We start from the raw sequence: 121,896 nt of genomic DNA, 5'->3' as shown, positions 1-121,896 counted from the left end.
CTCATGCAACAGTTTATCTTTTGTCTCAATGCCTGTTAAAATTGATACAACAATTATATCGTGTCTTAGACTCTTAATACATGCTAAAACTGATATTTTTTTGTGTTCTTTTATGTCTAGAGGAAAGCTTGTGTTAAAGAATACAAACCAAATGTCAGTGTTATTCACATTTCTCCCTCGATTAACAGAGCCAAAAAAACAGAAAATAACAGTTATCTCTTGTCTCACTGCATATTAGAACTGATAGTTTTGTGTTCTTTTGCATGTAAAGAAATTTTTAAAATTACACCAAATATGTCAACGTTAAATCATGTTTCTCTCTTAATTTAAAGCGTCAAAAATTAAGAAACAACATTTATCTCGTGTCACAACACATGTCGACGAAGGAGTCCTACCTAAATATGTCTTTTCTCCCTGTAAACCTACATAATATTTCCAAATTAAAAGGATAATTCAAAAAATAAGCAATCCTAACCCTTAATGTGGTTTAGGGGTACTTGAATTCTTTGACTACTACGATAAATATCACCAGAAAAGTTAAACATCACCAAATTAAAATATAATAAACAAATAAATAGGAATAAATATATATATATTTTTGTAAATCTAACCCTTAATGTGGTTTAGGGGGACTTGAATTCTTTGACTACTACGATAAATATCACCAGAAAAGTTAAAGTGTTAAAAATCACCAAATTAAAATAAAATAAACAAATAAATAGGAATAAATATATATATTTTTTTGTAAATATGCAACTGAATTAAAGTATAAAATACCTCGTCTCTCTCTCTCTCTCTCTCTCTCTCTCTCTCTCTCTCGTCCCACCTCCCAAAAACTCCAGAGGGAGAGGATCACTCTCCTTTCCATTTCACGGGAAGCAAAATATCAAGGAAACATTAAATACTGCAAAGCAGAAACCGACCTCGATACCGTGGCCAGGCTCCTTCTGAGTTATTGTTGCTGAGCTCACTTCGACTCATTGCCGCATAACAAGTGAGTCCGTTACTGCTCCCATCACCACAAGCACACACATTGGTTTTGGTTTTGGTTTTGATCCACACCGGCATTGGAATTTTTACTCAACAAAAATTGGGTTCTGCTTGTTTTGCCATTGCAATTTCTGGGTAATCCTTTGTTTTTTGTTTTATGATTCGTGCGCTCGTTTTTAGATCCACGGGGGGGTGTCAGAACTCAGAACAGATTCTTGAGCCTGTTTTGTTACGTAGGTGATCCTTAATTTAAGCTGTTGTGATGGTGGATGTTGTTTGGGTCAAGATTTTGAGCGCAAAAGAAATGATCTTTGTATTTAAAGTTTGAGTTTTTGCTTATGACAGTTCTGCTTGGTGTACTTCTTAGTAGTTATATAGATGCCTTGTTCATTGGAGTCTACAGTTCCTATGGTTACATCCTACTACAACAAGGAGTATTGTGGTTGTAGCAAGTTGAACGAAATCTTAGACAAAAGTTTTAGGCGTATTGTTGTCAAATTCTTGATTCTTCTAAGACTCAGTATAGTAATTCTCAATCTGGAGTCTGGAAATAGCTATATGATACAGACGTTTGTCAGTGCCTTGTTGGTTCATTAATTAGAGGCATTCCATACCCTGAGATCCTTGGAAAGTCGAACCATCTTTGGTTAATGGCGTAGGTTTGGAAAATTGTCTCTTGGTGCAAGTCATATCTGCTAATGCCAAAATATTGCAGTTCCTTAACTTTTGTATGACGTTCAAATTTCTTAATTTACATCCAAAATGCCAACACAATCGGCATCCAGGTGTGCGTCCACACATACGCGTTACACCTCTTCGAGTAACTAGATGAAGATGCATGCTATGCATGTTACTTCTCTTGGGGTAACTAGAAGAAGATGCATTCTAGTTATGAAGAAGGTTGTGGTGGTGACCTGCAATTTTAATTGTTACGTTTTGCCTCTTAAGCTTGCACAATGCACTCTTGCATTCTTTAGTTGTCTCATTTTATGTTTTTGCTGTTTTGTCATTTTTATATCTCTTTACCTTCTTTTTTCCTTTTGCCAACCAGAGGAACTGAGGAAGCCAGCATAACGGTAATGACTCAAGATATGTCTGGTTCTGATTCACATCAAAGACGGCAAGGCCTTTTAAAAGATCAAGTTCGATTGGTTAAGCGAAGGGATTCTTCTTCTTACGAGATTGCGCCGATTCAAAGTTCTTTGTCATTTGAGAAGGGTTTCTTTATAGTAATCCGTGCGTGCCAGTTGTTGGCCCAAAAGAATGACGGAATAATATTAGTAGGAGTTGCGGGTCCTTCTGGGGCTGGAAAGACTATATTTACAGAAAAGATACTCAACTTTATGCCCAGCGTTGCTGTCATATCAATGGACAACTACAATGATGCCAGTCGAATTGTCGATGGAAACTTTGATGGTAAATCATTAGCTCACTTAGTTTCTCTTGTTATGAAGCTTTAGTATATGTTTTCAGGGAGCTCAATAACAGACGCGTACTTATATTAGTTTTCCTAATTGGATAGGCTCCGGTGTAATATTTATGCAGTCTAACTGAAAATTATGTAAGGTCCTTATTCATTATGTGATACATGTTTATATGGTGATGGACGTATGATACCGACTTAGTAGAAATGCTTACCTAGCCTTGATGAGGACGGCATGAAAATTTTATTGACATCCATCCATATATTAAATTTGAGAACTATTCATAAATCTGCTCAAGTTTGTGTTCCTTGCATGACTGAGGGCTAGTTTTTTCAAGCAGGGGAACAATATGGTGCGCAATGTTTTTGGTTATATAATTATTATATTTTCTTCTTTTCACTTATATTTTTATATAAAACAGATCCACGCTTGACAGACTACGACACATTGCTCCAGAATGTCAATGATTTAAAAGCAGGGAAGCAGGTTGAGGTTCCAGTTTATGACTTCAAGTCTAGTTCCCGGACAGGATACAGGTTCAATAGATTAGCATATCCTTGGATTTCTTTGACAAAGCTTTTGAATTGTAGAACCCTAGGGAAGATATGGCACCTAAAACTTCAGGAGAACCCTTATATGTGGATTTGTAACTTTGTGTTTTTTTTGTTGCAAGTATTTGTATGGTGATTTTTGGAGTGTTTTACTTGTTGGTTATGGATTTAGTGGATTGTGATACTTTTGTGCTTATTGTACATGGGAATCTGAAGGACAAGCATCATTAAGAAGATATCAGTTTTTTCATTTTGAGAATTGTAGCCTATAGAGCCTTTCTATGCTTCCTATTGAAAACTTGAATTTTTGTTTTGGCCCTTTGTTTCATAAGTCAGATAATTTTTTGATGTTTTTTTGATGTAACGTTTGGTATTTTTGTTAATTAATAATTTCTAGTTTTTATGGTCTGCAACTTCGCCTTTCTTGCTTCCTGGGTGCTTGGACAGTAGCTTGGTAAAATTATTCATCAAAGAGATTGTAGTTTGTACAAATTTCAATATTTTTTTTGGTGTAGCTTAAATCTTATATTGTAGAATTTACTGGTGACAGGACAGTTGACGTCCCAAGTTCCCGTATTGTGATCATTGAGGGCATCTATGCTTTGAGTGAAAAGTTGCGACCCTTTCTGGATTTACGAGTATCAGTCACAGGTGGTGTTCACTTTGACCTTGTCAAAAGGGTTTTACGGGATATACAGAGAGCAGGCCAAGAACCAGAAGAAATAATCCATCAAATATCTGAAACTGTACTTTTTTAACCCTCTGTATCATTTCATTAAGCACTTGATAAGTTGATGCTTTTCCAGAAGTCTGAACTTCTTTTTTGTCTACAGGTATATCCAATGTACAAGGCGTTTATTGAGCCAGACCTTCAAACAGCACATATAAAAATTATCAACAAATTTAACCCATTTACTGGATTTCAGAGCCCCACTTACATTTTGAAGGTTAATATCCTATCATTTTTCGATTATTGTGTTGCATTGGTATTAATTTCTAACCTTAAGTCTTTTCATTTTCATTTAAATTGACAATTAAGTGTTACCATTTCTTGTAGTCAGCAAAGAACTTGTCTGCGGATCAAATTAAGGCTGTTTTTTCTGAAGATCACACAGAAGCCAAGGAGGAGACCTATGATATATACCTTCTACCACCTGGTGAAGATCCCGAATCTTGCCAATCATATCTGAGGATGCGGGATAAAGATGGGAAATATAGTCTAATGTTTGAGGTTTGCCTTTCAAAACTTGTTTCTGTATTTTGTTTTAGATGTGAAAGATTGTATAGGACTTACTGACGATTAAAATTGGATTAGCTAAATTGTCAAAAGAGTCCCAAGCACTTGTGAATTGTGGCCTTAGTAAATGTCTTTGCATAGGCTTACATAATCAGACAATATTTCAGGAATGGGTGACAGATAACCCATTTGTTATATCACCGAGAATAACTTTTGAGGTCAGTGTGCGTCTTCTTGGTGGACTAATGGCCTTGGGCTACACCATTGCAACTATCCTTAAAAGAAGCAGCCATGTATTCTCCAATGATGGAGTATGTGTAAAAATTGATTGGCTAGAGCAACTAAATCGTCGATATATTCAGGTACTGCTATTTTCTGTTTACTGAAGTTAACCTATTAATGCTTTAGATGCTTCATGTCTTGTGTATGTGCTTCGATATGGACACTTGCAAATCTTATTCTCTTTTCTTGATTGCCTGAAGGAATGAATGGTTAAGGGTTGATTAGGTGGCAACCTTATTGTTCTTCTTTTTGTACATTTCCGACCATGTCCATTGAATGGAAACCTTATTGTTCTTCTTTTTTACTTTTTAAACCCTCATTTGTAGTTATTTTGTAACTCATATTTATCTAATTTTTCTGCTTATTGACAAAAAGGTGCAAGGAAAAGATCGGGTAGTTGTAAGATGTGTTGCTGAGCAGCTTGGCTTGGAAGGTTCATACATTCCTCGTACGTACATTGAACAGATTCAACTGGAAAAGCTTGTAAATGAGGTCATGGTATGATAACTACATCTTATCCTCTATGCACCGAGTATCCGGCTATGATAAAGCTCCAAAGTGTATGATGCCTTATCTTTCGTCTGTTTCCCTGATCTGATCATCTCGCAGGCTTTGCCAGATGATTTGAAGACGAGGCTTAGCCTCGATGAGGATCTTGTTTCAAGCCCCAAAGAAGCACTTTCCAGAGCCACTGCAGATAGAGTTGCCATGAGAAATAAGAATCTCAAGAGGTTTGATCTTTGTAATTCACGTCTAGTTTAGTTCTGTGTAAATTGGAATTTAGATGTGTGCAATGCATTTTAGTGAGGGTATAGAAAACCGAATCTGGCTGGTTCCTGCGTTTGAGATCTACCATACGAGACTTGAGTCTGTATTTTGTCATAGTCAGCTAGCAGTGTTTTCAAGTGGCATAGTAACTGTTCAGAAGACATCATTAAGCACAAGATCTCCTTTTTTATTTATTTTCAATTCGAAGGTCACTGGTTGCCTTAAACTGAATTTAGCCTGAATTTATTTTGGACAGTGGTATGTCACAATCCTATACAACCCAACGGGACAAAAGTACATCTAAGCTTACCGGATATTCTTCCAGCAGTCAAAGGTTTGATGAGAGAAACACAGAGTCATCAACAACGCTAGCAAGCCAGGTAGAGTAACGCTTCTTATCTGCTTTAGGCATTTGGATCCCCAGCAAGTTAATATAATCACTCATCACTGTTGCTTTTTCTTTCTCCTTGCTATTGCAGGGGGTAGTGACTCAGCTATCAGAGCAAATGTCTTTGCTGAATGATAGAATGGATGAGTTTACAAATCGAATCGAAGAGCTGAATTCCAAGCTGACCGTGAAGAACTCTCCTAGCCAAAAAAACATGGCTCTTCAAGCTGAAAACTGCAATGGCTCTGCTCCCACGTCTTACTTCATTTCTGGCCTAGGCAACGGTTCGTTAACTGGGGCGATAATGCCTAATTCCTCCTCTTCCTCACAGCTGACTAAGGAGTCTTCAGTAATGGAAGAGGTACTTTCGTACTCATATGCCTCCTACGGAAATTCTGGCAGTTAATGAAAGTGAGGATTAACAAACAATGACACGCGTTTAAGTAGTAGCTAAGCATATGATCATAATTTTGCCTTCTTGACTAATCATTTTTCCTCCTCATTCTATCAGATGTCAAGCATTGCGAGGGGACAGCGTCAAATCATGCATCAGTTGGACAATCTCAGCAATCTTCTCCGGGACAGCAATGGGGAAAGACCTCGCCCGGTAAAAACTAACAGCAGGAAGAACATCGTAGCTCAACCCGAACCCTTGACGGTTCCTCTTGCAATAACGCTGGCAGTTGGAGTTGTAGGAGTGATCATATACAAGGGTATCCTAACTAGAAACTGATGTTATTTCAAAATTTTATGAGACTCATCTACCTTCACTTTAATTTGCCCCTCTTTGGGTACAACTAAGTTTGTTGCAGTTCTACCCTTCTGGTCGGGAGAGACACTTTTAACATATAGAGATGCTGGTGGAAGCAAAAGCATAAGCTTTCTGGTTCTTATATCTGAGAGTTTGTAGAGAAGGGTGCCCTTGCAATTTTGAAATTTTGCGGGGCTATTTTGAAATTTGCTAGTTCTAACGTTTCCAAAGCAGATATGAAAATAGGGAAATTTCACTGTAATCTAATATTGCATTATTTACAATTACTTGCCAACTCGAAGTGGTCTTTACTTATAAATAAATCATTTTTAGCTCTCAAATTCGATTACAATTTGGACCTGTGAAGTCTTTTGTTTTACGGAATTGTTATTGGCATTTCAAATAAAATATTGTGTGTCATTTTGTTTTTGGGAACTTTAACGAAAAGCTCACAGTACTGTTCATTTTAACGAAAAACCATAGTTTTATACTAAAAAGTTAATCTTATTACTATTCACTTTACCTTTTATTTTGTTTTTATTGTTAAAATTCAAAGTTTTTTCATTAGTTTACCTTTTGTTTTTAGTATTTATATAAAATAGGTCCACTTAACATTTTGTAAAGTTTTAGACTTTTTTTAGGTTTTTATAGCAAATGATTCATGATGCATATGAAAATCTTCATTTAGTTTCTCGCATTAAAACTCGAAATATGTTATCCCTCACGTTGTACTCAAATGTTGTTCATATCATCTCTTTCGTCAAAAAAATTATTTGTTTTAAAAATGACTGATCATCATTTTTCTTCATGAAATTTTTTATTAGCAATTCAAAAATCTTATTGTACACTGTATTTTTATTTCTAATTATAGAAAGTTTAGAGTGTCAAATGAGATTTTTAGAATGCTAATAACAATTTTTTTTATATATTTTACATTGTTATTTACTTTTTGCCACAAACATGATTAAATGTGAATATGCAAAAAGTTATAATAAAAAAAAGTATTTATCAATTTTCTTTTGAGGATTCGAACTCTTTACTTTTAAGGAAGACTAATGAAAAATGTTTGAAAACTTTGAATTTTAATGATAATGACAAAATAAAGGATAAAATGTATAATACCATGATTGATTTTTTAATATAAAAATGTGATTTTTTGTTAAAATAAACAGTACAGAAGTTTTTCGTTAAAGTTCGTTTATTTTTACCAGATGCTGACTTCTAAAACCCAAAATAATTTATTAAAAAAAAAACTTGAACAGCAACGGCCAAGTAGGCACGCTGAGAGAAAAGGAAGTCGGAAATGTGAAAGGAGGCGAGCTCGAAAGTCTAAACCGACTGATCCCCACATCCACAGAGATACATTCCAAACCGTAACGCCGAACCTCAACTCTCCTTCATATCCTCCTCCACAGCCCACAGGTATCTGACACTTCTCCTTTTCTTTATATTCATGTATTTTCTTGTGTGAATTGCTTTCATTATTTTTCTGTTCCAAATATCCGATCCGTGATTCAATTGGATTTGTTTGGATTTTTGAGAATTTTGATTGATGGGTTTTCTTTGGTTTGATGAAAATCGACAAGGGAAAAAAAAGCCACAAAAAGTAATGTTCTTTGTCGATTTGCTTTATGAATAATGATTAAATTCACTCTAATGGTGAATTTCTGTAAATTTGAAAGTTGGAATTTTCTTGACTTTTTCCTTTGTTCTTCATAAGCAAATCGAATACACGCCGGGAATTCGTGGGTTTTCCTCAAATTTTTATCTTCTTGTGGGGTTTTGGAGTTTGATGAGTGTAATTGTGTTGTGGAATTTCAGTTTCTGTAAGGCCCTTCAGCTGCTGATTGCTTTTGTTACATTGCTTTGTAGTCGATTGAGTTCGAGTACAGAACAAATGGGCGATTTTTCGGGTTGTGATTTGATAAGCAATTTGCCTCAGGCCATTATAGAGAGCATTCTCACGCGTCTGCCAATAAGAGATGCTGTAAGAACTAGCTGTTTATCAACGAAATGGAGATACAAATGGACTACCATCACTCATCTTTCATTCGACGAAAAATGTGTCACTCTATCAAATGACCGAGCTCTTGTTGAACAAAGCCTCATACGTTTCATTACTCAGGCACTCTTTCTTCACCAAGGACCCATTCACAAGTTCCAGCTTAGGACTTCATACTTGCAGAGCTGCCCGGATATAGATCAATGGATACTTTTCCTTTCGAGGAATGATGTCAAAGAACTGGTTCTTGAGTTGGGGGAAGGTGAGTGGTTTAGGGTGCCTTCGTGCCTTTTTTATTGTAAAAAATTGACCCGTTTGGAGCTATTTCGCTGCGAGTTGGATCCGCCTCCTGCTTTTAAAGGATTTTTGTGTTTGAAGGGCCTCAATCTTCATCAGGTTTTGGTTACTCCTGATGCAATTGAAAGTCTTATTTCCAGTTGCCCGCTACTTGAGAGTCTGGCTTTGTCATACTCTGATAGCTTAGCTCTAAACATCTGCGCTCCAAATCTCAGGTACTTGTGTCTTGAAGGCGAATTTAAGGATATCTGTCTTGAAAATACGCCGCTTTTGGTTGCCATATCTGTTGCCATGTATATGACTGACGACATTGCTGAGCACTTTGAACAAAGTTCAAATTGCAACTTTGTCAAGTTTCTTGGTGGCATTCCACTTCTTGAGAGGCTTGTTGGGCATATCTACTTTACAAAGGTAACATTATCAAATGCTTCCGTTTTGTTAATTCTTCCTTTCTTTTAATCTCGAGTAGCAGTAGCACATATATGTTTCTGACATTGATACGTTCTTTTGTTTATTTTCCGTGTTTCAAGTATTTGAGTATAGGTAATGACCTAGGAATTCTTCCGATTACTTACAACCGTTTAAAGATTATCGAATTATATCAAGTAAGTTTCGAAGATATGAAAGAGATACTAGTTGTTCTTCGCTTGATTACGAGCGCTCCCAACTTAAAGGAACTTCAAATCTCGGTAAGTTATTGTGAACATATTGAAGGGTTACCCTCTTTCTTCTTATGTTGGACGTTCTTAGTTTTACATTTCTGTTAATTGTGATTACTGCCACCATAGGGATCTTCAAATACTTTAGCAGCAATAGAAGCGTCCGACTTGGATTTCTGGGAGAAACAATGCCCTTCCGACTGCACATTCCGAAGGCTCAAAGTTGTGAACATGACAGATATGTCCGGAGTGCCACACGAGATGGAATTCATGAAATTTCTGTTGAAGAAATCACCCGTGCTTGAGATGATGAGCGTTACGCCTAGCGCGTATGTTTTGGAAGGACAGTTGAATATGTTGATTGAGTTGGCGAGGTTTAAACGGGCATCTCCGGAAGCAGAAGTTATCTTCATCCAAGATTAGGTTGGAGTCTGATTGTTTGTCTGAGAGAGCTGGCCTTTGCCTTTCAATTGGGTTTTGTTGTTCCCGTAAGAGATGACAGTTTGTTAGCAATTGTCTACAAAGTCCCGTTCAATCATATAATATAAACAAAAAGAATAATGAAATAGTTTGCATTTAGTATGCGTTGAAAACTCGATCTCGATTTGAAGAGATTTTTAGTGTGCCAGAAAGTAGTTGGCTTATGTTTAGCTACGCTCTCTGTAGTTATTACTCCCTACGGTGTGTCTATTCTCACACCTGTAATCATCCTCCGTGGGGATGTCCCATTCCGTCTACTAGGTTGAGAGAGACGTTAATTTCGCTGACGTGGTAAAGGTCTCTTTGGTCTTTTCAACGATGAATATAGAAACACAATAAGAGATCCAAGAAAACAGAACGCGTAACAGCATTCTTACAATCTCAAGAAATCAAGAAAAACAATCAAAATTCAATCCCAAGGACATTAATCCTAATGGGAGGTTCTCTTTAAATCCTTTTCACTCGAGACGAGTCGAAAACAAGGTATATAACACTCGGTCAATTTACATGTCAGTTTTTCATATCAGATTTATGTACATGTCGAAATTAATGAGAGATTCTCTCCTGCGATCAAGACAATCTTGGTGACATCACCCGTCCAATTGATGCTTGTCATAGTGTCTTTGGTTACACGGGAGTTTCTCTCCAACTTAACACAACTCTTTGGAGGTTCAACATGACAAAACATTATGATGCTATATACAAACAAACCTCAACTCTGACTCATATTCTTCATTCTTTACTATCAACTTGACAGTTTCTCTAGATACTTAGAGAGTAGTATTATCTTGGTCCAGACAGCTCCATTGCTTGTGCAAGCAATGAAGAGTCATCGGTAAGATCAGAGTACCGTTCGGAGGAGGAAAACTCATTGGCTCTGCACCTATTCGATTCAGCTCTCTGAGAAGCCTCCCATTTCTCCGCGAGCCCATCTCCTTCGAGCATTCGAACCACCTCAGACATCTTCGGTCTCTGGTTTGGAAGATTTTGAGTGCACAAGAGAGCTACTTGAATCATTTCTTCGAGTTCAATTGCATCATAGTCATTTTTCAGTTCCTTGTCAACTAGCACATCAAACTTCTTTTCCTGCTGGATTTTCTTCACCTGAAGTAAAAATTCTTGAGTTAGGTAACAAATGCAAGAATTTGATTTGGTTAAAATAATGCAATGAAAACATCTCTGCTTTGCTCACCCAATCAAGTATGGCTCCTTTCTGGTTTGCTGCTTTCCCAAACTCAAGAGCTCTTTGGCCAGATATTAGTTCAAGTATAAGGATACCAAACCCGAACACATCAGTCTTCTCAGAGGACTGGCCTGTTGAGAGGTACTCCGGGGCAATGTGCCCTACAGTGCCCCTCACAGCTGTTGTAATGTGTGAATCATGGTGATCCAACAGCTTTGCCAACCCAAAATCACCCACAACAGCCTCATAGTAATCATCTAGCAGAATATTCGCAGCCTTCACATCGCGGTGAATGATCTTGGGGTCACACTGCTCATGCAAGTACAATAGACCCCTTCCAGCTCCCAATGCAATCCTTTTCCTTGTATTCCAATCCAGGGCCGGCTTGGCTGCGATGTTGGAAGTAAATTGTGAATGTTAACTCTAATTTAAACTCAATCACGTTAGACTGCATAATTGCAGAATGGAGGGAAGGCTTGTTACCTTTGAGACGCGAAGCAACACTTCCGTTAGACATGTAAGGATAAACCAAAAGCCTTTCTTTGGCAGTCATGCAAAAACCATAAAGTCGGAGGAGGTTCCTGTGCACGGCTAGGCTGATCATCTCAAGTTCGGTCTGAAATTGGATTTCGCCACCTATGGCATTCGCATCTTTGAGCCTTTTGACCGCTATCACAGTACCATCTCGGAGACATCCTTTGTAGACATTTCCAAAACCTCCCTTGCCAACCAAGTTTTTGCTGCTGAAGTTGTGTGTTGCTGATTGGAGTTCTCTGAAGTGAAACGATCTCAGGTTTCCAAGGCATACTTCTTCGTGATGTTGTTCTGAAATTTATAATTAGTGTCAATAAAGACAGCTTGTTTCACTTTATTTGATTAAATCAGTTGCTTTTATATACTAACCGGTAACATCTAAGAATATTTGCTTGTTGTGCTTCTGCCTCCACCAAAGAAGGAAACCAAATCCGAGAATTAGAAGGCAGATACAGCCTAGGCTCGAGGCAAACGCTAAGGCGATTTTGTGACTCCTAGGTCTCCCGGCGGGCTGAGAATCTTGACACATCAAGAAAAGCACATTAGGGTTTTTGCAACAAAGTTTTTGAATCATGAAGATCATAATTTGCAAGAGAACAACCTGAGCAAAGCAGATTTTGAAATTCAAAAACCTTAAAGCAGACAATGATGGCACATAAATTATATTTTGAGAAATTAAAAACAGATGCATCATTGAGCACAACTTAAAAGTACAAAACTTCAAACTTTGAATGGTAAAAGAAACCATGAACAAGCAGAAACTATGATTACTTGTTGAATTATTCAAGGCCAAAGATTGCGGCGTTCGTGTTGTTCCGAAGCAGTCTTGCTCCTTTCCAGTGGCACATATCAAAGGGTTTCCCACAACACTGTCAATTCAAAAACTAACCACGTAAGTTTAAGTTGTTCATCTTCTGTTCCGAAATTGAAAAATGGGAGAAATAAATTAAAAAAACTTGGAGGAAAAAAAACAAAACTGAAATAACTCACTTGAATGTTCTAGCAGGAAACCTTGGGACCGGACCACTCAAATTATTATACGACATGTCCCTAAACAGTTACAGAAAATCCACAGAAACCTTATTCAGATCATGTTTGAACAGGATTAACAGAAAGTATAACAAATTTCATAAGTGTAAAGTTGGGAGAGAATTACAGAAACGCCAGCTGAGTCATGTTAGCAAATGAGGAAGGAATTGCCCCCGAGAGAGTGTTATTGTTTAGCCGCCTGCGTGCAACACAAATTCCAAACCCTGTGACTAATGTTTTCGGTTCTTAAGGCACCGTTTGATAACCATTTCGCGACAAGAATTTCAGTTTTGGAAAAATAATGATTTGTGAAGTCGACTCACATGTATTGTAGGCTTTTCAGGTGTGATAGAGTGCTGGGAATTTCTCCATTCAACAAGTTGCTGGAGAGATCAAGTGTTTGAAGCTTTTGCAGCCTCCCGAGCTCGGCCGGGATTGTTCCTGTTATATGATTATCTTGAAATGTACTGCAAAACACCTGAGTTAATTAGTAAATTAGACATGATTACCATTTTGTAATTACTTCAATAAAAACTGGTCACTCAATACTCACACAAGCTGGAGATTTGTCAAGTTTCCAATGCTCGGGGACAAAGTGCCTGATAAATTCTGGCTTGGAGTTCCCCTGCACAAAAACAATTTCTACAGCTTAGAACATTATTATTTTTAAATAAATACAAGAAAATTATTGCATGGTGTATTGTTCAAATTTCTAATTAGTATTTTTGGTGTTTTTGAGCAAATACTACTTACAGTCCAATGACTAAACCATCAAGAGAACAAGTAACCATATTCCAGATGCAGGGATCAACAGAAGTCTCGTCCCAATTTCGAAGAACGCCGCGAGGGTCCTCGAGAGCTCCCTTAATAGCCACTAATGCTTGCACTGCAAAAATTCAAGCAAAAAATTGTTTGCAAATGGTAAGAGACTACTCCGTGTCCTGGTTTTTCAATATCGCTAAAGTAGATTACGGTTACGTCCAAAAAAATATGTACAACTCAGTTACCTTCATAGTTAACACCCTTTGGAGAAAGCAAACCAGTCGCACAACTCCACAAGCAGAAAAAGGCCACAAAACACAAAGCTTTACCTCCCTTCCAAATTTCCATTGATTTGAATCACCAAAAATAAACAAAACCCAACACGAAGAAGCAAAAATGGAGCTGGAGAACAAGCAGTTTGAAAACTTGCAGAAGACCAAAAATCTCCAACTTGGGTTTTTAGCTTTTTATCCAAAAACCTTGAAAGTTTCAAGCTTTTGTTTTGTTTGCAAGGCGTATGATGATTTTGCCTCGGAGGAAAATCCAGGGAATTGCACTCACTCACTTACAGACTCAGAGCCTACTAACAGACCCAAGACCAAGAGCCAAGAAAGAAGCACGGTTTTGTTTGGCTGGAAAAAAGCACTTAAAGGAGAAGAAGCATGCCTGGCATGCTGCCACTGCCTCAGTAAAGAAAAAAAGTAAAGGAGGGAGAGAGAGAGAGAGAGAGAGAGAGAGCGAGAGGGAGCGAGGGGGAGGAGAGAGAGAGAATATAAAATGTAAAGCAAACTCAGTCACTAGATAATTGGAAAAGATGATTGCAAATCCAAAGAAAATTCCTTCGGTCATGTATTGGGTTAAAGAAAAGCTACATGCATACTTTTATATATTTATTAGTTATTCCCTTCGATTATAATATGCAAAGCAAGTGAATTATTACCTGTTAAGCACTGTAAACGTTATAATTAAGACTAATACTCACCATGGTCAGCTTTGAGAGAGAGAGAGAGAGAGAGAGAGCGAGAGCGAGAGCGAGAGAGAGATGATATTCTGAGCTTCCATAGCGGCTTCCTGGGAATCAAACATTCCATTAAGTTGGCCATTTATTGATTCTCATATTCCATCTCATATTTTTCTAATGAATTATAATAAAAAAAGAAAGTTGAGCGTGTAGTGAAGGGATCCCGAACCTCTACGTCATTTTCTCAGTTTCAGAAAGCGCTCCAAGGTTTTTCTAGAATTAGCTTACATTTTTGCAAAATATTAATTTCAAAAATATTTTTTTTTAAAGTGCTTTCAGTCATATAAAAGCATTTTCTAAACAAGCTTTATATGTTTAGTTTTAAGTTTTTAACTTTACTGAAATAAAACCAAACTGTCTATCATGAAAAAGACTATCATCAAATCAAGTTTTCGGTTTTTAATTTTTATCAACAAACTATCAGACTTGTAAGCCATTATGGACGAAACCAATAAAAGTTCAATAAAAACAGATTTAATAGGCGTTTATGAAGCCAAACTTCATCATGAAAATGTGAATATGTTAATCAAATAATGATTAAATGATTTATAATACTAAGATCAGTTGCGTAAACACGAATGCTGGCGAAACCTACGTCAATAATTAGAAACGTAGAATTATTCTAACAAGAAAATCTCACACGTCACAAAGTTTGACTGTGCAAAGATCACAGATGAAAGTAGAATTAGTCTCCACTTACCACACCAGCCTCTGTCTCCTAATAAACAATCAAAAGCACCAACTTTCAAAAGCAAACGCTGCTTTTTCTTTTTCTTCTTTTTTTTTTTCTTTCGACTAAAAATAAAACTTTATGCAATATGCGTGGGTCCCACATGTCAGTGGTGAAGAATCAACGGTCCTGGTCTTGTAGGCAAACAGAGGTTTACCTGTGCCTGCACTGCACCGGAATGGTAACGCGGGACCCGCTGCTACAGAAAAAACTAATAATCCAAAGCAAGTGTAGCAGGGCCTAATTATAGGGAGCCTCTAATCTCTTTTTCCTTTTTTTCTTTCTACTTAAACGATTATAATTAAATTACGTCAATATTTTATATTAATTTTTTATAGAAATAAAAAATAATGTGTGAGAGGAGAAAATGAAAGAAGATGAGAATAAAAGGAAAGAGAATCCTACTTCTAATTATGGCCTATGTATGTGGACCCCGCCCCCCAAACAGTGCACGTTGACCTGATGTTCAAATGTTGCTTTGGACGAATTAGCCTGTTGCTTTCATGATTATCAATCTGGAGATTCTACATAGTAATGTTGATCCAACGGTTGGAATAGCACGAGCATATATAATACTAACTAAAATTTTGTTATTGTAGCTAACCCATGTTAATCGTCATTGGGTGACTCAAGGTTGGAATAAATTTCATGGTCTATATTCTACACAACTATATCTTGAGTTTGATTCTTATTGTTTGTGAATCATATGATGGTGGCTAGATAGAGGTTGAAAAGCATATGCGAATCTCCCTACCATCAGAAAAATAGGCTACCATAACGAAGTTACCAGCCGGTTTTTTTTTTTTTTAATAAAAGCGATAGATATATTGATGAGAGAAAGAGGATTACATCAAAGGGAGTGATTAGAGCTCCGATAAAACAATTTTCAAATAAAATATCTAAGATAATGTCCGGTGGTTCTTCAAACCAAAGAGCGGGCGTAGTAGACAAGAGACTGTAACAGGCAAGTTTGTGAGCCACCTCATTTGCTTGGCGTCTGATATGGGTAAAACGAACTCTAGTGATCTCCAAGAAAATCGCTCTGGAATCCTCAACAATGAGACCAATCAAAGAGAGGTCCGGTGAGGAAGCACATAGAGCTAGTTCTTAAATTTAACTACGTTATACAAAATAGTACACTACTTGCCACTTCAAACAAGAAAGCTTGAATCTGATACACTACCGCTCGAAAGGCCTAGCATCATCATTGTCTACACTTTGTTCCAACCAGTACACTCTAAAGATTTGAATTCAAGTCGATTTGTATATGGTTTGAAGCCTAATCCGAACACCCATGCATAATCGTGCGTCATGACTCTTCCTCTTACCATTCAAGTTTACCTTATTATTTGTCTACTTAAAGAGAAAGTACAAGGCCTAAATGCATAGATTATATATATCACACATAATTATAACTCTACAATTGAGGTTTTAGATTATTCTTTTGTAACCAAAAGGTCACAAATTTGAGTTGCTGAAACATTTTTTTTACAAAGTAAAAGTAAGACTACATATGATAGACAGTCTTTCCAATCCTTGCAAAATATAAAGACTTGTTAACTTAGAGCCGTCATTTTTTCATTTGAGGTTTTGCGTTTGGTATGTGATACATGGCTCTTGAATTTTTCTAATGAAAAATGAAAGAAGGAGAAGAAATATATTGCATGGCAATGATGAATGATAAATGGAAGTGTTTCTATCAAGTAGGGATCCTAATACGACCTCTCGTCCGTGGCCCCTTCGTGTTCACTGACAGGCGCGCACTTACCTCCGTCGTGGTTGGAACATGCAGATGCAGACCAGTACATGATGAACAGCATCAGGCCATTGATTAAGATCACACAACTACAACCAAACAAATACCATTTCCACTTGCTTGCACCTTAGACAGAGATATGGTATCTCTGTTCTTGTTAGTTAGGTCATCTCATGTCTCTTTCTTTGGCTTTATACCCAGTTCATGCCAGTCGTTTATGAAATTGTCGAACTCGCTTACATCAAGGGCCGAAAGTTACACATGGACACACAACTATAGTTCTAACATAACTTTAACTTTTAATCACTTCGCTTTCAATTTATCCGCCTATGATCCAGTCACTTTCATCAATGGCTGACAACCGCACATGAATTACTATCCCTACCACAGTTATAACATTTTAATTACCTTTCCAAACCCTTTCCCACCACTTCCCTGATCAACAGAATCCATGTCCAACTAACAAATGAAGGAAAGCTTCCCAGCAAGGTCATGGTCCTCTTTGGAGCCAAAAAGGGAGTCAAACAAACGAGTTTAAAGAGACAGTTGACCACAATTCCTAATCAAGACATGCAGCACTACTAAAAGAGGCGCTCTCTCTCTCTCCCTCTCTCTCTCTCTTTCTCTCTCTCCCCAAATGAGTAGGAAATTATTGTTCTTTTTACCACTTGACTAAGTTGGCTTGGTTTGTTCCAAGTGCATGGCCACTGTTTTTTGAACAATTTCCACCAAAAGCCACATGCATTTGATCGTGTTTTTGGTTCTATATCTCAAAAGAGTAGGATAATTATGAACTGGTACAGGAGACTCCCTAACCCCACATTGTATCCTATACCCCACTCCCTCTCTTCCATCTCTCTACAAAACCCTACTTTACAAAGAGGACTTGCTTATTTCTGAATGTATTCCCCACCCACTAGGATATTGTACCTAATTCAAAGAACCATGTGTCTGATATCACTGTCCATCTTGTTCCACCACCATGTATATGATTCTCTCACGAGGGGCCAATCTTCCTTGTCATCTATGTATAGGTATCCTTCATATATTACCAAAAGTCATTTCCGAAGGCGAGGAAATTCCAACTCAAGTGCAAAAAGGTAACACACTTGTTAGCAGGTCTAACCAAACATCTTAATATATGGTGAATATTTATGTGAAGTGATCAAGAGCATTTACCCTTATATTGAATGTATTTTGTTCAAATCTTCTACTTAATTAATATCGCTTGGTATAGGGAAAATTTGAAATGAAAATGTTATTTAAAGGATTTTAAGGGCTTCAAAATGGATGCCAGAAGGATTTTTTTTACAAATTTCTCAAATCCCACTTCTGGTGATGGCTAACATGGAATAAATTCCTTTACAAATGGTGCCATCTAAAGCTTAGGATGCCATACACGCCATAAACCATCTTTTCTTTCCTTTAGGAGTGCACAGAAGACTTTTTGCTAATAACCCCATATAAATAAAAAAATCTATCTATATTCCTATACCACCCAAAAAAGGGTGGAAGAAATTGAAAGTAGCTATCTTTTTTTTTTTTTTTAAAGGAATATGCCATAGAAGGGGCGGTCGAAAACAAAAAGATTCTCTGTTTTGCGAGGGTCAAAAATTAACGTTTATTGTACCCATTCGTATCCTTACTTTGCAAAGAGACTATTTCTACAACTCGAACCCGTAACTTTGTTATCACAAAAAAGAAACATTTCCGTTGCACCAAGGCTCATCCTAAAAGGAATATGCTATATAGTCCACTTTTTTTCTCTTTTTAATTAATTTCACCCAAAGTTTGTTTGATGCTAAGCTAATCAATAAGATTTTTTCCAACCCACAACACCTTTGAGTCAATCTCCACTCGCGCATGAGCGATTGCAGCTAACAAAACCTAACATCGTACTTAACGCAGTCGAAACAATTAACAATATTACAAACATAGTACGATTCGTTTCAATCAGTAACTAGCCGGAGAAACGAATGCAAGTATGTTTGTGATTTAAACAAGAGGATGGAAACTAGGCCTCACAAAATAAAGATGACAAAGTAAGGGCTCTCTCTTTGGTAGCCATCCAACTTGTCGGGTTCACAAAGTTGATGATATCAAAAGAAAGCTAATGCTATGCGCAAGATCCACTTCTTGTCAATAATTTGGTTTTGATGTAACAAGTTTTGGGACTAATTATCCATAAAAGGAGGGGACATCTACAACCATTTAAATATAAAGTAAAAGTTAGACAACACTACCTACTAAAAACAAACCAAACAAAGATTTGCTGGAAAGAAAACGTTAAAAATAATCAAAAGTTAAATCACCTTTTTGCAAAGGGATTAACCTTACTTAGCTGGCTTCCATAACTCACAAACAAAACAACAAAGTCTTGTAAATGTGTTTTATGTTTAATTAAAAAAATATATAAAAAGATTAGGATTTTTGGGATTTTATTTCAAACTAGCTGGTTCCAGAATTACTCATTTAAACAAGTACCCAACTAGTTGGTTCTAGAATAACTAAACATATCTTACGTTGAGAAGTTTTTTAGTGCGACAGTCACACATAATTATGTGATTTTACTAATTTATATGTGATAATATTAGTGATCAATATCAATGAAATACTTGACGCAAAATTGATGTTTTAGGATTCGTCCAATTGACGTCACTTAGTGGAATAATACTTTGTTGTTTTACAATTGACATACTGTAAATTTAAATATTAGTATTATCAAATAAATTCAAATGTTAAAATATAAAGAAATTAGTAAACAACACCAGATGGTGATGTAGTAATAGTAACTAAAAAAGCCTTGGCCTTAAAGATCCTTGATAGAGCCAACTCCAACGGGAAGCTTTCACAGAAAGAAAGAATGGTTCAAATGTCCCTAGCTAGTAGATAGGGCCACACATTTCAATGTGTATAGCTTGCGCTTGGGCCTCTGCTCCCTCTACGATAGGGCAATGGGTTTTTCTCACATGAACAGAAAAATAAAATGATTCAAAACCAACGCCATATGACAGTCCGTCCAACACCTCATATAGTGGCAGATTCAGAATTCAAATTTTTCGAAGTCTCACTTTCAATGTTATAAGTTCAAGTTTTTATATAGAAAAAGAGCCGAAGTGCGCAAACAAAATTAAATTTTAATTGATTCACTAAGGCATTTCGTTGAATATTTAGTGAGCTGGTCTCACCAGCCAAACCATGTTGTGCACGTGTCAACAGATATCGATATAGACCGAATTAATCTGATGAGTGAAGAGAATTTGATTAGTGTTGTAGACAAAACCTATCGAGATATGTCTAACAGTTATTACATCAAACACTTGATGGACACAAAATGAACACGAACTTCGGGTGGTCCTGATATACATCCGCCCCTGATCTCACATATTCACAGTTCATACAAATTGAACCAATAAAATTGCCAACGTGGAAGCTACCACGGCGTCCCGGATCAAAATAAAAACTCCATAAAACCGCCAAAACCCTAGACTCCGATTTCAACATTCATGCAGGGTTCAATGTCCGGGAAGATAAAAAGGCAACAGAAAAAAAATAACGTCTGTAAATAAATGGTAAACAAATTGAACCAATCACAACCTCATTTTCGCATACGATGCAGTCGGCAGTCGGCAGTCGGGATGGATTCCACGTACATAATAAGTCGCTCAACAAAGCAATGGAGAAACAACAAAACATAGCTTTCATATAACCAAGCATTGAAGATCAACATCAGATCCGGTCACAGGACCTCTTACGAATACAATAACTAAATCCAACTTAGGGTTTGATGTGCTGTATCATGCGAAAACAACACTCAACATGAACGGAAAGATTAATCAAAGACAACACTTTCAGACTACCATTACCATTATCAGGCCGTCGCTGACAGGTAATTTATTCATAAATCCAAAAAATGACCAATGTAACTAAACTACTAGTCAATTGTGCTTAATAATCTTCTTCCTCTTCTTCCTCTTCTTCCTCTCTCCAGCAGCCCTTGAGAGTTGATCGAGGAGAACCGCACCGCTCAGTCTTCAGGAACCTCTGGTAGACAATGGCTCCACCCAGTCCAAGCTCTTCGTGGCTGCTCTCTTCGCGACAGTATCCCTTCAGATCGACGAGAGAATGTTGCTGGAGTGACTTGCTAACAACATTGGCATGCACAGCTATGGAGAATTCTTTTGGTTGGAAACAAACCAATACCCTCTCAACCAACTGGTTCAAGTTTACATCTTTCAGATCATATCCAGCGGTTTCAAAACTTGCATAACTGAAGCCATCTTCTGGTGTGACGTGAATGGTCGAAATTGCAGCTCCTTCGATGGAATTCATGGAATAACCACAGGGGTCAAACTCGAAATCACAAATATCGGAATCTGGAAGGATTTTTCGGATACCAGATTCGTTTGTCATTGTTGTGGCTGAGCTCGATTCAGATTTGTAGAATACAGAAGCCTTTCCCCTGTCCAAACCAGTCATGCACATTTCAAGAGTGTACACAGGTTCAACGAAGCTTGCTGATTCGGCAGTCGCAGAATACACATGCCACTTCTGAGGTCCGTCTGACCTGCCCATCACATACGCCCTGCTTCCTGACCCAAGCTTCCCGAAGTAGCTGTCGAGGACCGAAACTTCTTCTGAGAAGCTACGATGAGGGTACGTCTGTGCTCCCGGAAAAATGAAACTCCCACGAGTGTACTTCACAGATCTCACAGCAAGGGAAATGGTTTCAGCCAACTGCAGGACAGTCGGGATCACACGGAGCAACTTGGTTGTGCCACAAGTTTTGATGATCATCTTGTATGGATGAATAAAGAGGCTTGACTCAGAAAGAACATATGAGTCAACATCGTCATTCGACAATGACGAGACGATGGTGCACTCAGCTTGGTCAAGAAATTCATCTATCTGAGCTTTGGACAGAGACCGAAGACCCCTTCCTTCAGGGTCGAGAAAGATACTCGGCTCGAAAAATGCTATTTCTAGCCTCTTTTCATAACCTTCAAATCCAATAGCAGATCCCTCCATGGCCATATTGACTAACAGGAATGATTACAGTTGCAAGAAGATCAGAGGATCAAAGCAGATTGCAGTTGCAAAGAGATGACAGTCGCAAAAGAGAGAAAGAGAGGAAGATGTCGATTGAAGAAAACGGAAATAAACACCTAGGAAAGCAATAAAACAGAAACCACGTCTCGTGGTTAAAAATCCAACTGAGGAATATCAGGATGGTTTGCGAGCGCACTGCACAAAGATAGAAACAGAAAGTTAGCATTTTTCATGTACAATTTAACCAGCTAGGAATCCATAACCCAACTCTACAGCACAACAGCATACATAAAAATACTAGTAAACGGGACACTTACGTTGGAGTAAGCAGCCGATCTGAACTTCTTGATTCCACCGTTGGGTCGGATGTCTTCGATGCTGTAGCCGAGAGGTGCTTCATAGAATAATGATGATTTACTACTACTACTACTAGACTTTTTACCACCTTTGGACTCCATCAGGTCATTCAGTTCTTCCTGTTCATACCAAACCAATCAAGATATCAGTAATCAGATACAAAAGCAACAAAATTTCTCAACACTAAAGCATGTAGCGCATGAAACCGATCAAATCTATATGTTATAGCTCGGAATTCGAATTATTCTTGCAATAATTACATACCACATTTGCCAAAAGTTATATAATTTACACTTTTAACAATTAAAACAACAAATTAGACCAAAAAATAAAATGAAAATTGTCAAAAATTACTGCTTTCTTACAAAACCATCGCAATATCATAAACAAATTTAATCGAACAATCAGATTTGAGTGCATCACCACATGAAAATGTAATACGTATATATATATATATATATATATATATATATATATATATACAATCATTGAGCAAATTAATTCACCCCCATTCCATAAAAATATCTCAATCTAGCTCCAATAATCCAGACCCAGATTGATGATTAACACAATTTACATCAAAATACAGGCTTTATTTAACAAATAAGTATAGACGTATACAGATTATCAAAGCTTCGTCCTTTTCCATTCAAACCACATATTCAAATCACCAAAGCATAATTTAATGTAAAAAGCAACAAATTCAATTCAGGGAAAAGAACAACGATTTCACTCACAAATATGCGAAATTGTTAGGCACTCTCTCCAGAGGAGCGGACGATGGCTATCAAGCTTCAAGGAAACCCTAGGATTTGGGAATCGATACTGAAATTGACCGAACCAGCGGGCGGCGAGAAAATTGAGATCTCAAAGCGATTTGGAACTGGATCAATACTTAAACCCTAGGGATGTTGATTGCTGCTTACTGCTCAATTGGCTGTTTTGTTTTTCTGAAAACCAGAGAGCTATGGGGCTTATTTATAGGTGACGTGAGACTGCTTTGACTATTTTGCCCCTGTCTGATAGTGGAAAGACGGTATTAGCCCTACGCCGTACAGCCTGCTAGGCTGGCGAGGAGGTTTGTTGGATGCCGCTGGGCCTTTGAACGAGAAAACCTATTCGCGGTCATGCGTTACTTGCTTTGTCTGTTATTTCATTTTCCCGAAAATTGGAAAATTCGTAACGACAATAATCGAAAATTGTTTGGAAATGTTTTCTGTTTTGGTAAATCGAAAATTGGAGAGTTGGAAACGTATGCAATCAATATATCCATCGTTATGGAAATAGAGTAGGATTTTCTTCCTTTCAAAACTCTTTTTTTTTTAATATTTAAACGGTTACGATTAAATCACCTCAACATTTTGTATTGACTTCTTTAAAAAGAGACAGACAAAAAAGAAGAGTGAAAGAGGAAAGGAAGTAAGGAGAATGGAATTGAAAGGGAGAGAATCCTACTTCTTTGAAAAATGGACAGTTCATTTTCCTTTTTCTGGTTACCCACTCATTTTTATTCATTGTGTATTATGTGATCAATTTTCATCAAGTACAGTTTATATTTAATTTTAAATTAAAAATTTTATAATAATTTTTTATTACACAATATACGATAAACGAATATGATTTAAGAATTTCTATAATCCTCGTAAAGAAAATCCGGGAAGAATCCTCGCTCAGAATAGCCGTATATGGACAAAGGACAGAGAGAATCAGATTCGCGTGGGAAGACGAAAAGGAAAGTTGCCGCATTTTGATTTGTGGGGGCACTTTTGTCACGATAAGGTTGGTCTGTGATGGGTGGGGACCTGATTTAACAGAGCCTCAAACCTTCTGACACGTGTTCGACTTCTGTGGCCTCTATCTTTTGCTCTTTTTACCCTTTTTATTTTCCTTTTCTCCGATTGCTCCTTTCATTTCTGACCACACGCTCCACTAGTACTGGTCCTGCATCGCAATTTGAATGCTTTCTTCCATTATTTTCCTCCAATAATTACTATTTCTTTATTTATTTTTTAAATGGGACAACTAATGGTAAAATACAATTATCTATTTCTTTTGAACCAGAGAAGTTATAGAAAATTTCACTTTCCCATCGTTACAGTTAAGTAAACTTATCAACTCGAAACATCGAATTTGAGATATCCTACATTCTTTTGTTTATTGAGAAATGCAGATTGCACCATTACTATTTCTTTATTAATTTTTTGTCAATAATATTAATAGCCACCGGATGAAGGGGTTTTATTTCGCTGCAATTTCAACAACTTTTGTCAAACTAATTTTTGACTAAATGAAAATGATGTCGCACCTAAAAAAGTTCCTTACTAAAATTACTATATTAACACTCTTAGGCACGTAAATATTTTCAAATTATTGCGTTTTGGGAATAAAATTTTCCTCCTTATCTAGTAAAAAAGTAGGAAAGTGATCATTTATGAATCCCTTCCACAAAATCCACCTAATGAATGAATTTGGACCCTTGAAATTTGATCAAACGGCTAAAAATAGAGAACTTCTTTCAAAATTATAATAACTTTAGCCATTTATTCAAACTTCAAGGATCCAGATTCATTGATTTTGTGGACTTGATGGAAGAGATCCGAAGAGGATTCATTTTCAAAAAATGTAATGAAGAAGAAACTAATAGAAAAATAAAAAACAAATTAACGAAGAGTTATTGCACGTGATAGTACTACTTGCACCTAAACAATTTCATTTTGTTTTTTGTTTTTTTATTAAAGAGTGTGATTAGTTTTTAAAATTTTAAAAGGAGTATGAAAAACTGATGGTGGAACAATTTCTCTTAATAAGTGCATATTTTATCTAAATATTACATAAAGTTTTTTTAAAAAGTATGAAAAAATGATGGTGAGACAATTTCTCTTAATAAGTGCATATTTTATCTTAATATTACATAATTATTGTTTTGTTATTCTTATGTAAATATTGTGTATCAAAAGTGAGGCTTTGAAAAAAAAGGTAAAATTTAGTTGTGTGAAATGACATTTCTGACTCATATTTCTTATTCATGTTCTGTTTTAATTAGAGGGTTAAACTGGTAATTTCATAAGATTTTGGTTGACAATGAGTGTTTTATTAATTAGTAGTGATAATTAATAGTATAGATTATCAACTCACTCGTGTTAGATGTGGTTTGTGGACTCACTCGTGTTAGATGTGGATTCATAATTCCAAAGTTGCCCCTTCCTAATTAAGATTTTACAAAATAAAACCACCAACGTAGTGGGTAGTTTTTCTTCTTTTATTTCTTTAATTTGTTTAAATAAAAAACATATTAAAAAAAAAGAAGAAGAATAAAAATTACAAGTAGACAATAAAATGTACAAAATTGCCACACACGTGAGCTTGGGGCAATAGACTAGTACATACAAAATGAAAAGGCAAAGAAAGTGATGAAGCTTCATAATACTCAAATTGCTCTAAGAATTTTAAAAAATTAAAAAGAAAAAGACTCACAAAATAAAAAAAAAAACAATCTAGTTGGACTGTAGGTGGTTAATAAGTGCATTATTTGAAAAAAAAAATTATATATATATATATAAGTAAATAAATAAAAAAAGTCAACTGTCATCCTTGAACATGTATGACAAGAGGTTAGTATAATATTATTTTATAATATAATTAAGTATTGTTATCCTTCATCTAAATCATGATAAAAATGTTCTTTAACATCACAATTCACACAAGATACATCAAGATGCCATGTCAAAATTTCAACACTAACTTTTGCCTGGATTCGGTTTGTCCAACAAAAATATAAAAAAAAATCCCTTGCTTGGATTCGGGAGCATATAGCATATTATATATGTAAAAGAACATCCGTGGCCATTGAGGCCGTTAAACAAACATTATCTGTGGCCATTGGGGGGCGTTAATCCAACATTAACTGTGGCCAATGGGGTTGCGATTAGTCATATCTTCTATTACCACGAGATATTCCTTGCTCCTCGGTGAAGAAATTTAATTAAATTCCGGCTTACCTTCTACCGTTATAAGCATCTTTTCGTTTGGATCTGCAAAGAAATGTGGGATGGATTCTAAGCACTTATTAATTTCTTAATATGCATATCAAGTTTTAAATTTCATGGACGGCTTATAATTATTTGACTCAAATATTCTGTGTAACTCGTGTTATAATATGAATAAATTGTTTGTAGAACTTATGTGCTTATTACTTCTTCGTTTCCCACAAGATTTCTTTAATAGAAAAATTGAGATTTTCTTTTATACACCAGCTGGCTATCGGAATCAAATCGACTACCATCGCATACAAATGCGATGCAAAGTAAGCAAACAAGAAGATCTGATTGAGTTGTCATCTTCTCTTAAACAAAGGTGTTTGTGCACTCCCATGAAAACACAATTCTCTGAAGAACCCCGTGGAAACATGCTTTAATGGAATTTTAACTTTAGTTGGTCGTGACTAATAAATATGGATACATGTAAAAAAAAAAAAAAAGTGGTACAGCCAATTCAAGTGTTTTTGTATGAGTAGACTGCTTATGTCAAATAGCATTTTTTCAGTACCGTACAACAATTTCACGCCTCAATGAAGCCATTTCCAGTGCTTAAATACGTATGAAGATATGATATGCTAATTAGTTGTCCCCTAATCAAAGATATTATCAAACTAAAATAATTAAGTATAGAGATGTAACGTTAATGAGCTGTTAAGCACTTGTAAAGCTCCATTAACAAAATGGAAAATGAGGTCAGCGAATGTGCAAGATATTTTGGATAATCATCACCCAATTATCAGCGGGACGGCTTTTTGACTCAGCAAGCAAATTGGGAGGATTATCAATAGCAAAACCTTTTCTCCTTCTTTTTGTTTTTCGAAAAAAAAAAATATATTTAAACTTTTATTTATTTAATATGGGCCTGTACTGTATTGGGCCTCTTTTTGTTGGTGTCGTGGCCCAGCTGTTGTGTTATATTAGTTGGGATTAACCGTTTTTGCATTTGCTATCATTTTGTATCTACTCAGCACTCGGGGTGCACCCCTTGGGCCATCTCCAATTGAAAGGGTTAAAATATAACCCCGTTTGAAATTATAGCCCTATAAAATATATTTTTATATAAATAGTGTCAGGTCATACTCATATATCATCTTCAATTGGAGGGGCTAAACATGACCCATCAATATTTATTATTTTTAAGTTTATTCTTTAAATTTGTTAGTTAATTTAATTAAACCACCGTTTGATGTTTTCAAATCTATTTTTTGAGTTTAAATCAATTATTTCAACTAAGGAGCTAATCCCCGCCAAAAAAAAAGGGTTAAGAGGGAGGGGGGGTTGCTACATTTGGCACCATGAGACCCTTTGGCCAAATAATAGTCTGGTTGGCTCCAAAGAATTATAGCACAACCATTGGTTGAAGATGAGCTCTTGAACAAATCAGATCATTTTTTAGCTTTGAACATTTAGCCCTCTTCATTAGAGATGACCTAACAATAGGAAAAAGCAGTTGCATGGCCATGAGGTAGTATGTCGAGAGATTCTACCCTGCAATTAGTTGTATATTCATATACGGATCCATGATTTGAAACTCCGGTGAGTTGAACTTTGAAGCCAGTTCTTCCTTCCAAAGTTTCGGCAGAGCTTTGTTCGTTTTGTTGAATTATGGCCAAACAAACAACTTTCGGCTATTAAAAAAAGGAAAAGAAAAAACTTTTGGTTATAAAATTATAAAGACATCATGATGAGGAGGCATCATGATGATGTTTTTCTTCTTTTGTGGTTTTTTATTAGCCGAAAGTGATGGCTTGTTTTGAATAATAATTCATTGTTTTGTTTCGGTAGAGGAGAAGAAAAGGAGAGCTCAATTTTCAGATTAGAGCAGAAGAGAGAAGAGAGAAGAGAGCTGCAGAGAAAAGGAGTGCAAGCTGCAGAGCATCAGAAAATAGAAAGGGTGCAGCAACCCTTTGTTGAAAAGAAGAAGAATGTGCTCTTCTTTTTTGTTAGCAATCATCCATCATAGTTATTGTTGTAATAGCTTTGAGCTACATGTATAGAGAAGAAATTATTCATTATATTTCTTTCTCTATTTGTTTCTGTGGTGTGTGAGAGTTATTGGGTGTATTGGGTTATTTGGGTTGTGAGATTGCCAACACTTTGTAAACTCCCATTTGGTTGATAGTGGATTATTGGGTGAGCTCCTACTGCTCCGATGACGTACTCCAGTTACACTGACTGTTGAGGAACCTCGTTAAAATCTTGGTGTCTTTAATATTTTGTTCTTGCATTTTTATTTGATAAATTTCCTGTGGGTTAGTTTGAGTTGGTTCTAAAAGGTTTGGTGCTATCCTAGCACAACAATTGGTATCAGAGCACTGGTTGCTCTTGGGTACTGTCTAGTTGCCAAAGATGTCAGACGGGCAAGATGAGAATCCTTTTGGAAGCAGCTCTGGGTTTGCAAGAACTACGGTGCAAAATGCAAAGTTCGAAGTGGAAAAGTTTGATGGCACAAACAACTTCGGGATGTGGCAATGTGAGGTCAAAGATGTGTTGGCTCAACAAGATTTACTTGCCGCTTTGGGAGAGAAGCCAGAAGTTATGTCGAAGCCGGAATGGGAGAAATTAAATTTGTGGGCTTGCTCTTCAATTCGGTTGTGCCTTGCAAAAACTCAGAAGTATTTTGTGATGCGGGAGACATTAGCAAGTGTGTTGTGGCAAAAATTGGAAGACAAGTATATGACAAAGAGTGCAGAGAACCGGCTACACTTGAAGAAAAAGCTCTACCGCTTCCAATACAAAGAAGGTACAAAAATGATTAGACACCTTGATGCTTTTAATAAGTTGATTGCCGACTTGTTAAATTTAAATGAGGATATTAAGGATGAAGATAAGGCCTTAATATTGTTGAATTCCTTGCCGGACTCTTACGAGCATTTTGTTACCACTATTATGCATGGTAAAGAAACTGTGAAATTTGAAGATGTGTCAAATGCCTTGATGAATTATGAAATGAGGCATAGAGATAAAAATCATGATAGTACCTCTGAAGCTTTATTTGTTAGAGGTAGATCATCGGAGAGGAGGTCATCTTCTAGCAGGAAAAAATCACAGTCTCGACCTAGAGGAAACTCTAAAGGTAGAAAACCTTTGGAAAATGATGAATGTGCCTTTTGTCGTAATAAGGGCCATTGGAAGAAAGATTATCCAAAATTGAAGACCAAAGGCAAAGAAAGTTCTGAAGCTAATGTTGCTGAGGTTGAAACAGATTTTTCTGATTTTGCTTTAACCACTTCCTCATCATTTGATTGTGCTACTAAGTGGGTGTTGGATACGGGTTGTACTCATCATATGACTCCTCACAAGGATTGGTTTTCAAGCTTGAAAGACTTTGATGGTGGCGTTGTGTTCATGGGAGATGACAATCCTTGCACAACAAAAGGGATTGGTACAGTTCGTTTGAAGTTGCATGATGGCATGGTTAAAGAGTTGACAGGTGTTCGGTATGTACCGAATTTGAAGAAAAATCTTATTTCTTTGGGTACTTTGGAATCCAAGGGTTTCAGGTTTCATTCAGATGGACAGACATTGAAAGTTACTTATGGTGCACTTGTTGTGATGAAAGCTCCTAGATGTGGCCATTTGTATTTATTGCAGGGAAGCACTGTGACAGGTGAAGCATCTGTAGTCTCTGAAAATATGGGCACATCTGATTCAGATACTACTAGATTGTGGCATATGAGATTAGGCCATGCCGGTGAGAAAGCTCTATAAGGGCTTGTGAAACAAGGTCTTCTAAAAGGTGCCACGACTTGTAAGCTTGATTTCTGAGCATTGTGTCTTGGGGAAGCAAACTAGAGTGAAGTTTGGTACTGCTGTACATCAGACGAAGGGCATTCTTGATTATGTGCATTCAGATGTTTGGGGTCCTACAAAGACTCCCTCTTTGAGTGGTAGACATTGGTTCGTGACCTTTGTTGATGATTATTCAAGAAGGTCTTGGGTCTACACTATGAAGCACAAGAGTGAGGTGTTAAGCATTTTCTTGGGTTGGAAGAAAATGGTTGAGAATCAGACTGGGAGAAAGATTAAGATTTTGAGATCGGATAATGGTGGTGAATACACATCCGATCCTTTCTTTAAAGTTTGCAAAGAAGAAGGAATTGTGAGACATTTCAGTGTTCGGGGAACTCCACAACAAAATGGAGTTGCAGAAAGATTGAATCGAACCTTGCTTGAGAAGGTTAGATGTATGTTGTCTCAGTCGGGTTTAAGCAAGTCATTTTGGGCAGAAGCAGTTAATTATGCATGTCACATCATCAACCGGTTACCTTCAGCTGCTATTCAGGGTAAGACACCAATGGAGGTATGGACTGGAAAACCTTCTTCTGATTATGATCATATTCGTATTTTTGGTTCACCTGCTTATTTTCATGTAACTGAAAATAAACTTGATCCTAGAGCCAAAAAGGCTATCTTTCTTGGTTTTAGTAGTGGTGTCAAAGGTTACAGGTTGTGGTGTCCAGAGATGAAGAAACTGGTAATTAGTAGAGATGTGACATTTGACGAAGAAAGTATGTACAAAGTCTCTGAGAAGAATGTGAAAGATGTCCAACAGGTGGAGCTTGAGAAAGTTGCCTCTGGTACTTCAAATCCTATTTCCGCTGATGTCGAAGCCACTACAAGTGAAGAAGTGGGAGACCATGAGGATGTTGAAGAAGTTGAACTTGAAGATTCCATTCAAGTTGAAGAGCAAGTTTCACCTCAAGAGTCTATTGCCAAAAACAGAGGAAAGAGACAAATTACCAAGCCAGCTCGGTATAGTGACTATGTTTCTTTTGCTCTTCCTATTATCACTGATGATATTCCATCTAATTTCGAGGAAGCCATTGAGAGTGAGGAGAAGAAGAGGTGGTGCAATGCCATGGGTGATGAGATGAATTCTCTCTTGAAGAACAAGACTTGGGAGTTAGCTAAATTGCCTAAGGGCAAGAAAGCTATCGGTTGCAAATGGGTGTATGCCAAGAAGGAAGATACTGATGAGAAAAGCAATGTGAGATTTAAAGCAAGATTAGTTGCTAAAGGGTATGCACAAAAGGAGGGCATTGACTACAATGAAATATTTTCTCCAGTTGTGAAGCACTTCTCAATTCGTATTATGTTAGCTCTTGTTGCACAATATGATCTTGAGCTTGTGCAACTTGATGTGAAGACGGCTTTCCTACATGGTGATTTGAATGAAGAGATTTATATGTGTCAACCGGATGGGTATATAGTGAAAGGGAAGGAAAATTTGTTTTGCAAATTGAAGAAATCACTTTATGGCTTGAAGCAATCTCCAAGGCAATGGTATTTGAGGTTTGATAAATTTATGAGAGGCCAAAATTATTCTAGAAGTCAATATGATCATTGTGTGTACTTCAAGAAGTTGCAAGATGGGTCTTTCATTTATTTGTTGATATATGTTGATGATATGTTGATTGCCTCAAAAAATGTTGAAGAGATTGAAAAATTGAAGAAGCAAATGAAGAATGAGTTTGAGATGAAGGATCTTGGTGAAGCAAAGAAGATCCTTGGCATGGAGATCACTAGAGATAGAAAGAAGGGTTTGGTCAGTTTGAATCAAAGACAATACCTTGAGAAGTTGATTCGGAAGTTTGGAGTTCATGATTCAACCAAACCGGTTAGTACCCCTTTGGCTCCTCATTTTAAATTGAGTTCTCTACAATGTCCTAAAAATGATAAAGAGAAGCTGCAAATGAAAAATATACCATATGCAAATTTGGTTGGTAGTTTGATGTATGCAATGGTATGCTCTAGACCGGATATTGCTCATGCAGTTGGCATGGTGAGTCGATATATGCATAATCCAGGTAAAGAGCACTGGCAAGCAGCTAAGTGGATATTGAGATATCTCCATGGTACTCGAGATGTTGGTTTATGCTTTGAGAGAGATGACTCTGGTATTGGTCATTTTGCAGTTGGTTATGTTGATTCAGATTATGCAGGTGATCTGGATGGAAGGAAGTCTACTACAGGCTATGTGTTTACTATGGCTAAAGGACCAGTTTGTTGGAGGTCCATTTTGCAGTCGTCTGTTGCCTTGTCTACTACAGAGGCTGAATATATGGCAGTTGCTGAAGCTATAAAGGAGGCCATTTGGATACATGAGCTGATTAGAGATTTGGGGGTTGATCAGAAGCAGGTGGAGGTACATTGTGATAGTCAGAGTGCCATTTATTTGGCTAAGTATCAGGTTCATCATGCGAGGACCAAGCACATAGATGTGCGTTATCACTTTGTTCGTGAAATTGTTGGTGAAGGGGAAATCATTCTCCAGAAGATTCCAACTAAAGACAACCCCGCTGATATGTTGACTAAGGTTGTTGGTGTAGCCAAGTTTGTTCACTGTTTGAACTTGGCTCACATTTTGCCTATATAAAGAAGGCGTTGAGCAGTAGGAGTTTTGGAGCATTTGGCTCGGCATGAGTTGTTCTCTTGCTAGTGTTTGGGAGTGATTTTTGTGTTGATTGTGTTGGTTGGCTTATTATGGTGTTTTCGGAATTTGGCCAAGGTGGAGATTGTTGAATTATGGCCAAACAAACAACTTTCGGCTATTAAAAAAAGGAAAAGAAAAAACTTTTGGTTATAAAATTATAAAGACATCATGATGAGGAGGCATCATGATGATGTTTTTCTTCTTTTGTGGTTTTTTATTAGCCGAAAGTGATGGCTTGTTTTGAATAATAATTCATTGTTTTGTTTCGGTAGAGGAGAAGAAAAGGAGAGCTCAATTTTCAGATTAGAGCAGAAGAGAGAAGAGAGAAGAGAGCTGCAGAGAAAAGGAGTGCAAGCTGCAGAGCATCAGAAAATAGAAAGGGTGCAGCAACCCTTTGTTGAAAAGAAGAAGAATGTGCTCTTCTTTTTTGTTAGCAATCATCCATCATAATTATTGTTGTAATAGCTTTGAGCTACATGTATAGAGAAGAAATTATTCATTATATTTCTTTCTCTATTTGTTTATGTGGTGTGTGAGAGTTATTGGGTGTATTGGGTTATTTGGGTTGTGAGATTGCCAACACTTTGTAAACTCCCATTTGGTTGATAGTGGATTATTGGGTGAGCTCCTACTGCTCCGAGGACGTACTCCAGTTACACTGACTGTTGAGGAACCTCGTTAAAATCTTGGTGTCTTTAATATTTTGTTCTTGCATTTTTATTTGATAAATTTCCTGTGGGTTAGTTTGAGTTGGTTCTAAAAGGTTTGGTGCTATCCTAGCACAACACGTTTCAATGTATTTTTTTCATTTGCGAGCTCACTTGATTACGCTATTTAGCCAGTGATCAGCTAGGTCCTAATATAAAGTTCTGCAAGTATTTGTGACAATCAAGCAGCTCTCCATAGCAACCAACACGGTCTTCGAACATAGCACCCAGAAATTGGTTGTGATTAGAAAGTCAAGGGAACAAGATTGAGAATGATTTAGCAACTTGAGGAGGATTTATTGCATATAGTTGGAAGAGCTTCAGCCTTGATTGTTTGTAGGACTCCTGCAGCTCTATATTAATCAATTAGTTTGAATTATTAGGTGAGAAATGCTAAGAGACACTCTCAAAGTGAGATTCTTCATAAACTCTTTGACACCTTGTGCGTTTTGTACAATGTTTTATAATGTTAGTCCGTAGAATTATGCCCAAAATATGAGGTTTGATTAGAGTCAATGAAAAGTCTCGCTTTTAAAAGATTATCCTTAAATGAGGTTTCAAGCGTTGAAATAACAGCCATAACGACACGAATAGGAAAGGGTGGGTGTGTGCGTTGGAATGTAAAAGTTTGTCATCAACTCCGTAGCCCAATCTCATATACCTTTAAAACTAACTTTCGCATATACATTTAGTGGTGATAACTTCACGACTCTAACATGTGGTATACCCCTCTATTGCGGACAAAGTAATCATGGTGCCTTCAACTCCGGTTTAATTAGCTTCATCCTTTAACATGATCAACTTCACATTTTAGTCCGCTTAATTTTGGCTTGAAAACTTGTGCCATTGATCGGCTAATCTTTCATTCAAAAACTTGTGTTATTTTGGTTGGGCTGAACCCTTTTTGCATTTGCTATCAATTTGTATATCCGTGAAAATATTCGAAAATACAGAAAAAATATGGAAAGAGATGTGGGGTGAAGTCTAAACTTCACTTCATATTAGAGAAACTCTTAAGTTTGGGAAAAAATTGATAGTTTTTTTCGATATTTTTTACATTTCGGTTAAACATCAAATAAACTTTTATATTTCGTCCAAACCATTGTTTGAGATCACCTAAATTTTCACTTTAAATTTCCATTATTTCAATTGGAAATTCCATCGAAAGCAACTAATATCAATATTCGATATATCCGATAATATTTCTACAAATTTGTATGTCAATATTTTCACGGATACTAATATTTTAAGCAATGCTCAATAGTTGAGGCCCTTACCTTTAAGAAAGAGCATGCACATGTCCATAGACGACCATACAAGAGATTCTATCTTGTAATTGATTGTATTCATGAACATATCCAAGATTTGAAACTCGATCGAGCGAGTTGAAATTTGAAGCCTATTCCTCCAAAACTTCGGCTAAGTTTCCTTTAGATGAAATTTTTTCACATATGTGAGTTCACTTGATTACGCTATTTACTCAATGATCTGCAAGTTCCTAATGTAAAGTTGTGCAAGTATTTTGTGACAAATCGTATAAGCATTTAGTGAATATAGCTGGAAGATCTTCAGCCTTTATTGTTTTTAGGACTCCCAACAGCTCTATATTAATCAGTTGTGTGTAACTAATTTAAATTATTAAGGCTTAATTAGAGTTCGGTGAGGTTTGCAGCATTGCAAAAAGAAAGGGGTTTCCAGCATTGGAATGTATAAGCTTCTCATCACTCCGCAGCCCCATTTTATGTGCCTTCAAAATTCACATGTTAATCCACTTAATTGGCTTGAAAAGTTGTGCCATTTATCAATTAATCTTTCGTTGGGACTCTCTTAAAAGAGGTAATGCTAGATATACTAAATTTATAAACAAAATTCTTGAAATAAAGGACATGGAAGTTGATGATCGGTTTATTACTTAGACGTTGATAAACGTGTTAATTCTTATTGGTACCACATCATTTTATTCGTAAATTTAGTCTCTAGAGCATTACCTCTCTTATTAGAAAAGAAAAAAGACAAGCATTACCTCTTTTAAAAGTAAGATTCTCTATATACTTTGTCACCTCATGTTTTCGCTTTCCGCACAATATTTTCTAAAGACTTAACCCTTGAACTTCACCCAAAAAAAAAAAAAAATGAAAAAAGACTTGCCCTTTGAACACCCATGTACACGACAGAACTCATGTATATTCTAGCTAACATGTGGTATTCCCCTTTATCGCGGACATCATGGTGCCTTCGACTCCGATTTAATTAGCTTCATTCTTTTACATTATCAAATGACTAATGTTAGGGAGATTAAATTTGAAGATAAAATTTACAAATGAAATGATGTGTCACAAATAGGAATAAACATGTTTATCAACGGTTAAGTAATAAACCAATCATTAACTTTCGTGTCCTTTAATTTCTAAAATTTTGCCTACAAATTTAGTTTTCCTAGCATTACCCTTATCACTTGGTAGTCCACTTAATTTTTGCTTGGAAACTTGTGCCATTGATCAGCTAATCTTTCATTAAAAAACTTGTGCTATTGACCAGCTGATCTTTCATTCACAATATGTTTTAAATTCATATTTCATATGAAGTTATAGTCGTAAAGCAGTGTGCGTTTTTCTCTTATTAATTTGTTGATTAGAACATAATTAGATCAATTGTTAATTACCTCGATCCAGAAATGGTAAGTAGTTGGGATACAGGAGTATTGTCGCAAAGGCAAGTGATCAGTTAACATAGGAAAGGCAACAGTGAGTCAAAATACAGAAAGGCAAGTGAATAAACTAGTCACTTAGTATTACGGCCTAGTGGTATTCCTATTCACTTGTAAGTGCGAGGTCTTAAGTTCGATTCTTGCCAAAGGTGAATTTGAACGACATTATTGTTAGCTCATTGTGAGGTTAAGCCCATCTCCTTCCCGTTAGTGTAGATAATTTTTTTTTGAAGTGAATAGACTATACATACATACCTGCATACGTACGTATGTACGTACATACATACATAAATTAATTAATATGAATTATTTTTCTTTGCTAAGTTGTATTATAAATACTCTCCTCTCCTCTACCACAGACAGAGAAAGTCAGATTAATCTGCATAATTTCAGCAGCCATAAGCCATGAGACCACCTTCATTTCTTTTGTTGTTTTTGCTCCTAACTGTCATAGCTCCTGACGCCATTCTAACATCCAAACCAGCTTCTTGTAAGTCCGTCAACCTCGGAAACTACCGTGAGATAGAGCTGGCTAGGGTTGTTGGCCCTGAAAGCATTGCCTTTGACTGCCGTGGAAATGGACCCTACGTTGGGGTTTCGGATGGTACGATCCTCAAATGGCAAGGACCTCACCTGGGTTGGACGGAGTTCGCCTTCACCTCCCCAAACAGGCAAGATCTCCCTTCATTATTCTTTGTTTATCTTCTTTGATGAAACGTGTATGTAGGGTCTCCAGACTAGTGCTATATCAATCACTTTAGTTCTTCTTGTTGGGTTTCCGCCCACCAACTTCCCACAAAACCCAACCAGAAGAACAAAACTAACTAACTAGCCTGAGTCTTAGAGACCCAAAATACATCACACACACACACCCTAACACATACAAAAACTAACTTTGATTGTTTTTGCAACATATATAATATGACTACTAATATATAAGAACGTTAGTTGAGCTCACTTTTTTTCGTTGCAAATGAAAAATAGGTTGATATATATTTAGTTTGAAAGCATTAGTAAATCAACGATCCTTCCAATAAAATCTCTGCAGTTTGTAGTTCTTAGATTTCTGTTGTTCCTTCTTTTGGTCCAAGGATAAGGGAATGTAATTCCAGTGGTAGGTTGGAGTTTTTGGGTTGTGCTTACCTACCCACCACTCGAGTTGTAAAATCGTGAGGCCAACTCCAGAAAGTTGACCTTTTGGTTTTTGTTTTAGGGTGCTAAGCAAAGTTGACTTCTAATGTTTTTAGAAATAACAATCAAAGGCCGAGTCTCCACATTCACTTTGTTGTTAAACCAAAAGTAGGCCGTAGTGTGGTTTAAGTCAACTGACAAAACTTATTCGCTTAAATTCAAGTTTGAATCTTCTTCTTAAATCAAAATAATTTATTTTATCATCTTGTATAAACCAGGGCAAGGAAACTATGTGATGGTTCAACCAACGTGACGAACGAACCAATGTGTGGGAGGCCACTGGGAATGATGTTCCACCCTAAAACCTGTGATCTCTACTTTGCAGATGCCTACTTTGGGCTGATGAAGACGGGGCCTAATGGTGGTAAGGCGGAGGTTCTTGCCAATTCTATAGGAGGAGTCCCCTTCCTTTTTGTAAACTCTTTGGATATTGATGAAGAAACAGGAATCGTTTATTTCACAGACACAAGCACTGTGTTCCAAAGAAGGTACATCATTTTCTAACTCATCCTTCATTTTCCTTTGCTGACTGCACGAGTTCTTTTGATTTAAAAAAAAAAACACAGGCACGTCAGTAAAATCCCATTTTTATTCAAGTATTTTCACTTTTGATCACAATTATTGATATGATTGATTACTTAAGAAGTATAATCACTGTTTAATCGACAGCTTAGATTTTAGGTTTAAGTCTAAATTTTTGATTATATACCTAAATAATTAATCCCATCACAAAACAAGGTTGTGTTGATCCTAAAAATTACTAAGCCTACATGGCGCGCAAACCAAATAATTAATAGCTAATTAGGTCATTTTGAATGCGGGCGTGCCAACTCACAACTGAGCTCGATCAGCGAGTAAAATGGATGTGGTGGTGATGTAAAATGCGCTACTGACTTCTGTGCTCGAGCGGTCATGGCTGAGGGAGGAACACGTCCCGACCTTGGGTTCTAAAACCTGGAAACAAGGTTGCTAGTTAATGCGAAGTTCAGGATCTTCTGCACTAGGTTTGGCCGCCTCAACTATATTTGTAAAAATATAGGTGGACCGAATCGGCATTAAAATGTAAGAACACATGTACTCGAAAGAGATAAATGTCTTGATGGTAAGTCATTCAACCGTCAGAATGCCAAACCCTGAAATGAAATGGAATAACGAATCATACAACACTTAGCTGAATGAAATGTCTTTGTTCAACGAAAGAATCAAAGACTCCTCGCTAGCTGAGACATGGATAGAATATTCAACCGAACTTGAAGAGCTTGAAGTACTGATGTTAATTCAAACTTTGAAGTAGGGTTGTGCTATTCTTACAATGTGAGAAGGGTTCGTGCAGCGCGAAGTTTAGTACTTGAAGACATGACCACCCCCCCCCCCCCCCAAAAAAAAAAAAGAGAAAAATATCTCATTCGGTTCACATCCCCCGTATACATGCACTCCATGCATTATCCCATTATCTCATGCATGCATGCATGCATTCATGATATTATTATTATCCCACCAATCACTCGTCGTATCCTTCTTTTCTTTTTTTTTTCTTTTTTTTTTGAACAACACTCTTCATATCCTTATCACATTAAAGCCAAGAGGGAACAAACCTATCTTTCAGCTTTTTTGAAAGATAAGCACTGTACCCACGTACATGTGGAAACAAAACCACTCCAGCCAGGCTCCAACTGTTCCAACCCACACGCTCACGTGCCAAATGGCCCAGATCAATTTGAATTGACTGCTTTTAAATTGGAGATATAGTTTGCAAATTCCATTTATCTCGCATATATAAGAAAAAGTCACGATAATTTAATACTTTTTAAAGATTTACCTATTACAATTGAAAATCACAATATTATTCCTCAACAATTATTAAAAATTATCTTAAAATCTCTCACGTATAAATTATCTTAAAACTCTCGCATTCAATGATCTAGACCCCTGTTAACTCAACGGTCTCGATTACACAAGCCGAGTTGATAGTGCGTCCAAGCAGGTTGTGATGCCAAAAGTAAAGAACAAAATATGTTTGAGAAGAGATAGGCTGACATGACATGTATGTGATTCACTCAAATTAGAGCGTTTATTGAGTTCATAAGTGACATTTTGTTGACATATTCTTATGGGTAAAAAACTGTTTACTACCCTTATGTTTTGTGGTTTTCAATATTTAGTACATTAAGTTTTTTTCGTCTCAGATTCATACCTAAAGTGTAAATTTTGGGACAGTCTCATACATCCGTTAGTCAAACTGTTAAGTCTCCCGTTAACTGTGACGTGGCGCACTGACTGGGCGCCATGTGTTATTCCACATTTTTCTTTCTTTCTTTTCTTTTCTTCTTCCTTCTTCTTCTTCTTCTTCCTCAGACCGCAACTTTTTTTTTTCTTCCTCCTTCTCCTTCTTCCTTCCTCCTTCCTTCCCCTTCTTCCTTCTTCTTCCTTCTCCTTCTTCTTCTTCTTCCTCCAAAATCTGGGGAAGTTTGTTTTTTTTTTTTCCTTTCTTTTTTTCCTCCTTCTTCCTTCTCTTTCTTCTTCTTCTTCCTCTGAAATCTGGGGAAGTTTTTTTTTTTTTTTTCTTCCTCCTTCTCCTTCTTCCTTCCCCTTCTTCCTCCTTCTTCCTTCCCCTTCTTCCTCCTTCTTCTTCTTCTTCTTCCTCAAAAAAAAAAAAATTCATCTTCCCCCAGATTCGGAGGAAGAAGAAGAAGAACGAAGAAGGGGAAGGAAGAAGGAGAAGAAGGGGAAGGAAGAAGGAGAAGAAGGAGGAAGAAAAAAAAAACTGAATCTGGGCAGATTCGGAGGAAGAAGAAGAAGAAGGAAGAAGAAAAAAAAAAAGAAAAAACTGAATCTGGGTAGATTCGGAGGAAGAAGAAGAAGAAGAAAAAAAAAGCTTCCCCATATTCGGAGGAAGAAGAAGGAGAATGAGAAGGAAGAAGAAGGAAGAAGGGGAAGAAAGGGAAGGAAGGAGGAAGAAAAAAAAAGAAGAAAGTTGCAGTCGGAGGAAGAAGAAGAAGAAGAAGAAAGAAGAAAAGAAAAGAAAGGAAAGAAAAAAAACGTGGATGACACGTGGCGCCCAGTCAGTGCGCCACGTCATAGTTAACGGAAAACTTAACAATTTGACTAACGGATGTATGAGACTGTCCCAAAATTTACACTTTAGGTATGAATCTGAGACGAAAAAAACTTGATGTACTAAATGTTGAAAACCAAGAAACATGAGGGTAGTAAACAGTCTTTTACCCTATTCTTATTTTAAGGAAAAAATTTGATGCTCTACTTATGTAGGCGAGATATTCGGTTATTTTAGATTTAATAAAATTAAAAGAAAGAATCGATGTTTAATAAAATAAAGGTGATTGAAGAATTTTTTTGTCAAGATTAAAGAATTGTAAATTCACAGACTAACAGGATATTTGTTGCTCCCATATTAATGTTTTGGACTTTAACCTTTATATAATCTTGTTGGTTAGATATGTTAGATTTGTCAAATTTGTTTTGGTCTATTAATTACCTTCTTATACTTTCTTGTCGTCAATGTCAAAGGGTATGGGTTCAGTCGGTCCTAGCCGGTGACAATACTGGTAGGCTACTACAATACGACCCACGTACAAAGAAAGTGAAAGTATTGCTCCACGGTCTGGGTTTTGCAAACGGCGTGGCTCTGAGCGGCGACAAGTCCTTTGTCCTCGTCGTCGAATCCGCCGAGTTTAGAATCCACAGGCTGTGGCTCCGAGGCCCCAAAGCTCATGTGTTGGAACTTTTTACTCAGCTGCAGAGGCCTCCGGATAACATCAAGAGAACCAAAAAAGGAGAGTTTTGGGTTGGACTCAACAGTGGAAGAGGAGTTAAGGGAGTGCAGAACAAAGTGCAGAATATGATAAATAATAATGAAAGCTCGGGGGAGTTGTTGAATGTGAATGATCCTGTGGGGGTGAAACTTGACAAACAAGGTAGGGTTTTGCAGGTTTTGGATGGAGAGGGTGGTAAAGCTTTGCAGTCTGTTAGTGAGGTTGAAGAACACAATGGGATTTTGTGGATTGGATCAGTGGTGACTTCTTATGTTGGTGTGATCAAGATTTAGATCTTGGTTCATTTCCTAATTTGATGTTAAATTATTTTTCGATGTGTGAGTTTCTCTGTGTATGTCAAGCATGCATTGATTACATTAGTTTGTGACGTTGTCGAGATTACTTATGGAGTGACTTAGATATTTGCAGGCAATAAAAAGTGCTTTATGGCTACATTTGAAGAAAAAAATTCAAGTGTTTCTGGTTATAAAAGTGCTTTATAATGAAGGAATAACTTTTAGGTAAAACATACTTTTAATGAAAACACTTACGTTTTATGAGAAAAAATGTTCATAGAGTAGCAATCACGAGTCGATTCAATGTAATACTATGAGATAATTCTAGGCTCGTATTTCACATGGTTAATTATGAGTTCGATTTTTGGTGTTGATGATCACATGATGGTGATCATGGGAGACTAAAATACTTTTATGAATTTTTTTGCTTTTGAAAGAGTGGACTGTCTTAGCTTTGCCACAAACTTGTTCTTTTTTAAAAAATAAATAAAAAATAATAAAGGGTCAAATTACAATTGCGTGAACAATAAAATGGACCCATAAGCTATATGCAGTATGAAATATTTTGTAGTGCTTTGAAGTATTATATGATCTAGTATTCGCTCAAAAACACAAAGATCAAGAATTAACGACTTAAAAATTTGAAGGTGTTCTGTATTTTGAATATCCATGGAATTTTAAACGCTTGTGTTACATATGTTGTTAGTAACATGTGATATCAACATGTCATCTTGAGATATCTTAATTAGGGTGACAGAGAGCCTATTTAAACTACTTATTAATAAAAACCTATTTGTCAACTAAAACTTCATAATACTACTATTCCAAACCTCTCATCAACACTAAACAAAAATAAAAACATGAACAATTTGATAATTACATGGAACACAAATTTTACTTTTTCTTTTACATAAAACCTCACACCCAAATAAACATAACACACCCTATTTAAAAATTAAATAATTGAGAAGAATTTTTTTTTAAACCCACGTGTCCCACTTCAAACCCCGCTTCTTCCAAATAATAAACAAATTTAATTACACACGTATAATATGTGGGCATATGACTAGTTTATATTAATTTTTTTAGCTTAGAGAATTTTGATTAGCAACCCACGTGCGAAGTTCCCACATCTCCCAAATGTATTGAAAATACAACGGGGCAAGAAGCAACAACTCATCACTGAATTATCCTAAATCTCTTTTAATATTTATTGAAATCTAAATATTTTTAAGTTAAAATGTTCTTAAAATTAAATTAGGATAGTGTACCTAATATATATATATTTTTAAAATAATTTAAGAAAAGAATTATTTTAAATTCATTTTTTAATAATCTCGACTTAAAAATTTAACCATATATAAGGATGGGAGGAGAATGTTGTAGACACAATTTACTGAATAATTATGAAGGCCATAGAGAGGGGTGCGTGTGACAACATGTACCTAGTTCTAGAATTTTATAAATTTTAAAGGTGTGAATTTACAAAAATGCCCTGAGAGGTGAGAGTATTGACTTACCTTGACCAACGTATAGTGAGACGTATGAAATATTCCTTTAGCGTATTTCTGTAGTACTCGACAATACGGCTGCGTAGAAGCGGATTGGGATATTGATTTTACCATTTATTATTTTATATATATTTTTAAGTACCATTACATTATTTTAAGAGTAATTTTTGTAAGAATTGGGGGAGGAATAAGAGAAAGAAAAAGGGGGGGAATGAGAGAGAGCAGAAATGAGGGCTGCTGCCCAATTAGAGGAGAGGAAGAGAGGGGACTGACCAACCAAAGAGAAGAGAAAGGAAGAGAAAGGAGGGAAAGGAGGGAAGGTGAGAAGGAGGGAGAAATTGGGTCTCCTCCTTGACCCGTGCGACCTGGCTGAGTATCAAGGCCAAATCCGTGCATTTTCCGGCCAATTCCCGGTGAATTGTGTTGAATCACTACCTGGAAATACTACCCTAACCCTCTCCCTTCCATTTTCATCCCAAAAATTAGAAGAATTTGGTGGTATTTCGAAGGAAAAACCGACGGGGGCCGTGTGGGTGTATGATGATAATCCGTAAAAATTGAAGTTAACCCAACCAATTACACCACCCATAGACTCCCCTTAACCTCAGGAACAAAGCCCAAACACTTGTGGAGGCATCAGAGTGAGCATGGAGGCCGAATCGAAGCACACTCTCTTTAGGGTTTCCGACAGATTTATGTAAAATTGAGGTGTTTCTCGGCCAAATTGGCCTTGGTCACATGTATGAAACTTACTCTACTCATTGAGATCTTCATTCCTGTAAATTTTGGTAATTTTTGGAAATAGTTGAATTTTCCGGCGAATCGGGACGGCTGACCGCCACCCACGGCAGCGAGTGGCCAATGGACTGTTGATGCTACTCTTAGGTTAAATTAGATGCCTTGAGTTCAGTTTTGGTAATTGCATAACATAGGGTGATCGTTTGAACCTAAATCCCTTACGATACGCTACTTGGTAAAACATTGAATCGACGATCCCTTACGATACTCTTTACTTGTATGCACAGCTTGAAGTTACTTGTAAACCATTACTCTAAGAACTCTTATTTTCTCTCTTTACATTTTCAGTTTCTGGTGGGCTTTACAACTTGGAAAGTCTTTTCCTTTCCTGAGTTGGGTCCCCGTTCTTAATAGTAAGCCCGGGCCTAATTTAGTTGATGCCGTACAAATGATATTTACATCAAACACATGTAGGAATCTACATTTTGCGAGACATGACTGCATGCTATGTTTTCTGCATTTATTTTGCAGTACCTATCTATATTGAGCTCAATGTCTCCTTGACATTTATGCGCTCTGATTACCGTGGTTATATTTATTGTGGATGACTATTTCTTTGGCTGCTTCGCCATCGCAGTTGGTCTGAAATTTAATTCCTTGTTTTTACTTCAGAAATCACAACATACAAAGCTGTGTTGGTTCTAATGATAGCTTTTGCTGTTCTCCCAACGCTCACATTCAAGTTTGTAATTCATTGTTATCCATACTACTCTTGGCATATTCATGTGTTAGAGGCTCAGAGTTCATGTGTAAACTTTTAGTACGTTGAAGGCCATTCGACACTTTTCCTTATGTTGGTTTATGCATGCGTGCAGTGTGTCCAACCTTCATAAGGTTGTTCAAGCAAGGAAAGCAAGTACGCTATTGGCCCTGGCAATGGTATTGCTTCCATCTTTCTGATGTTATTCTAATTCTAGACACTTGATTGGCTTAATGGGTGTTTCATGTTGTTTCTTCTCAGCTTTACCATTGTTGTTGAAGGAAAGCTCTGTTTTGTAATTCAAGACCACATTAGATTACTAGGTCCAATATTTTTTAAGAACTTTAACGAAAAGCACCTGGTACTGTTCACTTTAACGAAAAACCATATTTTTACACTAAAAAGTCAATCATGGTACTATTCACTTTACCCTTTATTTTGTTCTTATCATTAAAACTCAAAATTTTCAAGCCCTTTTCATTAGTTTTCCTTATTTTTTAATCTGTGCAGTCACTGTTGTATCTTCCATTGAACGACGGGTATGTTGCATTTGATATTACGTTGCGAGCTCTTTCAAGTGGAAATGTTATTCTTGTGTTGTTGATGGTCTTGACGTTTCTCATGTATTGAACTTCCTGTGTTTGCAGAGTTCCTTGGGTCGATGAGAGCTTGGTTCTTCTTGGTTACTGTGCATTTACAGGTACAGGTACAGTAATATGTTACTGGGCTGGTTTGGTATTGCTGTGCTTTGAAAAAAAGCTGCTGTGAGAATAAGCGGCTGTGCTGTGAGAATAAGCGGCTGTGAAATAAATCAGCAAAGTGTTTAGTAAACTTTTTTGTAAAAGTGTTTTTGGAAAAAAAAGCAGTCTAATAGTGAGTCTTTTCATTAAAAAAGCACTGTAGCTCCATGTGCTTTGAAAAAAAGCCAGTTTTCCAAAGCTGCAAATAGCAGCTTCAGTTTTTTCCTTTGATTTCAGCTTATTCTCACAGCAGCTTCCAAAATAAGCCTTTTTTTTTTCAGTTTACCAAACACCTAAAACTCTCACAGCTTTTTTTCATGGGTGCTTTTTTTTTAAGCACCTCACTCCCAAACTAGATCTTAGGTCCGTGTATTGGAAATACATGACACGCTACTATTTTTATGGATATAGTGTCTACTTACGAATTTCATTAGCCGATATCATGTCTTTTGGCTGAATTTTCTCCTTTTCTTAACGCAACGACTCTATCTTCACTTTGCAACATCAGTCGTTCATGAGATCACAACCTTTTGTTTTAGGTGAGAACAGGATATTATGTGCTCATTCTTTCTCCTACACGACACGACAAGAAATTTAGAAATATTCACATTGCATCCGTTTCCTGAGTTCTCTATGCGTTTTTCAGTTTTCGTTTCAGACGCGCTTGCAAAGTCGAGAATGGTGCAGCTCAAGGGAGGTTTCTTGTCGATACAAAATGCAAACAGGGGATATCGACATTTGCCTGTTTTCGATACAAAACGTAGCTTTATGTATACATGACAGGAACGTAGTCATGAACAATGATGAATAATGTGATGATACATGATACTGAATCTTCGCCATGGTCTCACTTAAAGAAATGAAACCACCGTTGTGGTTGCGGTTGCGGTTTTGGTTTTTTCCCCCGACCTATAACATGTGGTAATATGGAGTTGTTAATTATTCAATCTCTGGGAAGTCAAATTATATAGCCCTCTCCAGCCATCTTGGCAATCTTAATGATGCTTTCATCCCAAGCCTCATAAGGAACACCGAATATAATAGGTGTAGCAAGAACACGAAGGATCCGCAATTAATCAATACCTGTTACAACTATGAAGCCTTAATACTTCAGTATATAAGATAGTGTGTGCGTGAGAGAGGCAGAGAGAGATATACCAGAGTACCAAATAAGACATAAATTGCTTTCATTGACGGGACTGTATAGATGCCCGATGCAGTGAATATGTATGTTAGAGAAGCATGAATGTTTATAGTGATCTGCAAGCAAACCGATCCACGAACAAAACCATTTAACTCAAATACTGGTACTGCATAAAGCAAATATCAAAGGATGGTTTAAAAGGATAGTAAATTACCAAAGCAAGTATGTTTTCACTTATCAAGAACGACGATATCAGGACATACCCTACAAGACCCAGTGATCGAACCTGCACATATAATAAAACCGTTACCATCAGTAAAAGCTTTTTAACTGGTTAAGAGACAACCACTGCTTGCAATAGATTTCATGAATTCGGTGCACAAGGGAGGAAACACTACAATTGTGCACAAGAAAATAGAAAGACTCCAGTTTGCTCCCGACCTGAGAAGATAAAAAATAAAAGTTAAAATTGCCAAGCAGCACGACGTAGACTCACCATAAAACTATGATGTCAAAAAGGTAATCCTTAGCCACTGCTTAAACTAATTTGAATCACTTCATACCTCCATAAACTTCCCATTGTGAAACCAACTAAACCATGCTTAAGCTGCACAAGATAATCAATTAGCATGGTTAAGTGCAAACATTCGATATTCACCAAATTTTAGGTGAAACCAGGCCACCTTGATCAATTGGAATGGATCAACTAATCTGGAATGGTTTGAGAATTATGACAATATCTCAGCTATTTTATGCAAGGAGAGATTATGAAATACTATGATGCAACTTGTTCGAACATGAAGAATTAGAAAATTGCTATACATACTAATTCACAATAACAAGAACAACTTGACAGACAGCATGCTCACCAGATAGGTTAAGGCTTTCACCGGACCAGACAGGATTAACAACAGCATAGTTGTTGCAACCTAGCAAGATCAGAAAACCATTGCAATTATGTAACACAAAACACTACACCAAACCACTTCAAACATGGCAGGTCATGGATGGTCACAAACCATAGTTTTTCTTCCAGTGGCGATGCCCCATCTCATTGAGGTGATCACTATCGGCAGCGAGAAGAAGCAGCCAAAATAATTCTGCACTACAACAAACATTATTGAGATAACCTATACTAGAATGCATAACCTCTCTCTAGCCCTATGCCTCTTAGGTTCTTATCCTTTAGGTCTTCCTCCACTAGCAGGCAAAGCGTCACAGATAATCACAGCAAAGTTCATACAAAACCCGACATGAGTACACTAGTTATAAACATCAAATTCATACCAGGAACAAAAAAATAGAAAAATTAACTTGAGGACTTATAAGTTAGAACCAAAATAGCTATCGGATTGTTCAAAACTTGTTTTTGTATATCTCTGCACACAGTCAAAGATTGAAGCGAAGTATCCTAACAGCAAAACTAAGTGTCTATACTGTTAAAATTGAAAATTAAGAAGAAAAAAAATCCCAACAAAATATGTAAAGCAAGCTACTTTATAAGCAAGAACATTAACAAAAGCATCATACATTACAAAATTAAAACTGTTAACTTGGGTTCTTCTCTGAACTATCAAAAACCCAATTTCAATTCAACCTAACAAACCTCAATTGCGAGAGAATTGCTGAGGAAGTACACCAAGCCAGTGAGCGCAGCAAACATGGAGCACTCCACCAACGCTAATGTCTTCTTATAAACGACGCCGTCCGCCGACAAGTCTTCGAGCCCGGTTGAGATTCCAGCGCTTTCTTCCTCATTTCTAGAAAGCGACGACGTTTGGCTCCCTGCGGCTTTCAGAAATTTGCAGGTGGGGTTGGATAGCAAAATTGGGGAAAACGAAAAGGGGTAGGGTTTGAGGGAAAATTTGACAGCTTGAGAGGTGGGGGAGAGAGCGGAGTGGAGAGGGGTAGTTTGGGAAATGAGGAAACGTGGGGTGAGGTGGTGGATTTGCAGAGGAATCATGGAGGTCACCGACTGAGAGAGCTCAGAGAAAGTGAAGAAATTTGAGAGCGGGAGAGGAGATTTAGATTGGGCTTAATGGGCAGTCAAAGTGTTGGGCCTGGTTTAATGTTGTTATAATGACTGGGGTGGGCCTTTGTACCAAAAATGCCGATGGTCCGGTTTGGTGTGAGTTTTTTATTTTTATTTTAAGGGTTCTGAGAGCGTGGCGCACCCAATGATTTGATCAATGCACTCATTACCTTATTGCACTGATTTAATAATTTAAAGAGATTTTATAAAAATAATAATAATAATTTTTTGGACATTTATCTTTATAATGGATTCTTGATGAATTAGATATGTAGTCTTAGGGCAAAAGTTGGAAATATTTTTAAAATGATTGAAATTCTTTATAGAGAAAATGTTTCTGGTTTCAAAACACTTACTTGCATTTTTACTAAAGATTGTTTTCAAAAATATTTTCACAAAAACGCTTGCAGTCATTTAAAAGTAGTTCCAAACAAAAATCCTTAAACGAATTTGGGATTTTTATATTTTGGTTTCAAGTCACAACCGTTGAAGCTAAGCATTGAATTATTAGGAAAAGCTTAGGCAAAAGCACATGACAAAGAAAGTGCATGTCAGACAAGAAGCATGTTTATAGAAAAAATCCGCAGGTAAAGTTTGTACCTAATGATATGATAAGCATATTCAAAACAAAAGCAATCTTATGATCCCCAAAACATTTAAAAACATCATTAATTTGCAGCACAACAAAATTATTAATCAAGGCAGCAGAAGAATGGAAAACATCATGATGTTTTACTAAATTAAATTAAACAAAACATTATTTTGGTAAATAATTGTTTGTGTCCCAATCGTTGCACGGGGATCTGCATGCCTTGGGCGTGCCATCTTTGCTATTATTTCCACCTCCATTTTCGTTCTGCTATTGGTTTTGGTTAGAAAGGGTAGCAACTACATTCAATCAATCGAGATGTGAATAGGGAGCGGCTGAGATGCCTTTATGAGTCTTTTCGACCTTCGAAAGAATGAATTTCCATAATGAAACTGTCAACTGGTTCTATTTTTAACGAAAAAATAATAATTACGTGATATTGTATGATTGAAGTTTAACTTCACATTATTAGTTTAGAATATGGGTCTATTTTGACATCTTAGTAGCATGTATATTTTTCTTTAACTCAAGTGTAGGATTAAGTTCAACAAAAGTAAAACAAGCAATTTGACCGAATGAATTTGTTTACATTTGTTGTTTCCTTTTTTTTTTTTTTTTTTTTTTCTTGTGTGCTTCAAATTTAGGTGGGACTAAAAGGGAGGGATTTGTTGCTAAGTCATGTTCCATGTCAAATCATTTTCGATCAGTTAATCAGATGGAGATTGAAGCTTAACCAACTTTATTGAACCTCTCCATAATTAGATTCGTGCTTGCGATAATCTGTCGTGCAAGCGGCACTAATTAAGCATAAATAAGTTTTTCTATTTATGCTAGGTGGGCTGTTGACAATCTCACACAAGACAATTCTCATAAAAGTATAAGATTTTTATATTTTCGTATTATTCAATCACATATTAGTTCTGTTTGATCTGAGAGTTGTCATAGTAAGACAACCTTAACCAAGTCTCTCTCGAATCTCAATACATAGAGCTATTTATGTTGGTGATCTACCAAGTTTTGATCTTAATGTTTGTGATCTAACAACACAAACATAAAGAGACGATGGCAACCCCTTTCCTCAAATGAGGGAGGGCGAGGAGATTTGAGAAAATAAGAGGAAAACGAAACAAGAAATCAACGGTGAGACAACGCTCAACATAGTGAGACATCGCTCAGGACAAGCACCATCCAGTAGGGGGTAAGGAAGCGCCACCCAATAGAAGGTAAGGAGACATACCATAGGAAGAGGAAGGATGGGGAAAGAGGTTGCCACAGACCCAGCCCACAACTAGGGTTTGGAGACGTTGAAGAACCAGATGAGGGAGCTAGAAATTCTTGAGAACCAGAGTTATTTTATTAACCTCGGAATATTACATTGACAACAAATTCGTATCATACAAGTTATTTTTTTTTTTAAACACACAATGTGACAGATGCAACCATCGTGGTCGTCATCATCATCAATGTTTTAGCTTTGCGACTTTGAGGGCTAACCAGGCACAATCTCATACATTTTAAATTTATTTTTAGCCGTTATTTTCATTTAATTTATTCAATCTGATCATTTGACTTTTTTTAAAACGAGGTTATTTATGAGGGAAGGAGTGTGCTTAGTCTTACAATGAACCAACAATAATGTAATTCAAATTTACATTTGGTGAGAATCGAAACTAAGACCTCTCACTTACAAATGAAAATGAATAATACTAGACTACGGTACTAAGTGGTCTGATTGTTTGACTTATTTAATTTAATTATTAAAACAAGGATGAGTATGTTAAAATCATCTCCCTGCAATTTGTAAGTGAGTCAGTATAATAAACAAAAAACCCAGCATAAGTCAGTAAACCTAGACAATGCATCAATGCAATGAGCAAGCATAAACGCTATAAACGTGGGGTATGTGACACTATCCTCTAATACAATTTATCAATTAATTGAAAACCAAATAATCTTGCACCAATAAAAAGGAGAGGGGTATGAAAATCTTGAGAGAAAAAAAGTTGACAAAACAGATGTAAAGCTTGATGGATCTAGACTTATGATCTAATAACTTTACTTGCAGTGCGAAGCATGGCTGTATATCTATGTCGTGTAGGGAACAGTGGCTTTGGTGGGTCCGGTAAAGCACTGATGGTAATTAAGATCATCTATAACCGAATGAGGGTCAAATGACTCTTTTTAGCCTTATAGTTCTCTAAGAAATTAATATTTTAATGAACATTGTAGGGTCATATTTCTTACCATCTCCAACTGAGAGGCTAGAGGGTCATAAACCAAACATAACCCTGTGACAAAAATCATTCCAACCAAAGGCCAAACATAATTTATTATTTAAATTTAAAAACTACAACAAATTAAATTTAAAAACTACAACAAATTAAATTTAAAAACTACAAATTAAATTTAAAAACTACAATAATTTAAATTCATGTTGTTAAATGTTTTTTTATGTTGTATAATATTATTTAATGTTGTTTAATATTTTTAATGTTGTTTCATGTGACTTAATGTAATTTAATGTTGCTTAATGGCTTATGAAGTTATGGAAAAAAAATAGAATTTTTAATTTTTTTTTAAAATTGTAAAAAAAAATTGAAATATAACGGCTGGCTGATGTCAGTATAACGTCAGCTAGTTACCGTTGCATTCAAAATCCAGCCCGACCCGAGACTGTCTGGCTGGATTGGGCCAACAAGTTGGCCCTTTGGTCTTTTTTTGTTTTGTGAGGCTCACGAGTCATTTGGCCTAACCCTAGGTTCGAGACGGTTTTTTGACTATTTTCAGCTCTCTGGTTCTTTGAATCCTTCGATTAGAGATGACCTAACCTGCAATTAATCAAAGATTGATCAGCATGTCTGAAACATATATTATACATATACCATGTATTGATCCCAAATATATACACATCTATGCCCAGCCCTTCTTGAGGCCTTATTCAAGGGTTGAATGCGCAAGGTCGAAACTCAAGGTGAGATAGATAACTTTCTAACTGAGGTCATGAAATATTTTATTTTTGGAATTCGAGCTAGCTCCCGATATTATACAAATAGAGAAATATATGAAAAAAAACTTTCATCTACTTAATAACATATGACATATCATCATTTATTATGAACATATTGAAAAATCTGTCGTAATTAACAAATGCACGCAATAACAGTAAAAATTTATGAAAAAATAACTTCACTGATTTTACTCGAGTTTGCTGTAACATTCACTTCCCTACACAATAATGCCTGCAGGAGGCTTTAGTGCTTTCTCGCATCACTCCTTTTCTTCCCTCCCACTGTTTTTCTGGAAAGCAAAACGTAAAGTTGACGCCTCCTCCTCCTCCCATCCATCAATTCATTTCAATTCAATTTCCCATTCAGTCACTCCAGAAATCTCACAGCCACTCTTGATTTTCTTGAATTTCCCCCCCAAAAAAATACCCTTCTCACCATTCTTTCAAATTCAAGTCCCGCAACGCTTGTTGGAGCTGGCATTCGATCTTTCTTCAAAATCACATCAATTTTTTTTTTTTTCTCACATACCCTTTTTTTTAAGCTTTATCTTCTCAGAGGTCGAAGCTTTATTTATCTTCTTTGAAGCGGTGGAGAAGCCATGAAAGAGAGGGGCAAAGCTGTAGAAGCAGCTCGCGACAATATCGACATGGAGTACTACTCTTCGTCTGAAATGCCGTGTCGAAGGCACCCCAATTCGTCTTCTGTCGGGATATGCGCATTCTGTCTGAAAGATCGTCTGCTCCAGCTGGCTTGCTCCGACTGCGGCGAGCAGCGCCTCTCCTCCTGCTCCTGCTCCGCCGTCTCGTCTAACCGCAACTCCACTGTGGAGGTCGGCAGCGTCGGTAGAGTCTCGTTTCTGATCGAGAACGAAAAGCAGGAGCCTTTACAAAAACCCAGCAAAACCCAAGAGAAAGAGGACGTGGTGGTGCTCCGGCGAAGCAGCAGCAGTTGTGTCGAGATCAAGAAAAGTAATTTTTGGAGATTTGGGAGGTTTTTTCGGAAGAAACGATCGGAAAAAGATGGTGGGAATAAGAGTGTTGGTGGGTTTGATGAGAAAAGTGAGATGTGGCTGGTTGATCACATGGGAGTTTCGAGATCAAGGTCTCTGTGCAGTTTCAGAGGCGGGGCCCTCTTCGGATCGGAGGATGGCGGCGAGCATTTGATGGTTTCCGGTGCCCGGAGCTCCATTTCTGCTGCGAGAAGCTCTAGCGTTACAACTGCCGGAATGGTTTTGGATTCCGGGAGAAAGAGCGGATTTAGTGAGGGGAGAAAGAGTGGGTTTAGTGAGGGAAGAAAGAGTGGATTTAGTGAAGGGAGAAGGAGTGGATTTAGTGAGGCAGAGCCGAGAAAAAGCGGTTTTGATGGTGAGAAGAAAGAAGATGTTGTAGGGTTTAGCAGTGCAACGAAACGCGTTTTTTCGCTGAAAGAGAGTGATTTCGGCATGGATGAATCGAGGTTTATCGATTTGAAGCTCGATTTCGCGGCGGATTCAAAGCCGGAGTTTTCGGGTTTGAGGGTGGGGAGCATTGCAGATGGAGAGACTGTTTTTGGGGGCATGAGAAGGAGTGAGTTTGTGGGGGATGAATGCGATGGGGGTTCGTTTGGTATTTTCAGACACGGTGGTTCATGTAGATTGACAGTGAATGAGAGAGGGATAAAGAGGGGGAGCAAAAGTTTGAAGGGTTGGAGGTGGATTTTCAGGCATCATCCAATTCCAAGCTGGGGAAGTAGTAGGAAGAAGGATGAAGATTTAATGTTCAAAACTTAACTGTGTTTTTTCTGCGCTTACAGAAGTAATGTTTGTTCTGTCTTTTTTTTCCTCCAAGTCCTCATTTGTAGTTAGTCACTAGTTACACATTTACTGCCTCCTTCCAATATTTTCCTCTTTGTATTTATGTTGATGTTGGTAAATGTTAAAAGGATGTAGCTGATACTAAATGAGACATTGCAGAAATAGGTTAGGCCAGTCGAACATGACAATGCGTACGCTTTATCCTTGTTCTTTGCATTTGCAGAACATAAAAATAAGGAAAGAAAGCAGTGGTCTTGTAAATTTCGGCATAATACATTTGATTTACGAAGGAAATGTCACTAATTAAGTTTAAAGTTATAAGCTTTGGAATTTCAGGGACACCAAAAAGAGCATGTTCCCTTTTCTTTTTCTCCATTTAAGTTGGCCCAAGATAAACGTACAGCCACAGAAAGAAGAGATTTTTTTTCCAACTATCTAATGGAAGCAGCCAGGACTTGCTATAATCAGAGAGGGACCAGTCACTAGTCCTCCTACCAAGTTGAATGTTGGGTCACACTTGCATAAGATCCATTGTTTTGCTTTGGAAGCAACAACGGAGTCTTGTAGTTGAAGAACTTGGGTAGAGTTGTTTGCCATCCAACTAGTCAGGACGAGTCTTACAAAAGAACGGCTCCGACGATACTAGGGTATTAATACTACTCTTATGTTGATGCAACGTTTAATACACGCGGATTGGCTGGATGGTCGAATTGTCTGTCTTAGATTTTCTCGTCTAGTAGACATCATAACTCATCTGATACACCCTACAAAAGAATGACCCCCACTATATTAAGGTACAATCTAACTCTAAGTAGATGCTACTTTTAATGCACACGGATTAGGTAGATGATCAAATTGTTCTACTAAAGACTTTCTCGTCTTGTCGACGTTGAACTTTTGTTGTTTAATCTCTTCTAAGAAAACTCTCGAGTCTAACTTCCGAACCACATAACTCGTGGGACACTGGACACACCTCACGAAAGAGCGAGATTCCACATCTTTACTCACCTGATCTCACATGTTTGAGTCTACTGCCAAATAAGGATGCCGCAAGAAAAAAGGGTTCCGAAGTAGGGAAAAACTTCTACCCATTTCAACAAAAGAACGAGACCCCATGTCTTTGGTCTTCCCAATCCTACATTGGTCCCTTGTGAGTCTGCATGACATATACGGACTGCCGCACCAAGAATCCTCATCTGCCTGAGCTTTTACTTACAACCACATATTGGCATATCTTATCAAGAATGGCGATTCTCTCACCTAAAAGTCAACTGGAGCAACAAACAATTGACTAAGTCAAATTCTACAAGTCGTTTACCATCCAAGACAACTTATAAAGCACAAGAAATCCTTTCCTTTTTTTTTTCTTCTCAAGAACAAGTAAGAAAAACGTAGTGAAGAGTTTATTTTGCAAAAATGTGTGTGACAAGGCCTCTGTCGATGTACAAAAAATCTCCGGCTGATCTCTCTGCCTCTGCCGGAGGGTCCAAACTCCAGCATTCTTGTTGTCAAAGATGAAGAAACGACATGCTGTTTCGAGTTATCGAATATCGATTTGATTAAGGAGCTGCCCTTCCCTCAGAACAAGAGCCTTGAGCTTTACTATGCAACTTGGTTTTATCCCAACAGAGATCTTCAGTTCCACGGAGTTTTCTTCATCCCAGTTCTTGGTCCATATGGGAAGCATAAAGGGTAAGTTTTTATAGTCGAGTGATATTCTAATTAATGTAATTAAGTTATGGGAAGAAAAATACAAACTTGTGCGCAGATGGAGAGTACAACTGATATATGGTAAATTTCAATATGGGGTTTATAACATTTTGTTTTTAAAAAGACCACATTCTGAGGTTGCAATGTGACGACACACTGCGTTAGCTAACTGACCTAACGAACAAGGGTTGTTACATGTAGCATGATTTTGTTTTTCAAGGAAGGGTACACAAGTGCAAACGAGGATTCCATGGACATGGAAACATGCCACTTCGACAGATGCACAAACGATGTACTACCGCAACGTTTTGATCCCAAGGACATGTATCAGCAATGCAAGATTAATCTTCACAAAAACATTATCAATGTGTCGGGTGGTTTTGTGGCCAGATCAATGTCCAAAGATGGGTACCCTCCGGAGGCATTGTGGAGGAGAGAGTGGAAACTCACAAGCTTAGCGTCCCCCGGATTTGAACTAGGTGGTGCACGAGCCTAGATGCCGCCCTACACACCTGTCTTCCGGATTTCAATTTCCCACTAAAGAATGTGGTTGTAGGGAAGTGGTACTGTCCATTCATGTTTGTTAAGGAAGAGACGCCGAAAACGTTGATGGACATAAGGAACAGACCAATGTACTATGAGATGACACTAGAGCAGAGGTGGGAAGAAGTATTTGTGAAGGATCATAGTTTTCGACACGGTGAAGGCAACGCCATTGGTGTGGATTTTGTTGTACAAAGTGAAGCGGTTATGGTGGGAGGGAGGGAAGGTGGGTGTGATGAGAAAAATGGGGATAATGATGGGGTGGTTTTGTATAGGAGTTTGAACAATGTTGGGCAAGAGACTAGGGTGAGGGTGAGTTTAGCAATTTTTGAGAGGATGAAGTGGGAGCAAGGGAGGGTTGGGTGGGTGGGGGGGAGAAGAAAGGAGAGTGAGAGTTGAGAGGGTTGAGGAATTTGGGGGGTTGGGTGAGTGGAAGAAGTTAGGATTTTTTGTATTGGTTGAGAGGTTTTCTTTGACCAGAATGGATGGGAGCTTGGTTTTTAGCCATGATTTCAGGCACACTCATCATTGGACTAAATGGGAGCTTGGTTTTTAAACATTAACTGCACAACGAAAATTTTATTGATAACGAAAAATAAAAGTTACACCTAATCCTTTTTATATTTATATATTCTATTTGTGTATAAAATTTCAGATTAGGTTTTTTTGCGTTGTTCTAACCTCAGGGTTATGGATTCAGTTATGCTTTTTGAGGTACTATTTTTTATTTATGAAAGTGTAAATTTTTTTTGTGAATCACAAACCCAATTCATCCAAGAAACACCTTTTGAGGAATGTTCACATAATTCTGATCAATGCTGTTTACAATGTCCATTGTTCACATAAAGTGTAAATTTACTTATGATCTAATGGGGAAAAGTAGAGAAATTTTGTGTCTGACAAGTGAATTATTCTACTCATTCATAAGAGTCCTTGACATTGGAGTTTGTACTTACATGAAGCCATATGATATTTAAACATAGAGAATTTCTTTTCTTTATAAGTGGGTTAGACAGTCTATTTAATTAATTGTCGGACACAAATTTTTTACCAAAACATGAGACTGAGTCTTAGTTCAAAGCCAAATTTGTTCCAACTTACATCGTCATGTGGCTTAAAAATTCAAAAACAAGAATTATATAATATGTGATAGGGAAATTTCGTATTGACCATAAAGTGTAAGAAAATTCATGAATTCCTTACAGTCATTGTCAACCCATCCATGATAGCCTTGGCTGCGAGCGTTACACGTCTGCGTATTGGCAGATCTTATCAAGAACCACATTCGCGACAAACAATTTGCTAAGTCAAATTCTACAAGTCCCTTACCCTACAAGGCAACTTGTAAAGCACAAGAAATCCTTTCCTTTATTCCTAAGAACAAATAGAAAACACAGAGAGTGGAGAATAAGAATTTCTGCAAAAATGTATGTCACTAGGCCTCTGTCGATGTACAAAAAGTCTCCTGAGGATCTCTCATTACCCCCGCCAGAGGGTCCGAATTCTGGCATCTTGGTCATCCAAGATGAAGAAGCAGAGACTACATGTTGCTTTGGTTTATGCAAATCCCACGAGCTCCTTGACATGCCTTTACCTCAGAACAAGAATCTAAAGCTTCGTTATGTTACCCAGACGGGACAAAGCCAACATGTTTCTCATTTCTATACCGCCTTCATTCCGGTCCTTAACCAGCCCTTGGCTTCCAACCGTTACTACGCGATCCAGTCGCGTGGAAAGCTTGAAGGGTATGCAATCTCAATTTGAGCTTAATGTTTTGTAGTGGCAATATCAATTCCCGTAGTAATAGTATTAATTTTTTTTTGTTACCTAACTTGAAATACATTGTTAGTCCATGGTGCTGACTTAATTGATTTCGGTTTCCATGCAGGCAAGCCTACACATGTTCAACAGATGAGAACTTGGGAACCTGCTGCTTCTGCACTTATGTAAAGGATGTGCCGTCACAGCCGTTCAATCCCAATAACATTTACCAGCAATATGAGATCCAGCAGAAACGAAGATGCAATCAATTTGGGGGTTTTGTTGCCAAATCCAAGCTTCAGACGGGTACCCTCCAAAATTTCTTGGAAGAAAAGGGTGGGAAATACGCACCTCAACTCCCCGTGACTTCCATTTAGGTGAAGCGCTGGGTCTAGACGCTAAGCTACGCGCCCGTCTTCCAGATTTCAACTTCCCATTATCACTTACAAGCTCGAATCCTGTGGTTGTGGGGAAGTGGTATTGCCCCTTCATGTTTGTTAAGGAGGGAACACCTAAAGATCAAATGAGTAGGACAAGGTTTTACGAGATGACACTTGAGCAAAGATGGGAACAAATATTCGCATGTGACGGTATTTATAGCGAAGGCAACGCCGTGGTGGTTGATGTTTTTGTTCAAAACGAGTCTGTTGCTGTTGGTGGGAACGCGGAAGCTGTGCATGAGGAGATGGATGTGGCTAATGGGGTTATGTGGTATAGGGGTTTAGACAATGTGGGGTTGAGCTTAAGAATTGTGGAGAGGATGAAATGGGAGCAACAAAGGTTTGGATGGTTTGGAGGGAACGAGAGGCAAGTAAGAGTGAAAAAAGTAGAGGAGTTTGGAGGGGTGTATAAGTGGAGAAAATTTGGTTGCTATGTTTTGGTGGAGAGGTTTGTGCTGAAAAGAATGGATGGAAGCTTGGTGCTAACTTACGATTTCAGACACACACATCATATTCGGAGCACATGGGAATGAAATTTTTGCTCCCTTTGGTTTGTGATTGAAAATTTCATTTCATTATGTGCTTTTAGTGAATGTAATTAATCGCTCGAAGTAATATCCTTTCCATTATGTTTTTTTTCTTTGGACAAAAATCTTGATCATTGTATAAGTAATATGAGTAGTTTCATTTCACCTGTGTTTGTAATCTGCCCTTTTTAAAATAAAGGATGTATTTCTTCAGCTTGATGTGTTATGAACCCATGCTATAGTGGGAGCAAGGGAGGGTTGGTGGGTGGGGGGAGAAGAAGGGGAGTGAGAGTTGAGAGGGTTGAGGAATTTGGGGGGTTGGGTGACTGGAAGAAGTTAGGGTTTTTTGTATTGGTTGAGAGGTTTTCTTTGAAGAAAATGGATGGGAGCTTGGTTTTTAGCCATGACGTCAGGCACACTCATCAGATTTGGACTAATGGAAATGAAAATTTGTCCTGTGTTTTTTGTATTTATGCTATTTGTGTACAAAATTTCAGATTTTGTACCGAGAAAAAATTTCAAATTTGGGATTTGTGAACATTTTCTAGGTTATGGATTCAGTTATGCTTTTAGAGGGACTATTTGATTTATGAAATTGTAAATTTTTTTTGTGAATCACAAACCCAATTTATCCAAGAAACACCCTTTGAGGAATGTTTACATAATTTTGCTCAATGCTGTTTACAATGCCCCATGTTTTGGATAGTCGAACCATTCATTCACAAAATTGTAGGGCCATCACATTGAAATTTGTATTGACATGAAGTTAGATAGTATTTAAATATAGAGGGTTTCATTTTTTTTGTGAGTGAGTTATAATCCATTCAATCCGATTGTTGGACTTAATAATTTTTCATAAAAATGAGACGGATTCTTAGTTCAAAGCGAACTTTGTTACATCGTCATATGGCTCAAAATCAAGAATTTATATAATATGTCAATGTCATATGGAGATTTCGTATCGACTAAGAATTGTAAAAAAATTCTTGTATAATTGACAACATTGAACACAAATAAAATATTTAAAAATAATAGTCGACTAGAGCAACAAGCAATTGACTAAGTCAGTTTCCACAAGTCCGTTACCCTCCAAGACAACTTATAAAGCACAAGAAATCCTTTCCTTTTTTCCCTACAAACAAATAGACAAGGGTTTTTTTTTTTTTTTTAGTACATCGATATTTTTACACTAAGAAGATGAAGAGTTTGGCTAAGTTACATAATTGACAACTTAATTTTTTTTAAGTAAGTCTAGTTATCTAATTACATGTTTTTATTTTTTTTACATTCACTTTATATTTTTTAAAATATTAAAAATCAATTAAAATCTTCTAATAATATGCAATTTTCAACTCCAAAAAAATCTAATTAATATCTTATAACAAAAAAAAAACTAATATACTAACATAAATTTATTTGCAAAACATTCTACCCTAACTCAAGTAACAAATATATGAATATAATACACCTATAAGAAAGATATGAAACCTAACTAAAAGGTAACAAGAAATAACAAAAAAATAAAAATAAAAAGAAATAATCCAAGAGATAATTAGGAAGAAATTTGATTTTTATAATACATCTTATCATTGAAAAGATAACTATTGATAATAAAAATAATTAAATTCAAAGAATTGGGCCTATTTTAATAAAGTAAACTATTCCTAGACATATATCAAATTTCTCCATAAAATATAAAAATTAAATTAAATTAAATTAAAAAAAAAAAAAAAAAGAGAGTGTTGATTCAGAATTTCTGTGAAAGTGTATGTGATAAAGTCACAATTAGATGTCAACAAGAAGTTTTGGAGGTAAGCTTCCAAAACAGTTATAATGTGTAGTTTTAACACCTCTCAACGTGATCGTCACATTGAAATTAAGTCGCCATATCAAAATTAGATGTCAACAAGAAGTTTGAGGTAAACTTCCAAACCAATAATTTGCCGTCGTAGAGAACTATTAATTAGACTTAATGCACCCTTCCAAGCTGGTGCGACGTACAATCGAAGACACGGATGATTAAAAAAATAAAAAAACACTAGAAAACACGCGTTTTGCCGAAAGGCCTTTTCCAACTTAAGGTGACTGAGAAATAAATGTACGAACCTTCCAGGTATTTGATGCAAATTGTCAAATTCCTTCGCTTTTCTTATATCAACCGAAGACCAATCAAGATAAGACCACGACATAATTATCAGCACTAGACTAATCTCCACCGCCAAAAACACACTAGAAAATTAAATAATAGATTAAACGTCAATAGACAGAATTACATAACAAAAGTATACTTCGTGTTACTGTATTATCTTATATCAATGATACAAAATTCTATGTAAGTGCATTCGATGCAAATTGTCAATTTCTAACACTTTGCTTGTATCAACCGAAGACCAATCAAGATAAGACTACGACGTAATTATCAGCACTAGACTAATAGGATCCCTTCCGGATCATTTTGATAAGGATTCTGGAGATTCGTAAATCGTGATCGTTTATCGTATATCGTACAATCAATTTTTGTCAAATACTATTTGTGTTTACTTTTAAATAAAAATATTTAAAATAATTTATGATCGTACAATGTATGATGAATGTACATAATTGACGAATCTCCGGATCCTCACAAAGAGGATTCGGCGAGGATCCGAATTCCTAAAATCACACAAGAAAATTAATAATAGCTTAAACGTCAATAGACAGACTTTCATAACATGAGTATACTTCGTGTTACCGTGACATCTCGTGCCAATGATATAAAGTTTTATGTAAGTTTTTTATGACATGAAATGTTTTAATATAAACGTGTTAAATAAGTTGCTCTCTATACACCACCAGCTTTTTAAATATTCGCAATAGCAGTTTTCTGAATTACAAGAAGCTAAGCCATAAACCTAGGATATAACGTGCAAAGGTTACAGGCGCCTTCTCAGAAGTTTGACTTCCTGAATTTCTATAAATTAAACCTCTTTGTAATCAAGTAATTTCATCAAACCAATTTGAAAGCGAGCCAATAGTTCTTTTCTTAGACTTTGTTTTCTTTGCTTACAAAGATGTATGTTACAAAGCCTCTGTCTGTGTATAGAAGGTCTCCTCAGTTACTTTCTCTACCGCCCCCGGAGGGGCCAAATTCTGGTTATCTTGTACTCCATGACGACGAATCAGTCGAGATAAACTGTTGCGGATGCGAGGACAACGTGGTTAGAGGTTTGCCTTTCCCTCAGAACAAGGATCTAACCGTTGGATATGGCTCAGATGACGATGCTGTTGCCTTCATTCCGGTGCTTAATCAACCCTTGTCATCCAATCAATACCATGTCATACGTCGAAGAGGGAGACATAAAGGGTATGCATATATATACACCCAAGCATAACCTTATTATGATTGATTTTTAATGTGGCGATATTACTGTCACATAGAAAAATTTAGATGTACAATTAATACCGGAACTGATTTGATTTGCAGGGAAGCATGCACAAATACGAGGGAAGAGGACACGGATATTGGCTGTTGCGGCGGTAAAAGTATACCAAATGCTAAACCAAAACCATTGGACCCGTCAGACATATATCAGCAATTTAGGATACATCCCAAGGAGATGGGCAGCAGTCGTTTTTTTGCCAAGTCCGTTGATCCAGATGGTTTTCCTCCTTACTTCTTGAGGAGGAAAGGGTGGAGCGTGAGAATGAGCACACTGGATCGTAACCAATTGGGTGAAGCCTCAGGACTCAACTCTTCGCTACGAGCTAGCCTTCCCAGGTTTGATTTTCCATTATCACATGATTACTCTGAAGTTGTGTGTGTTGGCAAGTGGTATTGTCATTTCATGTTTGTCAAGGAAGGAGGGGTGAAGTTGAAGGACCAAATGAAATATTCCATGTACTATGAAATAAAACTTGAGCAAAGATGGGAAAAGATTTTTGACAGCGTTAATGAGAACGCCGAAGGAAAAAAGAATCCTGCTGTGTTTGTGGATGCTTTTGTTCAAAGAGAGGTGGTTTATGTGGGTGGACAGGAGGCTGTTTGGGATGAAAGAAATGAGGGTGCGGGTGATGTGTTCGTGTGGTTTAAGAGTTTTCATGGGGTGGGAGGGGAAACAAGTGTTGGATTGAGCATGAAATTTTTTGAAAGAATGAAATGGGAGCAAGAAAGAGTTGGATGGGTTGATGGGGATGAAAGGCAAGTGAGGGTGGAGAGAGTGGAAGAGTTTGGGGGAAAGGGTGGTGGCGGGTGGAAGAGATTTAGTTGTTATGTGCTGGTAGAGAGGTTTGTATTGAAGAGAATGTCTACGACTGGAAGCGCCGCAGGACTACTCGCATATGATTTCAAGCACACTCACCAGATTAGGGGAAAATGGGAATGACAAAAATTTGGTTGCTACACCCACATGTACTGAAATGAATGGACGGGAAGTTTGGTATCGAGTCATGGTTTTCAGACACGCTGATCATCGTATTTAGGGACAAAAAACTTCCGATTTGTCCTGTTTTCGGGTATACACTAGTCATTGTTTTAGGTACATTATTGCAGTATTGTTCTTTTAATTAATTATAATGTTTCTGGACAGAATCATGAGCAGTGTATAAATAATGAGTGTTTCCATTATAATGTCTTCAGTCTCAGGCCTTGCACAGAAAGACATTAAGCTTAAAAGAAACCTTAACTTCCCATGGAATTTTTTAACCTTCGAGATATATGCTAACATTCCGACTTAATTAGCTACGCTCCCGTCTTCCAGATTTCAACTTCCCATTATCGCTTACAAGCTCGAATCCGGTGGTTGTGGGGAAGTGGTATTGCCCCTTCGTGTTTGTTAAGGAGGGAACACCAAAAGATCAAATGAGTAGGACAAGGTTTTTCGAGATGACACTTGAGCAAAGATGGGAACAAATATTTGCATGTGAGTAATTACAGGGAAGGCAATGCCGTGGTGGTTGATGTTTTCGTTGAAAACGAGTCTGTTGCTGTTGGCGGGAACGCGGAAGCTGTGCATGAGGAGATGTATGTGGGTAATGGGGTTATGTGGTATATGGGTTTAGACAATGTGAGGGTGAACTAGGCAATTGTGGAGAGGATGAAGTGGGAGCAACAAAGGTTTGGAAGGTTTGGAGGGAATGAGAGGCAAGTGAGAGTGAAAAGGTTAGAGGAGTTTGGAGGGGTGGGTAAGTGGATAAAATTTGGTTGCTATGTTTTGGTACAGAGGTTTGTGTTGAAAAGAATGGATGGAAGCTTGTGTGGCCGGTAAAAGGTTGGGAAAGGGACATTGATGGCTGAGATCTTTGGGGATTTCATTGTGGGTGATAAGAAGATGGCGGTGGGGGGTTGGGGAGGGGTAGAAATTGGGGGTGGTTAGGGTTTGGAGTGATGGCATGGCCTGGGTTTTAGGGTTTTCTAGTGTTGGAATTTCATAATTTATTTTTTTGTTCTTTTTCGTTATAGGTGTAGAAAGAAAATTGTTGGGCAGATTCGGAATTTCAAGATTAAACACTTTAAATTAGGTGTAGAAAGAGGATAAATGGGTCTGAATAAAATTTCCCTTGAAAATTTCATATGGTCATGTGCTTTTGATGGATGTAATTAATCGCTTGAAGTAATATTATTTCCTATTTGGACGAAAATCTTGATCATTATATAATTAATATACTAAAGTATGTATTTCTTCAGCTTGATATGTTATGAACTCATACTAAAATATTCATAAATAAATGCATGTGGTATACTGTCTAAGTGTGTGACGTTCACAATGAAAAATTGAAAATTACTCATCAACTAGAACTTGAAGGTGAACTGCCATAGTAACAATTTGTCATTGTAAAGAAGTATAAATGCAGATTCAATGAACCCTTCCAAGCAGGTGCTACAAATTAAACAATTAAAAGAAATCCAGACATTAAGCTGAAAGATTTTTCCCAGCATAGGGTAATTGAGAGATGTTCCTGGCATTTGCTGCAAATTGTCAACTTCTGACTTCCCGGTGAAGATAAGATCAAGAGAGAATTATAATAATGACTTATTAAACTCGAAGCTACGCCAGCAATTTCTGAATTATTTTCTAATTTGTAATTAGATTAACTAATCAAATAACTGAATAAGTGCATGCTTCTGAAGGTTGACTTCATTACCTATAAATTAAAACTCTTTGTAATCAAGTAAATTTCATATCAAATCAAATTGAAAGTGAGTCAGTCTTCCTTAAGGCCTAATGTATGTGACAAAGCCTCTGTCTGCTTGTCGAATGTCTCCTCAGTCCCTGTCTCTACGGCCACCGGAGGGGCCAAATTCTGGTTATCTTGTACTCCATGATGAAGAACGGGTTAAGGTAACATGCTGCGGATGCGCTGTTGGCACTGATGACGTGGTCAGAGACCTGCCTTTCCCTCAGAACTACGATATAGGTGTTGGATATGACTCGGATGAAGACGCTGTTGCCTTCATTCCAGTGCTTGATCAGCCCTTGTCTTCCAATCGATACCATGTCATACTTCGGAGTGGGAAGCAAATGGGGTATGCATATACATATATATATATATCCATGCATGTTCTTCATACTTCACTTCATGCGGCGGTGTTTCTGTCACATAGAAAAGTTTCCATGTACAATTGATATAGCATTGGTTTAAATTGCAGGGAAGCATGCACAAATTCAAGAAAAGAAGACGTGGCTGAGACTGGCTGTTGCGGCGGTAAATCTATTCCAGATGCTATGCCAAAACCGTTGGATCCGTCCGACATAAACCAGCAAGTTCAAATAGTTCGTACGGAGAAGGGCAGCAATTGTTTCTTTGCCAAGTCTGTTGATCAAGAGGGGTTTCCTCCTCTCTTCTTGAGGAGAAAAGGGTGGAATGCGAGAATGAGAGGGCCGCATCATTTCCAATTGAGTGAAGCCTCAGGAATCAACTCTTCTCTACGGGCAAGCCTTCCGCAGTTCGATTTTCCATTGTCGTATGATTTCTCTGCAGCTGTGGGTGTTGGTAAGTGGTATTGTCCTTTCATGTTTGTTAGGGTAGGAGGAGTGAAGTTGAAGGACCAAATGAAAAAATGTATGTTCTATGAAATTATACTTGAGCAACGATGGGAAAAGATTTTCGACAGTGCTTATAACAACGCTGAAGGAAAATATAATGGTGTTGCGTTTGTGGATGCTTTCGTTCAAAAAGAGGCGGTTTTTGTTGACCGAAAGGAGGCTTTTTGGACTGAAAAAAATGTGGGTAAAGACAGGTTCATGTGGTTCAAGAATTATTTCAATGGTGCGGGAGGAGAAACAAGAGTGGGATTGAGCATGAAAGTTGTGGAGAGGATGAAATGGGAACAAGAAAGAGTTGGATGGATTGGTGGGGGTGAAAAGAAAGTGAGGGTGGAGAGAGTGGAAGCGTTTGAGGTGACGGGTGGTGGCGAGTGGAAGCGATTTGGTAGTTATGTATTGGTAGAGAGGTTTATATTGAAACGAATGTCAACGAATGGAAACTCGGAAGTACTACTCACATATGAATTCAAGCACACGCACCAGATTCGAACCAAATGGGAATAACGGAAACTGAAGCGCGCGTTGCCACAACCCTAGCCGTATCGACATTTGCTTTGATGTGGAAAGAATCATGAGCATTGTATAACAGTATAAGTAACGAGTAGTTTCACTTCACCCGTTTTGATCCTGCCATTTCAGTTTAAAGGATGAATTTCTTCAGCTCGATAGGATGCATTTCACTTTGTAATGTGAATTTGTAGCACATGTTGGATAATAATTAACAATCAACCACATATATATATATATATATATATATATATATAACTCTACGCTAATCAACAAATGAATTGCAACTATATGTATTGATACAATTCGAATGAAACAAAACTGAAATTGTTTTGCGAAATAAGGATCGGGGCCTACATACCACAATGTATTTGAAACAAAATTTCGCCCTTACTTAGTGCTTGTAGGTTGGAAGGTATTTGCTTGACTAAGATTTAACGATCTAAACCAAGATTCCAGCATCGGAAAACTTGGTTTCTAGTGAATGTCTTTGTGATTATCTCAGTATGATAGGTTTTGGTAAGACTTGTAGGAGAATGATTTTTCTGTGTTTTGATTGAGATGCAGATACATGTATGTATAATATTTATAAATCTGTTCCCAACAGGTACGAAGTTGGGAGGCGACTGTTCGAACAGAAGGGGTGTGCGGCTTATCGTTTTCTTCGACCTTCTCAGACTTTTAGATGAGTTTGGTGAAATAACAAATAGATAAAAAAAATTAAATTCAGAATTTAAAATAATTATTATTAAATTTAATATTAGAGCACGAGCTAAAGGCTATTTTTTATTATATATATAATTATCAATTACATATTCAATGATTCGAGAATCCCGAACCGAAAATATATATGTACATTTATTTTGGTTGCATGTTGAATGTTGAATTTAAGTAATTTGAAAGTAAACTATATTAGAAATAGAAGTATAAAATTAAGTAGTTTAGAAATTTGAAACGTTAATTTGGCTTGGTAAGAATGATTTGGTATTTCAATTAATAAGAAATTTCAAATTGGATAGGTAAACAACCTAAATTTCAATTGATATGAAATTGGCAACAAAATTTTAAGTCAAATGCTCAAATTTTAGCTCACAACCGAAAAATCTCAAATTTATGCTCAAAAGCCTAAAAGCCCAAAACCCAAAAACCAAGTTTCCAAAAAGAAAAAAAAAAAAAAAAGAAATACCAAAAACTTTTCGAGAATCCTGAAAATTGGGATACCAAAATTCTGGTTTGGAATTGGTCTTCAATTTCCCGTCCCGAAAATTTTTGGTTTGGGATTTGGGATCCTATACGGAACCACCACTGTTGAACAATGTGAGACGAGAAGACAAGGGATGTGCTATTTATTAGGGGTGGATTCAAGAAACCGAAAACCGAAAAAAACCGAAAACCAAACCGAACCGAACCGAACGAAAAAACCGAACCGAATTGAAAAAACCGAACCGAATTAATTAAATTAAATTTTTTATTTAATTATTTGTTTTGGATATTATTTTCTAAACCCAATTTGTAAGTTAAAATGTGCTAAACCCAATGTGTTGTCAAACTTTAAGCTCAAAATATTTAAAAAATGCCTATAAAAACTCTAAACCCTAACCTATTATTTATCCCCCCCCCCATATAAGGTTCCGGAACCAAACCTCATCCTGAAGTACCTACATCCATCTCCATAGCACTGTCTACTTCTGCCCCAGCTTTCTTTTCCAAATCTACTCTCATATAACATGTAACAGAATCCATAAACATTTATTTCAGGTAGATTACTTGGGTAATTTGTGATGGAAAAGAATCCAACACACACTAAATAAATCCACCCACGCATTACTTTTACTAATCAAGTTGTCAACATGCAGTTACAAGCAAACAACCTTGATCTTTGAACAACATCATACAATTTAACTTTTCTAAGTCATTTGTACGATTTTTGCGTTGTGAGGTTGTTAGTTTGGACTTTGGAAGACTTGATTGATGATTTTAGTTCAACTTTAAATGTTTATTTTCATTGTCTTTGATTCTAGTTAGAATGCTTATGTTATGATTGTGTTGGATATGTTAAAATTTAAAATTTCAATGTTTTTCATTTTTGAAAGAAAAAAAAAACAAAAAACCGAAACCGAACCGAAACCGAACCGGAAAAAACCGAACCGATAAAAAACCGAACCGAAAAAAACCGAAAAAAAAATGAACCGAACCGAAATTTCGGTTTGGTTTCGGTTTTGGCAAAAAACTGAACCGATTTAAACCGAACCCACCTCTACTATTTATACACCTTTTTTTTTTTTTTAACTTTTCACATACTCTTTGATAATTTATGTTCTTTGATATTCAATTCGTTCGGTTCGATGACTGAAAATTAAAAAAATGTGTAAGAAGTAAGAAAAATGTGGGAATATCCCTCAAGATAAAATGAAATTTCAACTCAAACTTCAATAACACATGTCAGGATGACGGCTGCATTAACGAAAGGTATTCGTATCAAAAATTCGCTGTCAACCAATAAGAAGTTGGAGGTAAACTTCCAAAACAATAATTTGTCGTTGTAGAGAATTGTGATTAAAGACTTAACGCACCCTTCCAAGTGTTGAGAGTTGCCCACATTGATGAGAGACAAAGTTTGTTATGTGCTTATATGGTCTTGGGTTACTCCCCATATTGTCAATCGGTTTTATGGTCCATGTCACCCTGTTGTTATCCACGTGTAGGCTTGAAAATCCGCCACATGTGCGGAGGGCATGTTGAGAGTTGTCCTACATCGATGAGAGACAAAGTTTGCCATGTGCTTATATAGTATTAGGCTACTCCCCATATTGTCAATTGATTTTATGGTGGAACCTCAATTTCATCACCAAGTAGGTGCTATAAACGATGGAAGAACCACAAGCGTTATGCAGAAAGAATTTTTCCAACCAATGATAAGAATAAGACAAAATTATCAGCACTAGACTAAGGGCGTGTTTACCAAAGGGGGAATGGAATGGAAAGAAACGGAATCGCATTCCTTCCGAAACATTCCGGAGTTTACTAACATGTAGGGAATGAAAAAGTAAGTGGGACCCACTTAAAATCTGGAATCGAATTCCTTAATCTTCTGGAATTCAATTACCTACATGGAGATGGTAATTAAATTCCCGGAAGAAGCCTCTTTCTGGAATCAAACATTTCTACCCATAATACCCTTGCACCTTCCACCAGTAGCGCACCCTCTCCTTTGTTTCTCCTCCGCCGACTCCTTACACCTTGACCACCACCACGACACCGCCCTTACACACTGCATACCCGAGTGGAACACCAGGCCGAGTCATGTTCTTACGAAACGAGTCCTGGAACGGCAGACCCTTCTTTATGCAAATGTTGTAGACCAATTTAGGGTTGCGAGTCAAAAATTGATTGCTTGGATTGGTGTGAACGGTAGACCCTTATTCCCCAGGGCATTTGTCAGCGAGGATTTGGTGAACAACCACGAACGACAGGGAAGAAGGATGAGAGAGAGCGTGGTTGGCGATGAGGAGAGTCTTGTGGATGAGGGGGAGTGAGTTGAGGCGGTGGAGGGTGAGATAGAAGAGTATGGGGGAGGATAGGAGGGAGGAGAGACGGTGGTGGTGGTGGGTATTGGAGAGGATGGTGTGGGTGAGAGCGTTTTGGTCAAGCGGGGGCGGCTGCTGAGAAAGACTGAGGAGAGGGGAAGAGAGAGAAGAGGAAATAAATTAGGGTGATCAAGAATCTTCTCAAATATGTAGAAGCAGATAAAAAATATTCTTTCATATAAATTTCTCTTCATATACAACCAACTTCTTAAAAATTATCATGAGCAAACAGTTTTCTGAATTACAAGAAGCTAAACCATAAACCAAGGATATAACGTGCAAAGGTTATACGTGCCTTTTCAGAAGTTTGACTTCCTGAATTTCTATAAATCAAACCTCTTTGTAATCAAGTAATTTCATCAAACCATTTTGAAAGCGAACCGATGGTTATTTTCCTAAACGTTGTCTTCTTAAAAATGTATGTTACAAGAGTAATGCTATTTATACCATATTTTTGTATCACATTTTCATATCACCTTAGGTAGCATTTGATATAGACAACCACATCATTTGAATTATTCATATTTTTAAATTTAATTCATTATTTAATAAACTAATAATTAAGAAAAACTAGTTAATTAAATGATGATTGTGGTATACGAGGAGTCTTTCACCTTCATTTCCTTGGGTTTTGCAAATTTTTCAATTGATGTGGCTGTCCACATCAAATGCCACCTAAGATGGTATAGAAATGTGAGATAAAAATAGAGTAATACTATTCATACCATGTTTTTATACTACATTTTCATATCACCTTATGTGGCATTTGATGTGAACAGCCACATCATTTGAATTAATCAGATTTTTAAATTTAGTTCATTATTTAATAAACTAATAATTAAGAAAAACTAGTTAATTAAATGATGATTATGGTATACGAGGAGTTTTTCTCCTTCTTTTCCTTGGATTTTGCAAATTTTTTAAATGAAGTGACTGTCCACATCAGATGTCACCTCAGGTGGTACGAAAATATGGTACAAAAACATGATATGAATAACATTACTCATGTTACAAAGCCTCTGTCTGTCTATAGAAGGTCTCCTCAATTACTTTCTCTGCCGCTCCACAAGGGCCAAATTCTGATTATTTTGTACTCCATGACGACGAAGCGAGGACCTGGTCAACATGGCGGAGCATGCTGCATTCCGTTTGAATGCGGAATTTAAACAAAGTGGTGAAGTGCCAAAACAATAATTTGTCACTTTAAAGAATCATAATTAAAGACTTAATGCAACCTTCCAAGCAGGTGCTACATACTTCTATTGGCACAGACATTATGCGAAAGACTTTTTCTACGAACCTTCCTGGCATTTGCTGCCAATTGTCAATTTCTGACTCTTTGCTTGTTGATACACACGACCAAGCAAGACAAAATTTATCAGAAAATTGATCATAATTATGACTTAAACTTGAAGTTACAAGAAAGACTTCCATAACACGGCACGCTTATATATGTTTCGGTATCATGACTTCTCGTGTCAATAATTTAAAATTCTATGTAACTTTTATCCATAAAATTGTATCATCGTGGAATGCCAAAATAAAGTGTTGCTCTCTATACGCTACCAATTTCTTTGTGAAGTATAATTAGATAAACCTTGAACCTAGGAGTTAACACCACAAGAATATTCCAAGTATGTTCTCAGAAGTTTGACTTCTGAATCCTATAAATTAAAACTCTTTGTAACCGACTAATTTCATCAAAACAATTTGAAAGTGATCCAGTCTTTCTTTTCTTAAACATTGTCTTCTTTAATTTGATCATAAAAATATGAGTAAATTATAGTTATGGTTCATTAATTTTAATTCAATTGGAGCAATGGTCTCTTAATTAAAAATCTATTATCATTGGTATTTCAACCCATCAAAACGTGCAGCTATAGTCCTTCAACTAAAAATCCATTACCATTGGTCTCTCAACTTTAATTCAACTGGAGAAATGATCCCTTAACTTTAACCTAATTGTAGCAATGGTCATTCCAACATAACTTGTTTTGACAAAAATTTTGACGCAGTTGACAAAAATGACCATAATTACACACTTTGATGAGGTGAGGGACCCTAATTATATAAATGGTTATTCCAACATAACTTATTTTGACAAAATTTTGACCAAATTGATGAAAATGACTATAACTACACATTTTGATAAGTTGAGGGACCAATAATAATGGATTTTTAGTTGAGGGACCATTGCTCTAATTTGATTGAAGTTGAAGGACCATTACTACAATTTACTCTAAAAATGTATGTGACAAAGCCTTTGTCTGTGTATAGAAGGTCCCCTCATTCACTATCTGTTCCACCCTCAGAAGGGCCAAATTCTGGTTATCTTGTACTCCATGACGACGAATCAGTTGAGATAAATTGTTGCGGATGTGAAGACAACGAGGTTAAAGGTTTGCCTTTCCCTCAAAACAAGGATTTAACAGTTGGATATGGCTCAGATGGCTGTTGAGAGTTGTCCCACATTGATGAGGGACAAAGTTTACTATGTGCTTATATGATATTAGACTACTCTCTATATTGCCAATTGGTTTTATGGTGGAACCCTAATTTCATCATGGTATCAAAGTAAGGTTGTCCACGTGTGAAGCCTAACGGCCACACGCGCTCTACGTCACCTAGTTGTCCACGTGTAGGCTTGAAAATCCGTCACACGTGCGGGGCGTGTTGAGAGTTGTCCCACATTGGTGAGGGACAAGGTTTATTATATGTTTATATGATCTTGGGCTACTTCTCATATTACCAATTGGTTTTATGGTGAAAATCCAATTTCATCAATGGCGAAGAGGTGGCCTTCATTCCAGTGCTATACACACACACACACACATCCACGCATATTCTTATAGTTAAGTATAATGCGGCGGTGTTCCATAGAAAAATTTGAATGTACAAATAATATTGGAACTGATTTGATTTCCGGGGAAGCATGCACTGATACAAAGGAAGAGGACACGGATATTGGCTGTTGCGGAGGTAAAAGTATTCCAGATGCTAAAAGCGGTCATTTTTTTGCCAAGTCTGTTGATCCAGATGGTTTTCCTCCTTACTTCTAATAGCTAATATAACAGAAATATAGTTAGAAGAGTATTATTATAATTAGGTTATATGATTATATAAGGGATTGTATAGCGATCATTTCTTTAAGTTCAGTTGTATACATTTTTCCTAATCAATCAATACAATCTCTCTTGTTTTCTCTCCACCAATTATTTCTCTTCCTCTGTACCAATCTTCATCTTTTGCAATGTAGTTAATATGGTATCAGAGCCACCAAGGCTCACGCCATGGATCTTGGTGGTCGATTCCTCTTCTGTCATTACTTTCTATTTTTCTTCGTTACTTTCTTTCGTTTCCGCGTATTTGATCGTTTATGCTTCCGTATTCGTAGTTCTTATTTTTTGTTTGATCTTTGGATTTTTTTGTTTTCCGCCGAGAGTTTTCTGTTTAGTTTTGGGATTTTTCCTTTGGGTTTCAAGGGGAGACCAGCATGGCATCATTACTTGACCTTCACATGGAAGATGTCGACTCTCTCCTCTTCATTCATCTCTGTTCCAGAAACAAAAGCTATTACTTACCCGGGATTCAATTTCCTTCCTTCTCTCCAATCCCCGAATCGTATTCCGCAACCGTGAAACCTCAGCTGAAATGTTAATGGATGCTCTGTTCTTGATGAAGATTTGCTACTTTGGTTGAAGTTTTCTATTCGAGTTCATGGGTGTTTCTGGAGAAATCAACTCGGTGCACTCCAAGTGTTTGATGAATTGTGCCAGAATGTTGAATCTTGAAGTCTTTCTGCTATATCATCTTTGTTAAGGGCCAATTGCCAAAGAAGGTTTTGTGCGTTGCTCTTAATTGAAAGCTGTATACAAATCTTGATTGCTAGTTTCTCGAAGCTGAAGATTTTGGCCGTGCCGATAAAGATTATGATGGCAGATTTGAGGTTGTTAGTCTTTGCTGCAAATTTTGCAGACGAATCGGTTGGGTCTTCAGCGACAGAGCAATCACCTCCGCATCTGGATCTGGTATTCTTGATTTGGGATTTTGGGTATGGTTGCTGTTTTTGGATTAGTGGTTACTGTAATCCTTTCTGGCTGGAAGTTGAAGAAATTTATGAAGATAAAGTGGGAATCTGGATTCGTTGGTGATTCTTTCTGCTGTTCGTATGGGAATTTCTTTTCTGTCAGATTATGGTCTCTTCTTGGTGTTGTTTGCATATCAGCTCTCTGTGCTTTTCTGGTGCTATTTGATCTATGTTCTGTTCTCTATTCCATTACTTTGATGACCTGGTGGAGCTGCGAATTTCTGCGATTTTGTATCTGTGATCTGGGGGGTTTGGTAATTGAAGAAGGAGTTGGTTTTTTTTTTGGTTTGATACTGTAATTCTTGAAGATTTGTGATGAAGTTTCTTTTTTTTTTTGTTTCTAGGTCTCGGGAGTGTCATTCTCCTAGGTTAATTTTGGTTACTTGGAGTGTCATTCTCCTTGGTTCATTTGATTTCTTGGAGTGTCATTCTCCTTGGTTAATTTTGGTGTTTGGAAGATTTCAGGAGTGTCATTCTCCTTTTTTAATTTTGGTGTTCGGAAGATTTCAGGAGTGTCATTCTCCTTCGTAGATTTAGTTTCTTGGAGTGTCATTCTCCTTGGTGGATTTAGTTTCTTGAAGTGTCATTCTCCTTTGTTAATTTGGTTTCTTGGAGTGTCATTCTCCAAGTATTCAGTGAGTTCTTGGTTGCATTCGAGGGAATTCAAGAAGCATGTCACAAGTTTGCAGCAAACCAGAGGTTCCAAAAAAAAAAAGGGTCCAGTCACAGTGCCTTAATGTCAACAACTCAAGACTATCATCCACTGCTCCAAATTGTAAGAGACAGGGGTTTGGGGTTTCCTGCAGTGTTTAGCTTCATACTAGGAATTGCAGATATATTTACAAAAGGATTGCACAGTCCAATGTTCTTGACGCATTGCAGACATCTTCATCTCGTTGTTCCAGATCAATCTCAAATACCTGGCTAGTTCAAACTTCACTTGGGTACTCCAAGTTTAGTTTGAGGGGAGAGTAATAGCTAATATAACAGAAATATAGTTAGAAGAGTATTATTATAATTAGGTTATATGACTATATAAGGGATTGTATAGCGATCATTTCTTTAAGTTCAGTTGTATACATTTTTCCTAATCAATCAATACAATCTCTCTTGTTTTCTCTCTACCAATTATTTCTCTTCCTCTGTACCAATCTTCATCTTTTGCAATGTAGTTAATAACTTCTTGAGGAGGATAGATTAAGGGCGCCTGCTATGTATGTGGCAAATCTGGTCACAAGGCACAAGATTGTTATCATCGCAAGGATAGAAATCATGGCCACGGAAACAACAACAACTATGCTAACATGGCAATCACCGATGAAGAATTGGCTGCTGTTGTGTCCGAGGTTAACATGGTCTCCAATGTGAGTGAATGGTTGATGGATACTGGTGCTACAAAGCACATCTGCGCTGACAGAAATCTGTTCACAGAATATCACCCTGCTGCCCCTGGAGAAAAGTTGTATATGGGCAATTCTGCCTCATCTGCGGTGGAGGGATATGGCAAGATGGTACTCAAATTCACATCTGGGAAAAGTTTGACCTTGCTGAATGTGCTGCATGTTCCTGAAATGAGGAGGAACTTGGTTTCTGGACCAATTCTAATTGCTAAGGGCTTTAAACTTGTAATGGAATCCAACAAATTTGTACTTACCAAGGGTGGGATGTTTGTTGGAAAGGGTTATGTGGCTGATGGCCTTGTGAAACTTAATGTAATTGCCATTGATGATGCTAATAAAATAAATGCTTCTACTTATATTGTTGAGTCTTCTAATATTTGGCATGCTAGATTAGGACATGTTAATTTTCGTTCTATGCATAGAATGGTTAAATTAGAATTATTACCTAAATTCGACATTAATTTTAATCATAAGTGTGAAACATGTACTGAATCAAAATTTGCTAGGCAAACGAGAAAGTCAATTTTGGAAAGATCAAATGAATTACTTGGATTAATTCATAGTGATCTTTGTGACTTTAAATCCACACCAAGTCGTGGAGGAAAGAATTATTATGTTACTTTCATTGATGATTGCAGTAAGTATTGCTATGTTTATTTGATTCATAGCAAGGACGAAGCTTTGAATATGTTTAAGACATATAAAGCCGAAGTTGAAAATCAACTTGAGAGAAAAATCAAAGCACTTAGATCTGATAGAGGAGGAAAGTATGAGTCTACTGCCTTCTCAGATTTTTGTGCACAACATGGAATTATACATCAAACAACGGCTCCATACACACCACAACAAAATGGTGTTGCCGAAAGAAAAAATAGAACATTCAAAGATATGATTAATTCCATGTTAAATAGTTCTGGGCTTCCACACAGTTTGTGGGGTAAAGCTTTACTTACTGCAAATACCATATTAAATAAGGTTCCTCTAAAAAAGATTGACAAGTCACCTTATGAGATATGGAAAGGACATAAACCCACTTATAAAACCCTCAAAGTGTAGGGTTGCTTAGCAAAGGTGCAAGTTCCGTTACCAAAAAGAACGAAACTAGGACCTAAAACTATTGATTGCGTATTCATTGGATATGCAAATAATAGTGCTGCTTATAGGTTCCTTGTTGTGAAATCTTCGATTTCTGACATACATGTTAACACTATATTAGAATCAGCAGATGCAGAATTCTTTGAGGATATATTCCCTTACAAAGAAAAGGAATCTGGTTCTAATACAAAGAGGGTTCATGATCATAGTCATGATGAAGCCTCTTCTTCTGGTGTCCAAGGAAATGATGTGGAACCAAGAAGAGGAAAAAGAATCAAAGTTTCTAAAAACTTTGGACCAGATTTCATTGCTTTCTTATCCGAGAATGAACCTAGAACTTTTAAAGAAGCAATGTCTTCTTCTGAGGCTCCTTTATGGAAGGAAGCAATGAAAAGTGAAATGGAATCCATTATGGAAAATAACACATGGGAATTGGTTGATTTACCTCCCGGTAGTAAACCAATTGGCCATAAATGGATTTTCAAGAAGAAACTTAAGGCGGATGGAACCATTGATAAGTTCAAGGCACGTTTAGTAGCCAAAGGTTATCACCAAAAAGAAGGGTTGGATTATTTCGACACCTATTCTCCAGTTTCTCGCATAACGTCAATTAGGACGTTAATAGCGATTGCGGCTGTATACAACTTTGATATACATCAAATGGATGTAAAAACAGCATTTTTAAATGGAGAACTAGATGAAGAAATATACATGGAACAACCTGAAGGATTTGTGCTTAAAGGACAAGAAAGCAAAGTGTGCAAATTAGTTAAGTCATTATATGGACTTAAACAAGCACCAAAACAATAGCACGAGAAATTTGATCATATTTTGTTGACACATGGGTTCAAAATAAATGAATCTGATAAATGTGTCTGCATTAAGAGTAATGATAAAACTTATGTTATTGTCTGCTTGTATGTGGATGATATGCTCATAATGGGAAGCAATAAAGATGTCATAAACAAAACAAAGAAAATGTTGAATTCCAGTTTTGACATGAAAGACTTAGGTCAAGCCGATGTCATTTTAGGAATTCAAATTAAGAGAAATAGTGAAGGATATGTCCTTACACAATCCCATTATGCAGAAAAAATATTACGAAGGTTTGGTCAATTTGACTGCAAACATGCTGCAACTCCTTTTGATACTGGATGCAAGTTGGAGAAAAATAAAGGCGATGCCATATCTCAACTTGAATATTCTCAAGTAATTGGAAGTCTAATGTACTTGATGAATTCAACTAGGCCCGACTTAGCTTATGCAGTAAGTAGGCTTAGTAGATATACAAGTAATCCAGCACAAAAGCATTGTGATGCTTTAGTAAGAGTGTTAAGGTATTTGAAAAATACACTTGACTACGGATTACACTACACAAAATATCCACCTGTTGTAGAAGGCTTCAGTGATGCCAATTGGATTTCTGACACTACAGAATCCAAGTCGACAAGTGGATATGTTTTTACCTTGGGAGGTGCAGCAATATCTTGGAAATCCGCTAAACAGAAATGTATAGCTCGGTCCACCATGGAGTCCGAGTTTATAGCTTTAGACTTGGCTGGCGAAGAAGCCGAGTGGCTCAAAAATTTTCTGGAGGATATTCCAATGTGGCCAAAGCCGGTAACGGCTATATGTATACATTGTGATAGTATGGCCGCACAATCAAGGGCCAAAAGTCATGTATACAATGGGAAGTCACGTCACATCAGGCGTTGACATAATACTCTTAAGAAGTTGCTCTCTAATGGAATAATATCCATTGATTATGTGAAGTCAAAGGAAAATATAGTTGATCCTTTGACAAAAGGCCTACCAAGAGAGCAAATATTATTTACATCGAGGGGAATGGGTCTCAAGCCAATTCAATGAATCGAACTGGGAGGAAACCTAACCTAGCTGATTGGAGATCCCATGGTCTAGGTTCAATAGGCAAACTGGTTGAGTTTGATTCAAAAGTTGAACACACAACTTACCAATTCTTATGATAAAATGTGTGTTGTGTGTTGATGTTTAAGAGGTTATGTTTTATACATTTAATGACATTAATATCTTGTTATCAAGAGGAATATGGCAGACTATTCTTAATTAATGTCACCTATATAGGAGTAAATGGGGCCACATTTATGAGAATTAACATGGCTAAATTCTCTAAAGCTCCTACGAAATCCGAGATCTGTTCAGGGCCAAAATGAACACAATAGTATGAATTGACGTGTGGCAGCCATGATATGTGTGTAGCATATTGTCTCGGTTTACTACTGCGGTGAACAGTTCAAGATCTTCCACATCCACTGCGTCACCAAGTAAGCCCGATATGTTTTCACTAGGGTAAGTTCAAGTCCAAAAGACACTTCACCCGATGCATATCATGTCTATTCTCTCTCAGTTTTAGGCAGCCTAATCATCCATTTGCATTTACATTTGCATTCAAATGTGGGGTAATTGTTGGAGTTTGAATGAAATTTCAACTCAAATGTGGGGTATTGTTGGAAATTTGAATAGTTTGAGTATAAATTTCTTTGTCCCACATTGGCCATTCCCAAAAGATTTTATCACTTTATAAGGCTTTGTCTTTTATAGAAAGTGATTGGAGTAATAGGCCTGGAGACTAAAATTGGGCTCACCTTTGGGGTTGGGCTTTGGGGTGTACTTATTAATTGGTAATTAATATATATAATTAATTATAATTAATATATATTTAATATATATTTAATTGTCAAAAGATGGGCATTGGGCCTTGGGGCTCTAATAATTAAATTAATTAATTATTTTCGGAATTAATTAATTATTTTTAATTTCGAATTTAAATTAATTAATTAATTATTTTTACCAACAGACTCATCTTTTCAGATGAAGTCTGAAGTGTGAAAACGCAGAAACAAAAACACCTTTTTCAGCAGATGTTTCCCAACAGATGCATCCCTTCCTCATACCTGTTGCGAACAGGTATAATTACATTATATATACATCCATCTGCATGACATTTATAATATAGAAAAATCATAAATCTTCTCCTGCAATCATAAACATCCTTTCTGAGAGAACCATATTAATATTCGCCAGAAGTCAATTTTCCGGTGCTGGAATTTCTGACTTAGATCGTTGAATCCTGGTGAAGCAGACGTCTGTAGAACTACAAGCACTGAGTAGGGACGAAATTTTTGTTTCAAGGACATTGCGGTACGCAAGCCTCGATCTTCAAGTTGTTTGTTTTTTTAATTCGTATTCTAGTTTATATTCTGTTAATTCCTATTGCATTTATTGTTTATTAGCATATATATTTAAATCACAGATTGTTGACTTATATCCAACACTGACAACTGAAATCCAACCAATCTTGAGAACTAAATAACTTTCTTGAGAACTAATCTTGATCACAAATCCTCAGCAGCATTTGAAATACCATCAGCCGATCAGTGGTAGAAGATCATACATGGCGATAACATTATGAAGAAAGTTGAGGTTCCACTATAAAACCAATTGAGAATATAAGGAGTAGCTTAGTCTCTTATAAGCCTTACAAGGTTTCTCCTTTCACCAATGGGGGACTCTTTTACCTTCATATTCTCACAAAACTAAGAAGATGGTGTCACAATGGGGAGAAATTTTTCACTATGCATGAAACATGGTACACCACGTGCCATTACATAAGTAGAGATAAGTTTTATTTTTTAACACAAGTATCTCACCACTTGTATATTAACACGTGGTGTACCACTCTATATTCCAGACACTCTAAATGAGTATAGGCAGAGAAAAATTGGTCACAGCAGATCTAAACCCGGAATGGTAATGATCGGCTGATAGTGGATTAGTCGGACAATGAAGGTGTAAAAGGTTGTTTTGTTCCCTCCAAAAAATTACAAACAAACACACACACACACACATTCACTCTCTCTCTCTCTCCCCCCAAATTCTAATCAAGAAATTCGAAACCAGTTTTTCTCTCTCAAAACCATGGATCTAACATCAATGGAGGAGTTAAACAAATTGAAGCTAGAAAAACCAAATTTGAAGGAGATATTGACTAAGGCGAAGAAAGAGTTGCAAGAGGTGAGAAGGGGAGTCGACAAGGGAAGATTCTATTAGAAAATTAATTGGACTAAACTATCATTTAGTGAAGGACGAAATGTATGTGGTAACAATACAATCTGACGTAAGTTGCAAACGTGGAAAAATTGCTCCCTATAAGCAAGGATACGTGGATAACATGCAGCAAATGATAATTGCTTATCTATTACTCGGTGAAAACTGCCAGCAACTGCAGATAACTGATTTCCACAATAGATGGAAATTAGATGAAGCCTGTGTCTGTATAATCCAATTCCCTACTTGTGAAGAGTTGTTCTGAGATTCGAGGGTTCCATCACCTTTGGAACATAAGGTCTTAAACAAGTAGAAGAATTGCATTTTCAACCAAAAACATGGCTGCGTCAAGTATCATGTTAACATCTATTAGTAATCTAGGAAACTTGTTAATATTATATACTCCAAGTTTTCCAACAGATTCATCTACATAACTAGGGCTTTAGAAATGGTGTCTCTCATTGAGCTATTGCAAATAAGACCCTCGTAGAATCCAAGGTAGAGCCGAATCTTCCTCGCTGAGTGTTTGAATTCGATCAACAATGTCATTGAAGAAAGTTGGGGTTCCACCATAAAACCAATTAGCAATATGGGGAGTAGCCTACCAAGCCTCTTATAAGCCCACGCAAGGTCTCTCATCCCATCAATGTGTGACTCATTCTCAACACGTCCCCACACGTGTGGCAAATTTTCAAGCCTAACACTTGGACAACACAACAGGGTGATGTGGAGCGCGTGTGGCCGTTTGGCTTCACACGTGGGACAACCTACTCTGATACCATAAAGAAAGTTGAGGTTCCACACCAATTGGCAATATGGAGAGTAGCTCAACCTCTTATAAGCCATGCAAGGTCCCTCGTCCCATCAATGTGCATCAATATGGGACTCATTCTCAATTGGTTTTAGGGTGGAACCTCAACTTTCTTCATGGTATCAGAGCAGGTTGTCCCACATGTGAAGCCAAACGGCCACATGTGTTTCACGTCACCTTGTTGTGTTGTCCATGTGTTAGGCTCGAAAATTCCCCACACGTGAGGAGAATAAGTCCCACATTGATGGGAGAAGGGACCTTGCATAGACTTATAAGAGATTGAGCTACTCCTCATATTGCCAATTAGTTTTATGGTGAAACTTTAACTTTCTTCATTTGTGACCGCGGATGATCTCGTCAAGATGGCGGAGGATGCCGGCGTTCCGTTTGAAAGCAGAAACAATAAATTCATCGTAAAGAATCATACTTAAAGACTTAATGCAAACTTCCAAGCAGGTGCTACATACAATAAAAGACACCTACTTTTTCCAGCTTAGATTGAGAAATAAATCTACGAGCCTTCCTTGCATTTGCTGCAAATTGTCACTTTCTACTCTTTGCTTGTATCAACGTACCCGGCCAACAAGATAATATTAAACTATAAATTATCAAGAAATTAATTATAATAATGACTTTCATGAAACGGCACACTTGTAAACTTTCCGTTATTGTGGCCTCTAATGCCAATGATTCAAAGTTTTGTGTAAGTTTTCGTCCACACAGTTGCCAAAATAACAGTTTAACTGTGTCATGTAAGTTGTTCTCCATACACCGCAAATTTCTTTTTGAAGTACAATCATCTAAAACTTGAACCTAGCTAGGAGTTAACACTACAAGAATATTCCTCAAATATGTTCTCAGAAGTTCGAGTCCTGAATTCTATAAATTAAAACTGTTTGTAATCAAGTAATTTCATCAAAGCAATTTGAAAGTGAGCCAGTCTTTCTTTATTTAAACATTGTCTTCTTTAATTTGGTCACAAAGATGTATGTGACAAGGCCTCTGTCTGTGTATAAAAGTTCTCCCGAGTCACTGTCTCTTCCACCTCCGGAGGGCCCAAATTCTGGCTGTCTTGTACTCCATGACGACGATTCAATTGAGATAAACTGTTGCGGATGCGAGGACGACGAGGTTAAAGGTTTGCCTTTCCCTCAGAACATGGATCTAACCGTTGGATATGGCTCAGATAACGATGATGTTGCCTTCATTCCAGTGCTTGATCAACCCTTGTCTTCCAATAGATACCATGTCATACTTCGAAGAGGCCGCCATAAAGGGTACGCACATATGTATATGTATAAACATCCATACATATTAAGTGTTACTGTTACATGGAAAAATTTATATTGGAACTGATTTGATTTGCAGGGAAGCATGCACAAATACGAGGGAAGAGGATACGGATATTGGCTGTTTCGGAGGTAAAAGTATACCAGATGCTGAACCAAAACCATTGGATCCGTCAGACATTTATCAACAAATTGAGATAGTTCATTGGGAGGGAGAAAGAAATCGTTTTTTTGCCAAGTCTGTTGATCCAGATGGTTTTCCTCCTTACTTCTTGAGGAGGAAAGGGTGGAACGTGAGAATGAGCACACCATATCGTTACCAATTGCGTGAAGCCTCGGGACTCAACTCTTCGCTACGAGCTAGCCTTCCTGGGTTCGATTTTTCATTATCACATGACTGCTCTGAAGTTGTGTGTGTTGGTAAGTGGTATTGTCCTTTCATGTTTGTTAAGGAAGGAGGGGTGAAGCTGAAGGACCAAGTGAAAAATTGTATGTACTACGAAATTAAACTTGAGCAAAGATGGGAAAAGATTTTCGACAACGTTAATGACAACGCTGAAAGAAAAAAGAATCCTGCTGTGTTTGTGGATGCTTTTGTTCACAGAGAGGCGGTTTATGTGGGTGGAAAGGAGGCTGTTTGGGATGAAAGAAATGCTGGTGCGGGTGATATGTTCATGTGGTTTAAGAGTTTTGATGGGGTGGGAGAAGAAACTAGTGTGGGATTGAGCATGAAAGTCGTAGAGAGAATGAAATGGGAACCAGAAAGAGCTGGATGGGTTGGCGGGGATGAAAGGCAACTGAGGGTGGAGAGAGAGGAAGAGTTTAGGGGGACGGGCGGTGTCGGGTGGAATAGGTTTAGTTGTTATGTGTTGGTAGAGAGGTTTGTACTGAAGAGAATGTCTATGACTGGAAGCGCAGCAGTAATACTCTCATATGATTTCAAGCACACTCACCAGAGTAGGAGCAAATGGGAATGACAAAAATTTGGTATTGAGTCATGGTTTTCAGACACTTGATCATCATATTTGGGGTCGAAAACTCCAATTTGTACTGTTTTCGGTATTACACTAGTCATCGTTTTAAGGACATTACTCTCTACTGATAAATGGGACTTTCGTACAGTTTTAATTCATGGATTGCAGTACTTCTTTTTCAATCTCAGGCCTTGCCAGTGTTGTTGCTACATACGCAAAAAGACATTAAGCTTAAAAGAAACCTTAACTTCCAGCTTACAATGATTATGGACTCTTCGAACCTTCGCGGTGTATGCTACAATTCCAACTTAATTAGCTTAAGGACAAATAAAATTTTAGTTGATTTATTTAGCGTACAACGATGCCAACAAGGACATCTGAAATTCTTTAAGCCGGACAATATTGCTTAATTAATCGCGGAGTCTTAAGCATTCTGGTAACCATGCAACAACCCTAATGTGATGGCGAATTTCAATACTGTCTTCGACGACGATCAGCAATGGCTGCTCAATTGTTTGTCATCTACTCTCGACCCCAGCCACGAAGTTAGCTCGTTCGCAGAAGCTTCTCTTAATCAGGCTTCTCTGCAACCAGGTAGTCCCCCACCTAAAAACCTCCATCTTTCAATTTTGATTTTGTTTCATTTCTTAATGCTGACTGAACCTTTTTGTTGCTTTGATTTTGCTTGGTAATTTAAAATAATTGCTGAATTGAGGAAAATTGAGAAGAAATTTATAGGTGTTTTTGTTTTTGTTTTGGTGTAGAATTTATCATGGTAAATGTTTAGTTTTATGTCTCCTTTGATGGATTATGTTTTTTTTCTTTTTTTTTTTAAATAAAGCTATCTCATTGTCGCTGAAGTGGAATTGACTTGGTGGTTTTACTAAAAAAAATGGAGACAATTGATGTTTGTATATGACCGATCAATGGGTTGAGATTCAAGTATTATACTTTCAACTAAATAGCTTCAATTTCATTTTGCACGTATTTTATTGTTAGTCATTAAGTGATGACGCGATAAGTGTAAATCTTACATATTTACTGCATAGTTATGAAATTTGTGTCATGTGGCAAAAACAAAAACAAAATAAAATTCAAGTTGTTTAAGTTGAATATCAAATGCGCAACGAACAAGACTACAAAATAAAATATTATTAAATAAACAAGAATGCCAAAAAGGCTACAAAACCTTAAGAAACTACATTGTGACTAACTTATTATTCTATAGAGTTATAAAGTACCATAAATATAGAAAACTAACATAACCCTAATAGGCAAGAAAACGAAACCCTAATACTAACGGGGCTAAGCGCAAAATACCAAACATTAAAATAAATCTAAATAATAATATTTTCCAGCACCTCCCGTCAAACTCTGGCGGTATATGACATGGGTTTGCCAAAATAGATGTGGATGCAAGACTTCAAATTCCAATGCCAATGCCAATGCTAATGCTAATACCAATACCAAAGTCAATGCTAATACCAATGTTAATGCCAGATTTCCATGCCACTTGCAAGCTTCCAGACAAACCTGAGCAAACAAACAAAAAACCATATTTTTTCTTTGCCCGTGTGGGCCTCAAAAACTCCAAACAATTTTTTTCCTTTTTCCTTATTTTTTCTCTCCTATTTTTTTCTCTCTTATTCTTTTTTATTTCCTTTTTCTCTTTTCTTCTGGGCGAACAAGTGCAACATCACACCTTCTTAAACAACTAAATAGTAGTGGTGTGGTGGATCGGTCAGATCGACTTTTTCCTTGCAAACAATCAATACCAACTAACAAATCTAAAACAAACGACGACAAAGGCAAACAAATTGATACCAACGAGAACGGATTGAATCCTAAGGATCGAACCCGCTCTGATACCAAGTTGAATATTAGAGTGCGCAACGAACTAGACTACAAAATAGAATATTATTAAACAAACAAGAATGCCTAAAATGCTACAAAACCTTAAGGGTGCGTTTGTTGCACCAGACTATCTCGGACTGGATTAGCTTCAGGGACTAAGTTGGACTGGCTTGGCATGGACTAAGCAGTACTAGAATTGTGAAACGTTTGGTACAGTATCGGACTAGCTAGGACTAAATTTTTATTTTTAATTACTAGTTATGAAAACTTCTAATTGAACTCATGAACTTCCAAGCTAACAATCATACTTATTTTAGAAAATCCACATCACACTTGTTTCAGATAACCCAGATCCTAAAATTTATCAACATTTTACTATTATTAATATTACACCGGACTAATATTTTACTGTTATTAATATTACCCCCCCCCCTTTTTTTTTTACTCTCTCTCTTCCGTTTCTCACTTTTGTTCTTGCTTTCTGTTCTTCGCACCCCAGAATTCCTCCCATTTCAAACCCAGAAAAAATCAAACCTGTATTTTCTCTTCTTTTCCTTTGCTTTCTCTTCTAATCTAACCCATAATCTTTCTTTCTTTTCATTTGTTTTCTTTCCTCTTTAAATCCAACCCAGAAAAAACCCAACCTCAATTCGGAAAACCCAATCCTCTTTCATGGAATTTCCATTTGCAAAACAAACCTCATCTGTTCGTCAATTTCACCGACCCCAGATGAAAAAGACCCTTCTTCATCGAACTCTCTCTCTCTCTTCCCTCTTCCTCAATTACACCGATCCAGTCCAAAAAACCCAGAACCCTTTGTTTCAGAAAACCCAGAGACGATGCAGTCGGAGATGACGAGGAGTTGGAGATGGAGGATGCGAGGGAGATGGTCTTAGCAGTCCCATGGTATTTGGTGGGTCTCGCTAAGCCCCTTTAGCGAACCCTTTAGTCGAGGCGAGTGAACCTTAATCCCCCTAAAACTAGTCCCTGTCAGAAACAAACACCGGACTTCTCTAATCCTTAATCTAGTCTAGTCCAGTGAGAGCTAATGAAGTCAAACAAACACAGCCTAAGAGGCTACATTGTGACTAACTTATTATTCAATAGAGTTACAAAGTACCATATATATAGAAAACTAACATAACCCTAATAGCCAAGGAAACGAAATCATAATACTAACGGACTAAGCCCAAAATACTAAACATTAAAATAAATCTAAATAATAATATTTTCCAACAGTTTAAAATTCAAGTCGTCTACTTTCTTCCTATCACTTTTCTTCCTGGCGGGTGAAGAACATGTCTCAGGAAAATCATCGTACGGTACAAAGTTACCATCACTTTTCTTCATGGCGGGTGAAGAACATGCCGGATTCAGCCAATATCCGCTAGTAAACTTAGGAAAATCAAAAGAACATATCCTGCAAATTTTGCTCTCCATATTATAAAGAAGCAATCTTGGCGGTCTGATGTTGTAATATCCTGGTGCATCAGGAGGTAGTTGTACTACAATCGCTAGTTCACCTGTGTTGATTTTATATACAGGATGAACACGCCAGCCGCCATGACCAAGGTGTCCCTTGATCTCCATCAACATTAAGATAGTCTCTTCGATCCACATATGGTTTGTGTAGTCCTTCAATTTCCACAACACCAATTCATGCTCCATGTTCCGGTTTATGAGCTTGTTGTTGGGGCTTAAAAAGATTTCACTACTTTGAAGATGTTTATCTCACAAAGAAGAATGTAATGCAGCGGAATTGATAGGCAAGAGAAAGAAAGAATACTCAATGTATTACACAAGATTTTTATTCATTCACAAACTTAGTACAAGAGGAAACACTCAAACACTCTTAGAAGCTTTGTTGCTTCTTCTCACTTCTCACTACTTGCTCTCTTGGTTGTTTCAAATGGTGTGGATGCCTTCTCCTTTTATAGGCATGGATGGAACCTTGGAGAAGCATGGAAACATCATGCTAGATATATCTAGATAATTCCACTACCTTCCTATGCTAGAATTATCTACACTAATCTTGTATGTTGGTGGAATCCTCACCATTCTTCTAAACTTTTCCACTAACTTGAACTTTACTAGAATTCTCTAGCATGTGCATAGATCTTTCTTTGTGTATGGGCCGGATCAATTGTCTTGAGCCAAGACAAGATTACATGTCAACACTTGTTACCATACACAGTCATGCATCCCCCCAGCTCAGCTATACCCTCAATGGTGAAGTCCATACAACAATCGGGGACCGGGATCACTCTAAATTTCTAGTCTCCAACATCAAATACCACTATAACATTTTTCCTTTCATGCATCCAATGGATGGCCCCGTGGAAACAAACGCTTCTCGCGAACGTGCAATAAAAAAAAAATCAAAAGGAAGATTACCAAGGTTTGCTTCTGCTAATGGCCTCCATGATGAAATATTTGTCCCCAATGTGAAAATATGAAACATGACATTATTATTCCAAGATACTGGGACAACATTGTACTCGTTTGCAATCGGATTAAACCCAAAGTGATATGTAACGCGGAGTGTCCTGTACGAGGGAGTTTGATGGACTCTCGTGTAGTAGGGTTAAATATAAGAACAGGGATCTAACAACTGGATGTAAAGATATGAACATGAGTATTCGGTGAACAAGTATTAGTTATTTGGTCCAATTAGTATAAGAAAGCCTTATAGGAAGATGAATGTGAGTTCTTGTTGATAGAGGAATCTGTCATGGAGAAGAACTAACATACACTAGGAAACATGAGTTGTTTCCTAATCGGATTGTAATAGGAAATCCTCATTGGTTTAGGAGAGGTATATGTATATATATGCTGTAATCTCTGCTCTCATAGGCGCGCTCAGTCAAGAACTAAGTCCTATTCTTAGTTAGAGCATTAAGAGTTCTACCAGAGAGGAGAAGAGTTACAGTATACAGAAATTTGGACAGCTGCTGCAATGGCATTTTCCAATGGAGGTTCATCAGGTTAGTGTGAATACATTAGTTCATATGTAAAAGGTTTTATGCTTTCTTGATTGTGTTTAATGTGGCTTGAATCTTGATCTTGGCTATTTGATTCTAACATGTGGTATCAGAGCCTTAGATTTAAGTTCTTAAAATCAATCAAGCACGGGTCAATGAAAATCACCATAATCAGGTTTCGAAACCGGTTCTAAATCTCAAAACAATTTTTCCTAAACGGTGCGTTTTTGATAAAATTAGGTTAGATTAATATGACTGTTGGTATTCGAAATCGGTGCGTTTGTTCTTTTGGGGTTTTCTGGGTTTTGTTCTTCTGCAAAAGAGGACTTTAACCCGTCCCTCTTATTCTGACCCGTTCACTTGCAATCCGAGTAAATCAAATCCTGTTATTGAGTGTTCAATACCTGTCCAAAATTGTTTCCGCTGCTAGGTATTGATGGTTGTCTCTTTAAAAGGTATGTGATCTTCAAAACTCGGATCAGAAAAATGAATATCATGAATCTTGCATAGAGATTTGTATAATGATTTTTATAAACATGAAAGAAGTCATTCTTAGCATATGATTTAGTTTCTTAAAATAATGCATCTTAATGGTCTGTATAATGAAAGAAGCCATTCGTAAAATGATTATATCTGGTTAAATTTATGCAAATTTATTGTCACCATTAAGATCATAAACTGAGATGTATGGAACAAATCAGTGTGATGGTTGGTTCTGATTATACGGTGATCAGTTCATGATCTATACTGAAATCAATTATCCTATATGCGCCTATCAACTGGTTGTTGTTAAGATTGTATATATGGATATTGGTTATAAAGCTTTGATGTGCAATAGACTGTGAAACGAAATCAGAACTTTGAATGTTCATATGGTGATTTCAGGTTCACCGATGTCTGCAATATCAATGAAGACCTTAAACTTAGCAAATATTCTGATCCTTACTGGTGGTAGCAATTACAAGAAGTGGAGGAGGGATATCAACTTGCTATTGACTCTCAATGAGTTTGATATAGCAATTGAAAATCCCAAGCCTGTAATTAGTGATCAAAGCACCAGAGCTGAGAAGTCAGATTTTGAGAGGTGGTCAAGAGCTAATAAGGTAGCACTTTCCATCATAGAAGCTGGAATGACTGACACTATCAGGGGAGGAATTAAGAAACCGGAGCTTGCTATGGATTATTTGGCTGCAATTGAAAAGAAATTTAAGGAGTCCGAGAAGGCAGAAGTAAGCCAATATATGTCTGTGTTGACTCAATACAAGATTGAAGATACTGGTTCAATAAGGGATCATATAATGAAAATGTCAGATGCTGCCGAGAAACTAAACTCCATGGGGATAAACATTGGAGAAAAGCAGCTTGTGTTCATGATCCTTCAAGCCCTCCCTACCAAGTATAGTCAGTTAAAAGTATCTTACAACACTCAGGACAAGAACTGGGGCATAGATGAATTGATTGCACAATGTGTGCAAGAGGAAAATCGGCAAAAGCAAGAGAAAGGCAAGGAGATCGAAGAAGCAAATTATGTGCAACCTGGACGAGAGAAGAGAGCATTCAATAAAGGCAGCTCTTCAGGTCCTGGTAAGAATTCTAAATTCACTAAGAATTCTAACAAATTCAATATATCTGCTAAAGTAAATGACTCCCCTAGAAAATCTATCAAATTTAAAGCTAAACCTAAAGATGTGTCTAAACTTAAGTGTTTTTGGTGCAAGACTAAAGGGCATTTAAAAGTTGATTGTGAGATTTTTAAAGATTTTGTGAGGAGCAAAGAAAAGGAACAAGTACTTGTCTGTGTTGAGTCAAATCTTTGTGAAGTACCTGTTGATTCTTGGTGGTTTGACACTGGATGCTCGGTTCACATAACTAATTCTTTGAAAGGTTTTCAAAAACAAAAGGAGATTGGAAATACTATGTATCATGTCTATGTGGGGGAAGGGACTAAGGTTGCAGTGCATTCCATTGGAGTAGTAAACTTAAAACTGAATTCTGGTTTTGTATTACAACTGAAAGATGTGCTCTATGTGCCTAAAATGAGAAGAAACTTGCTCTCTGCTTCTAAAATAATAAAAGATGGTTATGCATTCTCTGCTGATGATGTATGTTTGAAAATTTTTAAGAAAAACAGTTTTCATAAAATTTTAGGCATTGCCCTCTTGTCTGAAAATCTCTGGAGACTAGAGTGTATAGTTGAGTTTGTTGATCAGTCTGTTTTTAATGTCAATTCAAAAAGAATGTTAGAACATGATTCATCTTATATTCTTTAGCATAAGAGGTTAGGGCACATCTCTAAAGAAAGGATTCTTCAACTTTGCAAAGCTGAACTAATTCCCAAACTAGATTCTGCCACTGTAACAGAATGTGTTGATTGTTTGAAAGGAAAAATGACCAACTTTAGAAAACTAGATGCCAAAATAAGCAAAGTGTTACTTGAAATCATACACACTGACATCTGTGGTCCTTTTCCAGTCAAAACCATATGTGGAAACAAGTATTTTGTTAACTTTATCGATGACTTCTCTAGACTGGGATATACTTTTCTGATTAAAGAAAAATCTGATGCCCTTAAATGTTTTATTGTTTACAAAATTGAGGTTGAAAAACAATTAGGTAAAGTTATTAAAATTGTTAGATCGGATAGGGGAGGAGAATACTTTGGCAGGTACACTGAATCAGGACAGCAAAAGGGACCATTTGCACTATATTTAGAGCAAAACGGCATTGTAGCTCAGTATACAACACCGGGGACACCTCAACAAAATGGAGTCTCGGAACGAAGGAATCGAACTCTTATAGGTATGGTGAGGAGCATGATGTCAAGATCCAAATTGCCTGGTTTCTTGTGGGGAGAAGCCTTGAAGACAGCAAATCATATTTTGAACAGAGTACCGAGCAAATCTGTTATCTCAACACCTTTTGAGTTATGGCATGGCAGAACACCTAATTTTGAATACTTTCACGTTTGGGGTTGCAAATCAGAAGCAAGGTTCTATAATCCTAATGAAAGAAAATTAGATTCAAGGACTCAATCTTGTTACTTCATAGGGTATCCTGAAAAGTCAAAGGGCTACAGATTCTATATTCCTCAACATCACACTCGGATCCAAGAAACGCATAATGCAGTATTCTTAGAGGATCAAGATGTTACAGATCTGTCGCGGGAAAATTTCATTTTTGAAGAGATGGATCAGTTACATGACATCCCAGAAGCCCTCAACTACACTCAGGTCCCATTATTCAGTCAGCCATCAATTAATGAAAGAGAAGAAACACTTGCAGATTCGGATTCTCCCACATACCACATTATGGAAATCGATGATCAACTTCTTGCACCTGCACCTGCTTCAAATTCTGAACAACCAGTGTTAATTGAACCCAGAAAGTCCACAAGAGTCAGGAAATCAACTGCTACGAGTGATTATGTTTACTTGCAAGAAGCAGATTTTGACATTGGTGATTTGGATGACCCCATCTCTTACTCTCAGGCCATTGAAAGTTCACAGTCAACTCTATGGCGGAATGCTATGAAAGAAGAACTAGATTCCATGTATAAAAATAATGTATGGACACTTGTGGAGTCTAGCCCTCAAATCAAGCCTATAGGTTGTAAGTGGGTGTACAAGACCAAAAGAGATGCTCTTGGAAAAATTGAGAGACACAAAGCACGATTAGTTGCAAAGGGCTTCACTCAACGAGAAGGTATTGATTACAACGATACTTTTTCCCCAGTCTCTTCTAAAGATTCAATGCGAGTTGTCATGGCCTTGGTTGCATATTTTGACTTAGAGCTGCATCAAATGGATGTCAAAACAGCTTTTCTTAATGGCAACTTAGAGGAATGCATCTATATGAAACAACCACCTGGATTTGTTGAAAGGGGGAAGGAAAACATGGTTTGCCAGCTCAATAAGTCCATCTATGGGTTAAAACAGGCCTCTAGACAATGGTATTTAAAGTTTGATCAGATTGTCTCTTCTCAGGGATTTGAAGAAAACAAATTGGACGATTGCATTTATCTTAAATTTTCTGGTTCTCAGTTCATTTTTTTGGTACTTTACGTTGATGACATTCTTCTAGCAAGTTCTTGTCCACAGTTATTACAAAGAACTAAGAGGATGCTCAGTGAAAGCTTTGATATGAAGGATCTAGGAGAGGCACACTATGTGTTGGGGATTGAGATTGTACGCAATAGACAGAAAAAATTACTTGGCTTATCGCAAAAGGGTTACATTGATAGAGTATTACATCGGTTCAATATGGGAATTGTAGTTATGGACAAGTTCCAGTTAATAAAGGGGATAAGTTCTCCAAGAGTCAATGTCCGAGGACTGACTTGGAGACAGAGAAAATGCAGGGTAAGCCTTATGCTTCTCTGGTGGGAAGTCTCATGTATGCAACTATATGTACACGGCCTGACCTTGCTTTTATAACTGGAATGCTGGGAAGGTTTCAATCAAATCCAGGTGAAGCACATTGGATATCTGCCAAAAAGGTTCTACGATATTTACAAAGAACCAAGAATTTCATGTTGGTTTATGGAAATGGCGAATCTTTGGAACTTGAAGGATATACTGACTCTGATTTGGCTGGTGATATAGATGATAGAAAATCGACTGGTGGTTATATCTTTATGTTAAATGGTGGTGCAGTTTCTTGGAAGAGTGCTAAGCAAACTGTGATAGCCACATCCACTATGGAGGCTGAGTTCGTAGCTTGTTTTGAAGGGATGAAACAAGCTGTGTGGTTGAAGAATTTTCTGACTGATTTAAAAATTGTAAAGTCGGTTCAAAAACCAGTAAGGATGTTTTGTGATAACAATTCTGATGTGTTCTTTGCAAAAAATAATAGAAGAACTTCTGCCTCAAGGTTAATGGATGTAAAATTTCTTAAAGTAAGAGAGGAAGTGAAGAAGGGGATGATCGAAGTTCAGCACATCAGCACTGTTTTGATGGTTGCAGATCCTCTGACTAAAGCGCTGCCTATTGGAGAGTTTCAGAAACATGTATCTCGGATGGGAGTGTTGGAAACTCTAGATCAGTGGGAGTAATTGATCTGTTTCAGAAAATTTGAAGGTTGCTGCTATGTGAGTAATTCAATTTGGGACTTTGTTTACATTTTAGTCTGAGCTAGCTTACTTAGTTATGTTTAGTTTGTTAGTTTGTTTTATATTTTAATAAGAGTCTTTGCTTCGAAACCTAAGGCTTCCGTTTTGGAGTATTGTGGTTTTGATGATAGACTTGTTAGATTCATATGGTACTTTGCAAGAACAATTTGTTTGTTTTAAAGGTTTATATGTTTCATGAATTTTATTCAGTTATTGAAATGCTGTTTTCATTGAAGATTGATATAGATTATAATCTTTTGAAAAGTGGGAGCATGTTCTGGATTGGTGTTGTTAATCATGTGTCATAATTGCAGATTTGATACATGTGAGTCTTGAATCAATGATTGTTTTGGTAGTAATCTGAGATTCTTGGCTTCTGTATTTTGAAATGCAATGGGACGTTGGTCATGATGATAAAATCTTGAATAAGGCTATGTGATCACTTCTTATAATTGGTGAAGGCTGTGCTTGTTCAATGTCTCGTGTTCAAGTGGGAGAATGTAAAGATATGAACATGAGTATTCGGTGAACAAGTATTAGTTATTTGGTCCAATTAGTATAAGAAAGCCTTATAGGAAGATGAATGTGAGTTCTTGTTGATAGAGGAATCTGTCATGGAGAAGAACTAACATACACTAGGAAACATGAGTTGTTTCCTAATCGGATTGTAATAGGAAATCCTCATTGGTTTAGGAGAGGTATATGTATATATATGCTGTAATCTCTGCTCTCATAGGCGCGCTCAGTCAAGAACCAAGTCCTATTCTTAGTTAGAGCATTAAGAGTTCTACCAGAGAGGAGAAGAGTTACAGTATACAGAAATTTGGACAGCTGCTGCAATGGCATTTTCCAATGGAGGTTCATCAGGTTAGTGTGAATACATTAGTTCATATGTAAAAGGTTTTATGCTTTCTTGATTGTGTTTAATGTGGCTTGAATCTTGATCTTGGCTATTTGATTCTAACACTGGATGCACAGACCAGGCGGTTGATGCTCTGATGTACAACTGGGGGAGTACCGCACGCAGAATTGTACGAAAGACAAGTGACAGGCGGTGGTTTCCCTTGTTCATCGATTTGCGAGGAGAAGAAGAAGCCATCCCAATACCGGAAGAGGAGGTTAGTAGTATTTTTCTTGTTCCGGCGAGAGTTGACAAAGGAATGGCTATAGATGAGAGAGGACCATGGCTTGCATACGCGCGTAGAGCACATCAGAGACTTTTCCGGCAGCCTTGGAAGTATCTCATAGTGTATGATATCGCTTGGGATCTCCGGATTTGATCGACCAGGTTCCTTGTGAACTTCCTGTGATTAAGTTTATTCCAAATTTTATTAGAATCGACTGATATAGAGTCAGTGGGGGCGACAGAAGAAATGAACACAAACACTCGTATAATTAAAAACACAGATATTGGATATATATAATATATATGTATATGTATATAACAGTATATGCATGTATGTCTGTATCAGGTTTACCAAATCCCTTCTCTGACGTTCTTCCTTTCTCGCCATGACCAATTAAAAGAACTTCAACCTTGAAGCCCAGCTAACAGTACTCTTCTTTCAAACCTCGAACCGCATGACTAGTAAACGTAATAACAATTAACAAAGTGAGCCTGAAAACAAAAATTGATTAAAAAAATATCAAGAGTTGCTATCTAGATTAAACTGTTATTGCTGGAAAAGTTGAGAAAATATAGGGAAAATGATAAGTGAGAGAAAAATATTTGAGTGCAAAGATCCGGTTAACACTGAAAGACAAAAACGTTTAAACTTGTTTAAATCCTAAATTTTATACTTTTACATGTTCGGAGTGTATAATGACCAATAAACTTTTTTTTGGAGTGTCAACTCCCCATTAATTTTAATAAAAGTACAAATATAATTTTAAAAGAAGAAATTTTTATAAATAGAAAACTCAAGTTATGTAGTGTACGGTGTACCGATGATAGGGTTGATATGTCCACTTTTATGGTATATAATGTTTTGAGTATGTTGTTTTGATTTCTATCCGAACTGAATGATCAGAACTTAAATATCAGCACTTCCTCTTGATCAAACGATGATGGGGAAATTTTTATTGTGACAGGAATACGGATGGTACATAATATGTTTTTATGTAAGCGGTGAAAATTTTTATTTTTTAAGTTATTAACTTTTTAACACACAAATATCATAATTTGTATAAGGACACATGATGTACCACCTTGTGTGCTAATCACACTGAAAAATCTCTCCTAGGGTTGTGTGCTTCTTGGTGGAGCTAGATGAATGGTACACGTGGCATGCTCAAGTCCCGTCTACCTTTCTAAGCGTGGTTTATGAAAAGAGATGACGGAGCAAATCTCAATCCTCTAACCTCTTATCTTTCGTCACTCTTGTACGGATAATGTTAAGAAAACTAAATTTATAAATAAAATTTTAAAAACTAAATGATATAGAAGTCAACGATTGATTTATTATTTAAATATTGATAAACGTGCTCATTTCTATAGGTGACACATTATTTAATATGCAAATTTTGTTTTCACATTTAATCTCTCTAGCATTACCCATCTTGCACAGGCACACATTATATATTCCCGCACGGAAGAGGATCCTCTTCGGATCCACTTTGTGAGGATCCTAGGGATTCTCACATCCTAATTGTTCATCAATCATTCATCAGATACTATTTGTGTTTAATTTTAAATAAAAAAAATTAAATGATTTGTGACCGCACGATGCACGATTAATGACTAAAATGTGAGAATCCCTAAGATCCCCACTATTTGAATCTAGATGGGATCCAAATCCTTCCCGCAGTACTAGTCTCCTTTGTCCCAGGCAATTGGGTTTGTACTGGACTGTGGTAAGTGATAATTCTGTGACCCGGTCTGCAAGCAATAATTCATCAAAGTAGTGAATCTAGTGATCATATTTTATGAAGGAATGGTAAAGTAAGAATTGAACAACTAGCTTAAGTAGGGCTGGGTTTGGTTCGAAACGGTTCAGTTTTTTGCTAAAATCGAAACCAAACCGAAATTTCGATTCAATTCGGTTCGATTCGGTTCAATTTTTTTTCTGATTTTTTCCAGTTCGGTTTTTTATTTATTTTTTATCCTCCCGTTCTTCGTCTTCTTCTTCAATAGCAAAAAGAATTTTGAATTGTCGAAAAAATTGAATACATTCTTCAATTAGTCCTGAAATGCACTTAATAAGATACCTTAAAACAAACATATGCAACTGGTTGTTGGCAAATTACATCTAAACCAATCAAGAAATTTAAGTGCACCATCGGGAAACATATGAGATTTAAGCTGCTCATCAGCAATTAAACAACAATCCTTGCATTTCTTAATTTCCAAGTGAATCAAATTACATTCAAGAAATTTGAATTATGCATTACAGCTGACATCTACCATTTCACCCTTCTACTACCAAGCACAATCAAGAAAGCCAAAACAGGTGCAGCATAAAAACCCATAAATCGACAAATAAATAAGAGAGATTGGGGATCTTTGGTGAAGGGAGGGTTGTTGCTGGTTATGGAGAAGATGGTAATACTTACGGATTGTAAACACGGTTGGAGCATTTGAACTGAAACAAGAAAAACCCAACAGTAGAAAAACTATTTCATAAACCACAAACAGAAAACTCCTAATTTACCAAATTAAAATCAACCAACAACACAACACAAAAACACAACCAAATTAAAATCAACCAAAACGAAAAAAAAAATCTTTTTTTTTTAAATTAATAGTTAAAATAAGGAAGAGATTGAACCGATTTGAACTCCCTCTGCCATCCTCCTTTGCTTCTGTTTCGAAAGGGGCGAGGGAAAATTATGATTTGGAAGAAGGAATCCGCGAGGAGAACAGGAGAAGACTGGAGAGAGAGTGATTTGGAGGGAAAGAGGAAGGAGAGAGAGAGAGAGACTGAGGAAGCAGAGAGATAGGAAGAAAGTAGCGGAGGGGAGAGAGAGAGAGAGTGTATGAGAAAAGGTGAAAACTGAAATGGAAAAGAGTGACGGCTAGGGTTTGTAAACTTAAGAAATTTTATAAAAGTATTACATATTAGAAACCTATAAATATATTACTGGTACAATTATTACAACACAAGCCCATGGTCAAGTTGTCTTGAAACAACCATCCCTAACATGTAGGTCAGGGGTTCAAACTCTGATGCCAACACGTTTTTGTGTATTTATATATAGATTATATTTTTTCGGTCCAGTTCGGTTTCCAAACCTCAAAAACCGAAACCGAACTGGCCAAATTCGGTTCGATTTGGTTTGGCTGTTTCGGTTCGATTTTTTTTTTCGGTTCAGTATTTTTCGGCTCCGGTTTGATTTTTTGAACCCACCCCTAAGCTTAAGTGGGCGGCAATTAGATGTATGCACACGGCTGGTGTCCAGAATTATTTTTTTCGTTTCATTTGTTTGCTGCTGTGTAGTTCTGGTGAGTTTTGGAGGTCTGGCATAAAAGAAAACATAAATCTATTATTCCTTATTTTTTTTATTTGACTAAAGATAATAATACATCTTCCGCCAAACGAGTACGATATTAATTCGTTTAAATCTGGCATGACTCTCTGCTGCTTCTCTGTCTTTGGTTCAAGTTCAACGCAGCCACCATCTATCGCCACGATCACTGTCCGAGCTGAAAGAACAAAACTTAAACAGCAGCACTTCCACTTGTTCATCAAACTGCTGATGGAGTTGTTTGCTTCTTGGTGGAGCTAGACGACTGCGGCAAATCGGACAAGTGGCATGCTTAAATCCAGTCCATTTGTCCAAGCATGGTTTATGAAAGAGATGAGCACACCTCAGTTCTCTAATCTCTTCTCCTTCCTCAATTTTGCAGAGACACACAGCGCATTCCGCAGTACTAGTCTCCGAATTCGGCCCGGGATTGGGTTTGTACTGGACTGTGGTAAGTGATATTTCTGTGGCTTGGTCTGCAGGCAATAATTCGTCAAAATAGTGATCATAATGTTTAGAGAAGGAATGGTAGACCACGAAGTTGAGTAGCCAGCTGAGGTGGGTGAAAGCTAGATGTATGTACTTGTACATGGTTCGAATAATTGTAAAAGGCGAATTGATAGAGTTGAGAGATTTAAATTTCCAAATAGGAGTTGTTGGGTGGGATTATGAGGGCCAAGTATGAAGGTATTACTATTTATAGGATTGGACATGGGAAAATAATAGAGGAAAGCAGAGCCATGCAATCAAATTTCGGCTAATGTCAATTGTAAATGGTGAGAACGAAAATAAGTTCTGCACACTATTTTTCACTTTTTCTAAACTGCTAAAAATTTTAAAGTACAAGCAAAAAGGTAAATATATTCAAAACAGAACCCAGATCCTCCTTGGATGTCCAAAACCTGAGTCTAAAGATCAAATAATTCGGACAGTTGAAATTTGATCTAACGACTACAATTATTATAACTTTTACAAAGGCTCCCTATTTGTAGCCGTTAGATCAAATTTCAATAGTCCAAATCAGTTGATCCTTAGTCTCAGTTTTTGAGGATCCGGAAAGGATCTGGGTTCTTCAAGACAAATAGGAAATTAATTATAACAAAATTTTAGCACGTATATATGTCAAAAATACCATATTAACTAATATATTTTTCAACATAAACTCATTTTTTACCCATTAGATTGAAGACTATAAATCAGAATCAATGGTCATATATTCAGTAATTTAAAAAAAAAATAAGTGTGCAAAAAATATTGGAGTATGATTCTCTAGTTTCTTCATTTCTATCATTTCCCGATCTTCCTATTTGAACGGTCATGATTAAACCACATCCCCATCTTATATTAATTTTTTATAAAAAAAAAAGACAAAATAAAAAATATAAGAAGAAATAATGGAAAGAAGATGAGAGATAATCTTAGGCCAAAAATATTTCCCTCCTTGAATATACTGAACAGTATCATAATATTTATGTGGTCAACTAACACAGGATACTCAATTATGGCAATCTATGATGTGACAACACACTAAATCGACAACATACGTGTCCGGTGGTTCAGTCTATTGGGTCACTGTAATGCAGATATATAGGACGCGTGATTCACAAAATAAACGACTAAATTAAGGAGTTTTGGAATGTAATAATTTAAAAACAATATTTGCCTACTTAAAGTTAAAGATAAGTAAGAATTCATACCTAAAATTTCTTAAAATTGTTTGTTGTTAATTTATATAACTTTATGTTTTTCATTAGAATCGTTCATAATATAAATTATCCAATAAATATCGCCTATGCAAAAAAGTTATTTAAAACTAAGGTCGTTTAGTCATCAAACTGTTTAAAAACAAATGAACGGTATTGGTAAAAGTATTACGAACCGTTTATGTATTTGCTATAATAGATTGACTAAACGACCTTAATTTTAATATATTTTTTGCATAGATGATTTTTACAGTGTGATTCATAGTATGAACGGTTTTGATCATAAACATAAAACTTTATAATTAAAGCCCTAAGAGTTTTAATTAAGAGATTTTACTCATCCTTTAGCCAAGTGTTGTTTATAATTTAATCTTAAAGAGAAATTCAAAACCAAGATATTTTGGTATAAACCGCCGGGTTGACCCAATAGGACAAGTCTTGCATGTCCCAGTCCTTTAAATTCTTCATCCAATCTTATGGTTCGAAAAGAGGGATTTGTATGTGGCTATAATTAATTGACTATTTCTTATATAGTCGGTTGGAATTCAAACTTCTTCGTGGTATCAGACTAGATTGTTTTACATGTGAAGTTAAACGATCACACGCGCTTCACGTTATTTCGTTGTATTGTCTACATGTTAAATTTGAAAATTCACCACATATGAGGGCAAAGTTCTAAAAGATCATAAGCGTTAGTCGGACGACGGACTAAAGTCTAAAGCCTAAGCGGCTAGACGGGGCCTAAAAGGACGAGGCGAATTTAAGTTAAATTTATTATATGTATCGTATAAGTAATGCTTGTTTATGTTTTAAGAAAAATACCTAATTGTATTAGAATATATAAATTGAAAAATAGAATGACATAAAAATTATGAAGTATTATAACACATATAGGGAAAATGGAGGACATGCATATAATGAGTGTTTATCCGAGTATTTAACAAGTTTCTTACAATTTATTAAAAAAATAAAATACAAAATGAAAGTTACCTATTTTCTATTTTAAGTGAGAGTCTGCAACCTCGATGCATGCGTAGGCGAACGCCTAGGTGGGTTGGGTGGACGCCTAAACAAGTGCAGACACCCTTTCTTAATTTTTAAACACCAAGGGATTTATCAATGTCATGGCTAGCCGCCTAGCACATAAGCGGAGATTTTTAGAACAATGCGTGAAAGGGCTTGTTGAGAGTGTCAATCCTATATCAGAAAAAGAATGAACCTTGCATGTGTTTATAAATAATGGATGACTCCCATTTGGCAAATTAGTTTTATGTGGAACCCCAACTTCTGACAATCTTATTGACTTGGAGCAAGTTCACCCCACTAAGGCAATAACTGACTAGACAATTAGACAAGGCAAATACTGCCTTAGTGAATAATAATTGCTCGAATGCATCACTACCTCATAAAATATATTGCGCCATCAATTGATTTTTTTTAAAATAATAATAGTAAACAATATTATTTTATTATTATTTTTTTTTCTTTCTTTCTTCTACAAACCTCTCTCTCTCTCTCTCTCTCTCTCTCTCTCTCTCTCTCTGGAAATATCTTTTTCTCCTTAAGAAAAAAAATGGAACTTTAACGAAAAGCTTTCGGTATTATTCATTTTAACGAAAAACCATATTTTTACACTAAAAAATCAATCATGGTACTATTCACTTTACATTTTATTTTGTCCTTATCATTAATTAAAACTCAAAAAATTTAAATCATTTTCATTAATTTTTCTTAAAAAAAAAAAAGATAATCTTAAAAATAGGAATTTGTATGAATAGAAAACACAATTTATGTGGTATATCAATGACATGATTGATATGTCCACTTTTATGGTATAGTGTTTTGAGTATGTTGTTTTGATTACTATCCGACCCGAATGGTCAGAACTTAAATAGCAGCACTTCCACTTGATCAGTGCTTCTTGGTGGAGTTAGATGACAAATGGGACCTGTGGCATGCGTAATCCTGTCCACATTTTCAAAGCATAGTTTTATGAAAAAGACCTGGCTTTTCTGCCCTGTCAGTTCTCATACACTCTCATTCTCTTTTATTTGTGAGGTCACGGTCAAACCACGTTAATATTTTATATCACTATTGTTTTTTGTTTTATTATCTCTATAAAAAAATCAATATAAAATGTTGAGGTGGCTTAACCGTGACCGCACAAAATAGGAGGAGATGAAAGTGTATGTGAATTGCGAGGGCAGAGAAACGGGGTCCTTATGAAAAAAGAGGATGGAGCAAAATAGATGTCAAATCCTGTTCATATGATGGAATGTTTATAGCATATATCAAAGGCCAAATTGGATTGTTCATCCCCGTGGTCATAGGACACTTGCATGATGACCCCTGTGGTGAAAAAACTAGGAATTAAACCCCTGTGGTCTAGAATGTTAGCAAATTTAGTCCAAAAATAAGATTTCTGTTAAAAGACTGTTAAAAGTTGGGGTAAAACTGTATTTTCAGTTCCAATTGACATTGAATTGGGGCTTTTTTTTATTTAAAAAATTAAGCATTATTTTTTTTGTTAATTGTTATAAAAAAATTATTTATTTTAAATGTCAATTGGAGCTGAAAATACAGTTTTACCCATACTTTTAATAGTCATTTAACAGAAATCTTACTTTTGGACTAAATTTGCAAACATTCTTGACCACAGGGGTTTAATTCCTAATTTTTTCACCACGGGGGTCATCATGCAAGTTTCCTATGACCACGGGGATGAATAATCCAATTTGGCCTATATCAAAATATGTTTATACGTGTACAACATAGTTTGATTGATGATAACAAGTTCACCAAGTGACGAAATGTTTGAGTGAATATAAATTAAGATTTTTCCATGTGCACTTTGTTTCTACCTGAAAAACTTGTAGTTTAACAATGGAACCCCAAAGTTTGAATCCAAGATCCATCATTGTTGCTCATGCAATGCAAAATTAAGTTGAAAAGCGCAAAAAACTTATAGTTTATGATCGGAAACTAAACATAACATAAAGTACAGAGACCTTTCTACCGTTCATCCTCGTTTACAAATACATGGTACACCACACGCATACATGTTTTTTCGCCAAAATAGATGAAGTACTACATTAATTTGACAGTAGAACTGGAAGACAAAATTAAACGTTTGACTTTAGATGAACAGATCTTTGCTAACAAGGGATCACTCGTGCATATATAATTACTCATTTAAATCTCTCTCTTCGGTTCAAGTTCAACGCAGCCACCATCTATCGCCACGATCACTATCCGAGCTGAAAGAGCAAAACTTAAACACCAACACTTCCACTTGTTCATCTAACTGCTGATGGAGTTGTGTGCTTCTCGGTGGAGCTAGGCGACTGCGGCAAATCGGACAAGTGGCATGCTTAAATCCAGTCCACCAGTCCAAGCATGGTTTATGAAGGAGATGAGCACATCTCAGTTCTCTAATCTCTTCTCCTTCCTCGATTTTGCATAGACACACAGCACATTCCGCCGTACTAGTCTCCGAATTCGCCCCGGGATTGGGTTTATACTGGACTGTGGTAAGTGATATGTCTCTGGTTTCATCAAAATAGTGATCATAATGTTTGGAGAAGGAATGGTAGAGCAAGAAGTTGAACAGCCAGCTGAAGATGGTGAAAGTTAGATGTATATACTTCCACATGGTTTGCATATTTGTAATAGGAGAATTGAGAGAGTTGAGAGATTTAAATTTCCAGATTGGAGTTGTTGGGTGGGATTATGAGGGCCAAGTATGAAGGTATTTATAGGATTGGACATGGGAAAATAAGAAAGAAGCAGAGCCATGCAATCAAATTTAGGCCAATGTCACTTATCAGTACTTAGAACCAAAATGATTTCTGCACATTATTTTTCATTTTTTGTAAACTGTTCAAAAATTTAAAGTACAAGCAAACAAGAAAATAAATCTAAACAAATAGGAAATTTAATATCTACTAAAACCCAAAAATAACTGAAATGCTATTCATAAGCACAGTGTTGTTCCAATTTTACCCTCATACTTTTACGATAATCCCGATTGTGTCCTTACTGAATATTTTTATTTATTTTTTCTTCCTTTTCTCTCTTCCTTCTCGATGCACTCTGGTTTCTCTTCTTGTCTTTCTCAAATGCCCACTCCCTCTCTCTAAAAGTCCATCTCTCTCTTCCTCCGAACCATTCACCGTATTTTTCAGTTTGGAAGAGTCCTCATCCTTAGCAGCATTTTAGATCAAGTTTTCACTACCCTCCAACCATGTAGAGTTGCTGACAAGTTTTCACTCACCTGCCATAACATTGCAAATTCAAAAGTTTTTACTCATCTGTTGGTTCCACTTTTTAAATATTAATTTCCTTTGTTTTGATGTTAATTGGATTATGGTTTGCCTTCATCTTCTACACACCAGCATATTCCTAACTCACATAGAAACTCTAACTTATATAATTAGAGCTTATTTTGTCCTAAAGGTTTACTATGTGAAGATTGACAAGAATACAAATAAACTTAAATCCCCAGACCATTCTTGGGTTGTGCTTCCTAATAATTTATGTGTTCAGAATGAATGTTTACTATGAGAAGATTGACAAGAATACAAATAATATTAATTTCAAACTTTCTTAATAGGGGTGTGCCATCCACACACCCCTTTTTACTTCTCTCACACCCCTTATTAATTTTGTCATTTAATCTTCTTCAATTCATTCGATCCGACGGTCGAAAATTAAAAGGGTGTGAGAGAAGTAAAAAAATGTGTGTGGATATCACATCCCTCTTAATATTGCGTGCATATTTTGGTTGGGAGTTAGATGTATATATATTTATAACTTTTTACATGTTTTATATGGTTCTAAAACCCGCAGCATCGTGCGGGAACACTTTCGCTAGTTAATCCTAAACTTTAGAAAATTGGGAAAGCAACCCTAATCTCATTATAAAAGTGGTGTGATATTCACACACCCCATTTTACTTCTCACACACCTTTTTAATTTTTGGCCTTCGAATCAGATGAATTGAAGAAGATCAACGGACAGAAACTATCAAAGGATGTGTGAGAAGTAAAATGGGGTGTGTGGATAGCACACCCCTTATAAAAAAGGAAAAGAATTATAATCCTTATCTCACTACAAAATCTAGTACATATATGTCAAAAATACCGTATTAACTAATATATTTTTCAACGTACTCTTTTTTTTTTAATATAAAAATATGATTTTTCATTAAAATGAATAGTATCAAAAAAATTTCGTTAATTTTTTTTTTTTACCCACTAAATTAAAGAATATAAACAAGAATCAATGGATATGTGCTCAATTATGGCAATCATGATGTGACAACACGTTAAAACGACAATGTATTATGTACGAGTTTGTGATTTAGCCTATTGTATCACTGTAATGCACGTAGGACCCGTGATTCACAATATCAACGACAACATTAAGGAGTTTTGAAATGTAATAATTGTAGAAAGAAATTCAAAAGCAAAACATTTTGGTACGAAAGAAGCTATAAACTGGAAAGTGATCATCTCTTGATTTTTTCATCTTAATCCACCATATTAGGAATCCATGTCATTGAAAATTGATCCAACGGTTGAAATTATTATAATTTTTAAAGCAGAGCTCTGTTTGTAACCGTTAGATCAAATTTCAATGACATTAATTCCCTAATTTGATGAATTATAAGAAAGAGATCCGAAGATGATCCATTTTACTATAAACCGACCAGGAGGACCAATTGGAGAAGTTTTCGTGCATGCAAATGCATGCGTGTCCCAGTCCAAATTTGGGTTTGGTATTTTTGGATCCATATAATTGTTCCTTCATACGGTCACAATCTTATTGACTTGACTTAATTTCTTTTTCCAAGTAATTATATTTCTTCTTTTTATTAAACGTCTCAAAATTCAGCAGGAGATTAATAGTTTAGTTAATTAAAAACATTCATCCTTACATCCGATATTCTAAATTACAAATAGTCTTTTTCCAATATCGCTTGTTTTAGAAGAAAAGTCACAAAATATAAACTGAATTAAGAAGTTGTAACACCTCAAAGTGGCGCTGTGATGACTTGAAACAGTTAAAACTGCTTAAACAAATAGCTGCAGAGCTATTTTCATATGACTTAAAACACTGATGACTTGAAACAGTAGAAACCGCTGAAACAAATAGCTGCAGAACGTATATCTTGCTCCTCTCCAAATCAAATAAATAAAAAGGGAAATTCTGGTTTCAATCGATCACGGATCAGCGGCTATGTGCGTGGCTCTTTTTCCTCCGGTAATCGGCATTCTTCAGAGTCGGTACAATTGATGCCTGAGCTTTCCTGTGCATCATGTCCATCCTCATGCTCTCAGTTTTCTCAATTTCTGAATACGCATTTATTTTGTTTAAAAACCTCAGTTTTGATTTCAGAGTCCCTAACAACTTGATTAGGCTCCTCATCACCATGCTTGAACTTCCAATCTGATCAAGGAAAAGAGACATATATGAGGTTTTATTTTATTTTTGGGTTTAAACGCGTTCTTGAATGTTTAGATGATTTTTTAGCGTAAGGTACACACACTAAATGAAAATGAAAATAACATACCAATTAAACGCAGCCGGACGTACTATTCCGAGGAAGGATTGGAAGAGAGCCGGGCTGGTCGGGTTTAAACCAGTTTGATCAAAGGCTTGAGAAATCATATTAATTAAGCAGACGTATTAATATAAGTGTTAGAGGGCTGGCTATGCATAATTATGTATAAACAGTGCAATAATCCCATAATTAGCTGGAGTCACGAGAGTGAATCTTGTGTTGGATACAGCCTTGGCTGAAGACGATTTGATTAATGAAATCATATAAGCAATGCAATAATTATTGATTCTAATCGTAAATTATTAAATTTAAATTAGCCACCCATAATGAGCTCTTATTGTTAATCAAGTCTTTCAGGGTTAATTATAAATTTCACCAACTAGTGTAATTATTTTCATTTGTAAATAATAAGTCTTAAGTTACTAACTAGTGTTATGTATCATTTTCATTTGTAAGTGAGAAGTTTTGAGTTTGACTTATTGATGATGATAGTTATGACTTTCCTATTGTGTGACATAGGCCGCGATCCTCTCTGGGTCTCTGAGTACAGAGCCAACAGACCCAAAAAATCAAGCCACTTCATTTATAGCATGCAACATTTATTAACACATGGCCCACCATTCACAAAATCAAGTCCTTGAATGCCTCAGATCTCTCTCTTGAACTATTTGAATTTTCGAGCGGACACAAAGATTCCGAAAAAATCTCAATTCCAATCACTCTTCATTTAAAATAGAATACAGTTGTATAAAAATATTATAAATCCCAAGAACGATATCCTAATTCAGTGGTTGGTTCCGTGAAGAAGCAAACGTTTTGTCAATTACCCTACAAGCCTCAGATCTGTCAACAGACGCCGTTACGTAGGAGAAATTTTTAATTTAATAGGAACACGAATGATACACTACGTGTTTTTACGTAAGTGATGAAAAATTTTACTTTTTAAGTTATTAAATTTTTAACACACATATCTCATCAATTATATAACAACACGTAATAAACCAACTAGTGTGACGATCACACTAAAAATCTCTCATTACGTAGATAGCACCATTTCGTAGAAAGACTAATGACTTGTGCAATTATTTTCGGCTGCTTTGACTCGGTCAAGTTTGTCGAGAAAGTTCTATAAAAAGGGACTTGGATTATCTGTATTCCCCCATTCCATACCCTTCTTATCTATTCATATTTTTGTGTTCACGGTTAAATCATATTAACATTTTATATTAATTTTTTTATAAAAATAATAAGATAAAAAATAATAAAAATATAAAATATTAACGTGATTTAACTGTCATATTAACATTTTATATTAATTTTTTTATAAAAATAATAAGATAAAAAATAATAAAAATATAAAATATTAACGTGATTTAACTGTAACCAAAGAAATAAAAAAAAGATAAAAAAACATACGGGATGGAAATGGCAGACAACCTACGTCTTATAAAAAGAGTTGTTGAGGCAGTGAAATCATTGCATGCATGAGTGGCATGGGAGTTGTGATACCCGTGGGAAACGCTTTTGCGCCGCTCTCAAAACCTTAAGGTCCACGAATTCCCCATCAAAAATGTAAGAAAAAGAAGTCCGTGAATTCAACACACAAGGACAATTTCTTCTTTTCCACGATCGTTTGTTAAATTGGTCCGGTGCCACAGAGCCACATAGTACAAACAGAAGAGAATTGTTAAAGAGATTCTTTTGAAAATGATCTTTTATAAATTATTTGTCATTTCATATTTTTAGTATAATATTTATAATATTAACATAAGAATTAACATTAAAATATAGGATAATCATAAAGAATCTCACTTTGAGAGAAAATATAGGATGGAACATGCTTTGATAATTCCTCGTACTTATTATTCATTCAATTTCCCAACTCTTTAATTGTTATATATGTTTATATAGTTAGATTGTAATATTGTTTTGTAATTTTATTTTTATTCTTTAGCTAAACGAAGGAAAAATAATTCTAGGAATGTGCATAGTTGAGACACTAATCGGGGCATTTGTAGCGACTCTTATATTGCAGTGTTAATTAAAACTTGATCCCTAATCAACCCAAACATATTTACTTATTTTTTCTCTCTTAATTTCTCGATCTCATATAATTAAACGTTTATAATTTGAACGATAGCATTGTTGACATTTTCCCCCTCAAATTTGGAAAAATGCAATTTTCCAAAGAAAATGTTTAAGTGGTGAGATACAGTAGAAGATGAATTAGTATTAGATTGTCCGACAAAAAAATTACTTTTGCTCTAAGTTTTGAATAAAACTGTCTTTCAACTATTTAACCTTTGGTTTAATAGTATTCGCAAAATCTCAAATTCAATTTACATAGATAGTAAAAATGATACTTAATAATTATTTATACAAGACCGTAGTCTTGTTAAGATCCTAGGGGTGCGTTTGTTGCACCGGACTGTCTCGGACTGCATTAGCTTCAGGGACTAAGCTGGACTGGCTTAGACTAGACTAAGCTAGACTAGTTTAGTGAAGCGTTTGGTGCAGTGTCGGACTAAGAAGCAGGATTACAATATTATATTATTTTATATTAATTTAATATATATTGATTAATATTTTATTATTACTTTATCTTGTTTTTTCCTTCTTCTATAATCATCATCCTCTCCAATCTTCCTTTCCCTTTTTCCCCTTCTCCGATCTCTGTTAACTTGTCCCTACACCTCTCCATCCCCCTTTCCCTTTTACTACACCTCTCCATCCCCCTTTCCCTTTTACCCCATTTTTGTCTGTCCGCCTCTCCCTCCTATTTCCCTTTTCTCCATCCCCTTTCCCTTTTTCCCCTTCTCCAATCTCTCTGTAACCTTATTTCTCCACCCGCCTCTCCATCCTCCTTTCCCTTTTTCCCCATGTCCCTCCGCCTCTCCCTCCTATTTCCCTTTTCTCCAATCTCTGTAAACTTACTTGTCCCTACGCCTCTCCAACTTCCAGCTTTCATTGAATCCCATGCCGTAGAAAATCGAGGTCGATGAACCCAGGGCAGCGAAGCAGACGAAGGAGATAAAGATGCAGCGAGAGTGGACGAAGGCAAGAGAGGACGATGGAAGGTCTTAGCTAGTCCTATGGGTGTCGAGGTCTCTCGCTAAGACCGGCTAGTGAAGGAGTTTGTGAAAGCGAGTCCCACCTAGTGCCATTAATGTTAGTCCCGCCAGCCACCAAACACAGGATTATAATCCTATTTAAGCTAGTTCAAGCCAGTCCCTCCTAAGGAGCTGTAACAAACGCCCCCTAGACGTGTTTCGTAAGTTAATTCCCCAAACCTGCTGCGCGGCTCCACTGACCCACTCTGTTCCTCCTCGTTCGCCTCCCGCTTTCTTCAACGGACCTTGTCCATGTTGTGTTTGACCCATACATTTGTGAGTAATTATGTTGACAATAATTGAAGACATGGTAACTGCCACAAGCAAAGTTGGAAGCAAGCAAGACTTGACCTTGTGTTTGCTTGCACATAATTGTGCATGTCTTATTGTGCATGTTTTCTCTTCTATGCATTAAATGACAAATGGAGAAAAGTTGTACTTTATAGATTAGGTATAGACTTTGGTGCATGCTAGGTAGGCTAGGTAATAATTATGTCATATGAACTTAAGACTTTTTGGTCTTGGTTGTTGGCATAGTTGCTAGTGTATGCTTATAACTAGATGCAATATTTGTGCATTTAGTAATGCTTAGAAAGTGGGAAGGTAAGCATCATAGAAGCATCCAAGGGGAGAGCATCCTGCTCTCCCATGGGAAAGGTTGAACATGGGTTGAGAGAAAATCAAGAGAGCTAGAGTGAAAAGTATTATAGTGAAAAAACTCTTGGGATAGAGTGAGGCTCTTGGGAAAATTCTATGAGTGGGTGTGCAAGGGATTCGGGATTGAGTTATGTTGATTTAACTCATGTGTACTTGTACTGTTATTCATAGTGAAGAGCAATATCTCTCCAGGGACGTAGGCAGGATTTTTGCCGAACCTTGTAAATTTCTCGGTGTCTTTATTTCTTGTATTTTATTATATTCAACTGAGTGTGATTTGATGAGGTTGTAATCTAAATCTCGTTTCTGCACTAACGAACCAGCCAAGGCACAACAGTCCAGACCCGGATTTTCCGCCGAAGTCCCGGCGTTTCCGTTCGTTGGCAGGCACCCAGTCCGGACGGCTCGCCTCCAAGCGGTCTGTCAGTTCGAACGAATCCGATGCTTCATTCGGGTCTCCGGGCTCTTCATCCGGCATCCTCCGCCATTGATTTTCTCACATTGTGTCACCGTCTCAAGATATGCGCTGATTCTGCTTGTTTTCCATATGTTTGGTTACCGAGAAATTAATCAATAAAATGAATGGAAAGTTGGAGAATTGTTTGTGTATGTGATCTGCAGTCTATAAAGATTGAAAATTTGTGTTGTAGTCTCTGAGAGATTGGGTGGGAGCTAGCTAGGAAAGTTGAAAATTTAGGTACTTCTGAATTTTCTCAACTACCAAACACAGATGGGTGCTTGAATTGAACTCCATGTTTCATATTGTGAAAATCTTGATTGAGATGTTTTGGAATGCAATCCATACACTAAGTGGGACAAAGTGGAAAATTGACTTGCCGGGAAGAATTTAGTAACTTTAGTTTTAAAACTTGATAGGATTTTCTAATGAAGAGAAAAATGATTCGTGGAAGTAGTAATAGTGGGGGTGTATATAATATGTCTGTTAGCAGTGAATTACTAAACAAGATTAAAACATGAACTACAACCTGAAAAGAATTAACCACAATTCGTGTATGAGAGGACGAAAAAGAAAAGCATACCTGCAGCAGTTCCAGATCTTGAAGCCATGACGCCAAGCTTTTCAGTGAACCTTCTCTTCTCTCGCATATGATCAAGAACTCGACTTACAAATAGGTTTAAATCCCAATATGAGCGTGTGTTCTGTAAGAAGAGAGGCCACTATATATATACATATAGTCTTTTCCATAACAGATAGGATTCCCAATTAAAATCCCTATAGGAAACAAATACTTGTTTCCTTGTTCCATAAGAACTGATCTCAATGCTATACAAAATCCTTCTTTGTCAAGGATAAGTATTCCTCTTATTAACAAGACTTTTCTATCAAACTGAATACATATAACGGGTCCCAAAACTTCTCTATCTCATACTCATATTCTTACAATGTCTTCATTATATGAATTGCAAGAAGATTCAGGGTATCATATCCCTCTCTCTCGTAGACCACAAAAAGGAAGGGTTGGATCAATCAATCAGGGAATAAAGGGTTCAGAGTCCATCGCAGATCATATGTATCGCATGGCTTTGATGTCCTTGATTGCTGGTGACGTTCCTGGCTCGAATAGAGAAAGGTTGGAGTTCGGATGCTATATGATGGCCTATGCTCTTTATCATTTTCTAATCGGACTTGCTTGATTATACATGTAATTGATATGCCACTTGGACCTTTTTCTGTGCAGTACCTTATTTTCTCGTGTTTTGCCTTCCCTTACCTCAACAGAACAGGTGTATCAAGATACAAATTGTGCACGACACTGCAGAAGGTATCTTTTGTTCCCTTGTTCTTTCACGTTATTCATCTGTATTATATTTACAATGGATTTAGTGTGATACCTATATATATAAATGTGTTTTGATAGTAGATTGCTATTGAACTATTCTCAGCTATTGTTGGAGATATAACACCATCTGATGGCGTACCGGAAGCAGTGAAGAGCAGAATGGAGCAAGCAGCTTTGGATGAAATGTGCTTGGTTCTTGGTGGAGGGATTAGGGTTGATCATTAATTTTTAAGGAAAACTAATGAAAAATGTTTGAAAACTTTAAGTTTTAACGATAAGGACAAAATAAAGGGTAAAGTGAATAGTACCAGGATTGAATTTTTAGTGTAAAAATGTGATTTTTCGTTAAAGTGAACAATACCATGAGCTTTTCGTTAAAGTTCCCTAATTTTTATCTTCCTGCAACTCTTTTTATATCTGAAAATATTCATTTTCAGAATTGTATTAATTGGAAAAGTTCTTATCTGCAGCTGGAGAGATCAAAGAAATTTGGACGGTGTATGAAAATAATTCGTCCGTAGAGGCTAATCTTGGGAAAGATCTTGACAAAGTATATATATTTAGGCATTCGTATTTAATGTTATATGGACATGCTTCAATATATTAGGCATACAGATGAAATGTCTAATTTAGTTCTTTACTAGATATTAGGCCCGTGCGTTGCCCCGGAAACCAGCTGTTTTAGGTGTAATCGGATAAATAAAATACATTTAAGTTGAATAAATTCAAAGATGAATAAATTCAACACAATTATGAACAAACAAAGGGATATATGAGTGGATGAGGTCGATAAGATAAACAGTTTTGCTTTTAAATACATTCAAGTGAGTTGGCATTTAAACACATTGTATAATGAGTGGGAAGAAATTGAACGTCTTTGATTAGAAAGAGATGGTTTCAAAAAAAGTTCTGTTTCCTTAAGAAACAGAAGAAACATTTAGTTCACACATATAATATGTGTCATGTAGTGTAGACAGCCATTTCAACAGGTAATTAAAAATAGAAAGTGTTGAGGACTTGTTCAAGTAGCTAATTTTGTAACCACAACTGTTCAAAGGCAAAAATAAGCAGAAGGTTTGTTTCCATACAAGACTGAAGAAATAGAAGCAAGCTACAGTTTACACATATTTTGCCCTTGTAGTTAAGATGGCAAAATATATGCTCTGCAGCCTACATACCTCACTTGTGCAACATATGCCTTACACTGAAAAACATCAAAAATCGAATACAAATTTGTAAATCATGGACAGATTTTGTTTTACATTTTTATAATCAAATCAAGTGGCAGTGTAGCATGTAAAATTACAAACTTGAAGCAACCATAGAGCAAAAATTAAGATGTAGAGATGACACGCCCCGATCCCGATATTCCCTGAATACCAGGATAGGCACATGATGGCCGACATCCGAGGGTGACGAAAGCCATTTATTGAGTGCAAATGCTGAGAATAAATGATGGATAAGACTTATAAATATAAAAAGTTCAAGAATATGCATTTAAGGAACGTGTTCAGAGCATACAACTAACTAGAACAATAAAAGAAATAATATAAAATTGAATGAACAAAGAAGTGGGTCCTACATCGAGAGGACTCGAAGATGTTGATGCGGAAATGCCTGGATGCCGGGATTTTATGCCTCGATTCTAAGTCCTGAAGGGGGCGCAAAACAAACATGAGTGGACCAAGTTGATATATATATATATATATATATATATATAATAAAACAGTTATCAACGTACTAACCCCCATGTTTTATGAAAACACATATATCATGATAAACATAGGTTTTCCGAAACCTAGCATGTCGTGCAATATCTCAAATCATAATTTGTATATATAACAATCACTAGTGAATTGTCCGATAACCTGCAGGCCCCATGCCGGCTCCTCGTCTTTGAGCAGACAGTAAGAGGAAAATACACTTCATGCCCCATGCCGGCTCCCCGTCCCTGTGCTAATAGCCAGAGGAAACACACTCCAGGCCCTATACCAACACCAAACCGTCGCCCGGGACGGACCGGAATCTATCCCTACATCCCGTAGCGGAAAGGATCACTAGGTAAGTACAAAACCATTTAACACATATATATTGAAAAGCAACTTCATAGTATAAAGTCATCCATCATCTATACTATAAAGAGGTGTTCGAAACATGTTCTAAATATCATATTGTCATCCATAAGATATTCTATAAGAACGTAGGTTATAGGAAAAATAGTAATAATTCAAACTAGCCTCAATAAGAATGTTATCTCAAAGCATCTCATAAACCATGCTTTTCATGTATGCATTTCTATTATTAAAACATCATTTTAGAAGGGGTCCACTTAGGGGTGGGTTCAAAAAACCGAAAACCGAAAAAACCGACAACCGAACCGAACCGAGGCCGAAAAAAACCGAACCGAAAAAAAACCGAACTGAAACTGTCAAACCGAACCGAACCGAATCTGACCGGTTCGGTTTCGGTTTTTGAGGTTCGAAAACTGAACCGAACCGAACCGAACCGATATATATATATTTAATTTTTTTTCAATATTATAAATAATTTAGGCATACAATCATAACAAAACAGAACTTGTTGCCAAGTTGGTTTAAGCGAAATTTTTCACACTGGTGGCAATGGGTTCGAACCCTCATGCCTTTAGGATTTATGAGATTGTTTTTTAATTTTGTTGAGAAATCAACAAAATCCTTTAACCCTAACTTTTTTATTTTTCATTCCCCTATTCTCTCTCTTGTTCCCTGCCTCCAGACTCCCTCCATGAACCCTAACCCAGTAACCCTCTCGCGCCGCCTGAGCTTCCTGTCTCTCTCGCTCGGTCTTCAATCGCTCTGTCTCTCTCAATCTCTCAGGCAACCCGCGACAGCGCGACCCTTCTCACTCTCAATCTCTCACACCTCGCCCTCTCCATCAGTCTCTCATCTCGCCGTTTCGAGTCTCGATAGCAAAAGGTTAGCCTCCTCTCTCTCTCTCTCGGTCTTCAACTTCAATCACTCTCTGTCTCTCTCAAACTCTCTGTCTCTCTCGGTCTTGAATCTCAGGCGACCCACGACGGGGCGACCCATCTCACTCTCAATCTCTCACACCTCGCCCTCGCCGTCAGTCCTTCATCTCGCCGTGAGCTTCTTCTTGCCATTTCGAGTCTCGACTGCAAAAGGTTAGTCTCGCCGTGAGCTTCTTCTTGTTCGTTCGCAGACGGAAGCTCTCTACTCCAAACTCTACGAAAAGTACACAAAAATCAAGGTGTTCTGTGTTCTTTCCCACTTCTTTACAATTTTTTTTGCTCATTCATTTTTTTTTGCTTAATCAGTTAATTGTATGTTAAATTTGCTCAGGGGAGAAATTTGAGGTTAGGGAAATAGAAAGTAATTGTCTTTTTTTGTACTTCTGAATTTTTTTTGCTCATTCATTTTTAATTGCATGCTAAATTTGAGTTGGGAACTTTTGCTTACTTGTTACCCAGTTGGATTTTTTTGAGCTGCTTTTGCAGTTTCTTTCTTCGTCTTAATTTGGGAACAATTTGATCATGTTTGACTTATCATTTTGTTTTTGGGGTAATCTGTCAAGCTGGTAATATATGTGGAAGCTCGGCTATTGGAGGAAATCAGCAGCTTTATGGTTTGGCAAGGTGTAGTGACGATAGATAGCCTACTTTTATGTATAATTTGAAAGAGGATGGAGATAAGTATATTTCTCTGGGAATCAGAGCTTCCATGATATGTGATTACCTGTTATCTTTGAATTTCTCTGCCGACTCTTGTATTTCCTTAAGTGAAACTATGGCCCTGCAAATTTGACATGTTGTTGAAGGTTGTAAATCATATGTTGTTCTTTTAGTGGTAAAAATCTTGTTAAACATGTATTTTCATTTAGGTTATGGACTCTTGGACTTGCTAAGTCATGATGGAAAAGACCAAAGATTCATTGGTAACGTGTTCTGAAAAGTAGCATAGGCATTGCAATTCTCTGAGTAGCGTTTTATTATGGATAACGTTTTTGGTGCTGAAGGAAGATTTCCATCAAACCTAGCATCAATAGAGCATATTGTTTCTTGACTACATTATGTATGAGTATTAGAGTTTAAATTGTAAACGGATCTGGACAATATATGAAGTTGGTATTGATTTCTCAGAGAACAAATAGAATTGAACATCCAGGCTTGTTCTTGTTGACATGATTTATATAAGATATACTTATATCACTTTAGAGAAAACTGGTTATATGCATCTGTATTGTCTCAAATTAATTTTAGGCTTCCCTTCAAAGCGTTCTTTTTGTCCATCCATCTGGGTGGTGTTCAATTTTAGATTATCCTTTGAATACTAGACGTCCAGATAATGGCTTTGTGGTCCTTCAAATAAATTACTGATAATGTTCATGCAGTTGATGGTGAAACAGGTATGGTAATTAAACGACTTCATGTTTAGGAATGATAGGCTTGTACTTTGTATTTTAAAGATGTGTGCATTTTTCATATAAATTTTGTTCATTGTGTTAGAATGCTTATATTATAATTGTGTTGGAGATGTTAAAATTTTAGATTTCAATTTTGTTTTCATTTTTTCCAAAAAAAAAAAAAAAAAAAAAAAAAAACCGAAAAAAACCGAAACCGAACCGAAAAAAACCGAAAAAAAAATGGACCGAACCGAACCGAACCGAAATTTCGGTTCGGTTTCGGTTTTGGCAAAAAACCGAACCGTTTTGAACCGAACCCAGCCCTAGGTCCACTCACAGATACTTAGCCGTCGAAGAGCCACGCAAACTAGCAACCATGGAAACGTCACAAATATTGTCCCTAAGCACATAAATGGTCCAATTAATAAAACTTTATTATAACAATTGAATTTGGAAAAACGGATGTTGGAAACGGATTCAGGACGTCGAATTACCCTAAGAATGGACTCATTTAAACTTCGTAAAAGTTGATAGAATATTCCTAGAATATTCCTTGACGGAATATTCTCTAATGGAATATTCCCTAACGGAATATTTCCCATAAAGGGTTTGGACAGATCAGGGTTAAAGGTTAAGGGTAATGAGGTTTAATGGGTTGGCTTAGGATGCACGGGCATAAGGCCCTAAAGGAAAATGGCCTAAAGGCCTTTAGGGTTTTTAAAATCAATTTAATAAACAAAAATAATTTAAAAGGTTAGGGTTGGGCTTAGGGCCCCCAACCGCTAAAGCTCAAAGGCCTTAAACCTAAGGGTTTTTGGGTTCTATAGAGGACGGGCCTATAGCCCTAAATAAAATGGCCCAAAGGCCTTTTTATTAAACCAATTAAAATTAAAACAAAATGAATAAATAAAAGAAATGGGTTTGGGTTGGGCTCGGCAGGAAAGGCCCAAAAGGCCTATTCTTGATGGGTCGCCGGACCCAAGGAAGAAGAAGGCCGGAATTCGGCTGGAAATCTACACCAACTTTAAACAGCCATAACTTTGTCAAAACTCAACGAAATCGAGTGATTCAAAAAGGAAAGTTGTAGTTCTAGAAGAGACAAAGAGAATGGTACCTTACAAGACGTCTAACTCGCAATGGTTTGACCGAAAACTGCCTCGAAAGCCTCTGAGGTCGCTGGAAACTGGGTAAGAGTCAAATGAGTATAACTTCTTCAATACTCAACGAAATTGGGTGAAACAAAAAGGAAAGTTGTAGTACTCAGCGAGACGAAGAGATTTATATCTTGCATGCCGGCCAACGCATAGTGGTTTGGCCGGAAAATTCCTCGAAAGTGGCCATGCTCGCCGGAAAATTTGGAAAAGCTACTCCGAGCTATTTTCTGCGATTCAAACGTATACACAACTTAAAACAAGCTTCGATATAACCCTAAAATACAAAACAAGGTCTTCTAGAAGCTTACCAACGTCGGAACGATACGAAACTCGACGGAGAAGATGATGAACAGTACCGGCCGAAAGGAAGAGAAGGGTTTGGGGTGTTCTTTCTTCGATTCTAAGCTCACTAGGGTGCTAATGGAGATGTTGATGTTGTTGTGGTGTTGTTTGTTGGTAAGAAAAGCCCTCGGAGGGGTTGAGATAGAAAGAGCCGAGAGAGAGTGATAAGGGAGAGTGAGGGAGAAGAGAGAAAGAGGAAGACTTTTCAGAAAAATAAAAGAAAATGGAAAGGGAACCGGGGGACAAAACAGGGTGGGCCCCTTGGGCACACCATTTAAGACTCAAAAACCATTTTAAAAGCAAGATAATCTCAAACTTAGTGAAAATACAATTTAAATTATGGGTGGGTGTAACAAGAGATATCCTCAAACTTGCAACATACTGTATGGAAGCTAACAGTAGAGGTTTGTGAAGCGAACTGCGGCATGAATTGTAGTCAATTGAACAAAAACATAGTAGTTTAACTAAAAAATGCATGATGAAATGGATTCATAGTTTTCATGCATGACACAACTCTATATTATTCCATAAGTCAACTTAATATCATTCCACAAAGTGAAATTAGAATGCTTACTTGTTGTAGAAAGGGCAATGCCACAATGAAGGCATATGGCGAAACTTAGTAACCTGTAGCATTCATTGCACTTTGTAGCCAATATGATTTTGCCTATCTGATGGCATCTGCCAACACAAAAAAGGCCACAAAAAGGATGCCAAGTCTACTTTGATTCTTATGACATGCGATAAATAGAACAGATAGATGATGTTTTCCATATCAATAACATACCAAGAAATGTAAAGGACACAACACATTAGCTTATAATTCAAAAGATTAAATGAACTATAAATGGTCCAATGGTTAATCGAACAAATTCAATACAACTTAATCACATTCTAATTTTAAGCTAAGCACTATATTGCCAAGAAAAGTGCCCATATTGCCCCTCTGTCACTCTCTCCTCACTAACTCTGCGCACCAACCCATTAATTAACCCCAAAAAATGCACATAGCCATGCTTTCTCCTTTCTCTGTCAATCTCTATCTCCCTATCCATCTCTCTCCATAAAATCACAAATCCCCCAAAACCGGACCTAACATACTTAAACAATTAGAAAATCTAAGGCACCATTAAAGAATACAATTGAAAAAAGAACTTATCTTTGGATTTGAGGCATGCAACGCAAGATCCGGCACACCCCACTCTCAGTAGGGTTTGTTGATGACCCCTACCCCGTCTCCCTAAAATCCCGACGATCCATATGGTATTCTCTGACCATACCGACCCTCCCATCTGCAGCAACAGTGCCGAGACCCCTACCCCTCCCCCTCCCCCTCGCTCTCCTTGCATCGCCATCTCTCTCTCTCTCTCTCTCTCTCTCTCTCTCTCGCAGACCCTCCCTGAAACCCTAATTGAATGACAACAAATGATACCTAACCGGTGACCCCCCATCTCGCCCAAAACGGAGAGGACAAAATTGCCCTTCATAATACACCATCCCCACCATCGGATTCTAATCTTAGACGGGCAAAAATGTAATTAAATAATTTGGGCATCACTAAGGGCCAGGCTTCCCAGCCAAAACCAACACATTTGGGCCTAGCTAAGGGCCGAGCTGCTGACCCAAAACCAACACAAAGACCAATGGCATGGTTGTAATTAATCTGAAATTCGGATTGAAACACTATTCATTTCTACAGTGCCAATTCCAAACCTTTCTTTAGACTAAAGTAATGTTGCAACACAAGAAATATACTCATTCCTACTTGCGTGCTGCGTGCTTATATGGGCTGACATGAGTTACGCGTATAGACCTTTCAGACCTTCCACTATTTCTTAAGATTTCCCTTCATTCAGTATGGTTATGCAATTCTGTCCAGGTTGAAATGATTCTGCAAGCGTTGGAATACGAAATGGGTAAAAGTGTTTCATTCTTTTGCTGTAACTTTGTTAGCTTTCTTATCTTCCTCTCTTGATATTTTTATTCCCAAACAGAACATGGAAAGGTGCTGGATGAGTTCTTCATTTCGACAGCAGCTAGATTGATTTATTTTGATGCTAACTAGAGTAGGGAAATTTGTGATTTCTGCTATTTGTAACTATTATTTTTTGTTTGCCTTCTTTTTCCCCAGGCAAATTCCAAACGAAACTAGGAAAGAGTTGGGCAGCTGTGATAATTGCTAGAAGAAATTCACGATTAGGCAAGAGTAAAAAAGGATATTTCTCACGTCATGGTTCGCAGTCAAGCCTCCTTGTTGAAGTTGGCCGCCACCCTGCTGCACGTTCCTTGTTAACCATTTTTTTGTCTTCTCGCATGAAGGGCAAACAAGGATCTTGTATTATAGAGCACCCCCCAACAGGATTATAGGATCTCCAGTTGCCGCTGTGGAATCCAAGCATACATCCGTGGAGGCCCGGGTGAAAGTAAAGGTACGGTAATCTCCAAATATATGAAGCTGCTTCAATCCACCAGCTGAACACCACTAAACACGGTAGTTCTTGTAAACTTTTCTCATTTTTCATTTTTTTGAATTTTAAAATAGTTAGTTTTTCTCCTTCGTATACCGGAAACACATCGATTAGATATGTCCCGGAGTGTATCAAGTTTAGAGTAACCCAGAAAAATGAACTTCTCTTGCAACAAACTTGCTTAATTTTCAATTAAGTTAGTTTGGTGAGACGGAGGTTGTCAGGTTAGGCTTGTATTGTGGATCTCTAAGTTCAAGTTAGGCGGATTGGGCTTAAAGCCCTTTGTTCTATTTTCTTTACTTTTGGGGCAAACTTTTTAGACATTCCTGCGCCTAAAATCAATGTGACCCAAATGGGTAAATTATCAATTAATAAGCTTAAGCTAAAGGTAACGTAATTTGGTTTGGTTGACTTTTTAACTCTCAAATGCGAGAGTAACTTTCATAACACAAATATATCAGGAACGTGATTTCTCTTGCTAATAATATAATGTTTTTTAGAGAAATTTACGCGTGTTGTATAATTGACGCAAAACGTTATGTTAAATAGGTAAACATTTTAACTCAACTCAAACTTGTTACCAAAAAATTTTAATAACACTTAACAAGATGTGATTGATATGAGATACGGCAACTAACTCATGTAATATCTTAATTGCAAAGGAGTTCTCCAACTCCTCCGTGTCTAGAAAGTTGCACCACATGTGGCATCGTTTCAATAATGAAGTGCAAGAATACGACGTCAATGTGCGGGGAGTAGACTTTGGGAACCTTGATGTCGTGGTCGTGGTTGCAACTTGCATGTGTGTTTTCACTAGATTTCGGCTTTTCTTCCCACGATCTTATCACTTGGGCAGAATTGTTACTGTGCACGCGTGTGCTTCGTATATTCGCGGTTTGCTTTTACTTTTCTTCCCCAATACCACGTTTTCAAAGTGATTAGTTTTTAAATGAGCACTCACGTGTTATAAAATAGGTATAGGAACACGAAAAATGTATTATGACATGTAGAGTACCATTTGAATATCCGGTATTTGAAAAAAAAAATTTATTGATTCTTATAAAAAGTTAAATTTTGCAAAAAAAAAAAAAAGAACCCACTTACCAACTTACCCATTAATCCAATGCAAATTTGGTTTAGAAATTCGGTCTACTTAGCATTACTCCACATATTAACTTAGAAAAATAAAGGAGCCATTGTAATTTTAAACAACAGTAAACACCGAACAACATTTTACATATTAGTAATTTAAATTATGACGAAGAAATTCAAACTTAAATACAAAAGAGAAAACACACTACTTTAATCGATTTACATATGCGTGGGCATTCTTTGTCGTAGATAAATCACATTTTAGGATTTAGATTTCAGGTCTCAAATGATACCATGGTAGCTTTGAAACCGAGCAATCTCGACGTCAAGATCCAAAACAGCAGCCCGTGGAGGAGCTTCACGGGCAGCAGCAGCAGAAAAACAGCAACAGACGGGGCATAATTAGGGCACTGACCCACCACCTCCTCCACTTTCAAACATTTGACAATTTCTGCAGACATCCTCTGTGAGAGAGACGATGCTCCTCCTATTAAATTATGGGGATCTTTTGATATAGGCGTCTCAATTTTGAATTTTCTAGATCAAACATCCATGTCTTTTAGTGATTTGATTAAACTTTTTTTTGTTATAATTTTGGTGCTATATGCACATTATATTGTAACAAATTTCCTATAATCTAACCTTTTGA

At 36.9% G+C, this 121,896-nt stretch overlaps 11 protein-coding genes, 2 long non-coding RNA genes and 2 pseudogenes across 20 annotated transcripts; 11 read left to right on the top strand and 4 right to left on the bottom strand.

Moving 5' to 3' along the window:
* Positions 1–754: 754 nt before the first annotated feature.
* LOC103451709 (inorganic pyrophosphatase TTM2-like) lies at positions 755–6,732 on the top strand. The gene is made up of 12 exons (XM_008391126.4): positions 755–994; positions 2,042–2,406; positions 2,836–2,950; positions 3,516–3,711; positions 3,799–3,912; positions 4,023–4,196; positions 4,370–4,564; positions 4,860–4,982; positions 5,094–5,215; positions 5,509–5,632; positions 5,732–6,001; positions 6,152–6,732. The coding sequence occupies exons 2-12, from the start codon at positions 2,070–2,072 to the stop codon at positions 6,371–6,373; spliced, it is 1,992 nt and encodes a 663-aa protein (XP_008389348.2). The 5' UTR covers positions 755–994; positions 2,042–2,069; the 3' UTR covers positions 6,374–6,732.
* Positions 6,733–6,915: 183 nt separating this feature from the next.
* LOC103451710 (F-box/FBD/LRR-repeat protein At1g13570-like) lies at positions 6,916–9,942 on the top strand. 3 transcript variants are annotated; one of them, XM_008391127.4, is made up of 4 exons: positions 6,916–7,813; positions 8,264–9,101; positions 9,221–9,379; positions 9,479–9,942. In XM_008391127.4, the coding sequence occupies exons 2-4, from the start codon at positions 8,289–8,291 to the stop codon at positions 9,770–9,772; spliced, it is 1,266 nt and encodes a 421-aa protein (XP_008389349.2). In that variant the 5' UTR covers positions 6,916–7,813; positions 8,264–8,288; the 3' UTR covers positions 9,773–9,942. The 3 variants fall into 3 exon arrangements, with proteins under 3 accessions (XP_008389349.2, XP_017192538.2, XP_070667109.1); XM_017337049.3 differs by having other exon boundaries at positions 7,665–7,813; positions 8,213–9,101; XM_070811008.1 differs by having other exon boundaries at positions 7,669–7,813; positions 8,112–9,101.
* A 375-nt stretch (positions 9,943–10,317) lies between these two features.
* On the bottom strand, positions 10,318–14,557 carry LOC103451711 (protein NSP-INTERACTING KINASE 2-like). 4 transcript variants are annotated; one of them, XM_070811006.1, is made up of 13 exons: positions 14,528–14,557; positions 14,320–14,408; positions 13,583–13,670; positions 13,329–13,461; positions 13,129–13,200; positions 12,899–13,042; positions 12,703–12,774; positions 12,537–12,596; positions 12,318–12,415; positions 11,916–12,065; positions 11,496–11,837; positions 11,022–11,401; positions 10,318–10,933 (listed from the first exon to the last, which is right to left on the bottom strand). In XM_070811006.1, the coding sequence occupies exons 2-13, from the start codon at positions 14,320–14,322 to the stop codon at positions 10,613–10,615; spliced, it is 1,863 nt and encodes a 620-aa protein (XP_070667107.1). In that variant the 5' UTR covers positions 14,323–14,408; positions 14,528–14,557; the 3' UTR covers positions 10,318–10,612. The 4 variants fall into 4 exon arrangements, with proteins under 4 accessions (XP_070667107.1, XP_070667108.1, XP_070667106.1 ...); XM_070811007.1 differs by lacking the exon at positions 13,583–13,670; XM_070811005.1 differs by lacking the exons at positions 13,583–13,670; positions 14,528–14,557 and having other exon boundaries at positions 14,320–14,483.
* A 5,966-nt stretch (positions 14,558–20,523) lies between these two features.
* Positions 20,524–23,126, bottom strand: SAMDC (S-adenosylmethionine decarboxylase). Its single transcript, NM_001293896.1, is given in 3 exon segments — positions 20,524–22,088; positions 22,211–22,369; positions 22,988–23,126. A coding segment is annotated over 1 exon segment (1,086 nt). The 5' UTR covers positions 21,879–22,088; positions 22,211–22,369; positions 22,988–23,126; the 3' UTR covers positions 20,524–20,792.
* A 13,362-nt stretch (positions 23,127–36,488) lies between these two features.
* On the top strand, positions 36,489–41,436 carry LOC103414423 (protein STRICTOSIDINE SYNTHASE-LIKE 10-like). The gene is made up of 3 exons (XM_008352807.4): positions 36,489–36,808; positions 37,547–37,816; positions 40,857–41,436. The coding sequence occupies exons 1-3, from the start codon at positions 36,543–36,545 to the stop codon at positions 41,392–41,394; spliced, it is 1,074 nt and encodes a 357-aa protein (XP_008351029.2). The 5' UTR covers positions 36,489–36,542; the 3' UTR covers positions 41,395–41,436.
* A 2,770-nt stretch (positions 41,437–44,206) lies between these two features.
* On the top strand, positions 44,207–46,028 carry LOC114820684 (choline/ethanolaminephosphotransferase 2-like). 2 transcript variants are annotated; one of them, XM_070810585.1, is made up of 6 exons: positions 44,207–44,388; positions 44,522–44,585; positions 44,917–44,945; positions 45,054–45,112; positions 45,655–45,685; positions 45,793–46,028. In XM_070810585.1, exons 1-6 carry the CDS (start codon positions 44,351–44,353, stop codon positions 45,908–45,910), a joined length of 339 nt encoding a protein of 112 aa, XP_070666686.1. In that variant the 5' UTR covers positions 44,207–44,350; the 3' UTR covers positions 45,911–46,028. The 2 variants fall into 2 exon arrangements, 1 of the variants encoding a protein (XP_070666686.1); XR_003768120.2 differs by lacking the exons at positions 44,207–44,388; positions 44,522–44,585; positions 44,917–44,945 and having other exon boundaries at positions 45,021–45,106.
* On the bottom strand, positions 45,892–48,335 carry LOC103414428 (uncharacterized). Its single transcript, XM_029091838.2, has 8 exons — positions 47,897–48,335; positions 47,310–47,390; positions 47,160–47,219; positions 46,854–46,897; positions 46,689–46,731; positions 46,505–46,576; positions 46,305–46,406; positions 45,892–46,229 (listed from the first exon to the last, which is right to left on the bottom strand). Exons 1-8 carry the CDS (start codon positions 48,251–48,253, stop codon positions 46,110–46,112), a joined length of 879 nt encoding a protein of 292 aa, XP_028947671.1. The 5' UTR covers positions 48,254–48,335; the 3' UTR covers positions 45,892–46,109.
* Positions 48,336–52,517: 4,182 nt separating this feature from the next.
* LOC103414427 (uncharacterized) lies at positions 52,518–53,687 on the top strand. Its single transcript, XM_008352810.2, has one exon. The coding sequence runs from the start codon at positions 52,518–52,520 to the stop codon at positions 53,685–53,687; it is 1,170 nt and encodes a 389-aa protein (XP_008351032.2).
* A 1,440-nt stretch (positions 53,688–55,127) lies between these two features.
* Positions 55,128–56,544, top strand: LOC103414426 (uncharacterized; annotated as a pseudogene).
* A 740-nt stretch (positions 56,545–57,284) lies between these two features.
* LOC103430719 (uncharacterized) lies at positions 57,285–58,905 on the top strand. Its single transcript, XR_011575104.1, has 2 exons — positions 57,285–57,709; positions 57,853–58,905. It is a non-coding gene; the product is annotated as an uncharacterized lncRNA (long non-coding RNA).
* Positions 58,906–61,567: 2,662 nt separating this feature from the next.
* On the top strand, positions 61,568–64,308 carry LOC103430718 (uncharacterized). Of its 2 annotated transcripts, XR_011574456.1 has the most exons (3): positions 61,568–62,035; positions 62,156–63,183; positions 63,429–64,308. XR_011574456.1 is itself a non-coding variant. In XM_017326543.3 (2 exons), exons 1-2 carry the CDS (start codon positions 61,743–61,745, stop codon positions 63,051–63,053), a joined length of 1,191 nt encoding a protein of 396 aa, XP_017182032.2. In that variant the 5' UTR covers positions 61,568–61,742; the 3' UTR covers positions 63,054–63,306. The 2 variants fall into 2 exon arrangements, 1 of the variants encoding a protein (XP_017182032.2); XM_017326543.3 differs by lacking the exon at positions 63,429–64,308 and having other exon boundaries at positions 62,156–63,306.
* Positions 64,309–64,838: 530 nt separating this feature from the next.
* On the top strand, positions 64,839–66,458 carry LOC103423886 (uncharacterized). Its single transcript, XM_008361963.4, has 2 exons — positions 64,839–65,194; positions 65,318–66,458. Exons 1-2 carry the CDS (start codon positions 64,893–64,895, stop codon positions 66,216–66,218), a joined length of 1,203 nt encoding a protein of 400 aa, XP_008360185.2. The 5' UTR covers positions 64,839–64,892; the 3' UTR covers positions 66,219–66,458.
* Positions 66,459–82,203: 15,745 nt separating this feature from the next.
* Positions 82,204–83,704, top strand: LOC103414422 (uncharacterized). Its single transcript, XM_029091717.2, has 2 exons — positions 82,204–82,564; positions 82,656–83,704. The coding sequence occupies exons 1-2, from the start codon at positions 82,272–82,274 to the stop codon at positions 83,551–83,553; spliced, it is 1,191 nt and encodes a 396-aa protein (XP_028947550.1). The 5' UTR covers positions 82,204–82,271; the 3' UTR covers positions 83,554–83,704.
* Positions 83,705–105,549: 21,845 nt separating this feature from the next.
* On the bottom strand, positions 105,550–106,461 carry LOC139190549 (uncharacterized). Its single transcript, XR_011574849.1, has 2 exons — positions 106,234–106,461; positions 105,550–106,109 (listed from the first exon to the last, which is right to left on the bottom strand). It is a non-coding gene; the product is annotated as an uncharacterized lncRNA (long non-coding RNA).
* Positions 106,462–109,906: 3,445 nt separating this feature from the next.
* On the top strand, positions 109,907–120,454 carry LOC103452297 (uncharacterized; annotated as a pseudogene).
* Positions 120,455–121,896: the final 1,442 nt, after the last annotated feature.

The sequence above is a fragment of the Malus domestica genome, chromosome 13 (genome assembly GCF_042453785.1).
Source record: "Malus domestica chromosome 13, GDT2T_hap1".
Classification (NCBI taxonomy): Eukaryota; Viridiplantae; Streptophyta; class Magnoliopsida; order Rosales; family Rosaceae; genus Malus; species Malus domestica.
The sequence above is the reverse complement of the archived record's forward strand: the minus strand, read 5'-3'. Positions and strand labels throughout refer to the sequence as shown.

Coding starts and splice junctions, on each gene's coding strand:
- LOC103414427 (XM_008352810.2), top strand. CDS start 52,518: ATGAAAGAGAGGGGCAAAGCTGTAGAAGCAGCTCGCGACAATATCGAC.
- LOC103423886 (XM_008361963.4), top strand. CDS start 64,893: ATGTATGTGACAAAGCCTCTGTCTGCTTGTCGAATGTCTCCTCAGTCC. Junction 65,195..65,317: donor CGGAGTGGGAAGCAAATGGG/GTATGCATATAC, acceptor TTTAAATTGCAG/GGAAGCATGCACAAATTCAA.
- LOC103414423 (XM_008352807.4), top strand. CDS start 36,543: ATGAGACCACCTTCATTTCTTTTGTTGTTTTTGCTCCTAACTGTCATA. Junction 36,809..37,546: donor GCCTTCACCTCCCCAAACAG/GCAAGATCTCCC, acceptor TGTATAAACCAG/GGCAAGGAAACTATGTGATG. Junction 37,817..40,856: donor AGCACTGTGTTCCAAAGAAG/GTACATCATTTT, acceptor TCAATGTCAAAG/GGTATGGGTTCAGTCGGTCC.
- LOC103451711 (XM_070811005.1), bottom strand. CDS start 14,440: ATGGCCAACTTAATGGAATGTTTGATTCCCAGGAAGCCGCTATGGAAG. Junction 12,416..12,536: donor TTTCCTGCTAGAACATTCAA/GTGAGTTATTTC, acceptor TTGAATTGACAG/TGTTGTGGGAAACCCTTTGA. Junction 10,934..11,021: donor AAGGAGCCATACTTGATTGG/GTGAGCAAAGCA, acceptor TTTTTACTTCAG/GTGAAGAAAATCCAGCAGGA.
- LOC103451710 (XM_070811008.1), top strand. CDS start 8,184: ATGAGTGTAATTGTGTTGTGGAATTTCAGTTTCTGTAAGGCCCTTCAG. Junction 9,102..9,220: donor GGCATATCTACTTTACAAAG/GTAACATTATCA, acceptor CCGTGTTTCAAG/TATTTGAGTATAGGTAATGA. Junction 9,380..9,478: donor TAAAGGAACTTCAAATCTCG/GTAAGTTATTGT, acceptor CTGCCACCATAG/GGATCTTCAAATACTTTAGC.
- LOC103414428 (XM_029091838.2), bottom strand. CDS start 48,253: ATGATTCCTCTGCAAATCCACCACCTCACCCCACGTTTCCTCATTTCC. Junction 47,391..47,896: donor GCAATTCTCTCGCAATTGAG/GTTTGTTAGGTT, acceptor GTTGTAGTGCAG/AATTATTTTGGCTGCTTCTT. Junction 46,577..46,688: donor CTATTTTCTTGTGCACAATT/GTAGTGTTTCCT, acceptor TTATATGTGCAG/GTTCGATCACTGGGTCTTGT.
- LOC114820684 (XM_070810585.1), top strand. CDS start 44,351: ATGATAGCTTTTGCTGTTCTCCCAACGCTCACATTCAA. Junction 44,389..44,521: donor CTCCCAACGCTCACATTCAA/GTTTGTAATTCA, acceptor GCATGCGTGCAG/TGTGTCCAACCTTCATAAGG. Junction 45,686..45,792: donor ATCACAACCTTTTGTTTTAG/GTGAGAACAGGA, acceptor TGCGTTTTTCAG/TTTTCGTTTCAGACGCGCTT.
- LOC103430718 (XM_017326543.3), top strand. CDS start 61,743: ATGTATGTTACAAAGCCTCTGTCTGTGTATAGAAGGTCTCCTCAGTTA. Junction 62,036..62,155: donor CGAAGAGGGAGACATAAAGG/GTATGCATATAT, acceptor TTTGATTTGCAG/GGAAGCATGCACAAATACGA.
- LOC103451709 (XM_008391126.4), top strand. CDS start 2,070: ATGACTCAAGATATGTCTGGTTCTGATTCACATCAAAGACGGCAAGGC. Junction 5,216..5,508: donor AGAAATAAGAATCTCAAGAG/GTTTGATCTTTG, acceptor TATTTTGGACAG/TGGTATGTCACAATCCTATA. Junction 6,002..6,151: donor AGTCTTCAGTAATGGAAGAG/GTACTTTCGTAC, acceptor TCATTCTATCAG/ATGTCAAGCATTGCGAGGGG.
- LOC103414422 (XM_029091717.2), top strand. CDS start 82,272: ATGTATGTGACAAGGCCTCTGTCTGTGTATAAAAGTTCTCCCGAGTCA. Junction 82,565..82,655: donor CGAAGAGGCCGCCATAAAGG/GTACGCACATAT, acceptor TTTGATTTGCAG/GGAAGCATGCACAAATACGA.